The sequence below is a fragment of the Tenrec ecaudatus genome, chromosome 17 (assembly GCF_050624435.1).
Source record: "Tenrec ecaudatus isolate mTenEca1 chromosome 17, mTenEca1.hap1, whole genome shotgun sequence".
Lineage (NCBI taxonomy): Eukaryota > Metazoa > Chordata > Mammalia > Afrosoricida > Tenrecidae > Tenrec > Tenrec ecaudatus.
In genome coordinates, this window is record NC_134546.1 from 40,280,923 (window position 1) to 40,425,101 (window position 144,179).

At 39.4% G+C, this 144,179-nt stretch overlaps 2 protein-coding genes and 1 pseudogene across 3 annotated transcripts; 2 read left to right on the forward strand and 1 right to left on the reverse strand.

The window, feature by feature from the left end:
• Positions 1-9,340: 9,340 nt before the first annotated feature.
• MSH6 (mutS homolog 6) lies at positions 9,341-27,200 on the forward strand. The gene is made up of 10 exons (XM_075535732.1): positions 9,341-9,673; positions 16,683-16,882; positions 18,978-19,141; positions 20,213-22,751; positions 23,669-23,934; positions 25,552-25,669; positions 25,911-26,000; positions 26,451-26,605; positions 26,703-26,902; positions 27,033-27,200. The coding sequence occupies exons 1-10, from the start codon at positions 9,432-9,434 to the stop codon at positions 27,112-27,114; spliced, it is 4,056 nt and encodes a 1,351-aa protein (XP_075391847.1). The 5' UTR covers positions 9,341-9,431; the 3' UTR covers positions 27,115-27,200.
• On the reverse strand, positions 27,184-114,115 carry FBXO11 (F-box protein 11). 2 transcript variants are annotated; one of them, XM_075535734.1, is made up of 23 exons: positions 113,141-114,115; positions 54,635-54,762; positions 54,360-54,441; positions 53,809-53,953; positions 51,902-52,031; positions 50,301-50,384; positions 50,090-50,222; positions 48,760-48,866; positions 48,563-48,674; positions 48,370-48,476; positions 48,151-48,288; positions 39,222-39,439; positions 38,264-38,349; positions 37,204-37,298; positions 36,046-36,168; positions 35,878-35,963; positions 32,530-32,606; positions 32,287-32,430; positions 30,434-30,544; positions 29,391-29,498; positions 29,048-29,156; positions 28,558-28,656; positions 27,184-28,475 (listed from the first exon to the last, which is right to left on the reverse strand). In XM_075535734.1, the coding sequence occupies exons 1-23, from the start codon at positions 113,367-113,369 to the stop codon at positions 28,346-28,348; spliced, it is 2,781 nt and encodes a 926-aa protein (XP_075391849.1). In that variant the 5' UTR covers positions 113,370-114,115; the 3' UTR covers positions 27,184-28,345. The 2 variants fall into 2 exon arrangements, with proteins under 2 accessions (XP_075391849.1, XP_075391848.1); XM_075535733.1 differs by having other exon boundaries at positions 53,809-53,950; positions 113,141-114,034.
• LOC142430867 (small ribosomal subunit protein uS12-like) lies at positions 79,822-80,252 on the forward strand (annotated as a pseudogene).
• Positions 114,116-144,179: the final 30,064 nt, after the last annotated feature.

Genomic DNA, 144,179 nt, shown 5'->3' on the forward strand with positions numbered 1-144,179 from the left:
CACAGAAATGAACTTGACTACGTCTGTGGGAAGAGAAGCTCAACAGCAGCGACAGAAACAAGACCAGGAGTTGACTGAAAACGACCTTATTTCCTTGAAAAGGGGATACAGAAGATATGGGTGCTATCGCAGTGTGGTTCAAATTAAACCTGTTAGCTCAGGTCGAAGTTGAAGAAAATGAAAGCAAGTCCGCGAGAACCCGAACCTGACCTTGCGTCTGCCCCGCCGGGATTTGTGGCCACCTCAAGACCAAACTTGATGAATGGAACACTGGTGACAAGACTTGATGACCTGGAGAACAACAGACACGAAAGAGGCAAACGGTCATCAGAAAGACAGGAAAGAAATAAAAGGTCAAAGTGGGTGTCAGAAAAGATACTGAAGAGTAGCTAACAGCAAATGGAGGAAAGGATGAAGTCAAAGAACTGGATAAAGAAATTTTAAAGAGCAGCTTGAAAAGACAAAGCCAAATATTACAAATCTGCAATGACCTAGAATTAGAAAACCAAAAGCATAGCTGAAACTGAAAAAAAAAACCCTGAAGAAAAAATGGAAGCCTAGAGTTTCCATCTTGAAAGGTTCTCTGGGCAAACTAGGGAATGGTTCAGGAAGCATCCAGAGAAGATGGAAAGAGTACGGAGTCACTGTGCCAACAGTGACTAGTCGACCCCAGCACTTCAGGAGGCAGCATATGAACAAGAACAACGGTGCTGAAGGAAGAAGTTCAAGCTGCACCGAAAACAAGGCTCCAGGAGTTGATGGACTATCAACGGAAATGTTTCAACAAGCTGATGAGCTTTAACAAGGAGATTTTAATTTATGGAAATCACCATTAGAGAAAAGCTGCTCTTGAGCCTTCTGAGAAGGGACTTTATTGGTACTGATAACAACTAAATCAGAGGGAAAAAATGACAAGGATTCAATCCATGCTGTACAGTTCAGAATTCCACACAGTTAAAAGGGTGCTCCAAGATGGGAACTCAAAGTGAGCATTTTCGGAGATCCCTCCCAAGCAGCTGCCCTCTAGAAGCAAACAGCTGACCCAACACTTTTGGGACTAGCAGATGACCGTGGACAGCAGGCAGTGTCACTCAAGACTCCAGACCAAAATTCCTATTTAATTCCTGTTTTTTATTAAATTATTATTGGCGTGCTTATAACCCTTCTCAGTTTCCACTGACCCCTTTTTTGTTGTGCACCCTTAATGGTCTCTTCACTACCATCCCGACTCCTCCCCACCTTTGTATTGTGTTTATTGAGTCAAAACACACTCAGTCTAACACCATTCAAGGATTCTCTCAAACATTAGCCACTGACCTCAATCTTACTGACTGAGATCTGCCAGCTATCTCCGAGCCTCCTCCCCACCTGCTACCTATAAAAATCCCTCCGGACAATTACGCCTAAAGAGACTAACAGGGATTCTGAGGGCATTTCCATGCTCACCACCATGGAAAATAACCTTCACCAAATCACCCTGTGACTTTGCTAGTGTCCCTCTCTCCCAGAAAAAGAACTGATTACGACAGTTTATTGATCACATCCTAGTTAATTCTAAATTTGAATTCAACAACTTTCATCGGGCAATGGGTCAAACACTTTCCATTTCCAAGAGGGTTCTCCTGGGAAGACATTGGGCGGGAAACAAATCTGTAGCCCAGGAAGGGCAGGTCTCGGTTCTGAGCTCATTTTGTGACCACTTCTTTTCTTGGTAGACCCCCGTGCACTCACACCGGACTTCCCAGGCCCTATTTGTCACAGGCTTTTTAGGAAGAGGACTCAGAGGCGTGTCTGCAGAGGAGCTCTAAAATGTGGTCCACTTTGATTACTCTGATGATGACTACCTGAGTCCATTCCCGACTCGTTGATTACAAGCAGAATGGTGTTTCCACTGGCGTTTGTTCCATCCCAATAGAAAAGACTGTACGAAACATCTCATGGACTCTAGAAGTCACTCCTGATACCACCTCTGTCCTAGATGGAACATCAATCAGTCTCAACTCACTGGCATGAGTAGCAATGGATAACCATATTGCTTACCGTATATACTCGTGTATAAGCCAAGTTTTTCAGTACATTTTTAATTCAATTTTTTGATAAAATTAGGTGCCTTAACTAGACATCCCCTTACAGAAGGGTCATGGGGAGGAGACAAGCCAGTCAGGGTGCAGTGTAGCAACAATGAAACATACAACTTTCCTCTAGTTCCTAAATGCTTCCTCCCCCTCCCCCCACTATCATGATCCCAATTCTACCTTACAAATCTGGCTAGACCAGAGGATGTACACTGGTACAGATAGGAATTGGAAACACAGGGAACCCAGGACAGATGATCCCTTCAGGACCAGTGCTGAGAGTGGCAATACAGGGAGGGTTGAGGGAGGGTGGGGTAGAAAAGGGGAAGTGATTACAAGGATCTACATGTAACCCCCTCCCTGGGAGATGGATAACAGAAAAGTGGGTGAGGGGAGATGTCAGACAGTGTAAGATATGACAAAAATAAGAATAATTTATAAACTATCAAGGGTTTATAAGGGAGGGGAGACATGGTGGGAGGGGAAAATGAGCTGATACCAAGGGCTTAAGTAGAAAGCAAATGTTTTGAGAATGATGCTGGCAACAAATGTACAAATGTGCTTGACACAATGAATGCATGTATGAATTATGATAAGTTGTTCAAGCCCCCAATAAAATAATTTTTTTTTAAAATCAGGTGCCTCGGCTGATCTTTGGGTCGATTTATACTTTTTTTTTGGTGCCTCTGTGACGCTGCTTCTACCCAGGAAGTGGGTCGATTTATACTTGAGTGTATATGGTAGGGTTTTTTTTGGTTTGTTTTACTTTGGTTCCATTATGGCAGTATCTGTGACTCTGCTAAACTATATGTTGTACTTGGGTCGATTAAAATAGGCAAGGTGGAACTGACAATCCAATCTCCTTAGAGAAAACACTGCTTGGCTTTCCAAGGTCAATCCTTTTGTCTGTGGATTTTTGTTCTGTTGGCTTAGATTGGGTAGTTGGAATTCCTGGCTCCAAAGCTTCTTATTCTTGCGTTTGTCTAGTGGTCATGGCATAGTCCACTCTATGTTCCATCCGATGTCTCAAATGCTTTTGCGTGTAGAACAAGCCTCTGTCTTTCCCCTCTCTGCCTGCTCTCTTGGCTCCTGGCCCTCCTCCACCAATCACTCATAGGCTCCAGCACACATTGGCCACAAATGGGTATGCGAGTGCCTTTGCTTTGCCCCCTGCACCCTCCAGAAATAGGCTGCAGCTGTTGTAGCCTTCCATCTCACAGCTCCTACAAAGTCCCTCCCCTCCCTATTTCTGAGGGTTGATAAAGTAACCATTTGCAAGGGATGAGGCACTTTGTGGTTATTGATCATTTTATTGGGAGCTTCTACAGATATTATAACAGCCATAACTCAATTAGATCGAGCATAATTGTACAATTGCTACCACCGTCAGTTTCAAAACATTTTTTTTCTTCTTGAACTCTTCGATATCAGCTCCCCTTCATCCCTAAGATGATAAGACCAGCTGCTATGTGAACAGGAGACAGTAAAACCCAAGGACAAGCCACTGCAGCTGTCGAATATCATGGGACTACTGCTGCTTTCTGACTGAGAAATCCTGGTCTCTAAAATCTCTATCCAAAATTTTACTGGTTCAAATTAGGTCAGCAAGAATGTTACCTCCCACTCTAACTCACCTGAACACCAAAAACCCAGCTTTGATTTAGAACGCAGTTGTATAGTTTTAGATAAGATTTTTTTGGATGCCGCATTCCACGCTTATCTAACTTTGTAGTTTCCAAGGAAATGGGATCTTTGGGTCCACTTCGTCTGGTTCTAACTTTACACCACACAGCTTTGCTTTGAGCCTGTAAAAGCACTATTTCAGATCAATCTCTCAAACTCTCCTCTAAAGGACATAGCACCTCTGTTGTGCTCCTTTCCCTGGATGATGCCCCTTGGTTCCTCTGCTGTTTAGTCCCTCTAACTTAGGTGCAGAAGCCACTAGCTTTGCCAGACTACAGGTCGTCTCTGGTGACTCAGGACTTTTCCAGCGAAGACAGGGTCCTTCCCAAAGGCTCCCCTCTTTTTCTCCTGCCTTGACTTTATCTTCCAAGGTCCAGCTCATGGTCAAGGGTTGTTAGGCTGTCTGTTCCCCACGTGAGGGCAGGCGGGAACACAGGTGCTGTGTTCTGGATAATCTGAAGAGCTTTCTTTCCCTGATTCTATCTCCTTTACTGAGTGCTCATGATAAGCTAGGCGGAAGACTTCGCTTTATCCTCACAACCGTCCTAGATGGTATGACCATCGCCACCCCAATTTACAGGAAAAGAAACGGAGTCACAGAGAGGTTAAACATCTCACTTGCCCAACATGGCCATGGGGTTAGTAAGCAGTTTAGCTGGGATTTGTCCTTCAGTAAGGACAGAGCGTGAACAGAGTGTTTTGTGTTACTTTTTATTGTGAATTTGACCAAGGTTTCCAGAGCAGATCATAGTATTGCATTTAGCAATTCAGACCTATTTTGCTTCAACCTCTCTATTGTAATCCCCTCATTAGACCATCATGTAGACTGCTTTTTCCCTGCTTCCTGCTCCTTCCTTCCTTTGTCCTTGGGCAAATGCTGTCCTTTTAAAAATCGTGGTTGATGATTCTAACACAAGGGTGAGTTCAATTCAGATCTGAAGGGTGACTTAGGGTCCCAGGCTTGGGGGTTCCACCAGTCTTTGTCTGATCAGTGAGTCTGGTCTCCTTTATAATTTCAAGTTTTGTTCCACATTTTTCTCCCACTGTCTCCACGGCCTTCTGATGTGACCCTTTGTAGACAAGTTGGTGGTGATAGCAGCGACCAGCTAGTTCTTCTGGTCTCAGGGTTGCGGAGCCTGAGGTTGTGTGGCTCATTAGATGGACTGTTTTCATGGTCACCACGTGCCCATCCTCCCTCTGCCCAGGGAAAGACCGATAACGGCACCTCAGATGGCTGGTGAGGAACTTTTAAAGACCCCAATTGCTACCCACCAAAGTAAGATGTGGAACATTGTCTTGGTGAACTGTGTTCTGCCAATTAACCTCCGTGTCCCCTGAGACTTTGGCTCTGTGGCCTCAGGCCGCCGGGGACTCGTTCCCACAGATGTTTGGTTATGTCTAAGAGATTTTCATAACTTGGCCTCCTGCATGCTCCACCCTTTTCATGGACACATTTTTTTTTAGCCAGGGTAAATAAAAATATCCAAATATTCGGTCAAAGCTCCATGTATTTGTGGGCACATTCCCACTCCTCTCACATCTGGTCAGCCTGCGCAGCTAGGGAAGCACCTACTGGCATCTTACCACGCTCGCAGGATTGAGTGTAGAAAAGGGTTGCCTCCATTACCTTTAACTCTTGAGAACCTCCCACGGTCTTCCCCGACGTCCGTCGTGTGTGTGTGTGTGTGTGTGTGTGTGTGTGTGTGTGCGAACCTCTGCTTTGTTGTATTTCGCCTTCTCCTTATCCAAGGGAACATCTGTCTACTCTCTAACTGCTGACTTCCCCTTCCTTCCTCTCGCTCTGCTGCTGGTAACCATCCACAAATGTTGCTTCTAGTGGGAAAATCTTTTCTTGACTTTTTATAACAGTGGTTTCATACAATATCCGTTCAGCATGGCCTCATTTCACTTGCCGTAATGCCCTCTAGGTTCAGCCACGCTACGGAGTTCTTCACAAATCCATCGTTACTCTTTAACCTCCTGCAGTTTTCCCTTGTGTGTGCGCCTACAGCTCTTAACCCCTAAGCCAGAGCTTCCCAAAGCTCTGGTAGACTTAGTTTCTTCTCCACGACCCAATACACTGTCATGGAGTCAGTTCTCACGCATAGCAACTCTGTAGGACAGGGTAGGACTGCCCCTGTGGGTTTCTGAGAATGTAGCTTTTTATGGGAGTAGAAAACGCCATCTTCCTCTCATGGGGTGGCTGACCTTGTGGTCAGCAGCCCGCCCAGTAGCCACTGGGCCACCTGGGGTCCTTTTGTTTTTAGTATTTTCTTCCATGGCCTCCTAGGCCAAAGCTAGAAGTCCATAAAGATCCCCCGCCTTTCTTCCTCCGTCTCCCGCTTTACTGTCCCCTCCACTCCCTTCTACTGCAGCCATTCAGTCTTCCTCGTGGTTCCTGAACGCCTGGCATTTGAGCTTCTCTTGGGAGCAGACATCGGCTCTGCTGAATGCTTCATCTCTTCCGAGGCTGTTCACGTCCCACCTTCCCCACCACCCTGTTTAATAGGAGTGCGGCAGATGAGTTCTCAGCTCCAACTCCAGTCTCAGGCCGTGCAAGCCTACACTCCTTTGTCTCCCCTCTCCTTAGACTCACCCACTTGAACAGATTTATAATTTCACTGATGTACCCTGTGCATTGTGGGCCTTTTCCGGCTGGAATGTAATCCTGGAATGTAGGAATTCCATGTTGATCCTGCTGTATCACCAACGTCTAGTGCAGTGTTTGAAACACAAAGCATTTGGCAGATCCTTACAGAGAGGACCAAATAGAATCAGACATGGGTCTCTTTGGGCTCACGGATATTCAGTTGCCACTTTCGCACACGGGAGAGGGCATAGACACATGGATGCCCTGTGTGAAAACTGAGACCCATAACCTCGTCAGCCACAGCCCAGGAACAAAACTACAAGCCCCGCGCACTCTGCCCAGAACAGCCAACACTGGATCAGGCCCTTCTCTATGTTTTGCCCTGCCTTCCATGTGAGGGCCCACCAGAAAAAGTCCAATACGCTACCGCAAACGAGCCCAATGCTTCCTCGTTAGTTCACCTTCACCTGCATGTCAGCCTTCACCACTCAGCCTTACCTTTGGATCACTGGATGTTTTCCACGGCTTGTGTTTGATTCTCTAACACGAATGACGGTGGCTGCGCCCACTGCTATGGAGCAAGCACTGAGGAAATAGCTGGTTGCTTTTATTGATTCTTATTTAGGCGGTCTTGTGTTCACTTCCACATACAATATTTACCTTTGGGAGATGGCTAATTTCATCTACCGAGAGGTGGGACATTGGAAGATTTTAAGCTCTATGACTTCTCTTTAATGCTTAATGAATTTGTTAGTGCATATAAAGGTAGCCTCTAAAATGTGGTCCAAATAAGTCTCATTCAAGATAAAGGACAAGTTCAGGGAAGTAAAGTTGTCAGTTCCCTGTGCTGGGATGAGATCCCTGCTCTCCATCCCCCTCAAAGGATAGGTTCTGAACCAATGACAATTATGATCGATGTCAGCCAGGGTCACCCTTTCCTCCATGGGTCTTCTCCCAAACCGGATTATGAAAAATCATTAATATCATCAATGTTAATTATAGGCAAATATGGAGAAAATACAGTATAAATTGTTTACATGTAATATTCCTTAGGTCATATGAAAACAAAAAACTGCCTTCTAAAATCTTTCTACATTGAATTACATTAGTTACAACATTACTAGGAACTGAGTTTTAATTTTTTTCTCCTTTACTATTATCAAAAAAGTTGTTTCATCAATATTACTTACCACAAAATAGCCGAAACACCAGACAATTTGACCCTAGAGCCTATAAAACCATTGGCAATAATGAAAACTGCATACTTGCAGCACGTACAGGCAAAACCACATAACGTATCATTGTAGTTGGAAAAATATGATACTTCGGAGCACATTAAAAACAACATACCCATTGTCATTGAGTCAATTCTGACTCATAGCAACCCTGTAGGACATAGAACGGGCCCTCAAGTTTCCAATGCTGTAAATCTTTACCACCAGGGCTCAAATAAAAACTTTCAAAATCTACATTAGCACAGAGTTGTAGCTTTGTCCAAAAACTGATACACGTAAGATGGGACTGTTAAGCAGGTTTTGTGATTGCTGTTTTATATTGCTGATTACAGGGGTATTTTGTGCCAAGTAAATTTCTATTGAGACACTGGAGTTTGGGTGCCAACTCCCTAGGTATGATCTGTACAAGTTCACAACCTTGGTAACTCCATGGCGCAGGCTTGCTTTGACCAACATGGGGTTGAGAGAGCTGAACCCCACGACAGTTAGTGAGAAACCCATTAACCAAGTGCTATGCATGTTACTATTGGGAAAAGAAATTTGAATACTGTATGGATAAAAAGCTTTAGTGAGGAATAACAGTTTGAAACAGGCAATGCAAACTCAATGACAAAATGCTCCAAATTAGCTAGATGTTATTCAGGGTATTTATATACAGAAATATAAGGAACTAACAAGCAACCTTTCTGGAAGGCTATTTAGAGCTTTGTTTATTCAGTCTCAAATATTTCTGAGGCCCCAGAAGTTTTATTGTAACGATCATAAAACATATAAAAATAACTTCTCAGTAGCAGAGTAGCTCTTCCAGCTAACCTATCTAAAACCACATGTAACTAGATTTTGAGGCCATTGTGTAGAAGAGCATATTATTGAAAATGATGGTGGCAACAAATGTACAAATGTGCTTGATACCAGGGATGGATGTATGGATTGTGATGAGCTGTACAGGCCCCTAATAAAACGACTTAAAAAAAAAGGTGTATTTTTGTCATGAGTTTCCTGAAACAATCTGATTGTAATCTTAATCACATTTTTCCAGTTATACTTCTATAAACAGCTCCCCTCCCGCCTCCTTGATTTCTCAAGGGACAGCAAAAGTTTAACTGTTTAGTGAGTCTGCTCCAAGTGTGGGTTTGCTTGATGCTGACTCATAGCGACCCCATAAGGGCAGGGTCGAAATCTCCCTGTGGGTTTCCGAGGCTCTAATTCCTACAGGAACAGAAAACCTCGTCATTCTCCCGAAGAGTGGCTGGTGGTTTCGAACCATTGACCTTAAGGTTAGAAGCCCAATAAGGCGGACTGAATCCTGGTTCCTTTCTTGGGGACCCGGGCGGAAGTGCCCCTTTCCGCAGCCCTCGGGTGGCCACCCTGCAGAGCGCGCCTGGCACACTGGTCACTCGGGTACCCAGGGCGTTCGCGGCCCGCGGCCGCCCGCTTCCGGTCCAGTAACGGGGGTTTCCCCAGGCGTCGCGCCGCGGGCGCTCCCAACTTCCTGCCAGAGTTTTCCAGTCTGAACTCGACGGCCCGCTCCAGGGGGGCCCGGCCCGCCGTGGTTCCCGCCACGAGACGCTGGGGGCGGCGCCGGAAGTTCTGCCGCCCAGCGTTTCCGCCCCTCCCCTCCTCGCGCCCGCGTCCCGGGGGGCGGGGCCTGCAGCCCGCGCTGCTCCCGACGCCGCCTGCGCGCGCCGAGGCGCCTGCCGATTGGCCGCTCGGGTCTGTGTTTCTCCCGCGGAGGATCCTCCCCCCGCATTCTCCCCCAGCATTCTCCGCCCGCGGGAGCCGCGCGCTGGATGTGGCTCTGGTCGTCTCTCGGTCCGACGTAACGGCTGCCCTTCGGCCACCGTCGCTATGTCGCGACAGAGCACCTTGTACAGCTTCTTTCCCAAGTCCCCTCCGCTGAATAAAGCCAGCCAGGCCCCGGCCAGGACCTCTAGCGACGGCGACACTGCCGCCCACCCCCGGGCCTCGCCTACCCGCAAAGGGGATGCGGCCCGGAGCGAGGCCGGGCCTGGGCCGTTGGCGGCCTCCGCGTCGCCACGCGAGGAGAAGAAACTCAACGGAGGGCTGCGGACGCCGGGCGTCCCCGCCAGGTAGGCGGTGGGAGGCCGAGCGCGCGGCGTTCGGCGGCGAGCGCGCGGACCCCGGGTCCGGGAGGCTCGCGGAAGGGGGCCGGTGCGGCTAGGCCCTGGCTCGAAGGAGCTGGGGCTGCACCGTTGCCTTAGAAAAAGTGGGATGTGAGTTTGAGGGTGTAGTCTGAGAACGGGCAATGCAGAGGAACTAGACTGCGGGGAGCCTTGCCGAGTTCCGGCGCTTTGGAGGAAGAGAATGCACCGCCTGGCGGGCGCTTCTGGAGGAGGAAGGGGGAGTGCATGCAGTCAGTGTTTGGCAGAGTAGCCGCAGGCGGAGCTCGGCTTGGGGGGGGGGGGGCGGAAGAGAAGTGGTGCCAGCTCCGCACGGTGCGGGGAGCGCGGGAAGGCGGAGGAGCCAGCCCGCGGCGGGGGAGGGGTGGCGGGAAGGAGGAATGCCCTCGGGGAGGAGGAATGCGTGCATCCGGTAGGGGCGCGGCAGGCAATGGGGGTGGTTCCCTTAGTTCCAGGAAGGGACCCTTGGTTCACCATTGGGGGGGGGTCAGTTGACGCGTGCTACGTACGCTGGCTAGTGGAGAGACTGCTCCGGGGCGGTGAGCCCCCGGCTGGGTCTCGGGGGCCGTAGAGGGGCTTGGGCCGCGTGCCGAGGGCGCCGGGGGTGTGTGTCTTAGGGCGGATCTTAGAGGCGTGGCTGGATGGAGACGCGGAGGGAGGGAGCAGAAAGTGCTGGGACTGAGTTGGATCCTAGCACAGTGAAGACTGCACAAGGGCCGAAACAACTGGCAACGTTGTTTGTCTTTTGCCACATGTGGAAGCTTAAGAGTCTATTTGAGAGGTAGTATTTTATGGAATTGAGAGGGTCTCACCCCACTGGACCTGCTGCAGGAGCGTGTCCCAGGAGCACAAGTCGGATTCGGAAAAACGAGGCAGTGAAATTGAAGTTGATGGTATGAGGTTTTATTAGGGAACTTGCACACCGAGGTTGGTGTCCCAAGTAGCTCGCCATAGACGAGCCCCCACCCCCAGAGTTCTGTGCAGGTTGATATACTTAATACTCGTACACAATGATTTTTGCAAGGGATCAGGAAAGAAGTATTGTCTGTGATGGAGGCGCCCTGGTAGTACAAGTGGTTAAGCATGGGGCTGCTAGCGAAAAGGACATTTCGAACTACCCACTGTTGGGGAAAGATGTGTCAATCTGCCTCTAAAGATTGCAGCCTTGGAAACCCAGTGGGGTGGTTGTCCTGTCCTGTTGGTCTGGTGTGTGTTAGAATGAACTCTTTGGCAATGGGCTTGGCTTTTTGAGTCAGGTGGATGGAGTTTTAGTACTAGTTTGAATTGGCATTACAAACACAGGTCAGGTGTTTGGGGGAGGGGTGAAGTTGTCCTGGCCCGAGTGACTGTTCTGGTAGGTAGCCTGTCCCGGCGTCCTGTGTAGGATTCCTGCTAGATTGTTCATGGCCCTCACAGCGTGGGTCTCTAAAGGCCCTGGTTGGCAGGTGTGTGGATGCAATTGCCTGCCTTGAGATGCTATCATGGTCTCATGGGCTTCCCCGGCACTTTGAAGGGCTTGGCTGGCCTTTTAATGGAGTGCTAAGCGATATTTGGAAAAAAAAACATACAAGTTTCCCCTTTTGTCCAAAAGAGTGTTTTTATGAAACTGCTTGTAAACTAAAAAGGGGGCAAAGCAAAGAAGCAGTTGCCACTTATATGGAAAATGCTTGAGTGTTCCTAGACCCTCAATAACCAGCCAAATCATACTAATTAATTAACGTTAACACCCAGTGTGCAGACAATTCAAACTGGTGGCTTGATGCAGAGTGTAATTCTGGGGCAGGAGTGAAGGTGCTCCACCTCATTTCTTGGAATGAGCCCTACCTCTTTCATGCTCCTGCAAAACAAAGGCTCGGGGCTGGTTTCACTGTCAAGTCACTTTTTTTGTAAGTGAAAAATTCACTAGGCTTTTTCATTAGTGGAAACAGCTACTCATGCCTTTTTTAAAAGCAAAGTGGCATAAAGTGAATTTCCAATAAACAGTGGATCCCTGCCTGGGTCCTATTTTAGGCGCAAATTGGCAGACCTTTGAAGTACTGAGTAAGAGATGAGAGATTCAAAAAGAAACCCAAACAAACCACATTTAAGGTAGGAGAGAGCCAGTTAGTGGTTTTGAGTAATCCATTGAACATGCCCTGACTTCCAGGTTTCCTGTGAGAGCGCCTTGGTGAAGTTGTGGATCATGAGCTGGGCTACTCAGTGCCAGGTCAGCAGTTTGAACCCCCCAGCCCTTCAGGCGAGAAAGAGATACTGTCTCAAAAGCCCACAGGGCAGTTCTTCCACTCTGTCTTAGAGATTTGGTGGCAGTTTAGTTTTTGTTCTGTCGTGCTTCACTCTACACTTGGCCAGGCACAGCATCAGGCATTGTGGCTCCAAAATGGCAGTGCCCGACAAGCAAGGTAGTTCATGCTAGGGTGGTTTGTGTGTGTGAGCTGTGTGTACTGCCGTTAAATCGGTTCCCACTCAACCTGACCCTGTGTGGACATAACCAACCCCCCCCCCCCCAATCTGTGCCATCCTCACAATCCTTGCCATGTCCTTTCTCTCGTCCCTTGACCCCTCTGTAAAGCCAATGTCTCTCAAGGGACTAGTCCCCCTGACAGCATGTTCACAGTATGTGAGAGGAACCCCTTTCTGAGGAGCATTCTGGCAAATCTGTACTTCTAACAGTCCACAGTAGGCTGGAGAAACTTCACCGACACCAAATTTCAAAGGCATCAGTTTTGTCTTGGTCTTCATTGTCCAGCTTTCACACACCCATGAAGCTGTTGAAAACACCAGGCTTTAGGTCAGGGCAGTCGACCTAAACACCTTGGGGGATATCCAGAAACCTAATAACAAAGGCCGAGCTTGGGCCTAGTTTTCCCACTGGACTTCATCGGAACAGTTGTGGGGCAGTCCAGGCCTTCCCGTTTGTCATTTAGATTTCCTTTTGTTTGCCCAGTTGTCTAGGTCTTTGTCATCTAAATACGATGCAGATGACTTCTTACTTTGGGTGGTTCTTTGCTCCAGTTGATGGCAACTTTTGTGAAAGGAGGCAGCCCAGGGGGACGGATGCAGCCTATCTGCTCACAGTCTCTGAACTAATATAGAGTCAGGGTCAGAATGGACTTATTAACCTCCCTGGCAGTCTAATTATGTCAGTAACTTTGTACCCAAAGCGGTATTGTTTTGCATAAAATTTGTTGTTTTATATTGTAGGCCTGTAGTTCTTAAGAAATTACTCATTTTAATCTCTAGTATGATAAACTTCTGACAGTTAACATTTACCCCAAGCCACACTCGGAATTACCACCAGGGAGGTTAACAGAAGATATTTATTAATAAATTAGTGTAGTTTTCCAGTTTCTCCTTGTAGTTGATACTTGTGGTTTTGTTTAAGAATCCCATAGTGGAGGTTTGTGTGTTAGACCCCTAGCTGAAGTAGGCTGGCTGGTTGGATGCTGGCAGAGGATGTGGGGATAGGAGGGATTTAGAGGTGGAGTGGCGATTGAGAGAATAGACAGGTGTTAAGGGTGTTCTTGATTGTGAGAGGTGGGCTAATGGGAGTAGCTTGACACTTGTGCTCTGAGCCTCCTGCTTAATACAGACCAACCTTGGAGACCACCAACCTTGGAGTGTGCTTTGGTAGACCACTGCAACATGGCCGACCGGTCACACAACCCTTTTGGTTTCCAGCTGCTTGCAAAAGTTACGTTTCTATAATACTGTAGCCTAGTGAGTTTGCAATGAGCCCAAACCAGACTCGGTGCCATCAGTCAATTCTGACTCCTGGTGCCTCAGTAGGATAGTGTAGAACTGCCTGTTCTTGTAATCTTGATAAGAGCAGAGAGTCTCATCCTCATCTGGCTCTCTTAGAGCCGCTGGTGGTTTTGAACTGCTGACTTTGACAGGTTAGCAGCCCTAACGAGGAATCCATTATGCCAGTAGGGCACCTAAGACACACACACAAACCAGTGTCAGTGCAGAACCTATCCCAAATAGCTCAAAGGTGGAAACAGGCTAATGTATATGTACACTGTTGAATGGCCAGGAGTGCACTATACAAAGGGATTTCCAAACTTCAGAAATCTTCATTCCATTTTTTCATGAACTCTATGAAGCGCCCCCTTGTACATAAAATGGAATGCTTGCTACTCAGCCGTACATGATTGTACAACACCATGGATGTAATAAATGAAGTCTTGTATGCACATGCCATAACATAGCATACCGAACCTTGAAAACCTGCCGAGTGAGATAAATCACTCATGCAAAAGGGCAAGTACTGCATGATCTCACTTAGATGAAACACCTAGATTAAGAACATCTGCAGTATAAAGTTTTATTAATGGTTACGAGAGGCAGGAGGCATTGTTGGGGAGCAGTGAGTTTGTTTATGGTGATGGAAAATTTGACATTGCTTATTGGTCGTGGCTGCACATGACTCCAGCAGTTACTAGCACTATTGTACAAAGGAAAAATACTGAATTGATAAAGGTGTGACCAATGGATACAGAGGTACGCATATTTAATACAGTGCCTGCAACAAGGGGCTCAAACATGGCAGCAGTTGGGCAGGAGGGCCCAGGACCTGGCATTGCTTTGTCCATGGTGCTGCTGCTATGGGTCAGAACCAATTCAATGGGCCCCTAAAACAATATATGTAAGAAGATTTTTTAACCAAAAAATAAAGGCTTTTAAAAATTTCGTAACGTTCTGCCCTAGTTTGGGATGTTGACTTAGTTGTCTGAAGTTTTTTTATAAACAGTGTTGCCTGACTAATACTCTAGCGTCTAACACAGGGGTCCTCAAGTTCTTCAAATGGGCCAGTTCACTGTCCCTCAGACCCGTTGGAGGGCTGGGCTATGGTTAAAAAAAAAAAAACTGAACAAATTCCTATGCACACTGCACATACCTTATTTTGAAGTAAAAAAAGAAATGGGGCAAAAACACCTGGGCCGCAGTTTGAGGACACATGTAAAAGAAAATTGAGGGTTATTGTAGACTCACTTTTACAAATTAACTGGTTTTAATTTCTGTAACTAGTTAAAAAGTGTGCTTTTACTGTCAACTTTGCCATGCTGGGAGTGGGGCCTTTTTCAAGCTGAACTTCGGGAATGTCCTTTCATTCTCATGACAACGTGTCCCCTCTTCAGAGAACCCCAGTTTCTTTCTGCTGCTTTTCTAGGGTGATTTAGGAACTGTACCAGAGTCCAGTTCGGTGGATGCTGTGAAGGTGTGTGATGGGAGGAATTAATTTACTCTTCAATTACTTCTTTGCTAAGTGCCGAATTTAGTTAATAGAAGACTCCCTTTGGTATTTGAATCTTTTCTCTCCCCCCCCCCCCTTTGGTTAATTTAGAATGTTATTTCACAATGTTTTGTTTTGTCCTTTAGAACCGAACCCAATTTTTTAATTTATAGGAGCAAAATTTTTTTGCCATTAAATTGGACATCTAAAAAATTGAAGTGTAGATGTTATGTATATGAAACTAAAGCAAATTCTAGTGGGGCTTTGGAGTACACCAATTCTTTCAAAACCTAGTTCAATGAAACGCTAGTCATAAAAGGTCAAGTGATGCTTGTACTTCGTGAAACACCTCCAATGGGCAGCTGTAGAGAGTGGTCCCTAGGAGGAGGACTGGGACTTAGGTTTGGGGGGTGGGATGGAGTGCACTGAACTTCGGTTAAGGTGGTGGAAAAATTTAGCAAAAGACAGTGGTGATGATTGTACAACATCATGGATGTAATTAATGCCACTAAATCAGACATGTAAAAATGTTTCAATGGCATCTTTTTTGTTATATACTTGATAATTTTTTTTATATCTATAGTTTTAAAAAAAGTAGTCCCACACGAGTGGTATTGGAAGTTTTGGGTACGGCCAGTAACAGACACCAAGGTTATGGTCTAAAGAGGATGCAAAAATTACAATTTTTAAATATCTGTTTTCTGATTTTTTATTTTGTTAAGTTCTGTATGTATTTTTCTGAGCTTTCATAGTCTATAAAAGCCCTAGGAGAGCCACCCCCCAAAAAACCCAACTACCATCTAAACCACTAGTCTCAGAAACCCACAGGGGGTCGTTATGAGTCAGCACGTACTCTTTGGCAGAGAGTTTGGGTTATAAAAGCCCTAATAAAACAAAATAGGGCATTTAAAATACATCAGAACTGTAGAAGCAGTTATAAAATCATGGTGGAATCTCATTTAAGTAAATCATAAGATAATTCCAATATTTATTTTGATATTTTTTCTTTGGAATTTATGGATGCTCATTGTCTTTAACAATAAAGTTTTTCTTTTGTTTTCCTATTGGGTTTACATGGCATAGGGATGATGCCTGTTAATTTTTATCACTCAAACCTGATGGGGGAATTGTCCCGCCCCACAGGGTTTCCAAGGCTGTCCCTTGTTAAGGGAAGCTGCCAACTGCCACATCTTCCTCCTGTGGGCACCTGGTGGAGGGAACTACCCACTCTTTGTTAGCAGCTGAGCTAATACCAAGCTAACACCAGGGCTTGGATTAATTCCCCTTTTCTAAAAAGGACCACTTCCCCCTTATTAGAGCGTTTTAAGCACTAGAGAGGCTGTAAATATAGTTAGCATGTAATGTATACTGACAGTGTTTTTAACAGCAGTAAATTTGTAGGGTTGTGTTAAGCATAAAGCTACATCGAGGGTAAGGTGATATTGAAAATTATTGTATAGACAGTTCAATTTATATGCAAATTTTTGGCTTTCCACCAGAATTCTGCCAGTTTTTAAAGCTTTGAATGATTCATATGAGAACTTAATTGCTTGTTTTTAACAGGATTGTGATTTTTGTGTTACCTAAATATGTTTTTGGTTTTTTTAAAATCATGAATTACAGAAGATTTCAGAGGTATCTGAGGGTACTTTTTGTATTTTTCTGTAGCCTGATGCTCTTAAGGCAGTTTGACCAAATACTAACCAAGTTACCTTTTGTCAACAGTGCTTATGATTTCACGCCAGGTGATTTGGTTTGGGCCAAGATGGAAGGCTACCCCTGGTGGCCTTGCTTGGTTTACAACCACCCTGTTGATGGAACGTGCATCCGTGAGAAAGGGAAGTCAGTCCGAGTTCATGTACAGTTTTTTGATGACAGTCCAACAAGGGGCTGGGTCAGCAAAAGGCTAGTAAAGCCATATACAGGTAAGAGCGAGGGAGATCCTCCTCCCTTGAGTATCAAGCGTAGTGAAACGAAATGTATTTGTAGGAGCGGCTGTTGAGTGCACGTCTAAACTTCTGGCATCCTAGGGGAAGGATAATAAAATGGGGATGGTCTTCAGCCAGTAGAATGGACTTTTTGTTTTTTTGGCATTTCAGTGATTTACATCATGATGCCCACAAAGGAAATTTAATCTTCTGACTGGAATTAATAATCAAAATACTAGATTCTGGCATGAAGAAGAGGTATTAAAGTGTCTTCATTTTAAAGAATCCAAAAGAAAAGCCTTGTAGTCAGGGTACTTAGCCTTCAAAATCCTCTGACCCCTGGACATGGCTAAGAAGCGTGGTGCATCAGACTTTCTGTAACCAGCTTTTGCCTTACTGGCTGGCCTTATCACGAGCATCAGTAGGCTGGCTTAGGCCAGCTGCGCAGGTCAGCCTCCTGAATTTTGCAGTGCTTGCCTGCAGTGTATTGCAGAGGACTGAGTATGAGCAAGTCCTGTTTCGTTATCCTCAGACTATAGGCTCCTTAGTTGCTGAATTCAATCATGTAGAACCAGGACAAGGACCAATTTTCTAGAAATCTCTGAGAAACATGCCCTTGAGGCCATAGTATTCTACTCAGAAACAGAACTTCCAACTCCCTGCCATTGAGTTGACTCTGTCACTCTGTATAGGAGTACAAAGCCATGTCTTTCTCCCGTGGATGGGCTGGTGGTTTTGAACTTATGGTTAGCAGCCCCACTGCCATGGATCTTCCATAGAGTGTAGAGAGGGAAGCTGAAGCGTTGATGGAAATCTAATAGTAACGCAAGAGTAGGAATAGAGAAAGCTGGTTTGCCCACCACTAATTTTCTGTGTCACCATGGCCAAGCCAAAGTAATTTATTTCCTGAGAGTTTACTCAGAGATAAAATGAAGAGGTTGGGCTAGAAGGGAGATGAAGCCTCTTCAAAGCAGGACTAATTGTGAGGTTACAAACCTAACTTTGGAACGAAAATAACTATCTTGTGTTTTGTAATCTATATTTGTCCTGTGTATTGAAGGCCTTTGAGTTGTGTCATTCAGATTGGTGGTTGGAACAGGGTGTAGTAACTAGGTCGTGGGGAGGGAGCAGGGGTGGGTCCTGCTGCAGCTGGCACGTCAGAAAAAGTTGAGAACCACCACCTTCCTGGCCAGTTTTGCTTGTAGCAGTGTGTAGTGTAGCCTTGGCATATCACTTATTTTTTGGCAAGCCATGAAAGTTGCTAATTTCTTGGAAGTGTAGGTTGTCCTGTACAGAAAGTAAAGGAAGGTGGTACCTAATGTTTTGAATCTGTTAAATCTGGCAGGAGCTCAGTGGCAGTGGGTATAAAGCATACAAGTATATTCGTGCAGAAACCAAACACAGACATTTCTGGCTTTGCCTCTTAAGTAGTAGCTTAATATATTAGACTTGTGGTATTCTGTGTGGTGTCTGCAAATAGAAGTATCATCAATACTAAAACTCTTTTAAATGAAGGGAAATTTTCAAGCAGAGCAAAACATTTTGAAGCAGCTCTTTTGAAAAATAAATTTTAACATGTCCAAAGTGTGAAGTTGGCTATCCCCACAAGCTTATATGGTCCAATAAGCTAGATGACTGGGTCTTAAAAAAAAAAAAAAGAAAAAGAAAAGCCCTACCTACCCGTGGGACAAAATAAATTTTAACATTTTAGCTTCATTTAATGACAATGGTAGTCTTTAGCTTCCTGATTAATTGCTCATACAAAGTCTTAAGTACCTCACTTGAAGAAGCACATGCATACTTGTGTAGTGCTAGTGTTTTAGGCCACTAGAAGAGACTTAGTGGCCCTTGGTGACCCAGCACTTAAAGATTAATTTCAAGGAGTAAGTAATTGCAATTTAAGTGGTATGTAGTGTTCCCTGAAAATTCCTTCCTTTTGTGTTTTATTGTGATCTATTTCCTAATAAAAAGTAATGGGTTATTAAATATATATGTGATTTATTGCCTTAGGCCTTTTCCATTAAGGAAAGTATTAGGGGTTAAACCAAACATACAGCCAGTACTTATTTGTAAATACATGTTTTTTCCCTAGGTTCAAAAGGAAAGGAAGCCCAGAAGGGAGGTCATTTTTACAGTGCAAAGCCTGAAATACTCAGAGCCATGCAACGTGCAGATGAAGCCTTAAGTAAAGACAAGGTTAAGAGGCTTGAATTGGCCGTGTGTGATGAGCCCTCGGAGCCAGAAGAAGAGATGGAGGTGGGGCATTACAATTTGTTAGGACTCATTGTGCTTGAATCAGTTTTGATTCCTAGTGACCTGTTGGACAGAAACAGAACTGCTGCCCTATAGTGTTTCCAAGGCTTTAAATCTTGGGAAGCTGATTGCCACATCTGTGTCCTGTGGAGATGCTGGTGGTTTGAACCACCAACCTCTAGGTTCACAGCTGAGCACTTCAGCTTTGTGTGTTAGGAGGCTGAAGGGAAAGTAAGGCATATTGAAGTAACATCTGTTATATACTTGTATATATGTATATACACAGAGAGGACAGGTATATTGTTCTAGTAGATTGCTGACATTTTGGTAGCTAGCAATATTCAGAATGGTAATGACTCGATATTTAAATTGGCCGTGTACTCTAGTGGTAGGCTTCTGTATGACAAAGTATAGTCAGGTCCTCCAGTCATCCAATCCAGGCTTATGCTTTCTGGTGTATTCTGCATTGCCAGTAATAGATGTTAAATAACTTTGAATGCAAATTTTATTGATTCATTTAAAAATAAATGACCGTTAATCCAGAACTTAAGATTTAAAACTTGAAGATCAGGAAATAGAATATGCATCAGAGGTTTAGAACTGGGTTATCCAGTCAGAGATCCACTAACAACAGGACGGTGACCCATGGTAGGTAGTCAATGGAACTTGTCCAGGATGAGTAGAAGCTGGTCTGGAGATTTGTGGAGCACTAGAGCCATTGTGATTTTCTCCAGATTGTGTAATATAATTAACGTCAACTGAGAAGATTTGAAGTTTATTTCCACAGCAGTAAACTTAGCATCTATTAGTACGAGTGGTATATGGCTTCATAGCAGGTATAAAGTGTGCTTTAAACCACACAAATTTATTCTGCACTGCAGTGTGAAAGTTTACATTTCTTGAGGGGGGAAAAGTTTCTCATTTTTAGAAGGTCTTTTTATATAAGGGAGCTTCAAAAAGTGTTTTTTGGGGGGGAAGGGGAATGGAATGAAAAGATAATGGAATTTTCCCTAAACTTTTTTGAGCCCCCATACATATGAAATTGTGTTTAATACTATTTCCTCTCTGCGGCAGGTGGCTGTAAGCAATGCTGTAGAGAAGCACGAAGAAGATAATGCAATGGAGAGTGAAGAGGAGGTGCTGCCTAAGATAGAAGGACCTAGGCGAAGTAGCCGCCAAGTTAAGAAACTGAGAGTCCTATCCGACTCTGAGAGTGACATTGGTGGCTCTGATGTGGAATTCAAGCCAGATGCCAAGGAGGAAGGCAGCAGCGATGAAGCCAGCAGTGGGATGGGGGACAGCGAGAGCGAAGGCCTGTACAGGCCTGCCAGGGTCGCTCCAAAGCGGAAGAGAATGGTGGCTGGAAACGGCTCTCTGAGGAAGAAAAACTCAAAGAAGGAAGTGCCCCTAGCCACTAAAAAAGCAACTGGCATTTCACCAGAAACCAAGAACAATTTGGGTGCTTTTGCTGCTCTTCAAAGTTCTGAATCCCAAGCCCATACTAGCGGAGGGGATGACAGTAGCCGCCCCACTGTCTGGTATCATGAAACCTTGGAATGGCTTAAGGAGGAAAAGAGAAGAGATGAACGGAGGAGACGGCCTGATCACCCTGAATTTGATGCGACCTCACTCTACGTGCCTGAGGATTTCCTTAATACCTGTACTCCTGGGATGAGGAAGTGGTGGCAGATTAAGGCTCAGAATTTTGATCTTGTCATCTTTTATAAGGTGGGAAAATTTTATGAGTTATACCACATGGATGCTCTCATTGGAGTTAATGAACTGGGCCTGGTATTCATGAAAGGCAACTGGGCCCATTCCGGTTTTCCTGAAATTGCATTTGGCCGGTATTCAGATTCCTTAGTGCAGAAGGGTTATAAAGTGGCACGAGTGGAACAAACTGAGACCCCAGAAATGATGGAGGCGCGGTGCCGGAAGATGGCACATGTATCGAAGCACCATAGAGTGGTGAGGAGGGAGATCTGTAGGATCATCACCAAGGGTACACAGACCTACAGTGTGCTGGAAGGGGATCCCTCTGGGAACTACAGCAAATACCTTCTTAGCCTCAAAGAAAAAGAGGAAGATTCTTCGGGACACACTCGTGTGTATGGTGTATGCTTTGTTGATACTTCATTGGGAAAATTTTACATAGGTCAGTTTTCAGATGATCGCCATTGTTCCAGGTTCAGGACTCTAGTGGCACACTATCCTCCAGTACAAGTCTTGTTTGAAAAAGGGAACCTCTCAACAGAAACCAAGATGATCCTTAAGAGTTCATTATCTTCTTCTCTTCAGGAAGGGCTGATACCAGGCTCCCAGTTTTGGGATGCAGCCAAAACTTTGAGGACTCTCCTAGAAGAAGAGTATTTCACAGAAAAGCTAAATAAGGACAGTGGGGTGATGTTGCCACAGGTGCTTAAAAATATGACCTCAGAATCCGATTCCATTGGCTTGACACCAGCAGAGAAGAGTGAGTTGGCCCTCTCTGCTCTGGGTGGTTGTGTTTTCTACCTCAAAAAATGTCTTATCGACCAGGAGCTTTTGTCAATGGCTAATTTTGAAGAATATATTCCCTTGGATTCTGACATCAGTGCCATAAGACCTGGTGCTGTCTTTGCTAGAGCCAATCAACGAATGGTGCTAGATGCAGTGACATTAAACAACTTAGAGATTTTCCTGAATGGGACAAATGGTTCTACTGAAGGGACCCTGCTAGAGAGGATTGACACGTGCCATACTCCTTTTGGTAAGCGGCTTCTAAAGCAGTGGCTTTGTGCCCCACTCTGTAGCCCTTTCCCTATCAACGATCGATTGGATGCCATAGAAGACCTCATGGTTGTACCTGACAAAATCTCTGAGGTGGTAGATCTTCTTAAAAAGCTTCCTGACCTCGAGAGGCTGCTGAGCAAAATACATAATGTTGGCTCTCCCTTGAAGCTCCAGAACCACCCAGAGAGCAGGGCTATAATGTATGAAGAAACAACATATAGCAAAAAGAAGATAATCGATTTTCTTTCTGCTCTAGAGGGATTCAAAGTAATGTGCAAAATTATAGAGATAATGGAAGAAGTTGTTGATGGCTTTAAGTCTCAGCTCCTCAAGCAGGTAATCACTCTCCAAACAAAACATCCTGAAGGCCGTTTTCCCGACTTGACTACAGAACTTAACCGATGGGATACAGCCTTTGACCATGAAAGAGCTCGGAAGACTGGGCTGATTACACCTAAAGCAGGATTTGACTCAGATTATGACCAGGCTCTTGCGGACATAAGAGAAAATGAGCAGAGCCTCCTGGAGTACTTGGAGAAACAGCGCAGCCGTATTGGCTGTAGGACCATAGTCTACTGGGGAATTGGTCGGAACCGGTATCAGCTGGAAATCCCAGAGAGTTTTGCCAACCGTAACTTACCAGAGGAATATGAGTTGAAATCTACCAAGAAAGGCTGTAAACGATACTGGACCAAAACTATTGAGAAAAAGTTGGCTAACCTGATGAATGCGGAAGAACGAAGAGATGTGTCATTGAAGGACTGCATGCGGCGGCTATTCTATAACTTTGATAAAAATTACAAGAACTGGCAGTCGGCTGTAGAGTGTATTGCAGTGCTGGGTAAGACTTTAAGCAGCTTCTTGGGTTTGGGATGTGTGTGTTCTCACTAGGCAAAGTTGCTACTGCAATTTTAAATTGTTCACTTGAAACTTGTTTTTAGTTACAAGTAAGCCTCTGGCCTTCAGTCTTAACATCAGATTGATAACAGATCTCCAGTACAGACCCCAACAACTGTCATCAAGCTGATTCAGACTCACCATTACCCTGTAAGACAGGGTAGAGGTGCCCCAAGTGGGTTTTCGAGACTCTCTTCCCACTAAGAGTGCTGGTGGTTTTTGGGGCTGCTGATCTTGTGAGCAGCCCAGCACAGCCCACATCACTTCTTGATGCACTTATAGCATGTATATTTGTATTTCACTGAATTCAGATGCATGCACATTTCTTACTTCCCTTGTTCTCAATCCAGGTTAGCATACTTTAAAAAAAAAGCTTGGTAGCTTTTTCAGCTTCATGAATAATTCCTTCATAAAAGTCAACAGCCAATTTAACTGGAGCCTAAGCTCCATTACAGTTTAAATACAGCAACCAGTTTTCTCAAATTTGTAACATGAAAATGGACATTGCTCTCACTTTCCAGAATAGAAAAGGTGTGCATGCTGTCTTTACTATAATCTAAAATCCTTACCCAGCACAAGTGTTCCGATTGGTCATTTTTCTGCTCAAGGTATAAATGGGAAATTATTAGTCATTTTATTACCAGTGTTAAAATGAAGACAAAACACCAAGGCGGATGAGGCGATCTCACAAGCGGCCTAGGCACTGTTAAGAGTGCCAGAGAGAGAGCTGCTGTGCATCGCAACAAAGCATGAAGAACATGCCTCGAGCGAAACATTTTGAAGTTTCTGTATGACTTGGGTCTTTGTGTTTTACTTTGCTAATAGTGTTTAAATACTTTGCTTTTCATCCCTCTTTCACAGATGTTTTGCTCTGTCTGGCTAGCTACAGTCGCGGGGGTGATGGTCCTATGTGTCGTCCTGTAATTCTCCTGCCAGAAGGTGACACACATCCCTTCTTAGAGCTTCAAGGATCACGGCATCCCTGCATTACAAAGACCTTTTTTGGAGATGACTTTATTCCTAATGACATCTTAATAGGCTGTGAGGAAGAGGAGGAAAAGGACAGAGCTTTTTGTGTACTTGTTACTGGACCGAATATGGGGGGCAAGTCTACACTCATGAGACAGGTAAGCTATCAAAAGGTCATTTGTTATATTTTAGGAATAGATATATTGTATATTTAGGCAAGTCTTTCACACGTAGCATGAGTTAGATAGGTGACTATATTTTAACTAGGAAGCAAAAAAGGATTTTTTTAAATTAAAAGATTGAAGTTTTGGTTTATCTTATCTGTTAACTTCTTGTTATTGAATTTAGACTCAGGTGATCCCACATTTGCAGAGTAGAGCTGTGCTCCTTAAGCTGATGGGAAGCCAGGCTTTTGCTTGTCAAGGCCCCTTTCGGCCAGAAGTCAGCTGTTAGCATTTGCACAATCCAGACACTTTTGCCTGATGTTAAAACCCACTGTCATTGAGCCCATTTATTTCATTCACAGATACCGTATAGAAGTGTTTCCCAAACTGTATTGCAAAAGTAGATTCCCTCCCCCGCAAAGGGAGTGGTAGGCCAAGTAAGTTTAAGAATCCACATTAGGATTTCTGAGGCTATAGAACACTTAAAGAACAGTGTTTGAACTGCAAACCGTGCGGCTCAGTAACAAAAGGGATGGGTTGAGGTCATGATTTGACTTGACTTTCATTATCATAATTTTCTTTCTCTATGTATATTATTTCCCACTTGGCCTTTGTATTTTTATTAATGTACACAGAGAAAGAAAATTAAAATAATGTAAAGTGGTAGGAAGGGGAATCAGATAAGGATTAAACACTGTCTAGTTTATTTTCTAATTGATATTTATAGGCAGCTATGTCTATAGGAAATCTGTAGATTTCATTGTATGTCTTTATTATTCTTATGAAAGTCCTAATGCAGAATTACTAAGGTAGGGAAAGAAAATTCATGTTTAGGGATAAGATGGTCTTGTGGCTATTTGTTGGGGGTAACCCCAAGATACCCAGCATATTTTCAAAGCTATGCATTTCAATGTATTTTTTTCTACAAAGCCACCTTAATACCTTCAAAGTACTCTCCATTATGACTGATACATCTGTCAAATCTGCAATTCCATTCTTGGAAATACTCTCTTTGGATGCTGATACACACCGCTCTCCTTCCCCTCTGGTACATCTTCAAATCACTCTCCTTTCATGCACTCCCCATCTGCCACAGTTCAGGCTGTATCGCACAGTTAGGCAACTAACAGTCTGACCTGTGGAATGAACTCCAAATGCATTAGCCCCTTCCTTCACATCACATCTGTTTTTGGGGGGTGCCCCCTCATATGGGATAGACTGCATGCCCCACAAAGCCATAGTTAGTCCCCATGCACCACACTTCTAATAAGTGAGCTGGGCCCTAAAAGTGCAGTTGATTTTAAGTAGTGGTATTTTTTCAGAGTTCTCAGGTAATTTTACTGAGTTTAGCTAGAATCACCAGTTATTTAGCATGCAGCTTGAAGGTTTTAAGGCCAGTTAAATCTTAACTCTTGTACCTTCTCTAGGCTTCCCACTCTAGCAAATAGGTGTAAAAGCAGAACCTACCTACCTTAGGGCTTCAGTCATTTTAGAGTTCATAAGAGAGAGAGAACTATGTTTATAGGTTTGGCTTACTGTCTCATCCTGATAAGTTGTTTGTATAGGTCATTTAATACTGGTTATAAAAGGTTTTACCTCCCTTACTCACAGGCTGGCTTGTTAGCTATCATGGCCCAGATGGGTTGCTATGTGCCTGCTGAAGTGTGTAGGCTTACACCGATTGATAGAGTATTTACTAGACTTGGAGCCTCAGATAGAATCATGTCAGGTGAGTGATCATTTTGTTTACTGTGATACTTTGTTTCTGTATTTTAAATGATAGACAGCTGTGTAATCAAGATCACGGAGTTGTTTATGAGCCATTTGAGTTTGATGGTTTTTAAATTTTCTGGTGTTAATCAGTATCACATTCAATATTAAATCTAACAGTACCTCAAGATTTCAGTGTTTTGAGTCTAAGGGTCAATTGTTATTCTTAAAATGAATATCTGTTTGTGTTTGTTTCAAAGGGGAAAGTACATTTTTTGTTGAGTTGAGTGAAACTGCCAGTATACTCTCACATGCAACAGCACATTCTCTGGTGCTTGTGGATGAATTAGGTAAGACATTAACATCTTTGGTAGGTAATTTAAAAAACATTACCACAAAGAAATGCTTTTCTGGAAGGTTGTCTGAAAGTTTGGCCCTTCATTGATTCAGCATGTCCTTAGAGCAGGGATTCTCAATCTTCCTAATGCTTCGACCCTTTAATACAGCTCATGTTCTGGTAACCCCCCAACCATAAAACTATGTTTTGCTGTTATGAATCGGGCAACCCCTGTGAAAGTCGTATCCCCACTGCGTATGTGGGTTGAAAACCACTGCCTAAGGACATTGGTGGAGTACGACCAGGGCTGGCTCCTTAGTTCACTAATAGGAAGACTAGTAGAATTTCTCTATTTTCTATTTCTGTTTCCCCAAGAATGTTTTTGTACATTAATTTAATATTGCTATTTCGGGGTGGGGGATTCTTTCTATAAGGTGCATCTTTTTTTTTTTTTTTTTTACAGGGCGAGGTACTGCAACATTTGATGGGACAGCAATAGCAAATGCAGTTGTTAAAGAACTTGCTGAGAATATAAAGTGCCGAACATTGTTTTCTACTCACTACCATTCATTAGTAGAAGATTATTCTCAAAATGTTGCTGTGCGCTTAGGACACATGGTACCTGTAAACTATTTATGCAAAACCAACCAAGTCTTTCAGGGGAATCAAATTGGGTGCACACTATGTTTAACAAAGTATTTTTTTCTTACAAAAGGCATGCATGGTAGAAAACGAATGTGAAGATCCCAGCCAGGAGACTATTACCTTCCTCTATAAATTCGTTAAGGGCGCTTGTCCTAAAAGCTACGGCTTTAATGCAGCAAGGCTTGCTAACCTTCCAGAAGAGGTTATTCAAAAGGGACACAGAAAAGCAAGAGAATTTGAGAAGACCACAAAGTCACTGCGGTTATTTCGGTAACTATAATGGTCATAATTTTATCACACACCTGATTTTTTTTAGTAGGGAGTACGGGGTGGGGGCAGCAGAGAAAAATGATACCTGGTGGAAATTATTAATCCTCAATTTTTGTCTTTGTTTCTTAAGGGAAGTTTGCCTGGTGAGTGAAAAGTCAATTGTAGACTATGAAGTTGTTCACGAGTTGCTGACCTTGATTCAGGAATTATAGAACACATTTGAAAAGTGTTGACTTTTGACAAAGGTGGTAAATCCAGACACCATTATGATCTAATAAACTTTATTTTTTAAAAATGACCATTTTTCCATTTTCTTTCTAGGAAATTAAACCCTTTTAATTCTTATCTACCTTCTACATAATGGTTATTGAATACTCCACAATATATTAAGTCTAGATGTTATGGTACATGCATACACTTTCAGGCTGTTTATACCCACTGTCACCAATACACATAAATGGGGGGGGGTAAGCTATGAAACTGTATAGGGCTGTATATATACTTGTCTCAGCTTAATGCAGGAAATCATTTTAATTCCCAGCAGTTTTGTCTAAACTGTTCAAAAAAAAACTATGAACAGAGTTCAAATACAGGACTGTTTTGAAGAGACTTTCTAAAGTGTACTTTAAAACATAGTAGTTTTTACCTTTCACAAAACTGAGTTACAAGAATACTTTTGTTTTACAGTGCATCCCTTCCTAGGAAGTCTCATTAAAACACTCGTTCTAGGGGTGGTTTTGAATGCTGCACAGGGAAGGGAAGGGAAGGAAATAATAGTACTTTTCTTAAAGGATACCAGAAACATTGCTGGATATAATTTAAGATTAGTGTTTTCTCTTTCATAGAAAGAACGTACATACTGGGACATGAGTACAGTTACAGCAAGTCTAGGTGTGCTAACAAAACAGGGCACATTCAAGTACAATAAGATTTTGCTTGAAATTAAAAACAAACTACATGAGATTAAAGCATTAAAATCATATTTCTCAATCTGAATACATGTTAAAAAAATCAAAAGAAACGCAGAAGTGCTAGCTCACATTTTTACCATATTACAAAAGCAATTGGTACCCATGTCCATAAAGGCAGCAACAAAGCTGCTTGTCTATTGAAGATACTACTGCAAATTGGACTGCATTCAATGCTAGTTGTAAAAACACCAGCTTTTCAGAAGCTGGTATCTGTACAAAATTGCAGCTTATTTTCTTCACTTCTGTCCCTTCAAAAGTCTTTACACAGTAATGCTAAAACACCCAGCTTTGATATCCTGAGTCAATATATTGCCACTTTCTTTTTGGTAGCTTGAGCTTCATAGTGTCAACTGACCTCGTGTGTCCAAATAGTTTCTTCCTGTAGCATGGGCAAGTATTTTAAATCTTCTTCCAAAAAAAGTTTTTAAGTTATGATGTTAGAATGGCAGGACATATTCTTTAGGGAAGGAATTCAGTTGTGCTGCAAAGTATTAGATTCTATAGGTGGAGCAGAGTCATATAGTGTATCTGTGTCATGTGTGGGCTCACCAGCTAATGTACAAGGATTAGACAGTGTTCCAGCACCACAATCACAGAAAAACCTAAAGCAAAACGAAAACCCAAAAATTAGGAAAGTTGGGTGGAAAGTAATTGGGTGACATAGCAAGCAAGTGTGGTACATACCTATCATGTCTTATAAACTCTACATCGTGTCCCTGATGGCACTTCTTAATGCAGTTCACACATATGGCATTTCGATCTGTGGTGTTACAAGTGTGACATCTGAAAAGCAAAAGCTTACATCATTTTTCTTGATCATATAATTGAAAATAACGAAAAATACATTACCCTATGGCCTTTGGCTTACAGGACCAAACCTGGGAAATTTATGTGGTTAGTGCTACATTCCAGATTAATTTGGAAAAGGCACTTTAATGGAATAAATGGCTTTGGTTTTGGTCTTGTCTCTTCTGAGGAAATCGCTAAGTTGTGGAAAGGTAGTCAGATTTTCATCATGAGAGCATCACTCCCAGAACTAGGCTGTATTGAATGAGTTTTGAGAACATAGTACAGCCAATCACCTCTCCTTTAGCTTACATATGTAAGGGAAATAAAAGTCACTAAAATGGTATTAAAAATAACCATTTTTCTAAGGACACTGATTGAGACATACCTGTAGAAATCATGCATGGGATAGCTGGTATAACTGGATATTTTATATAAACATTGGCCTCTACTAACAGCCTTTTCTATGGCATCTTGATTGTTCATTATTTTATTATCTGTAATGAAAGAAAGATTAAAATTCTAGGTGATTAAAACCTGTAGAATTGTAGAACTATTCTAATGAAGCAATTGCAAGAAATCAGCTAAGAATTAAGATTAGTTTTCTGTAAGATGTTGCAACGTGAATAGCGACAGGAGTTACTGAGAAACAATGGTTGCTGCTGGTCATCTTTTCATGATCTAGTGTGTGTACAGGCAGACAAGAACACTCCTCCCCCCACCCCACATACCTTTCATTGTCACATTAACACCAGATGCTAAAAATAAGCCTCCAAACCGGTTGTTAAAAATCTGATTGCCTTCTAGTGTTGCAGTTGCATGATTTGTTATTTCAATACCTAAAATAAAGTTTACAAACAGTAGATACTATCACTTTAGTTCTTTCATAAGAAGCCTGAAATACAGCATATGCAGAAAACTGGCCCTTTTTAATATAAAAACTAACACCTTGACATCTATAGCAATACAGGTGCTTATTTCAATCAATACAATTCATTTTACTGCAATAAAGTATTGCTAATTAGAATGAAAATGGTGAAAAAATTTTAGGTTAAATGTCATCAATAGACATTTCAGTTTTTGAAACAAAACCACTTGTACACTTTAGTTTTTTCCATAGCGCTGTCCTTGTAAGCTGTGTTCAACATCACAACCGTTTTCTGTGACATTTTTCCTGAGCAAGAAACACAATCTCACAGCTGCACACTGTTCTCTTAAATTGGCCACCACAAAAAAGGAGGTTCAAGTAAAAATGAATTCCTTTGCAAACTAAGGGGGAGGAAAATGACAAAAAGTCCAGAAGTATGTCTACATAGATGGCAGCAGAGGATGGTTACATAGGCAAAACCTTTAAATGTATATGCATGGTACTTGGGCTACATGATTTACTAAAGTAGTTGCCACTGAGTTGACAGTTGTGACTCCATGAGTGGGGGAAGTAGACTGTCTGGAGTGTGGGAAGTAAACTGTCAGGTCTTCTGAGGAACTTCTGGGTGTACTCAGTCCCAAGCCTTTCAGCAAATGGCTGAGTTACTTAAATGTCTGCTGGGCACCTACAGACTGTGGCAGCACTGTCTCAGAAGTCTTGAACAGAAAGACGAATAGTTCTTTTAAGTGCTTTAGGGGGGAAGCAGCTAGAACTTAGCTAGGTGCTCGCTCTTCCTAGCAGTGAATAGCCACTTTGGCCAGCACTGTTTTGACAAAAAGAGACCGAGCACCAAAAGCCAAGCATTACAGTTTCACAGGAAATAAGCCACTATTGTGAAATACAAACCTGCAGCAAATCCATCAAATATTCTGTTTTTCCTTAAGACTGGGTGGCTGTTAGTGCTGATGAGAACACCTGCTTGAGCATTTCTGAAAATATCATTTTCTTCAAGGAGACCTGTAATAAAATATATCCTTAGTGCAAAATGCAAACTTTACAGCCAAACCAAAGTTCAGAAATATTTACGGTAGAACTAAGCCCCAAACTGTAAGCAAAGGGAAAGTCACCACTGTAACCGGTACCTGAAAGTTCCATGACAGCAGGACTAGGCCTAGGTGAGTTAAACTGAGTTCCTTTCAAATACTTCTAGAACTTTTGCATACTCTTGTGTTTTTAAGTCCTTTAGCCTCATTTCCCAATTAATCTCCCCTTCCATCTTTTAATCTGCTACATGATCTTTAATACTGGAGTTCTTACTGATCATGCCACTTCCCAGAACTATTTTAAGAAAGTTAAAAAAACAAAACTTGGCACACCTTTCTAAATATTGCCTCAAGGTAATCCTTTGTCTCACTACACCAGCTTATTGCTGAGTATGCTATTTATTTTTATCCCTAATATTTTTGGTTTAGATTTCCTTGCATTCTTTTCCTCCTAATGTCACTCCCCTTTCCATCAAGTTTAATTTCATTTGGTAATATAAAGATATATATATATATCCCTCTCTGTATGAGGGGGCTTCAAAAACTTCTTTTTTTTCCTTTAAACTTTTTGAAGCTCCCTTATACATCGATGATGTTGCTGATTCTAAAACCTGCTTCCTAGCTTAAATAATTACCTTCTGGTAATAAGAATCCTTTTATTGGGGGCTCTGCTTTTACATCCATTATCACAATCCATGGATTCTCAGATTTTCCATTAAAACGGTTCTATTTTGCTTCTGTAACAGAAGCCACTTAGTGATCAAGTCAGAATCCAAAGTACCTCCTCTCACTGTTTGATCAACCCTCTCATGTTGCTTGAGTGCTTCACGTGGATCTGCTTCCTCCTGTTTTCCTCTCATGCTCGCATCATTTCTTGCCTGAATTACCACCAGTCCGCGCCTCTCATCTTGTATTTTACCACTTCCTCAAGTGTTTAGAGCTCAAACGCAGTTGTCTGCCTCAATTTTTAGAACCCCTTGCCTACCAACTCTAAACTTCCTCTCATCTTGTTTACAATGTAATACTCTATTACATTATACTTCTGTGCCTGAAACTGCTTCCTCCACTTACTAATTAGATTCTAAACCCTATGTGTTCATCATTCATAAGATTATCAACACTAAATTGTAGTAATAAATGTTGCTGATTGACGGTGATAAATTTGTACTCAACATTCTTCCTAGACTTCTTTTACCAACAAACTTTGTAAGAACTGTGAAACTTTGGTTTTCATACATGACTGGATACTAAACCAGTCATGCCTTGGTTTCATTAATTCCATTTTTCAGCAAAACTGGAAACGGGTACAAATTCATACTTGTGTATACACTGTACTTTCTCACATATAAATCTATATAGCTTGCTGTGGAAGTTTATTACAATGTTACTATTCTAAATAATGAAAGGTCCAAATAAACCAATTGTGCCGACTTTTTTAAAAAAAAAGCTTTATAGAGAGCTGTAAGAGCCCCTAATAAAATGATTAAAAAGCAAAACAAAACCCAAAAAAACCCTCAAAAGTTTATGGACACTGTCAAGTCAAAATGGCTACAAAAGAAAGGGGGGAAAAGATCTGTGAACTTTAGAACTCTAGGTACTAATCTACATCATTCTAAGATTTCAGAAGGAAAATGATCAAGGTTCATATACAGATTAATTGGCAATGAGAATAATAATAGAAAATTGGATTTTTCACTAATGCAAAATTAAGAATACCTCGACCCCCATTAAATATGCAGATGCCACCATCTCTTCCATCATGGATTTTATTTCTTCTTAGTGTAGGATTGCTATCTGTCTTAATCCACACTCCAGCCATTGCATTGTCAAATATTTCATTGTCTTCTATACAACCTAGACCTAGAAATAATGCAGAAAATGTAGGTAGAGCTTTAGGATTTACATTTCTAATGTCCACTAACATTAGACAAAGAGATGAAAGTGACTGACTGAACATACCGGAATTATAAACTAGAATTCCACCATTCTGTCCTCCCCAGATTTTGTTGCGTCTAATTTTCGGGTTACTTCCAGTCCTGTGGTAAAACAGACAAGAATACCATTTTAATTGCTTCTACTCATTCTAATCATCTCCGCGGTTACATAAGTTAACAGTATAATCCACATCAATCATAGTAAAAATCAGCTATTCAGTTACCCTTTGGGGGGGGTGGATTCAAGACTAGCACTTCCTATGTAAAATGATGTATTTGCATATAACCTCCATACAGTCCTGTATATGTAAAGTCATTTCTAGATTATTTGTAATACCTAATACAATGTAAATGCTGCTTATAAAGCACTGGTCACGGCCTCTAAGTCTCTGAGGGATTGTTTTCCCTTTAATATTTTCAACCGTTACTTGATGAATATGCAGATTTAGATCCTACTGATATGGAAGTCCATCTGTCCAGGGGTGTACCTCACAATGTTCTAGAATGTGTTAGTTATGTATTTCCCACAAAACACATATTGCAATAGACTATTATAAACCAAACCAGTTGCTGTCTAATTGATTTTGACTTATAATGACTCTTCTCACGTGTAAAATTGTATTCCCAAAGGGTTTCCGGTGGAAGTAAATTGCTGGCCATTTTTTGAGGCACGACCTAGTAATACTACTGTTAATTGTTAGGTGCCAGTGAGTCCATTCTGCCACATAGCAACAGAACCATGCCTGGTCCTGCACCATCCTCAGAATAGATATGCTTGAGCCCACGGCTGTAGCCACTGTATCAATCCATCTTGTTCATGATTTCCTTTTTTTTTTTTTACTTTATCAAGCATAGTCCCCCTCTTAATAGCAAGCCAAAAGTTATGTGTGATAGAGACTCACCATCTTTTCTTCTAAGGACACTTCTGGCTATACTTCCAAGATTGTTTTGCTCATTGGCCTAGTACTCTGTGCTTATTTAATATTCTTCGCCAGAATCACAATTCAAATGCATCCATTCTTGTATGGTCTTCCTTGTTTATTGTTCAGTTTTCATAGGCACATAAGGCTAGTAAAAATACTATGCCTTGGGTGAGGCACATCGTAGTCCTCAAAAAAGCATCTTTGCCTTTTTACAGTTTAAAGAAGTCTTTCATAGCTGATTTGTCAATGCAGTGTGTTGTCTGGTTTCTTGATTGCTACTCCCCGTGTTGATTGTGGATCCAAATAAAATGAAATCCTTGACAACTTCAATCTTTTCTCCACTTATCAGGGTGTGTTTTTATTGGTCCAATTGTGAGGATTCTGGTTTCTTTATGTTGAGGTGTGTAACTCATACTAAAGGCAGCAATCCTTGATCTTCATCAGCAAGTGCTGCACGTCCTCCTCACGTTCAGCATGCAAGGTTGTGTCATCTGCATCGAGCTTCTTCCTTTAATCACATGCTACCTCTTAAAAATGGTTGCATGTCTTGGGAATGTAACCATATCGATGCAGTCTTTTTCACATTAACTGAAGCAAAATAGATGCTCTTAAAGGTTTTATTCAAGAGTAGGGAGCAAAAAGAAGTGAGAAGTAGCTAAATCAGAACTGCAAAGTAGATGCCTGATTAGGCTCTATCAAAACTCACAAAATTACCGTTTGATGAGAGCGAAGCGCAGGATCATTGCTGTGGTGAAGGACTCTTTGGTGAAGTTTTTTTCTCTTTGGTAAATTGTTTTTCTCCTGGAGTTTTGGTTACTTTCTCAAAACTCTCTCAATAAAATAAGCAGATGTTGTCACTCTTTCGTCCTCCAGAAAGTCAACAAGCAAAATTGCCTTGAGTATCACCAAAAACTGTTGCCGGTCTCTGTGTTCCACACTAGTCCACTCTTGTTCTGACTTGACTACTTCCATCTCTTGGTAGCCACTGCCCTGATTGTGCTTTGTGTTCAGGATAACACCGTTAAAGCTTTATCTCTTGTTACAATTCTTCCCAAGAAATGGTCCAGGATTTTGATCCCACTTCTTTTAAATTCCCACTGAGTACTCTGCTTTTCTCTGCAGCTGATCTGGGTCAAATGGTTTTGGTCTTTGTCAAGGAGAAAGCCTGCTCTAATTTCTCTGCCAGATTTCTGTAAGGTAAACCAACTGAGACATCCATGGTGTGTACTATTGTTTCCACTATTAATTGTAGCTTGTCAATTAAGGGATGAAAATGATTTATATTTTTCTTTGCAAACTGATGTGGATATGGTCTGCCACGATGGCTTTCATCTTCAGTATTGTCTCTTCCTGTCTTTAAGCAACTTAAAGTCCTATGAAAACTGCTGGTTTCTGTCAGGCATTGTTCCCATAAACCTTTTGTAAAGCAACAATGGTTTCACTACACTTCTACTGCTTCAGTTTTAGCACATTTTGTTATTTTGATAAAGGCTCTTTTAAACTAAAGCCCTAACTTTCTTAGTGTCTCAAACTAATTCAGAAATGCTGCAGTGAGAAGTTTACAAGGGGCTTCAAATAATTTATGAGAAACACCATTATCTTCTAATTCCAATTTTCCAAAAACTTTTTTGAGCTCTCATATTTTGGTGCCTTCCCCCCAAGATCTGCAGTGTGTACATAATGTGCAGTTTCTAAGGTCTTTTGTAAGCTCTCTCATATATACACTTCTTTTTGAGAAATCCCAGATTCCTACTGGCAGAGTGATTAAGAAGTGGGCTGGTAACTGAACGTCTTAAACTCAACAAGCACTCAGCAGGAGAAAGATGCTGCAGCCTACTTCCAAAATGATGACAGCTTTGGAAACCCTGTGGGGTCACAATAGTCTGTCCTAGAGGGATGCTATGAGTCGGAATCAGTTCAACAGCAACAGGTTTGATTTGATATTAATGAAGAGTCAAGGATGGGTACAATGGTTTAGCACTCAGCTACGAACATGAAGGATAGTGGTTCAAAGCTACCCAGTGCTGCGTGGCTCAATGGGATAAAGGACCTGGTGATTTGCTCCTATAAAGATTACAGCTTAGAAAATCCTATGGGATCATTCTACATTGTCCTATAAGCTCGGTATGAGTTGGAAATGACTCAATACCACTTCACAGATTAATAGGCAACTAAGGACCCACTAAGTACAAAGGAGCACAATGACAGTTAACTTGACTCTCACATCAACTGATGACAACACACTGGAAATGAGCCCTTCTGGTGTACATATATGTTGTCCTCAGCGAGTCTAAGGAAATCTCCACGCTGACATCGTAAGTCAAGAGCGCTGTTAAATGTGACTACATGGAGGAAAAGGACAACTGAGCACTAAAGAGAAAACTCTCTTCTCTATAAGCCTTTTATACCCAACTCTCTCCCCAAAGAAAGCCAAAGGTAAGAGTATTTACCTTATCTGAACCCCTGAATACATATGGTTATATATATCATTGTCCTCTAGCACACCATGTCCATTGTCATAAAAATAAACACCAACCTAGAATTAAAAACAAATATTTAAATGTAGAAGTGTTTAAAGGACAACTTCTTTCCCATCCAAGAGTTCAAGAGTATCCTACCTGCTTGCCACTGTGTATTCTATTTCTTCTTAGTACCGGTGTGCTCCCAGTTGTCACCCACACTCCAGCCAGAGTATTACTATAAACTTCATTCTCTTCTATTACTCCTTGTCCTTTCTCATGCTAAAAAAAGGACACAATAGTTACAGTATATTTAATAAGCATATCATTTTGGTGTGCTTAACTATCCTTAAAGATAGTTAAAGGGAAAATAAATTAAAATTTATTTTTCCATTTGGGGAAGGAGATGTTGACATTCTGTTTGCATCACTTCTAGCAGTTTTAGTTTTCCAAGCAGCTATTTTTTTAAATAAGGTTTTGTACTTCCAGAAGCAGCATTCAATTATAATAAAGCAAAACTAAAGAGGCTCTTATTTCATTCTATGTATAACAAATTGAAGATCACCTATTCAATTAAATTAAAGGTTATTTCAAACTCCAAAGGAATAGTCTTAAGTAACAAAATTAAAGACAGCCATGTCTAGAAGTATAAGCAAAAATTGGAATCACATTTGGCACAATAAACCTTTCGAAGTATCAGATTACAACTTTCTTATTTGAATCAGCTGTAATAATTTCAAACACTATGGTGGTATGATAGAAGAAGCAAAAGAAAAAGAGAAAAAAAAAAACAAGAAAAACACAGGTTTAAAAAATTTTTTTAACAAGACATTCAATTATTTCAGCATAGATTCAAATGAAAACTTGGCTTTTTTAGAAGGTAAAAATGTTCAAAATATATCCAAATCTAGTATTATAAGCATTTCCACTGACAGTCTGATTTTACTTAATGCTCTTAGAAAATATAAGAAATTCAGACAATAGTCACATGACCACGAATCTAATGTACCCACACTGCCAACTGGTTTGCTGTATAAGTTCAATCATATCGCCAATTATAAATGTTTATAAATTTATTTTGCTAGGTGCTGACTAAATTTTTATAGAACACTACACATTATAGATTTTGAAACCATTAACAGGCTAACGGGGAGAATAAACAATTATGTATTGTTAATTAAAGACCGTTGCAAATTCATGCGCTAAACATTTGAAAACATGGCCTATGGACCTCAAGTTAGACACGTCCTCTTGCTTCCCTTTATTTCTTGGTTATGATACAGGCCTGGGTTTTCAGAACTGTACTCATCAACTTACCACATAAATCCCACCATGCTGACCATCATGAATTTTGTTATGTCGAACAATTGGACAACTGTTTGTCCTAATTTGAATTCCCGCTAATGCATTGCCTATTTAAAAATAAAAGTTACAAAGTCAAAGTTGGAGCCTAATGCACATGCTAAGTTTTACATTTGGTATTAGTTAAAATTCATGAGCATTACTAGACACGGAGGATTGCCATGAACTCAGTATCGACTTTGTCCGCAACTAACAACATAAGACAAAATGAAAGGGACCAAGAGTGCCTAAGGGGGATTTTAAAAGTTTGTGGAAAATTCCAATTAAAAAAATGGAATTTTTCTTAGAAGTTTTGAAGACCTTGTGCATTAGTGCAGAATGGTGGCTGCAGGCATTCTAGCATAATGATTACCATTCTGAAGGTCAGGTTGCCTACCTAGGAAGATCTGCAATTCTATTCTTGTATGACTTTGAATAAGCTGTCTAATTTCCTTGTGCCTGATTTCATGCTCAATAAGAGGGGATATGTATTAGCATCAGCCTCACAGTTGACATGTTTAAGGTTTACCTATAATTAAACGAAATGTAAGTTGCTTAGAACAATGGCTAGCACTGAATAAAGTTTATATACGTGTTATCCAGGTAAGTGACAGTAGGAAAGAAAGCCTAGAAACAGAAGTATCTAATCTGTTTGCTGAATTAATGCTTCAAAAACTTGAATAGGTATTTTTCTTCCTGAGTGATTATAGAAATGTATTAAGTTGGCACAGGAATCACTTATGAATTCTTAAATAATGGAATGATTTTAGGTAATCTAAATCATTCAAACGCCAACCTATGGTAATCTAAACTAAGTCCTTGACACGAAGATCTCATTTATACTGTTATCCTGGATTATCTGGCAGGGCACTCTATAAATGTTTGTCAAGGGAATAAAATTACGGAATAATATTAATCAAGAATTTTAGAAACTAGATCAATTCTTCTACTTGAATGGTTTCAAAGTGGTCCGCTTCACTAATGTCGGGGAGACAGGCTAGTCTATGAAATCTTATAAACACACCTATGTACTTACCATAAATGTCATTTCCTTCAATAAGGCCTCGACCATCACCAAAGATGTAAACGCCTCCTTGATTTCCATTAAATATAGAATTTCCCCTACAGTTATAAAATGATAATAAAAAGCATTTATATTCAACAAAGCTTACTTGCGTTATAAAAAAAATGGTAAGGGCACTTATGGCCACATTTCTTAAATTGCAAAATGAAGCGCCCACACGAGGTGTTTTCTGCTTCTGTACAGGTCTTTCTAAGACCCAAAGTTCTGGAAAAACCATCGATTATTTGAGACAAAATAGCATTAAAAATTCCCTTAAGAACAATCAATATATCAAAAAGAACATTTTACCTGATCTAGAAGCATTTGATGAATATTAACAGCATGGAAGTATCAATATCTACTTTTATAAAGCTTATGGAAAACAAAATTAGATAATTAAAATATAATAGTTCTCCTAGAATATTGGCTGATTCCTTTAAGACGGGATCTGTTTATTTTCTTACTGTGGCTAGCAGGGACAGTAGGAACTATTAAAGAAAAGAGCTTGACATTTGTACTTTTTTAACAATCTTGATCTCTCTGTCCAAGAAGCTTAGAGATACTTAGTTTCCTGAGTTATTCTAACCGTTGACTCTCAGAAAAAGGAGAAAGCAAGATCATTCAGCTTACAATAAAAGATCACACCCTATTTACTCAGATATAATGCAGTTTGATGCATTTAAAATAAAAATCACAACATTTGCAATTGCTCACAAAAATCATATTGTTATAGCTTAGATCAACAAAAAAGCACCAAAAAGCAAATATGCAGTAACTATATTCCTTCAGATGTTTGACTTTATTAGTAAAATCTATTATGTAGTACTGAGATACCTAGGAAAATCTTTATTAGTCAAAGCGGCATATATCTTGACTTATTACACAAAACCTAAGGTGAAAAAAAATTCTAAGTATAATTATTTGTAAATACCTTATTGTTGGATCACTATTTGAGGTAATCCATACACCTGCAAAGTTGTTTGCATAGATCTTATTCTCTATGAACTGTCCTCTTCCTTTTTCATGGACATATATCCCTCCAGTCTGCCCATGGTGAATTTCACATCGAACCACAGTGGGGTTCGCATAGGCTTTCACTTCAAACCCTGCTATCCTGTTTCTGTGAATATTGCAACTTTCAAAGTAACCCTGTAAAATACAGAATTTAATCCTTTAGGTAAAGAGTATTTTAAAAAAACATGTAATAGTATACATTAAAATTAATTGCCAGCAGTGTTTAAGAGTAAGAAAAACATTTTTTAAATAGAGTAAGAAAAGATACACACCAAATTTCAAATATCAAACATGCAAAACCGATCAGAATGCTTTAGTAAAACAAAGAAGGGAGGGTATTGATGTCCTTGTGTTCTATCAGGAAGATGTGTGCGTGATTCTTAGTCAATCTCCCGCTAGCACAGCTACCACCCCTCTGTCAGCAGAGGCTGGTGTCTTGCTATGCTGTTCAACAAGTTTTAGTGGTATTTTCCACCATGAAAGAATAGGAAGAAAGGTTGAAAGATCTACTTCTAAAAAGTCAGCCAATGAAAATCCTATGGATCACAATGATCTCGTCTGCAACTGATCAAGGAGATGACACAGATCTCACAGTGTCATTCCTTGTGCGTCACCAGCTGGGGTGATTCAAAAGCAACTATGAACACCAAAACAAATTCAACCATTCAACTAAGAAATCCTCTCTAAACTAATAAAGAGCTGGGGAGAAAAAAAATAGAGAAAAATCTACTCAATAGATAATATGAAAAATATGTTCAGCTTAAGACCGGCAGCAATAAGGGGCTGGAATAGTAAAATATTTAAGAATTGTGCTCATATAGTATCATACTAAATTAGCAGGCCTATATAGGAAGGGGTTTTAAAAAGTTTGTGGAAAAAGTCTATCTTTTAATTTAATTTTTCTGTTAACATTTTTTTCTGTTAACATTTTAAAGCCTCATATTAAGCATCACCTCAATTATATGTAAAGAAAAACAATTTGAAGGTTCAAAGGGAAATATAAGGCGAGATTATCTTAGTTAGATTTCTGATGATTTTCCTTCCCTCATTTATTATTTTTTATTAAAAGAACATTTTATTGGGGCTCTTACATGATAATAATCCAGACAGCAATTGTATCAGGCATATTTGTACATATGTTGCCATCATTCTTTTCTAGACATTTACTTTGTATTGAGCCCTTAGTATCAGCTCCTCTCCCTCCTTTTAGATGATTTTTATGTTAATTTATACTTTTCTAAATTTTCAGCAATGGACATGCTCTACTTTCATAATGAGAATGGACATTAGTTACTATAGCACAAATACCCTAAATTGAAAAAGTCAAGTAAGACTGAATATTGCGAGGGGAAAAATTAATGTATTTACAATATAGTACTTTTTAAATAGCCCTTTCATTTTCTATCTCCTCTTTAAAAAGGAACAGGCTGGCTCTCTTCTCTCTTTAAATTCCTTTGAATATGTATTTTCCTTCTTATGCCACTCGTTAGCTCTAAGAAAAAAGAAATGTTATAACTTCTGGAGCACAAGTATTTAAATAGGATTTGTTGACCTTTTAAACTAAACAGACACACAAGTATTTAAATAGGATTTGTTGACCTTTTAAACTAAATTTACTAGAGATTTAAATGGGATTAATTTTAAGGACTCTAATACATAACGTATTTACCTCTTTAAGAAAAGGGACTTCAAAAATACTCAGGAATAGTTTTCAGGTTTTATATTCTAACCAAAAAAAGTACAAATTATGCATAAATTACACACCTGTATTTATAACATCTTACCCTTTCTAAATCAGGGAATTACACAAAATTGAAAATAATCTTTAAATATAAAAAAGGCTTTTTTCCCCCTCCTCCTCGCTCAGGGAACTGAGGAGAAAGGGGAAGAATTCCCACCTTGGGGGAGCCAAGAGAGGAATAGAATAAGGTCTGAGGCCAACTAAGAGCCTGGAAGTTAACATTAACTGAGACTCCTTAATGTGGTCCTTAATTACACAAAACTCCTTGCTTAGCTGTTTCCTGCTGGTGCAAGTGCTGTGCTAGATATTTGGATCTACTGGAATCTCTGCCAGGGGATGTCAGGCCCAGCACCATGACTTGGAGAAAAGAGCCCCCACCTGGGGCACAGGGGGCTCTTAGTGGGGTGGTCACTGTGGTTGGTTACCTATAGCTCAGGGATCAGGCAGAGTCAAGAGCAAAGGCAACCCTAAAACTCACACTTTAAAAATGTTCTCTCCTTTTAAAGTTGTAAATAAGGTGAGAGTTTAGAGCAGATCTTAGTTTTACATTCGATTCATAATATTCTAATACAACTCATCCATTATAATCCCCTCAATGTTTAAGTGGAGAGCAAATGTTTTGAGAATGATGAGGGCAATGAATGTATAAGTGTGCTTTACACAATTGATATATGTATGGATTGTGATAAGAGTTGTATGTGCCCCTAATACAATGATTAAAAAAAACACAGAAAAAAGTAGAAAATATTAAAACAAAAAATAATAATCCCTTCAATGTATCATCACTTATCTCATCCTCTCTGTCTTTTATGATTCCATTCCTCCTTCTCTCCCAACCCTCAGTACTTTGTCTTTGGGTGAATACTGCTCTTTTAATTTTACGTGATTGACTAACGTGGAGGTGAGCTCTTTCTCAGACCTGAAGGGAAAGGAACATCGTCTTGGGGTCTCTTTTATGATTTTGAGTGATGTTTCCTATTTTCTCCAGCTCTATCCAGGACTGTCTCATGTGATCTAATAGTGTCCGTGGTAGCTGGACACCCATCTGGTTTTTCGAGTATCAGCATTGTAAAATACAAAACATGTTTCTCCTTATTTGGCTTTATAACAAATAATATGAAAGAGCTTCAAAAACTTCATGGAGAAATGGAATTAAAAAGTAATTAATTTTTCCACCAACTTTTTGAAGCCCTCTTGCACACCAAATGTATCTACCATATATACTCGTGCATAAGCTGAGTTTTTCAGCACAAAAAAATGTGCGGAAAAACTGGGGTTCGGCTTATACACATGTCAGTGGTACCCCTGTGAGGTGTAAAATCTCGCAGGTGATTGCTGTTCATTCAAAGCCCAGCTTATAGTCGAGTCAATCCGTTTTTCTGGTTTCCCAGGTAATAATTAGGTACCTCGGCTTATATTCGAATATATACGGTATATATAACTTATGTTAAAACCATAAATAACAACAGAAAAGGTTTGATTTATCTCATTTTTAAGAACAATAACACATTTATTTCTATACGTTTCAAGTTTTAGGTATTATCTACTGTTACAGAAGTATGATTTAGCTCCCTTACTTTTCTATCTCCCACTATTCACGCTAACACATTTTAGCCTTCTAATGCAGTTACATCATAATTTTGGTGAGTTTGGTGTTAGTGAGATTGGAACCACAAAGTATGTACAATTTATTATTTTCCCTCACGTTAGTAACTATCTCTTTTCTCTTTTCCTTAATTTTCTAGTGATAATTCTATACCAAACTTGCTGTCACAGCTGCCTTTGTTGTCTCTAAGGCATATTTCCCTCATATTACATCTCTCAACTTATGGGAGCCCTAGTGGCACAGGGGTGAAAATAACTCAGCACTAACCAAAAGGTCAACAGTTCAAACCACAGGAGAAAGATGTACATACAGTCTGCTTCTATAAAGATTTAAAACTTTGGAAATCCTATGGGGCAGAGTTCTACTGTATGTAACAGAGTACCTGAGTGAGATTCTACTTGAAGGTACTGGGTTTGGTTTTTAGGGATTACCATATATCTTCTTGCAAATAAAGAAGTCTTATAACCTGTTCCAAGCTGGATTAGTTGCCCTGGTCACAAGTACTCAATTTATCATCTATCAATTTAGGCTAAGGATTTTAAATGTCCCTTAGTTCATAGTAACACGTCACCACAACACAACAAAGTGGAAGAGAAGTGGTAGTAACAACAACAATTTACTTCCACCAAAGAGTGTGTATGTTTTATCTTATGATAATTTTTCAGGAAAGAGTTACAAAAAGGTTCTGTCCTCCATGATCTTAAACTTAGATGTCTATAGATTATTACCACAGTGACTATATTCAGAAAGAAGACTGACAGGCTTACAGTTTTATAATCGATTACAGAATACTATTATTTAAAAGAATGCATGTATTCTGTTAAGCAAGGCCTCTAGTGCAAATAATGGCCCAGTAATCCAGTACTGCAGACAAAATGTATACCCTGCTTTGCCTTTTCAGCTGCAAGCCAGGCAAGTTTCAACACATCTGCTATGTGCAATTTCTCTCATTTAAAACTTAATTTTCCTTTTCAAACACCTAAAAAGAAGAGGGGGACCCTCCTGATTTCCATAGGTACGACTGAAACTGTGGTCCTCATGTCAACCTGAAACTATTTATTCCTCATCCATGTTGAGTTATATACAGTAATTAGGAATAAATATTTTTAGAAATGTATAGCAAGTTGGTATTACTATGGCATTTTCATTTTATTCTTTAAAATTACACTCCAAAATAAGCTGAGTAAAAACAAATAAGCCAAAGATAATTGGTGAACAATGAACACTAACAGAAATTTGATGGCATTAAGGAATCAGTCTTACATGTAAGACTGGCACTATGGTTACATTCATTTAAAAAAAAGGGAAAAACCAAAAAGAGGAAAATGAAAGAACTACCATTTTAAAAAGATACATATTAATATATTTACAGACAAAACAATGTCAGAAAATGCTTAAAATAATCCAGAGTAAACAAAGGAGGAAGAATGGATGTAAAGATGTAAACGAAACATCAATTCACGACCCTTTTTGTTTATATTTTCCTCCATTCTTTACTTAATACCATCACATTTTCTATCAATGGTCACAGTTCCCAATTATCGCTGGTTTTGTTTATATCTGATCCATTTCTGCAAAAGGGCTGTGCTCAGTAGACTATTCTATCAATCAAAAGCTGCCATCACAAACATAATATAGGTCAAAACACACGTGGGATAGGGAAACATTCCACCAAAGGTCTTTTAAAGATTTTATCATAAATACGAAAACTGATCAAAAGATAAAGTCACACTCCTCTACCCCCCATTTCCCTCTTACAACGAATCTCATTAATCTTGAATGGGAATAGCTGTAGAATTGCCTAGCATCTGTTATCTATCTATCTATCTATCTATTTAACATGTGTTTTTTTAAAATGCTATAAAATTCATAAGCACTAATGTGCAAAATAATGAGGGTACATGATGGAGTATATTACTATTAGTGATATATAAGTGACTATTGTCCTAAGTCTTTAAAAAAAAAGGAACCTATGCTCACGTTAAAATCACTTATAAATGGGAATGGCCTAAAAGCAGTATCAGTAGTGGATTTTGGGGGTAGTTTCAAGAGTCCTGGTAGTGTTGCCAGGTAAACACCGGACTACTAACCACAATGTTGGCAGTTCAAATCCACTAACTGATCGGTGGAAGAAAAGATGAGGCTATTTGCTGCCCCTGTAAAGCTTTAGTCTCAGAAATCCTATACAGGTTGGAATCCTGTATCAATTGGAATTGATTTGATGGTGAGGAGTTGGGTTTGGCTTATAGTTCTAATACAAAACAATAGCTCCCCCTTTAGGAACCACAACCAATGACAAAACGAATTAGTGGTTTTCAAGCATAATCCAATTCAGCGCCACACTGTGTTCCATAAAGTTTTCAATAGCTGGTTTTGGGGGATGTAAATGACTAGGCCTTTCTTCTGAGTGCTTATGCTTCCAAGTAGATTTCCACCTTTAATCTCTTCCATTTAACTGTTGGTCTGCCCAGAAATGGCCTTTACTGAATTAGCATGCTATAGCATTAAGCCAGTGTTTCTCAACTTGTGAGTCCTGGGTTGACCCCTTTGGAAGTCAAACAACCCTTTCACAGGGGTCACCCAATTCGTAACAGTAGCAACATCACAATTATGAAGTAGCAACGAAAATAATTTTATGGTTGGGGTCACCACAGCATGAGGAACTGTATTAACGGGTCATGGCATTAGGAGGACGAGAACCACTGTATTAAGTTATACCATTTACCCTGCTCACAAGCCAAATATCCCAGTCGAGAGCATCAGCATTATGAACATACTACTTTAAGGCTTTAAGGGAGGGCAGAGTCTAAAGATTCTAAACCTTTCCCCAGACCCCTTCAACCCTCCCCTCATTAGAAAAGAGAGCTGCAATCCGAAACAAGATGCCAATTTCATTATTCCTGCTGGAATAAGGAAGCCATCTGTATTCTGTGTTCTCACCTACAGGCCCAAGCTACAGTCTGAGTTGTAAGGCCAGCTTTTTTCAGGTTAGTTACCTCAGGAACTGGCTAATTTGATGAACTGGCCTTTGGTCTTTAGACGATTTCTGTCCTTTCAGCACGATTAAAGGGTACCTACTCCTCGCAGTGCAGTTTAGTTTTAAGAAGGGCTCTGCAGCAGTGTTTCAGGCACAGTGCAAATTAAAAAAATTATCTTTGTCACTGACAAGGTGTACTTGTGAAGACTACACTGCTTAATGATACCATATAGAAACAAAAGAAAAACAACCCTCAACATAACTCTATTTGCCACAATATCACCACCTTATTTGCAATCGCTGACGTCACAAAAGAAAACGCTGCCAATGTTGTCCTAGGACTTGAAAACCAGACCTCTAGGGAAATTAGGCAAATGAAAAGACGATGTGAAGAGACGAGTGCATACACTATTTGGAAATAAAATTTTATACAATTATATGGTACTTAAAACAGTACCACTCAGTGACCAAAGGGCAGTCTCAAGAGTCCTTCTTGGGCCTTAACTTTAATCTTTTCCATCCATGATAAACCCCACAATCACAAGCCTTGGCTGAGTTCTATGTGGACACTGAATGATGAATGATCAAACCCAACAGAGAAGTGTGCTATAGGAGGATGGTTGGTGTCAAAAGTGGTAAGAAGGATGGAGGCATATCTGACTTCCACCTCAAAGGAATGAGCCTTGGGCACCTGATGCCGACAAAGATTCTCTTTCTCCCCCTGTGAAGTTGGGTGCCTCTCCCACCACACCATTATCTACAATCACTAAAAAGATAAGAACTCTTGTTTACAAAAACATAATCACAATACTATAAGGCTAGCAAAAAAAAAAAAAAAGGAAAATAAGCAAAAAACCCTTAAAATCATTGAAAACAGAAGAGTCCCTGGGCAGTGCAAATGATTAACATACTTGGCTGCTAACTTAAAAGTAGTAATCTGAATACATCCCAGCAGTGCCTTGGAAGAAAGTCCTGGTAATTCACTTATGAAAAATTAGCCATTGACAATCCTACGAAGTACAATTCTACTGTTGGACACAAATGAAGTTACTACCATGGGTCAGAATTCACTCCATGGAAAACTGGTTGCTGAGTGAGAACTATCATTTCATTGTTTTGATTTGCATTTCTCCAGTGTCTAATTTCATAGGATTTTAAAAATGTGTTTATTGGCCACTTGTTGATATTCCTTAAAGAAGTCTATTCAAACCTGTCTCCCACTTTTTAATTTGACTGTTCAGTTTTGGTGTTGTTGAGTTGTAAGATTTCTTCATATATTCTGTGTGACTGCAGTGAAAATTGTAGACAATATCAAGTGTCAATAAGAATGTAGAGAAATCAGATCCCTCAACACGCTGGTAGAAATGCAAAGTGATGCAGCCACTTTGTTGAGAGTGCATCTTCTAAGAGAGGATGGTGAAACTTCATCCCAGGCACTCTGGATATGTTACCAGGAAAGACCAGTCTCTAGAAAAGGTCATCATTTTTGATAAAGTAGAGGGAGAGTGAAACAGGAGAAGACCCTCAATGAGATGAACTGATGCGGTAGATACATAATGGGCCCAAACTTACTAACAATTATGGAGATAGCACAAGACCAGGCAGTTTCCATGCGATTGTACACAGGACTGTGTCCAGTTGGAGTCAATTTGATAGCATCTCACAACAAAATTGTACTTAACTTCTGTAGTGATCAGAAAATATATCCCTTATTGCTTCTATACTCTAAATTTTATTAAGGTTTGCTTTTGACTCAGTATTTGATCCACCTTGATGAATACCCCATGTGCATGTGAATTCTGCCACTGTTAAGTATACTGCTGTATAAATATCAATTAGATAAAAAAACAGTACCACTCAAAATGATACTCGACATAATTGGCTTTAGAACTAAAAGTGAACTACGAGTAGGCACTGACTCGATGGCAGTGAGGTTTTGGTTCTGTATTTGTAGACAGTGTTTAAAATACTCCGTTATTCGCTAAAAGGTTGGAGGTTTGAACCCACCAGTCAAGGGACAAACATGTGGTGTAGTATGCTTCCGTAAAGATTTACTACCTCAAAAAACTAAGGGGCAGTTCTAGTCCATGCTATACAATTGCTAAGTCAGAACCGACTCAACAGTGGTAGGTATATCTCTCCTCAAGTTCTGCTAGTTTAAAAAAAATCAGGAGAAATACAACAGAAGTCAAATTAATGATGATAAGACGACTATTTCTCAAATGTAGTCCACAGACAACCTGCACTGGATTCAATATGGTGCTTAAAGATTCTGTGTAATTTATATGCACATTTATGCTTGACAACTTCTGAATCAGACTACACTTCTCTCAAAGCATCCTAAAGACTCCTTCATTTTTACATGAATGTTAGATGCACAGTCTTACATTTGTTTTAAAATACACTGAAATGGCTTTTACTCTTCCATGTAGGTAACCAGGAAATACGAAAATAATGCTGAAACACATCTGAAAGTTAATGGGTACATTGTTGGCTTGTCTATTAAGAATAAATATTCTTACCATGCCATGATCAAATGTGAATACACCAACATCACGTCCATGATGAATATGATTCCGTCTAATAATTGGGTTTCCATGATTTTTAACCCAAATCCCAGCTAAAGCATTATTGGAAATTTCATTATCCTCATATATTCCCTACAACAATTATTCAGAAATAAAAATCAGTAGAGCTTTATAAACATTAAAAAAGAAACAAGAAATAAAAATGTAAACTACCTGTGCATGATCTGTTATATATAGCCCAACATTTTCACAGTCGCTGATGTTACAGTGCTTGATAGTGGGGCACGCTCCTTGACCACTAACACATACAGCAGAGCCAACTGGAAGACAAATAGTTATTTCCATTAAAAACCTACTGGGCACAAGCACAGCTCATTCTGTGACAAAACATCAAGAAAACACTAACCTGTACATGTACTTCGAATGATACAGTGATCAATAATAGGGCTACAGTTGACTGTGATCTCTAAGCAATGATGTGCATTATGGTGTTGAGCAGATTTGTCATCAGGGTTAAACTGAAAAGTAGAAATTTTGTTTGAAACAGACCACTACTGCTATGATGATTCCAATACATATGTTTTAAATCTTAAAATTTCTTACCCTTATTGTCATATATCCAACATAAGCATCCTCAGAACCTTCCATAAAAACGAAGGTTGAGTCTCTAGTGTTTTCAATTATAACTTTGTCTGCTACTTTTCCAGGTGCTGTGGAGAAGAGATTTTAAAATAATTAGAACAGCAGTTCTCAACTTGTGGGTCGCAACCCCTTTGGGGGGGGGGCAAACAACTCTTTCACAGGGGTCACTGATTCATAACAGTAGCAAAATCACAGCTATGAAGTAGCAATGAAAATCAATTTATGGTGGGGCGGGCTAAGCACAACATGAGGATCTGTACTGAAGAATTGTGGCATTAGGAAGGTGGAGAACCAGTGAATTAGAGGGATGCAATGTAAATTTTTTATAAGTTTTTTTTTTCAATCAGTAAAAACATTCTGCTATAAGACATGAGAATCTTTTAAAATTGTAAGTTAGGTTTTGGGGTGGGGGGCTTTTAAAAAACATTAGTATTGATTAGATTGGACTAATTGATACCAGTTAATATACACTCTAATTGTTTCACAAGCCTTTAGGTATTAGGTGGATAAGGTCTGACTGGATATCGGATGCAGTGGCATTAATTACAAAAAAGGTTTCTTATGGAAACCAACAGCAGCAATACTGGAGAGAAAGGCTCAGGGAGGGAAGGCAGGAGAGTATGAGCAGGAAAAATGAAGAGATCTTTACTTAAATGTACTTGGAACAGTGGCTTTGATTTGGGAAGTAAAGAAATCTGTAGACAAAAATTTTCTATATGACAGAATGGGAGAGGGAAGGAGAAAATGCAAAGAAATGGCAGTAAATGCCTGTATTATTAGAAGTAATAATTACAAGCTATTTAAAATATATCCTGTATCCTTACAAATCTTAATAGAAATCTTCAGATGATTGTTGAATGATGAATACTTAACAGGCATCTCATTAAAATTATTCTTAGAAACATAACACTAAAAATACTTAAAATGTATTTTATAATTACATTTCAGTTCTATTACATCACAGCAATAAAAACATTTAACATCTTTATTTTCAAATAATAGATAAAATTAACAAATGTTTTGTCCTTTTTAAAATCATTAATGGAAGGACAGTAGTAGAAAGCACTGACATTAAGAAATATGTATAACAACCATTTTGGAATTTTTATATTTTAGTTTCATTCATATTTAAAATGTACAGCATATTCACTCTAATTCTTCCCTATCATGATGGTATTGCCAAAGTTCAACTGGACTTTTAAATTGTTAGCATTAAAAAATGGAATCACATAAATAAAATAATAAGAACACAATATTAAAGTTATACTGATAATGCATTTTATCAAAATACCTGCACCAATCATGGTAATTGGAGATTCAATATAAATCCACTCATCAGTATATATTCCAGAATGAACAAAGATTAGCCCATCAAAATGAGCTTCTTGAACACCACCAAGGGCATCTTCAATGGTATCATAATACTAGGAAAGGAAAAAATGTGTCAGTACAGAACTGAGAGATGACCATTTTAAGTCTTAGAAGATACAAATCAAACATACCAACATGTTTTCTCTTCCTTTATATCTTGCTGGGTTACTGTAGAAATGCTCAGCAAACCCTGGCTTGACATGTGCACCTTTATACTGAAATATCAAAAACAATCAACAACATAAGCTACTGAATACTAATATAAATATTATTTCAATGTTTTAACGTACCGTTATATTTATAACTTTTATTAAATTAAAAAACTACCACTGATAATTATTCCAACAGATTTTCTCCCCCTGTCCCCCCACAACTAATTTTCTGTTCCACAGTATAAGGTAACCTGGAGCAGGTGATGACTCAAAAAAGTCAAGGTTTATCAACCTCAGCACTACTGACATTTTGGGACACTTAATTCTTCCTCGTGGAGGCTATCCTGTGCATCCAGAAGGTTTACCAGCAAACTCACCCTGACTTACTAGGTTAGTGGTGAAATATTTAGAAATAACCTAATCAGAGAAACAAAAGACTTGTACAAAGAAAACAATATAACAGCATTACAAGAAGCCAAAATGGACCTACAGACACTCTGTGCATGGTTAAGCAAAAATATCTCCAGATGCTGCTAAATGTCCTCGGGAAAACAAAATCATCACTCCCAGTTGAGAACTACTGATAAAGGACTGCATAAAACTTACACAAAGTGGTAAATTTTTAAAAACTAGAAATTACTAAATAGCTATTCAAATTGACTCACAGAAATCATACTTGGTTTCTGGACTTACGAATTGATGGAATAAATTATTAATGAACATGTTAAATACAGGCAGTTCCTAGGTTACTAATAAGATCCCTTTTTTAAAAAAAACATTTTATTAGGGGCTCATACAACTCTTGTCCCAATCCACACATATACATACATCAATTGTATAAAGCACATCCGTACATTCTTTCCCCTAATCACTCTCAGAAGATCCCTTCTTAAATGTTTAGAATTTGTACATCAGTTGGAGCTGGTGCATATGATTCTCGTACTTTAGAAAAGGCTGAAGGCTTTGAAAATGAATTAACACATTCGCACAAAGGGAGGGTGACTGACTGTGCCGAAGAGTCTGTTGCAAATAGGGATCTGTTCAACCGTTTCACACCAAAGCAAATTTACATAAACATAAAATGGATGTTAAGCCAAAGATTCACTGTCCCACTCAAAGATGGTAGCCAACCACAATGTTGTGATTGTGTGGCTCTCCTTAGTTCTGCCAATAATTTAGTCTCAAGTATCAGACTCTTATAGGGCTCACTACCTCTTCCCAAGTCTCCCCATTCAAGGATTGTTACCCATAATGTATCTCCTTCCAGCTACCAACACTTATCACCTACACTGTAAAAATTCAGGTCTGTTCCTATTTTACTTCAATAGCCATGATAATAACTGAGTTGAATGGGTTTAAAGCCCTGCTGAAAGGGCAAGTAGGAGTGGCTTATGAATTGGAATTTGTAAACTCCAGAAATACTAGGGAGGAGGGGGATGTTTTGTTGGTTGATAAATGTGACTGGCTTATTTTAAAAATCTATTCTTAAGTTTACATTTACCTTAAAAAAATAAAGACACAGACATACTCTAATTACAGATGTATGCTATAAACCAGTATTTTGTAACTATGCTTCATACCAGCTGCTGGAAACTTTCTTTCCAAGGATTTGGATGTTCATATTCTTCTGGATTAATCTGATAGAACTTTCCAGGGTCTGGATGCATCATAGGGCGGGTATATTCAAATACTTCCATGTATAAACGTTTCCTAGGGAAGAAAGGAATTAAAGGATTTCTTCATAAAATGCTCTTTAATGTTTTAAACAAGCATAACAATTCTTTGAAGTCTTCCAAAAAGTAAAAGTTGTTTAGAATTACTAAATGACAAGAAGAAATAAGATCTGATAATCTTCAAAATATAGAACTGTAAATTGTTAACAACATATTTTGACCAATAAAATGAACACATGATTTTGAAATAAGACTGAACTTTAATTTTTCCTCTATTTTCACCCTCCACTGACATCTTTTGTTATTTTAATAATCATTTTATTGGGGGCTCATGCAACTCTTCTCATAATCCATCCATACATCAATTGTATAAAGCACATTTGTACATTCGTAACCCTCATCATTCTCAAAACTTAAGCCCCTGGCAGCATCAGCATTTCCCCCCTTCCCTTCTTGCTCCCTTCACCCTTATGAACCCATGGTCATTTATAAGTTACTATTTTGTAATATCTTACACTGTCCAATGTCTCCCTTCACCCACTTTTCTGTTGTCCATCCCCCAGAGAGGTGGTTATATACAGATCCTTGTAATCGGTTCCCCTTTCCACCCCACCCTCCCGTAGTCGCCACTCTCAGCACTGGTCCTGAAAGGATCATTTGTCCTGGATTCCCTGTGTTTCCAGTTCCTATTTGTACCCCCCACTGACCTCTTATCATGAACAGCCATCGAACCCTAGAATAAAGCTATCAGTAATTACTGTAATTTCTTGTGAAATGTTTTTATCGCCCTCTGTGCTTCATCCTTGGTTATTTCTATAATATAATTTTTAAAGGGTTTACTTTCTCACCATAAAGGTAATAAGTAACTGTTGTTAAGATAATCTATAGTTTCAACACAGGTATCTCTAACAGTTTAATCTTAATCTTATTAGATTTGTTTCCAGGAGTTCCTGGTAACACAAATAGTTAAACAAAGGCTGATAAACAAAGGTTGGAGGTTCAAGTCTATCTAGAGGTACATCGAAATAAAGTCCTGGCAAACTACTTTTGAAAATCAACATTGAGAACACCATAAACCATAGTTCCATTCTGATACACATGGAGTTGCAATGAGTTTAAAGGTGATCCAATAGCAACTGTTTTAAAATATTTTTTCCAGTATTTTTTTCCCTACTGATAGTTTTTTATACTGGTATGCAGAATAATAAAAATTGTATACTTTGCTCTTTTCCTTTTTGTAACAGCTTTCTCCTCCATATTGCTAATATCCTATAAGAATCATTGCTAATGGTTATATGTCAACTCTTCAAGTAGACAACCCTATCATTTATTTAATGTGTCAATTCCTGGGCATTAAGATTATTTCTGATTTTTCACTGCTAATTATACAGGTCCCTGGAAGGTGAAAATAAATAGTGTATGCTAAACTATTATGAAAATTAGTATATAAGACAAGAACATTTGTCAGCAAAATTACTGGGTCCACTAAACTGTCATATTTAGTTCATTAGCTATTTTAAATTAGGTCTTGTGCTGTTTTTAAAAAGCAATTGAATGAATAACATTTCCTAGGATCAATCAGTTGCTATCAAATGACAAATAACTGAGAGTATTTCAATTAGTTTTATAAATATTGCCTTCTCTGATAAGTAGCATTTGTAATAAACAGATTACTTAGTAAAAGTATTTTAACTTTGTTACAACTATTTTACAGGTAACTACCAACTCCCACTTCAACATCATCCCTACTATTTTTAGCATTTTAGACAGCTAGCAATATATCTCAAGATAATAAGGAATAGGTTTTCACTTACCACAAAATTGGATCATTAGCAAGCTCACTGAAGCGTTTACACACACAAGCTGCTCTACAAAGATCTTGCTCCAGTAAGTACGAGAAGATTTTTAGAACCACCTCATCTGGCAGTTTCTCCTGAAGATACTGCTCAGCAGGTGCTGCTATACAGAGTTTACAAGAACAGGTTAGACATGCTTTGTGTGTGCTACCAAGGACTTCCTCATTATTGACAGGAACACAAGTTTCATCTTATCTAAGTAGTAGCTCTTATTATTTGATATTATAATTTGCAAGCAATTTTATTTTACTAATTAATATCACCATCTGCTTTGTTACTGACTTAAAATGGATTCTCTTTAGCTACTTTGTATTATCTCAAACACTAACTAAAATATTGAAAATGCAGTTTAATACAACAATAAAGACGAGGGAGAAGGTAGAATGCTAATGGACATTTCATTAACAAATTACTGTAATGCTCAACTATGCTTAACGTTAACTTATTGGTATCAAACAAATTTTAAAAGTTATTTCAATTCCATTCTTTTGTTTCTCCATAGGAAATACCTGATAGATCTTGTGATTTTCCAGATACTCTTGCACGTTTTGCACGGTGACCAAAGTTTTCTGTAGTAGAAGTTGATGCACCCTACAAAACCAAAGCTAAATTAAGCAAATATGAAGATACTTCAAAAGGTTTGTGGAAAATTTTCATTCTCTTTCCATTCCATTTTCCTATGAACTTTTTGAGCCCTTCATAATCACTGATTTTTAACTTGATGGCATTTTGTTTTCTTAAAATTCTTTCATTACAAAATGAAAAACAATTACACTTAACTTACTTCCATGCTGTTCTTTGTAGGACACGCTGTTCTTTTCGGCAAAAGAGTTTTTCTACGAAGTTGATACGGACTATTTTGTGCACCAGGACCTGATTCTTCTGCAACCATATCTGCAGGTACATCATCATCTGTTATAAATGAAAGCAGGAAGAAAAATGACATACATTTTATAAAAAGCCCTATAGGTGCAGTAGACATTTTTTAAAACTTCCAATTACTTTTGTTTTTGCTGTTTCTTTGTTGTGCAGAAAATAAAACTTTTATTAAAAAAACCCAGTCAACCAGATCTGTTATGGACTGAATTGAGTCCCCACAAAAATATACATGTTATAAATCACAACTTTTATGCCACGGCAAATATTTGAGAACGGTTTGTGTGCGTTACCTTAGTGTTAGTATATGTGTTTTCTAAATCCATCTCTGGAGCTAAGATATTAAACAAGCAAACAAAAGAAGGTGAGATGGGAGAAGAGGGATGCCAAGCCAAATGAACATTGTCCAGAAAGTTCAGGTAAGACTAGGGCCTTCCTTCAGAGCCAAAGGAGAGACAGAGAGGGCATTAGTGTGAATTTGAACTCTTGTCTTCTAAACTGTAAGAAAGTGGTTTTTGAAGCTATTTGTGGTATTTCTGTTATTGCAGCAGTGGGTAACATCTGAAGGAGATGATAGGCTTCTACTTAATTTATTTCAAAATAAATTCTGATAAAAATATACAACCATTTCTTTGTTATCTGACATTTTTGATTTCTGACCATGGTGAAATTCTACTATCCGACTATCTTGCACAAAGATGTATGTACAGCACAATCAAACATGAAAATGTGATGTGAAGATAACACTGGTTGGAGCCCTGATGGCGTAACTGTTAGCTCACTGCAAGGTTGGCAGTTGAAAACCATCAGCTGTCTGAGGAAGGAAGAGGGGGCTTTCTATTCTTGTAAGAGATGACAGTCTCAGAAACTCATAAGTCAGTTCTCTCCTCCCCTATCCAGTCACAAAGAAATGGAATTGACCTGGTGGCATTGAGTTTGCTGTTTTGGATTTGCCATGCTTAAAGTTATTGGTCAATGTGGCTAGGCCATGATTCTCAATGGTTTTATGTAACGAAGTAGCCACCTTCCATTTTCACTTAACTAGCTAGTCTTTGGAATCTAAGCAGTTGCTTAAGTGAGGTTCAAGTGTCTCAAAACTCACTGCCATCGAGTGAGTGAGTGGCAGTTGAGTGACCCTGTAGAACAGGGCAGAACTGCTCCTATGGGTTTCCAAGGTTGTAACTCTTTGGAGTAGAAAACCCCATCTTACTCCTAAGGTGCAGCTGTAGTTTTGAATTGTTGAGTTTGCTGATTGCAGCTGAACTTGTAACCATTACACTACCAAGGTTCCTTTAAGGTACAGGTATAACTATGGTATAACTAAGGAGCATGGACTGCTGGGTGGGTATTTCATTGTCAGAAAACAAATGGGGAAAGGAGGGCAGCCTTGTGACAGGGTTGTCAGAATTAGGAGTCCTTGGGTAGCACAAACAGTTAAGGAAGTGCCTCAGGAGACAGGCACAGCAACTAAAAAAATCTTTTTATCCAAAGGTCACAGCCTTGAAAGTGATATATGTTTTACTTTGGTCACAATCCCACAAGTCCAAATTGACTTCATGGCAACGATAACAAAGTATATTAGGTGGAGCTGACTCAGTGACTACTAGTAACAATGACAGGAAAGTGACATGAATGAATAAAGAGGTAGCATGGTGTCAGACAATGTTGGGGCTTTAAGAGGGTTATAAAGGGCACCTGGAATGGGGACTCAGAGTCAGAGCAAGCAAAGGAGAGTATTCACATAGGAGAGGGAATGGTGAAAATCAAAGATGAGCTGCACATCAGGAGGACCAAACAGAATAATGAAAGAAGTCTAGGTTTCTCAGAAAGATATAATAAACAAGCAAGTTAAAATAAATGTTTGAAGTGTTGTTACGTTGAACTTAGAAGTATCAAAGAAATCATCACTAAGAGAACAAATTGGAATTTAATGCTACCTCACAGCATACAACAAGATCACAGCATCACTTCTAAGGTAAACACAATTTGTTCTACAAAATACTGGCTTGTAATCTTCAAAATTTCAGTCACGAATGCCAAGGAAAAACTGAAAACCACTCTAAGTTGAAGGACCCTGTTTGAAATGGAAGTGGATGTCCTTATGGCCTGAACTATGGCCATTCAAAATATATTTCAACTTCACTAGGCTAGGAGCCCTGGAAGGACAGTGGTTATATATTGGGCTGCTAGCTGCAAGGCCAGGAGTTCAAAACCATAAGGGAGATAGACTGGGTTTTCTATTCCCATTAAAGAGTTACAGTCTCTGAAATCCACAGGGGCAGTTCTATCCTGCCCTACAAGGTCTCTATGAGTCAGCATGGACTTGATGGCATTGAGTTTGGGTGTTTTGTTTTTTTCCCTGTTGGTGAGTCACACTAGGCTATTATTTTCAGTTTTATGTAATTATTCTCCATTTTATAATTGATATAATTATCCTAAGTGTAATTATTCTAACTTCTACTAGGTTGAGGCAGGATATATATAATCTACAGGATTGGGTTGTACCTTGAATCAATCTCATTTGAAATACAAAGGAGATTAAACACTAAGAATGCATCCTTCAGACTCCATACAATGAGAGACCACCTCCCTATAGGGAACAACACTGGAGACACTGTGGGCTGATCTGATACCATCACACTGAGGCAAAAGCATTAAGGGTGTGCAATAGAACAGCAAGGGGAACTGAGAGCAATGAAGTCCCTAGGGAATATCAAAAATAGACTTGGGGGCCAATGCTTGGCACCTCCATCAGACTCGACCGGAAAACACTCCTAAAATCCAACAGAGTCCTTGAACTAACTACACACTTTTCTCTTTTGTTGTTTTGTCACTGTCTTTTTCTGTTGTTATTTTGTTTTCTTTTGTTGCTGTTTTGCTCTGTATTGTTTTTGTGTATGTTATTTATCTTCACAGGTCTGTCTAAATAAGACAGGCTGGATAAACAATATGGAGGAGAAAACAATGAGACTGACGGTTCTGTAGGGACATGAGAGAGGGGAAGGTATGGGGATGGTGGTGGTGGGAGGAAGTCGTGTTAACAAACTGAGGGACAAGGAAACAAGTGATCCAAATCGGTGGTGAGGACAGTATAGAAGGCCTGGTAGGGCATGATCAAGGGTAATGTAACTGAGAGGTATTACTGAAACCCAAATGAAGGCTGAGCATGATACTGGGACAAGAGGAAAGTAAAAGGAAATAGAGGAAAGAACTAGGAATCAAAGGGCACTTATAAATAAAGGCATGTACATATGTAAATATATTTATATGTGAGGATGGGAAATAGATCTATGTGCATATATTTATAGATTTAGTACTAAGGTAGCAGATGGACATCGGGCCTCCACTCAAGTACTCCCTCAATGCAAGAACACTTTGTTCTATTAAACTGGCATTTCATGATGCTCTCTTTCCTGGCAAGATTGCTGAAGACAAAGTGGTTAATAAGCAAATGTGGTGAAGAAAGCTGATGGTGCCCGGCTATCAAAAGATATAGCATCTACGGTCTTAAAGACTTGAAAGTAAACAAGCAGCCATCAAGCTCAGAAGCACAAAGCCCACATGGAAGAAGCACACCAAATTGTGTGATCGTGAGGTGTCCAAGGGATCAGTATTAGGCATTAAAGAACAAAAAATAAAATCATTGTGAATGAGGGAGAGTGCAGATTGGGGACCCAAGACCCACCTGTAGGCAACTGGACATCACCTTACAGAAGAGTCATGGGAAGGAGATGAGGCAGTCCAGGTGCAGTGTAGCAACAATGAAACAAAACTTTCTTCCAGTTCCTAAATGCATCCTGCCCCTCCACTATCATGATCCCAAGTCTACCTTACAAATGTGGCTAGACCAGAGGATGTACACTGGTACAAATAGGAACTAGAAACACAGGGAATCCAGGACACATTATCCCTTCAGGACCAATGGTGAGAATGGCAATACTGGGAGGGAGGAGAGAGGATGCGGTGGAAAAGGAAAACCGATTACAAGGATCTACATATAACCTCCTCCCTGAGGGATGGACAACAGAAAAGTAGGTGAAGGGAGATGTCAGACAGTTTAAGATATGACAAAATAACAATAATTTATAAATTATCAAGGATTCATGAGGGAGGGGAAACAAATGAGGAGCTGATACCAAGGGCTCAAGTAGAAAGCAAATGTTTTGAGAATGATGAGGGCAACGAATGTACAAATGTGCTTTCCCAATCAATGTATGTATGGATTGTGATAGGAGTTGTATGAGCCCCTAATAAAATGATTTTAAAAAAATAAGGAGCTGATACCAGGGACTCAAGGAGAAAGCAAATGTTTTGAGAATGATGATGGCAACAAATGTACAAATGTGCTTGATACATGGATGCATATATAGATTGTGATAAGAGTTGTACAAGCCCCCAATAAAATGATTGAAAAAAAGGGGGAAAGGGGGGTAAGGAGGAGGGAGAAAACTTGAGGGGGAGAAACTGAGATGATGACATGGGGGAACAGGGCACTCAGCCACCCAGGGGGAGAGTATTGGTTGTGTCTCCACAGAATTGGGAGTGTGCATACAGACCCCACCAGGGTGTATCAAACCAGGAGGGCAACATAACCACGTGGAGGATTTCATAAAAAGATTGGACTACAAGGCTGGCCCCAACCAGAGCCAATCTGACCCCTGTCCTAGATACAGGGCAAAGAACAATAAGAAGCTACATTCCCACGCCCACATGGAAACAAACCAAAGAGGAAAAAGAGAAAGGGATGATATTGGCACACCAAGCCCGGAGGATGATGTCTCTGCTAAGGCACAGAGAGGACTATAGGACCGCCACCAACTCAAGACATACTGTCCCCTAACTGGAGCTGTACTTAAGAGGACAATGGGGACACACTGCGGGGGAGATAACGTGGCCTGAATCCCCCGCAGTGGGACAGATCAAGAAGGGAGCACAACAGATCAGCAAACAATCCATAAACCCCCTAAAGAGCCCCCAAATAGACTTCGGGTTAGGAAGGGCAACCCCCGGAATCGCCCCTCAGGATCAGGGGGTAGAGAGATTTATAAAGGCCAAAAGACAGACCTGGGGAACTATGTATGTTTATGGTTTTCCCCCTCTCCTTTTCTTTTTTCAACCTTTTGTTTTCTTATTGTTTGGAGTTAGGACATTGCTGGTTTGCCTACTTGTATAAGACAGCCATGGGAAGCAAGCTTGGGGAGAAAGCAACAGGGCCAATGGCCCCAGAGGGTCTTGGGGAGAGAAGATGGAGGGAGTTTGGAAGGGTGTGGTGAGAAAACAACGCCACAGACAGGGGAACAACTAGGAGATTAAAACAAACATCTAGTAGGCTGTAGAGATTCTGTGGGTATTAAGCAACACCAATCTAGCTGAGAGGAAGTACTAAGAGGTGGAAAAAGGGGGCATAGGAGGAGGCAAAAGGAAACAGGAAAGCTCTAAGAAGCAAAGCTATACAGCGGTACTGGCCTATGTACATATGTTTATAAGGCAATAATACACTGAGGCTGCAGACTGGCCTGGGGCCTCAGCTCATACCCTCCCTCAATACTAGAACACTTTAACAAAATGGCATTTTGTGATGCTCACCCCCCTCCCCCCCACACATACAATTGCTGAAGACAAAATGGGTGCCTAAGCAAATGTGGTGAAGAAAGCAGATGATGTCCGACTATTAAATGATAAAGTGTCTGGGGTCTTAGAGGCTTTAAGTTAAACAAGCGGCCATCCAACAGTGAAGCAACAAGTTCACATGGAAGAAGCAAACCAGCCGTGCGATCATGAGTTGTTATCAGGACCGGTTAATAGGCAAAGGAAGATTCATAAAAAACAAAGACAAATGCGTTGGTGAGAATGAACTATCATGACCCCAGTGCTGATTCCCACTATGGACTAGACTGGAACATGTACATAGTACAGGCAAGAGATAAAGCTCATGACACATGGAACCCAGGAATAGGAATTAGAATAGCCATACCAAAAGAGTAGGGCAAAGGGGGTGGGGGGAGAGCAGGGGAGGAAGGGGCTACCAATCACAATAAATGGCACATAACCACATACTCCATTCCAGGGGGAACAAGAGAAGCCAGAGGGGAAGGGAGACAGCGGTCGGTGTGAGGTATGAAAATAATAACAATCTATAATTTATCAAGGGACCACAAGGGTGGGGGAGGAGGAAGGAGGGGAAAAAAGAGGGAGGCGAAAAAGAGGAGCTGATCCCAAGGGCTCAATAGAAAGTAAATGTATAGAAAAGAACAATGGCAATATATGTACTAATATGTCTGATACAATTGATGTATGGATTATAATAAGAGTTGTAAGAGTCCCCGATAAAATGATCTTAAAAAAAAAAAAGACTGTGAAAGCATACATTTGTTTATTGAGGCCATCCGCTTGTGGTATTTCTGTTGTAGCTGCACTAGCACTAGAGAACCAACATAAGGACTAAAGAGACATGAGCACAGCAATTACATGCAGCATGTGATTCTGAACTGGATCTTTTTCCTAAAAGAATGGTATTAAGGGCAATTACTAACACTTGAATAGAGCTTAAATATTACATGTTAGTAATGTGGCAATATTAACTTCCTAATTTTGATAACTGTGGGACCCCTGGTGGTATAATGGTTATAAGCTGGACTGTTAACTACAAAGTTAGCAGTTCAAAATCACCAGCTGCTCCTCGGGAGAAAGATAGGCTGGCTTTCTACCCATGTAAGCAGTTTTGGAAACTCACAGGGTACTTCCACCCTGTCCTATAGGGTTGCTGTAAGCCAATATCAACTTGTTACCAACGAGTTTAGTTTTTTGGTGTAGTGTGCTTATAGGAGAATATCCTAGTTTGTAGAAAATATACAACAAAAGTATTAGGGGTGAAGGGGAATCGAGTTGGCACCTTACTCCTAAAGACTTTTCTAAGTATGTTTGTTTTAAAAGCCTTAATAAAATTAAGCTATAAAAATTGCTTGGAAAATAAACACCATATAGTTAAAAGAAGCAATACAATTACAGGGAATATATACAGTACATAGGACAAAAGGGTAAATACTTATTATATCTGAATGCCTATAAATCAGTATAGAAAAAAATCAATAAGCCAATAAAAATTGGGGCAAGTAGAGAACCAGTTCAGAAGTGAAAAAATATAAATGAAATTCATGTATAAATGATGAACATTTTTCATGTACCAGATTATCAAAGATAAAAAAGTTTGATAACTAATGTTATCAAAGGACAATATAAAGGGAAAAACAGTCCATAATTGTTTTACGGAAGGTAATTGCTTAGTAGTTACTACACAGCCATTCTATTTCTGGGAATGAATCCTGCAACTATAAAATGTGGGCAAAGTACACCTAACTCCTCACTTATCTAAATGGCTAAGTTCAGACCAGATCATTATATGAAAATCATTATTCTATCGTGACCAATGAAGTGAAATAGAAACTTTACAAACAACTGGGGTAATTCATTTTGGCAGCAAAAAATGGGGAAAATTATGGGCCAAGTCCTGGAGTGGGAAGACTTAGAAAAAAGCAAAATAAATCATTTTAAGAGCTTGATATGTGAGACTGGATCATTGGTAGGAACAAAGAGAGCCACACACAAGGATCAGCAGTTCAAAATCACTATCTGCTCTGAGGGAGAAAGATGAGAGTTACAATGTTGGAAACTCACAGGGGGCAATCCTACCTTGTTCTTTAGGGTTGCTTTGAGCCAGCATTGACTTGATAGCAGTTTCTTTGTTGTGGGGAAAAAACTGAACAATGCAGGACACATCAAAAGAAGATGGAAAGAATACAGTCCCTGTACTAAAAAAAACCCTAGTCAATATTCCACCATCTTAGGAGGCAGCAAGAACCAATGGCACCGAAAGAATAAGTCCAAGCTGCACTGAAAGCATTAGCAAAAAATAAGGCTCCAAGAATTGATAAAATAATGATTGAAATATTTCAACAAGCCCCGATAAAATGATTTGAAAAATTTTTTTTCAACAAGTTGAGGAAATACTGAAAGCACTCATTCATCTATGCTAGGAATTTGGGGAGACAGCTGCTCAGCCAACTGACTGAAAGAGATTCCTATTTGTACCCATTCAAAAGAAAGGTGACCCAACAGAATGCTCAAATTATGGGAGAATATCATTAAGAGCACATGAAAGCAAAATTTTACTAAATATCATTCAACAATGGTTGCAGCAGTACATTAACAGGGAGCTGCCAGAGGCTCAGAATGAATTCAAAAGAGGATGTGGAACAAGGTATGCCATTGCTGACGTCAGGTCAGATGGTTTAGGTTAAGAGTACAGAATACCAGAATGATGCTTATGTGTGTTGCACTGACTGTGCAAAGGCACTTGACTGTGTGAATAAACTATGGAGAACTTTGAGAAAAATGGGAATTCGAGAATACTACCACTGTGCTCACATGAAGAAGCCTGTACATGGATCAAGACACAGTTGTGTGAACAGAACGAGGCCATACTGCATGGTTTGCTATCAGAGAGATAAAAGTGCCAGGACCGTATCCTCTTACCATATTTGAATCTGTATGGTGAGAAAATAATCAGAGAGGCTAGATTATAAGAAGAACATGGCAGCTGGACTGGAGGAAGGCTTATTAACAACCCGAGACATGCGATGGCAAACCTTGCTTGCTGCAAGTCCAGAAGGCTTGAATTGAAGCAGTTGTTGATGAAAATTAAGGATTTCAGCCTTCGCTATGGATTACTCAATGTGAAAAAAGTAAAAATCCTCACAACTGGACCAGTAAGTGAAATCATGATAAACACAGAAAAGACAGAGGTTGTCAAGAATTCTGTGTTGGTTGGCTCCACAATCAATGCTCACGAAGGAGGAGTTTAAGAAATCAAACGACACAGTGCACTAGGCAAATGTGCTGCACAAGGGCCTCTCTGTGTTGAAAAGCAAGTGTGCAACTTTGAGGACTAAGGCTGCTAGTCCAAGCTAACTGTATTCTCAATCACTTCATATGCATGCAAAAGTAGAACAAGTAGAACACTGAATAAAGAAAGACAGAAGAATCGATATATTTGACTTACGGTGCTGGTGAATACTGAAAGTATTCTGAAAGAACAAACAAATCTGTCTCGGAAGAAGTAGGGTCAGTATGCACCTTAGAGGCAAAGATGGCAAAGCTTTCTCTCACACGTACTTTGGAGAGACTAGTCCCTAGAGGACATTTTGCTTGGTCAGCAAAAAAAGGGCCTTACAAAATGAATTGACACAGCTGCTGCATTGATGGGCTCAAACAAAGGTACAATTTTGAAGACGGCACAGGGGCAGGTAATGTTTCATTCTGTTGCACATATGGTCGCTATGATTCAGAACCAACTCAACAGCACTTGACAACATCAACACAGCAAACATTAAAGATTGAAAAGAAAGAGGTTACAAGAAAAGGAAGCTGATTAATTCAGCTACATAATAAGTTTACATATGAGTGGACTTTAAAAAGTTCATGGAAAAATGGAATGAAAAAATAATGGAAGTTTTCCATATTTGAATTATGTATCCCATAGAAATTTCAACTTCAATTTCCTAAGTATTGTTCTTTGTTAAAGCAGTCAAAATTTGGTTTAAAATATAGTATATGAAGGTAAACCATCAGTGATAATTTTTTACATAGTTTTCATAAATTATCACTGACTTCTAAGAATTAGTACAGTGGTAGAGGGTACTGGTAAAATAAAACAATCACTTTGCCTACTATTGTGATCTAAAGAGAAAACGTTTCAAAAACCTCAATCTCTAGTCATGAGTATACCCTTCATCTCTGGAATCCCTACATTGTATCTGTCCCATACACTGCTTACCATATCTTAGCTATGTTCTTTTTTTTAAGTATATGCCTTATTTCTCTAAGAAAATTATAAGGTGAGGGGACAAAGGATCTTTCTTATATATTATTCTTCAGTGTTTAACTTAGTGCCCTGCTTATGATAACTCAAAAAGTGCTAGTTTTCATTTGTGGAGAACTCCAATTTTACTCACTTCATGTTTTCCCCCAGAAACCACCATTAGAAATAAGTTGTGATGGCCTCATGTCTTACAGAAAATAAAAAAACCACGTAGAAACTGCCTCAACTTCTTTCAAGCTCCAAATTCATAAAATCCTTTACATACATACACATCCATTATTTTCTTGCTTCCTTATGAAGTTACAGAATATTCCCTAAAACAGATTTGGTATATAGGAAGCAAACAAGAATTCGTTCTAGCAAATTATCCATGGTATAGTTGCCAAAATGGTTCCAACCCCAAATATAAAATATCATATATTTAAATGTATTTTTAAATTTTTAATTTAACCTTAGAAATAACTCTCGATACCCAAAACAACGAATTTCAACCATAACTTCCAGAAAACTCAAGTTAAAAAACTAACAAAAAATTATTTTAGACCAGGGATACCCTATAGGAATCGAACAAGATCTACATATATATAAAAATTTTAGGTAGCTACATTTTGAGAAAAGAATTAATTTTAATGTTTAACCTAATTCATTTAAGATAATATCATTTCAGCAGGTAACCAATATAATTGAGTTATTTTGTATTCATTGTTCATACTAAATCTTCAAATCCCAATGTTTATTTTTAACACAGCACAAACCATAGACTATACATATGGCTACCCAACTGCACTGTGCAGTCCTAAACTATTTTGAGGTTGTAAATCTCTCACCGATGGAGTGGCTTGTAGGTTTGAACCATCAATCTTGTGGTTAGCAGTTCAATGGTTACCCAAAAGGGCCACCAGAGCTTTCCTTAAACTCTTACTAGACTAGTTCTCTAAAGGACAAAGAAATTACTATCGTGCAACTTAAGTATACACCTATATATATATGAGGACTTCATAAAGTTCATGGAAAAATGTCATTATCTTTTAATTCCATTCTCTGCACAAGAAATTTCAAGACTCCTGCATATCAAAATTTATAATTTTTACATTTCACAACAAATCCTATGTTAGAATCTTCATTGTTAATAGGAAATCACAGGGATAAATAAAGACTTCTGGAAAATAAATAAGCTTCTTTACAAAAAAAATTATATATATTTATAAAAATCTCTGGTGTTAAATATTACTGAATATATATATATTAGGATTCTTTTCAATAAAAGAACTTAGATGTATATATTCTGAGGCTAGACTACCACAACCTTAAAGTCTTCATAACAAAAAGACTTGCTAAAAATTATACTACTGATGGGCTGAGGTTTAAAGTCTACACATTTTTGGTTACACATTAGTATAAAGTTAGAGGATAGCTTAAGGAATTTAATCTATGGAAGTATTTTGTCCCAACAAATGCTGTATCTATTTTATATTACTTACCCAGGGCCACAGATCAGACTGGAAACTTAAGGCAAACCTGTGCTAGTAACAACTGTGTGTTTAGAAACAGCTCCCAGTTTCATGGCATAAAGAACCACACTTGACAACTGTTTCTAACACAGTTGCGAACTACCAAAGCTCTTATCCAACTACTAAAAATATTTATGAATAAAATGAAATCAAGACTAAATTGATTTTTAAATACAGTTGTTTCAAGGTATAGAATTCAGAAGTGGTTATTAAAAACCTGCCTTTAGAAAGTTTGCTATAATCAGATTATTTCTGACCACTATTTTGTATATTTTCAATCACCACCCCCTCCCCCCACCCAAACACACACACACCTACTGAGTTTTCACTGTAACATGAACTATAGGCATTACCTGACTGGTTAAAGGAAATATAAACTTTGACTACAAAAAAAACAACAATCTTCAGAAACCAAATCTTTGAGATCATAAAGAACTATTGAAAACTTAAGTTTCATTTCAACAAAAGAAACTTAGACCTATCCATTCTAAACTACTTGGAACAAAGTGTATTTATCAAATATTGTTGAATGAGTAACAATGCGTAAATCTGCCACGGTGCTAGTAAAAAGAATACTGTTATTTAAAGAGCTTCTGAAGGACAAGGACAAAGAGACACGATATATACACACACACACTCGTGCATGCGCATGCCACTGACTCATAAGACCCCTAGAAGACAGAACAAAATTGCTCAGTAGGGTTTCCAAAACTGTAAATCAATCTATAGTGTCCCTACCATGCGCTATACCAGAGACAGGCAATAAGTACTAGGAGAACATGAGACCACATCTAATTCCATCACGAATGGTGTTGAGGTTTGAGCGACAGCTTGAAGAAGAAAATCCAAGTTAGAAATTGAACAATAAATGAAGTTGGTAAAAGGGAAGGTGAACCAAGGCCTCCTTCTGCACCGAGACCAGAAGAACTAAATGGTGCCCAGCTCCGACTACTACTGATTGTTCTGATGGGGGTATAATACATACATATTGATGAGAGGGAGGTAAATGTGAAATAGAACTTCAAAATCGCAGCAGCAGCAGCACAATAAAAATTCAGATTTACTGGATCCACTGAGACTAAAAAAATCCCTACGACTGAGATACTCTTTAAACCTCAAAGCAAAACTATCCTCTTGTTACCTTCTAGCAAAATAGACTAGCATATAAATGAATTCACCCATGAATACTACACTCTTAAAAAAACATCTAAATGGGATCAAATGATCAATAGCCTAAAACATAGATGAGATGAAGAGGGAGGGGACCGACCCTAAGAGACGAGGTTCATACAAACAGAAATTAGATTTAGAAAATATGATAACATGAAGCATGTAAGTAATGTCAGTGAACAATGCACGTATATGTGTAGAAATGAAAACCTGGTTTGTTGTGTACATTTACACCAGAACAAACAAACAATTGTAATAAAAACAAACAGAAGGATTAGTATGTGTGTATGAAGTCTTAAAAGTGCTCACATACAGCACAGGTCTCAAAAAATGGCAATTTGCTCTGTTTGGCTATTCTATGGAATAAAGACCAGATTATAAAAGATGTTATAAAGAACAAATTTGTCTTGGAAGAAGTACAACCAGAAAGCTCCTTAGATGCAAGGATGGCGAGACTTTGCTCACACACTTTACCAAGAGGGCCCAGTCTCTGAACAGGAACATCATGCTTGGTAAAGTGCAAGAGCAAAAAATAGTTATACACACTTGAAGGGATAGAATGACACTCTGACTGCAACAATGGGCCCCACCATAACGCATGTGGATGGCACAGGACTGGGAAGTATCTTATTCCATTGCACATTAGGTCCCTATATGCTGGGATTAACTTGGTGGCATCATACAACAAACATACAGAAAAAGTCAAAATGGATGTCAAGACAGTTTGAAACTTATCTTGAACAGAGAATAGCTAAAGTAAAAGGAAGAAATAACAAAGAAACTTGAACAAAACATTTCAAATGGAGGCTTGAGAAGACCATCAAAACAACTGGAAATGACAGACTTGAAGACCAGTGGCAGACCAGGTAGGAGCATATATGGTAGTAATACAATTGAGAAATGAAGATGGCTTGAAATCTGGAAGAAGTGGAATAACTAAATAAACAAGATATATTCACAAATAAAATGCATACAACTAGGTGACTGACTAGATAAGGGAAAAGGTGGAGAGGAGGCTAGGGCACGGCAATCCAATGATGCAGGAGACTGCAATGGGGGAAGGAATACGAGAGGTGTTCATGCGCAAAACTCAAACTTGCTGACATTGAGTCAATTCCAACTCATAGCAACCCTATAGGAAAGGGTAGACAGAACTGCCCCTGTGGGTTTCCAAAACTAAATCTTTACGGGAGTAGAAAGCCTCATCTTTTTTCCAGTGGAGTGGCTGGTGGTTTTGAACCGGTGAGCTTGTGGTTAGCAGCCCAATATGTAACCCCATCACACCACCAGCACGCCTTGAGTTCAAGCTATGTTTCTGAATTTTCTGTGAGACATTCAAGTGGAGATGCTCAACATAAAACTAGATACATAGTAAAGAATTAAGAGATTTTTGCCAATGCTGAAAATAAACCAGTTAACCATGTGACCCTAGGATTTCTGAAACTGTAAACATTTACAAGAGCAGTCATCTTTCTCCTGAGGAGCTGCCGATGCATTCCAACTGATGAGTTTGCATTCGCAGCCCAATGCATACCCACAGCAACACCAAGGCTCCTTCGACCGTAACTCAGTGGGGAATCAGAAAGTATAGACTATTAAGTTCAAGCATATGATGTAGTATTTATGTAACTATATATATATCTATATCCATACAATTTACAATATGTGCTTGACATTACAATATTAAAAGGAAACCAAGTAAAAGGAGTAGTGGGTTAAATGTTGACTGCTAACTGTACAGTCAGCAGTTTAAACCCACCAGCTGCTCCATGTGAAAAAGATGAGGTGGTTTGCTCCTGTAGAAATTTAGTCTCATAAATTCTAAGGGGCAGTTATACTCTGTCATATAAGGTCCCTATGAGTTCTTATGAGAATCAATTAGATGGCAATGGATTTTAAGTAGGCACCTTAACACTGAAGATTCATATTACATATGCCATCCAACTCTAACAAATTGCATTGCTCTCTCTGTTAACTTCCAAAGTATAAACACTTCATATAAAAACTGTCAGTTCGAAAACTGACTATAGCTTGTTTAAACTTTATTTTGTTTTTAAAAAGAAAAGGAAGCGTTCAATGAAAGCTAATTCACTCATCAGCTCTAGAATAACTCTAGTTTCACTCTTTCTGGTGTTATTTTTCACATTCTGTTCTTGTGGCCTGATATTGTCTCCTCCCATTACTTTCAGGGAAATCAGGAAAGCAGTATAGTCCTCACTCAAAATGTAACATTTAAAAATACCTTTTCTATTGTCTAATTTTTTATTTAATTTCGAATTTTCAAAGTGACAAAGTATTCTTCTATTATTTTTAAGCACAATTCAAACTCTATTGGACAACAGTGTAATTCCAAAGGAGTTCTGCACCTAAGTAAAAGTACATCATTAGTTTGAGAAATTACATTATTTAAATTAGCAATAAATTCACATCTGATTCTAAGTAGCTTGTAATTCATTAAAGCTATCAACTAAAGTGTGTTAGTTTCCATGTGTTAGCTAGTTACTGTGAACTCAAAGATCTGCCATTAAGAGATTTAGTGCAATAAAAGAGACATGTAAACACACTAGTGTTTCTCAGAGTGGATGGGGGCTGCTAGATTCAGAACAGAATGATACAGAAAACCAGAAACCACACTCAAAACCATCAAAAGTGGATTCTGACTCATAGCAACCATACAAACAGAGTAGAGCTCCCCTTAATCGTTTCCAAGACTGTAACTCTTCACTGGAGTAGAAAGCCTCATCTTTCTCCCACAGAGCGGGCCTGTGGTTTCGAGCTGATGATCCACCAATTAGAAGCCAACATGCACAACACTGCACCACCAAGGCTCCTCTCCACAATGATCCACGGTGGTTTCAAAAGCTAATACTTATACCTAATTCTGGATTTTGGCTGTAGTATGAAGGTTTTTAATGGCCAGTGCAGCACTGAGTAATTTTTTTCTCTCTCCTCCCCCTTTTGAAAAGGGGGTGGGTAGCAGGCCAAGTTTGGGAACCTGTGATATAAACAAATAAGTAAAGCAATGTAAGTGATATACTAAAGGTTTTATGTACATTTAAATTAAGGCATAAAAGTTATGTTCACAGCTTAAAATATAAAAATTTAGCCAATTCTATTTTCACATAAAATTTAGAAATTCCTAGAAATGTCTTTTCTTTGTTTAGTTTCATGGAGAAGGAACAGTCAAGATAAGAAAAGCGTGAAGATCAATGAGAGTACGGCACCTGGTGATACCATAAGTACAATACAGCCTCCTTCTGTGCCACACTCACCAGTGTTACGCCGAGCCTAATGTTTCAATCACTGAGTCAAATCACCTCACCAAGGGTCTTAGTTTTCTGCTCCTTTTCAATGACCCTCCACTTGACCAGGTACAATGTCCTCCAAAAGTCTGGTCCCTCCTGAGGGACTAGTCCAAAGTACGAGGGAGGAATTCTCGCCGTCCTTGCTTCAATAAGCAGCATTCTGGCTGTAATTTTTCTAACACAAATTTGGCCATTTTTTTCTGGCAGACAATGGTATATATTCACCATTCTTTCTGCCAACTCCAAAATTCAAAGGCATCAATTCTTCAGCATTCCTTATTAAGCTTTTGCATGCATATATAAAAAAATTAAGGATACCATGGATGGCTTCTGCCGGGTGCACATTACTCATTTCTTAAAGTATTAAATGCTTAGCCTTTCTTTTGTAAATTCACAAGAAAAAACTTTTTTTAGTGAAGGGAAAAATAGACCTCCCTAGAAAGGAGAGGCAGAGCAAGAGAGAGGCAGAGGCTGAGTATTACCAGCTCTCTTTTCATGATCCCATCGTTTGAACCTAATTTTGGGGACAGCAACATTGGTGATTCCCAGGAATATTTTTACAGACTAAGAAATCATCTAACAAGTGTTTACTGATGGGAGCACCCAAGGCCTATTAAGTCTAAGTGAACTGCTGAAAGATAAAAGGCTAAAAATAAATAAATAAATTAATAATAATAATAATTAAAAAAAAAGAAAGATAAAAGACTAGTAAGTGCTAACAAAATTAAATTTAAACCAATAGACTCCCAGTTTATTATGCCTACTTTATAAGTGAGTAACAAGGCACAGAGTAGTTAGATGACATGTCTGGTGTCATGCAGCATTAAATGGCAGAGGTAAAACTTGAACCCAGAGTCTGATGCTAAAGCCTCATAACCATTGTGTTATCTAAATACAGTTATATTAAATACCACCAGATATACTTATTAAAAGCCTAGTTGTCTTCAAGTCAGTTTCACATGTCATAGCAGAGATGTGCTCCATAGAATTTTCAATAGCTGATTTTTCATTAGTCGATCACCAGGCCTTTCTTCTGAGGTGCCACAGGTGAACTTTCAACTTTTGGTGTGCAACTATTTATGTTAACCCATTTGTACCTTCCGAGGGGCTCCGACTTATTTATTACTAGATGCATACTCAGTTTATAAAAGAAGGCAATGAAATGGTACATATACCTTTTGGAAATGCTTAATATTTTAAAAATCATGTTCTTTTCATGCTATATTTAAATTATTAATATAGTACTTGGCAAAGATGGCATTCAAATATTAGCTATTAAAATGTGAGGTACTGAAAGTTAACTAGATAGACTCCAAAAATGTTTCAAAATTTTAGTAAAAGGACTGAAAAACATTGGCCAATTCAATCACCCCAAAACTCTTTGAGGTAGAAATGATCATTCTATTGCATAGTCATCATTGTCTGGAATGATTCTTGATTGCAGAAAATACAACGTTGTATATCTACAGATGCTATAGATGTTGACCAAAACTGAAAATTAATACTGTCCCCTTTAACTAATCAGTAGTCATTTGGGGGATGCCATATAATTATTCCAACAATTCTGCTCTGGATCAAAAGTATGTCTCAACTATTTGTTCTAATTATGAAAGTATGTTCACTGAGAAAATCTGAATAAACAAACCTGATTTCTGAAACTAGCCTTAAATCATTCAGAGTGAATTAAGATACATCAAACTGGAAATTAATAATGACTTTTTACAGCACATTTTATGAACCAAGCACTGTCAAGAATGTAAATATATGTACATTGTCTTATTTAATCATTACTACCATCCCTATGGGAATGATGACATCATTCTCATTTAACAGATGTGGAAACTGAGGTTTGGAAAAATTAACTTTCTGGAAGTCATACAGCTACTTAAGTGATGGGCTGGGGCATTTGATGCAGGAACAAAGTGTCTAAACTTCTCTCTTGTCTCTTTAACAACAACACAATCAATAATATAACCAATAACAGGGGCCAATGATAATTTACGGTTAATATTTGTGAATTCCTGCTTTCCATGTAGACAACCTAGGTCCAATTCTCAGTAGTACCTAACAACAACAACGTTATACTCTTATAAAGGAAAGCTTTTAATGATCAGTCTTACTTCTTGATTCTGTTCCCAGAACATGTTCTGCTCATTTATATAGATGCCTTTACTTGCTGGGTCTTTTTGCCTTAGAATATATTTGCCTCTTTACTCTCTTTATACCGTTATTATTCAGCCAAGTCCCACTTTTTACAAAACCTTTCCCAACTTTTGCACCTCAGATTCTGTTATCAGAGCAACTTGTAAAAAAGTCCAATCAAATGTGTATTATTAAAGATAAGTCTACCTTGTTCTATCACTTTGGACAAATCAATTAACCTTTTCAGTTCTCAATGTTTCGTCTGAAAAGTGCGAGGGATGCAGCACACCTGCCTGCGCACAGAGGTCTTATGAAGATACAGATGGCTGGTTTCCAACCCCAGTGCTTCTGATTCAAGAAGGGACTGGGGGGATGAAGAAGTAAGGATTTGTATTGCTAACTAGTTCCCACAGATGCTGGTTCTGCTAGTCCAGGGATCAAACTGGTGAGAGCCCTCAATGATTGCCCTAAAATGTAGGTCCTTTCAAGGCCAAAGTAAAGCATTCGGCCCTTATTCTGTGAAGCACTATAGAAAACGTTCAAAGAATGTTGTAGCTTTTATATCAAATCTATGTTACCCAGCGGCTTAGGCCACACTATACTTGAGAGTCTAGGGCACAACATAAGACTCCTACAGTAATAGCAATTAAAAAACAAAAAATAACAAAACAACAAGCCAGATAGGTCTGGTTTAGAGCGTGGTAATACGATTAGAAATAAACATACACCATTATGGCTCAATCACTTCCATGTTAATGTTTTACCATTATTCACTGGAAGGCTACATTTAATAGACTATTAGCTGCACAACACAACATGGAATCAAGAGTCACCTTCTGGATCACAAGAATGAAATAATAAAAGTGTCATATCTGGCAATGTTCAAGTTTACTTTCTTAATATATTTCCACTACAAATTATCCAAGAGATTTAAGTAGGCTTCTGGAAGACACAAAAGCATGATGCTGACTGGTGAAGGAAAGCGTTGACAACCACTGACTAGTAAGGTCGGCTGCAGCACAAGAAACCATGAAGTTTCTTCAAAACGTCAAAGAAGCTTCAAACTCTGAAAATACAAGTAATGCAATTGATAATAGCCATTGTGGAGCAGTAAGTATAAGTAAGTCAATTCTCCTCACCAAACCACAACAAAGAGTAAAGGAAGAATAAAGAAATTTCCAGATATGCAAAGATATAAAAGTTTATCTTCTATGTAACATTTCTTAGGAAGTTATTTGAGGATATAATGCAGCAAAAATAGGGAATAAACAGAGGAAGAAGACACCCAAGAGAAGCAATAAAGGGAAAACCCAAGACAAAATGTATGAGGTTGGGTCAAAGAAGCTTGCATAAATTGGAACAGGCTATAGAAATAAACTTTCCTAGAAAATAGAGTAATTAGTAGATTATATAGCAGAGAGATCAGAAGATTTTGAGAATATAGTAAAGGCAATTAAATGCAATGTAAAAAGTGAACAGCCAGGACAACTGAAAGTCGTATTTTCAGTGGACTAGGAATAACAACATTAGGCTAGTGGAAAGAAAACAACTCTAGCATATTATTTGGCTCCATGGAGGTGCAATGTCATATTCAGAGTAAAGCACAAACATTACTTTTCAACTCCTAGAACCACTTTATATACAAATCACTGGGGGAGGGGTGAAACTGTCAACAATAGCTACAAATTAACAACTTTGGTAATGAAGAGTAGAAACAAACCTTAAGTCGTGAAAGATGAAGGCTATGAAATGTCCTCTTTTTAGAAAGGAGGGAGTTTAGATATTATCCATAGTTGAAGAAATATCAAATTAAGCTTTAAATATGTGCTGGGATGGAGGAAATGCTGTAGGAACATTAATACTATTACAGGAGAAGTCAACACAGGCAGAGTGCTATTTATGTATAAATCCATCTATTTTTACCCTGCATACAATTCTATTAATTGGAACATCAGGTTTTCCAAGTCTGCAAACCTGCACATGTAGATTTGTTTAAATTTTTAATTTAAAAATCAGTGTTTAAATTGCCCCAGTCTAAAATGAACATACCCATTGTTTGGTAAGAAAAGACTTACATAGCAATTAATTACTTAAATAAAAACACTATACAAAAGCCCTCTTGTGTGTGGGATATGTGTACTGAAGTATCAGTTAATATGAAACAATTTGGAATAAGACGTCCTACCTGTAGTACACATAGTTTCTATAGAAGGAGCTATAGAAAAGCATCAAGCAAAAGCGTAAATGTAGTTTAGACTCAAGGGAAGAGTTCATGTCGTGATAAGAGGTTGGACCTGAGGATAAAATAATGGATAAACTAATGAAAGACCAAGAACGAGTGTTCAGAAAAGGGTAGGGGCATAAAAAACATGACCAAAAGTAAGGAGTCTAGTGACCCTGCCTTACTCAGGAGCTCTTATTATGGAAAGGCATAAGAAATTAAACAAGTCATCAAGAATTCAGAGACACCAACTGACTATGTAAACATAGCACAGTTAAGAGTAGGGACGTATGTTTTTCTAGATAGGCCCTTTTTTTAAAAACTCACCAAACTCACATAAACATGGACTTGAAGTTCTCTTCCAGTAATTTTCTACAGTCCAACTGGAAACATAAGAATCTTAAGCAAACCTAATGGGTTATCTTTTAATCTCCATTATTTTTAAGCTTTACATGGGCAAATAGTGTGTGTGTGGGGGGGGTATGCATTTGAATACTACTGGCAAGTTTAAAGCCGCCTTATGATTCTACCCACCACTGCTTTGAAAAGGCGAGATGAAGCAGTTACCTTTCTTAAAGATTACAGCCTTGAAAATCCCCTTGGGGACTGGTTCTACTCTGCCTTTATCATGTTGCTATGTGTGGGAATTGACTCAATTGACAACGGCTGGTTTCTGATTTACATACAAGTTTTACTGAAGCAAATGAGGTATCACATTAATCAACAGCAGGTGGCGCCAAAACACCATTTTATTTTTACCATTGCTTTAACAATATGAAAGGAAAAAAAGCTGAATAGAAATTGAGAGTGTGAGCTGGGTGGTGGTCGTGGTGGTTATAAACTACTTTAAATCTCATGTTCATGTACCTATGGATTGATATCAATAACAATCTTCTATTGTTTAAGTATTTAGTAAAAAAAATCACATAGCAACAAATAAAATACCCTACACTGAATAGAAGTACTTTTTAGGTTTACTAAAAAATTAACTATACAGTATTTCTTGAAAAGGAGCTTTGGTGGTGGTGCTGTCAAGTTAAGGATTGGTCTGCTAATCACAACACAGCGGTTCAAAGCCATGAGTAGGCCTGAGGAAAGATGAGGCTGTTGGTCCTCCTTGGAGGCCACTGTTTTGATTAGGGAACCACGACCACCACCCACTCCCCCCTTTGGTGAAGGCTTCCTAATGAGTTAAGACAAGTGTGTCACTGAGAACTTGTCTGTCGCCAGTGATCACAGACATACTTGGAATAAATTTGCGCAAGCATGAGCTGCAACCGATTTTTTTTGTATTTGTTTTTCCCTCAAACTATAGTATGTTTTTACTTACCCATTTATCATGGTTTACATGATAACCTCATAATTAATGCCACAAATGAAACTGATCAGAATTATCAGTACTTTTCGGGTACTCTTCACAGAAATATACAGGAGGGAAAAAATAAATATACAGGAGAGGCATAAGGATGACTTCAAAAAGTCTATGGAAAATTTTCATCTTTTCATTCCATCTTTCAAAAAAGGGTCCATTTCCTTGCTTCATTCCAAGATACATCAGTGTTAAACACGACCAAACCAAAATATCCCCAGATTTTGGATCTAAAAGTTCAAAATATTTACATATAAAAATTAAAATACATAGAGTCGTTGAAAAAAAGGAAGACCCTTGATGTGCTGTATGGACACAGGGACTGCCACAAAATGGGCTCAAACATAACAACTGCGAAGATGGCGCAGTGTGGGCAGTGGTCAGTTCTACTGTACACAGGGTCACGATGCGTCAGAAATGACTTGACAGCACTAACCACAACATACACAAACAACCGTAGGAATTTGAGCATTTAACTTGTGGCAAAGTCAACTAATGGTATAACATATGGACATTACTGTAAAAGGTTCACTTTTGTGTGTCTGGGTTAGGCTAGGATTAAATTAATTTACAATGATAAGTAATAATGAGACAAGGGGAAAAAAAACTTGGCAAGATTTTAAAATAGAGGATCTGGACAACTTATACATAGGAGAAGTGGAACATTTTTGTATATTGATAAATGTGGATGAAACCTTATGGAAGATTATGATCCAACTCCTATATACAAATAGCTGAAATAGTTTTACTGTGTCTTATGTGTGATCCTCAAATAAAGTGTTTTCAACACAGGTGACAGTTTACACTCAAGCACAAAACATTATTTAAATTTTTAACCATTTTTAAAGTTTCCAATTTTTCCTTCAAAAAGAATAATCTTAGAATAATGTATAATATGATGAGGCCCTTGGTAGTTGTTAGGTGCCTTCTGAACAATTCTGACTCATAATGAACCTATGCACAACAGAAGCAAACATTGCCTGATCATGAGCAGCAGAGTTCACCTTTGCAGCCACCATGTCAGTCCATCCCAACAAGGGTCTTCCTCGTTTTCCCTGACCCTCTACTTTGCCAAGCATAATGTCCTTTTCCAAGAACTGATTTCTCCTGATAGCATGTCCAGAGCATGTAGACTCTTTTATGAATTAAAGCTATTGCCTCGAATAAGTTCTATGAACGCTCGGGTTTCTTGAGCTTTTTCAGGTCCCACCCACTCCTTTTTTGCTGTCATATTGTTAACCATCATTGCACGCCGACTGTCCAAGAGGCAAACTATTGAATCCCTTCCTCTATCTTGAACCAAAGAGGAAAGCTTGCTAAACATGTCTGTTTTTAAAGTAAAGATAAGCAGGCAGTAAAATGGGAGCCCAGAAAATTTTCTAAATGAAGTACATATATCATAATGTTCTGAGCCTGTCTTTTTTGCTTTTGTTTCTTAGATTTAAATACCCGAGACTACAGAACAGCTTTACTACAAATAGTTTAAATATTTCTTTTGATCATCATGGTTTGAGTAAAGTCATTTAAGAAAACACATAACCAAACAGTCTTCAACAAGAGCACAGGATTAGATAGGGGATATATTTCCCACAGCTGGCTAATTATAAAGAAATTTAAATGACAATTATACATATTTTTAATCTCTACCAATTAAAAATTATCTTACCCTAGAGCATTAACCAAAACTAATCGAAACTTTAGCCTCTTCAGCAGAGAAGATAAGCTAAAGGAAATTGTAACTAACGCAAAGTAACAATGTTCCACTGAAAGATGAAAAATGAACCAATAAAACCCTAAAAGGTTTCAATCTTATTTTTAAGTGTGGAGGTTCTCAAAACTAGTTGTGCACTCAATCACCTGCAGACCTTGAAAAGGGCGAGGGATGGGGCGATCCACTCTCAGACTTCACTTCCTACGGATAGTCTGGCCATTTTATGGTAATTCCATATTCTGCGGGAAAGAGCAGGCCAACCCAATTTGGGCAGCTCCATACAAAAGGCAGTATGTTTTTTGGTTTCCGTAAAAGAAAGGTCCTTTCTTTTATCTCCTCTCCTCTTCAGTCCTTCCTCTACCAGCTGAACTATGGAAGGGAGCGCTCCTTTTTAGATACAAACAAGGTGAAATGATGAATTCGTTAGGGTTGGCAGCCATCCTAGGTTCTCAAGGGGAACAAACTTAAGGTCCTTGTTGACTGAGGGGGCAGAACTAAGACAAATACAGAAACTCAAGAGACAGTTTCATGACTCACTGTATCATATCTGAAAACATGCAAGGTGCTATTTTCTTATTGTTAAAGCCAGTCTGAATCAAATTTGAGTTACCAGCATCTAAAAGCATCCTGAAAGCTGAAAAAAGCTTCAATGCCTAGGATATATAGTCTAGATTTAAAACTACATTAGTATTAGTTCAACAAATCCTCTTTCCCCAACATTTCTAAGTTTTGTATTCGTCTAAATAAATTTCCTCCCCTACCTCCAAACCTTTTAAAATATGTTAAAAGCAAACCTAAAATACTGCTGTTAACACAATATGAAGCCATCTCAAGTTAAAAGTGATGCAGACCTGTTGGCATTACAAGAAAGTTAATGTACTAATTATCAACTTACAGTTCTACTTACTGTCAGGAATAAACACTATTTTACAGAAGTTTGTTCTAAGGCAGAACAGGATTAAATAGAAATAAAAGTATTTCCACAAGTGTTCTGAAATAGCTCACTTAAATACTCTGGAACAACCCAGTTACAGAAAATTTAAGTGAAACTTGCAATCAAATAACAAGGAAATTAGGTTAATAACTGCTCTAAACAAAAGGTCTGTAAGCATTTTTGGATTTATTACATACTTAAGTAAATTATACTTGCACCTCAAAAATTTCACGTAGTTTCCATCCCAAACCCAAACCAAACTCACTGCTCATGGAATCCATTCCAACTCATAGTGATCTGTAGGACAGGGCGAACTGCCCCCCCTAAAGTTTTTTGAGACCAGCTGGTGGTTTTGAACTGAGACTGTTGTGGTTAGTAGCCTAACACATAACCACTAACCCATTATGCCACCAGGGTTCTTTCCATTAAACAACATTTTAAGCTTTTGCGTAACAATTTGCTAAGGTACTGGCTGAATTTGAAGAAATAGCACATCCTCCAGGAAAGCCACCATAAAGACAAATGTAAAGAAGATCTTGCCATGTTATGTATTGTTTTGAACAAAATGGTAAGTGGTTTACAAATTGGTGTATCTGCTAGAAATTTTGATTTACACATTTACAAAGACATGACTATACTGATCTTTAATTTTTATAGGATTACTAGCATAACTACGGTAGTTAACACAAAATTTATCCGAAATAGATGTTTTTATTCATTAAATGTTAAAAGAAAAATCAAGTGCTAATGATACTTCGTTAACAACCATATAAAAATAATGGAACAGAAACTACCCTTGAACTCATAATTAAAAATAATAAATACTCTTTCGCTGGGAGTCATGGCACCACCAACATGGGCAAGTGTCGAGGTCTTCGTACTGCTAGGAAGCTCCGTAGCCACCGCCGGGACCATGATCAACAGTACAAAAAAGCCCATTTGGGCACAGCTCTGAAAGCCAACCCCTTTGGAGGTGCTTCCCATGTGAAGGGAATTGTGTTGGAAAAAGTGGGAGTGGAAGCTAAACAGCCAAATTCTGCCATTCGAAAGTGTGTCCGTGGTCCAGCTGATCAAGAACAGCAAGAAAAACCACAGCCTTCGCGCACAACGATGGGAGCTTGAAATTTATTGATGAAAATAATGAAGTTCTGGTGGCTGATATGGATTTGGTTGCAAATGTCATGCGGTCAGTGACACTCTTGGGAGTCTGCTTTCAGGTTGTTAAAGTCGTCAATGTGTCACGTTTGGCCTTATACAAAGGCAAGACGGAAAGGCCAAGATCATAAGTTGGATGGTGAAATGTAATAAATTTTCTTTGCCAGAAAAATAATAAATAGTATATTAAATAAGCGCCTACATCTAACAAATTGTTACATTTAAGTATAGATTTCTATCCAGAAAGCCTACTTGGGTTGGATAAATCACTAATTGAAATTCACTGTGCCAATGACATGCATAGGAATTAGTTAGCTATCTGCCCCACAGGTGATAAAAGTAAAAGAAAAAAACTCAATACTTAATTCTGCTTTTCAGATTCACAAATGAATACATAGGTATGGTTTTACTGATCATGTACTATTTGCTTTATAGGATAAGATTTTCTTCATTTAGTTTTGCTAATATTTTGAAGTAAAATACCAACTTAACTCTCAATCTGACTGTTCATTTTTATGTACAAACAATACACCTGGATATTCTTTAAGCTATTCAAAGTAAAATGTCCTAAATTGAAAATGACTTTATTTTATTAACACAGTACATCACTGTATACACTCATACTCTGTCCTACAGGGTAGGTCTCTACTATCAAAACAGACTTTACAGCAGTGGGCTTCATGTGGTTGGACTACAGGTTTTCAGATAAGCAGATGAATGTCTGTTAACATAACCTACACTTCTCAGCCTTGCTTATTCTAAACTGTCCACCTCACTATGTGTTGGACAAAGGTATATAACAAAACAAGTGTCCTACATGACTTCTGGGACTATTTTAAAGGAAAGAAAGAGGGCTCCGATTCATCCTTTCTCCTACCTGCTACACTGAATTTTGGGATATGAACAGATACTTGGATCCAAAGATAAAAGTCACATATTTAAAGACAGTGGAACACTAAAACCGGAGCCATGGTTTAAAACTGAAGCCCATAAGTGGAGAGCAAATGCCTTGAGAATGATTGGGGCTGGGAATGTATGGATGTGCTTTATACAATTGATGTATGTATATGTATGGATTGTGGTAAGAGTTGTATGAGTCCCTAATAAAATGTAAAAGAAGAAAAGAGAAAAAAATGATTAGGGCAAAGACTGCACAGATGTGCTTTATACAATTGATGTATGTATATATATGAACTGTGAAAAGAATTGTATGAGCCCCAATAAATTGTTAAAATTAAAAAAAAAACAAAAAAAAAAAAACTGAAGCCCAGGTGATGATGTAGTTTTCATACCAACTTTCAATTCTTGCCCCTGTTATTTCTATCACAACAGAAAAGTACATGTCTAACTTTCTGAACAATTGTTGTTTGGGGCTTCCTGTCAATTCTGGCAAATGTAGTTTTAATTAATAATCATACAATATAAAAAATTCTCTAAAAGAATGGTGAGTGTGATGGTGGGGCAGAAGGAAGGTAAAAGGAAGCAGAGGAAAGATGTAGGAAGCAAAGCTATGGATAAACATTAGGTGTGTATATATGTAAATACATTAATCCATAAAAAATACAGATACTGGCCTATGTACATATATATTTATATTGAAATACACTGAGGTCATGGACGGATACAATTGATGTGTGGATTATTATAAAAGCTTTAAGAGCCCCCAATAAAATGATCTTTTAATTTAAAAATCCCCAAACATTCTCTATAAATATGTGAAAATCATAAATTATTTTGAGATATCAATAGAAGTAGCATAGATTATGTTAGTTAACAGATTTTGTTCAAATCCCAGACAGGTACTTCATATATATGATCTTGGGAGATTTCTTGGCATCAGTTAGCCTCAAGCTGTTGTGAGGATTAAATATAATGGAGATGAGGAAATGAAGGGAGAATATATATTGCAAAGAGAGCTAAGAAAAACATGAACTGAGAAAGAAATCAAAATGATATTTTAAACTTAAAAATAATACATAAATTGCATAATTCAAAGGTTTTCTAGTTCATCTTATGTGACACATAATGACATCTATACAATGACAGTGTTGCATTAAGCCACTAGTGGATCTTGAAGCTTTAAAATTACATCACAAAATTTATGTGTTATATCACAGCATCTATAACATAGCACCTTTGCTAGAAACTTCCAGTTCAACACTGTTCTGAGGGAAAAAATGCACACGTACACACACACTTCTTTGATAACATGAAAGATTCTCTATTATAAACATTACTCTAGAATTAATAGTGTTTCTATGTGAAATACATAACATTTTTGTCTCAATTAACACTGGATTCAAAATAAACTTAACACCAAGACATATGTATGCTCATCACAACTTTAAAACTCTGCTAAAGAGTCTATTCTCAAAACAAAAACTAAAAAACAAACTCACTGTCACTGAGGTGATGCCAACTCACAGCGACCCTAGAGTAGGATAGAGTTGTCCCTTTGAGTTTCCAAGCCTGTAACTGTTTACTGGAATAAAAAGCTGATGGTTTCAAACTACCGACCTTGTAGATCATAGCCTAATGTAGAACCACTGCACCACCAGGGCTCCTGTAGATACTATGCTACAATATTTAATTAACTGAACAAGGAAACAGGTTTCTTTCCCCCTTTACTAAGAAATAAAAATTGTTTTATATGAGCGTGCGTGCGCGCGCGCGCACACACACACACACACTTTGAGGAACCTTCAAAGAGTTCATGGAAAAATAAAAATTTAATTAAAACACAATGGAATTTTCCATGAGCTTTTTAAAACTCCCTTGTATAGGCAATATTTGGATTTCAAGTTTTTACTACAAACTGTAACTTCCATACATTTCACATTCTTACCCCTAAACAATAACTGACAAGTGCTGAGTTTTTATGGCAGAGATCCTGCCAGCCATTAAGTCCATTTAAACAGTATCAGTTTCTGTACTAGGGTAGTTATTTAATTGTTTATTATTTTACAGTAAGGGAACTTAAAGGTTTGCATATAAAAAAATGAAAATGTCCAAGAGATTGTAATACAGAGATAGAAAGGAGATTGAGAGCTTATACCATCAATAATTGACTCCTCAATGAAGATGCTGAGTACTTTGTTCTCCTTTAATTTGTTCAACAGGCTATAGCTACAGGTTGTCTAGTATTAAAATAACTGCATTTCTAGGACTATTTTGACTGTCATGTACTTCATTAATATGTTAGATTTAACTTGCTAATTTTTTGTATACATGTTCTTAAAAGTTCACATCTAACTTTTTCCTTGCACGGTCTTGGTTGCTTTGGATAGCAAGTACGTTTGCGGTTTTCACTAACATTTACAGTATAGCTGCTCTACAATCCTCAATTTTGACTCATTCTGACTCCAAGTGTGTCAGAAGAGAACTGGATGATTTCTTATGACATAGGGCCTTTCTCCCAAAACCCATCTACATGGACTCAAACATCCAATCTTTTGGTTAGAAGCTCAGAGGGTTAATTTTTCACCACCCAAAGGGACGGAATTCACAGCTTTGTAAATTCTTGTAAGTTCAAGGCTCTTCCTTTACTCTTCCCTGGAACTATACAACTCTTTGGGCTTGGTACCTTCTGGGTAGGGCTGGCAGCACAGGGGACTGTATTGTTTCCCATTTAGCATTTATTGCTAACTAACCCATCCTTGATTTCTGTTTTCTGTTTCTTGAGTTAATTTTGGTTAATTATAAATGTTGCTTAAGTCATCTGATTCAAATGTATTGGCATACAGTTTTCATGGAATTATTTTCTAACTCAATTTCTATGTTTTCTGTGGCTATATTCCTTTTTGTCTTAATATTACTTATTTCTGTCTTTTTACTTAGTCTTATTACAAGGTAGTTTATTGGTCCCACTGGTCATTTATTAATTTCTGCCTCACACTTGCTTTTATTCCTTCATTTTCCCTTTGGTTTTATTTTATTGTCTGAATGGGCTTTGGTGGAAGGCCCAAGTATTTTACTTTTTATCTTTACTAAGTTAGTATTTTTAAGCCAATAAATGCCTACCAGGTTGGCCACCACTCAGAAATCCTAACAGTATTTCTATGAGATGTAAATATTTTGTTATTTAAAATTTTTTCCCAACCATCTTATTGACACATATTTTACATATTATACAATTCAATAATTCAGTCATCCATTCATATCAAGGAGAAATGTACAATCCTTACCACATCAATTTCAGAGCATCCTCCCCATGATTACATCACCTTTCAAATGAGTTATGCAATCACAATCCATTCTAGCTCTCCCTTGACCCTCCATTATTTAGTCCCGAAGTCACCTTTTCCTCCTTACCACCCACCTACCACCCTTGTATAAGGAACACAAGGATTCCCTATATCCTCTTGTATCAGTTATGATCATAATTCATCCACTCTTCCTGTACTTCACAGCTGGGGGACCCACCAGAAAACAATATAAAACAAAATCACACTAAGGTGATAAGAATAAAATCCTAATAGTACAAAAATACAAATAATGCATAAGAAGGACAAGACCCCCAAGCCAACATTCAAAAAGCCAGGGAACAAATCTGTCACGGACTCAGTAAGAGATACTTGTGCCCAGAACAAATTCAGGTCACGTTTACAGGGTGGTCAACTGACCAAGTGTTGAATCTGATACAGCATAATCAGGATTACAATGGTCTCTGCCTGATAGTAAGCTGATCAAGACTCTTGCCTGTGTCTAGAACAGACCTGCCAGCAGTCCTGTCTGACTAGACCCTCTGCAGGTGGGTTTTGGACTCCCACCATGCCCTGAAGCCCTCCACAAACTGGGAGTTCATAATTTTAACTCTGATGCTTTTCTCTTCACCATATTCATATTTTATAATTGCTATCTTTGGATCACACAAGTTGGTGTGCTTCTTCCATGTGGACTTAGTTGACTTCTCACTTCGATGGCATTTAAGAACCCAAACATTATTCCAACTGATAGCCAGCACCATCAGCTTTCTTCACACTTTGCTGTAGCACCCATATCTTCAGTGATCATTCCAGGAAGGTGAGTATCGAGCAGGGCACCATGATGTAAGAACTGATTATTCTTAAGTTGGAACTAAGGTTTAGTGCGAGCCCAAAACCCATTCCTGGGTTTATGTTTTGTTTTGTTTTTAATATGCTGTAACTTAGAAATTAATACATGTCATATCATTCCATACTTCAATTGTTCCACAGTTCAATCATGTCAAACATAATTGTATAACTGCTTCCATATTCTGACTCCAAACATAACTTTCCTTCCTGGACTTCTTGACATTATTTCCCTTTTATCTTCCCCCACCCCTCTTTATTCCCCTTCCCCCAAACCCTTGTTACATTTGTTGTCTCTATAGGCTCAATGTCTCTGGGTTTCATTTACCAAGAAACAAAGAAACAACACAGCTTCAAGAGGGTGAGCCCCAATGACAACGTACCTGAGGCAAACCCTAATATCAAAAAACGTAAGCAGAATATAACACAGTGGCTCTATCAGAGGATTTCCAAAATAATACATATCTTGATACAGCATACTGGGCATTATGTAGGAAGATCTTGTTTGTTTGCCAGCCAACAATACAATGCTCTTGGTACAGCTTTTTTTCTACTTCTTCAGACACCATTTATTTTCCGGCTTAAGTCCTCAGAATATTTTATTTTGACTGATTTTTCTCTTCATATTTCATTCTCATCTTGTTTTTATATTATGCTTCTGATTTCTCATTTAATTAAATTAAGGTCAAATAATAATGTCTAAAGAACAATGATTCCAAGAACTCTAATAAAACATCCACTGTGACTTAACACAAGCTTATCTTCTGAAGCAGTTTTATGTATGCCTGAAAATAACATAGATGACCTGTATGTGAGTTGGTATACAATGAATTCTAGTTCCTTTAAAATCAATCAATTGTGCTGTTCACGTTCTGTATCATGACACATTCTGTAAAGTAACTATAATTGTAGATCTATAAAAAACAGAATTTTGGAAAATATCTTAAACAATATTGTGCTCATGTGGAGGCTGTACATAGACTGAGAGGCAGTTGTTCTAACAGAACAATGAGATACTGCATGCTTTAACAGCTGGAAAGGGCTATAAAGAGTATGGCATCAGGACTGAAGAAACAGTAACAACCTGCAATATACAGATGACACAACCGTACTTGCTAAAATGTAAAGGGGGCTTAAAGCACTTACTGGGGAAGATAAAAACTACAGTCTTCAGTATGGATTGCAATTTAACATAAAACCAAACTCACTGCCATGCAGTCGATCTACATGACAGGGAAGAACCCCCCCACCCTACACACACACACACACACACACACACACACACACACACACACACGGTTTCCAGGACTAACTCGTTTTGGGAATAGAAACACACACACACACACACACACACACGGTTTCTAGGAATCTTAACTCGTTTTAGGAATAGAAACACACACACACACACACACACACACACACACACACACGGTTTCTAGGATTCAACTTGTTTTGGGAATAGAAAACCTCATCTTGCTTCTATGGAGCAGATGGTGGTTTTGAACTGCTAAGCTTGCTAGTATTTAGTAGCCCAAAGCATAACCCATTAAGCCACCAAGGCTCCTTGTTCCCATTTGACCTAACATTTTAGGTTGTTGTACAACAATCTGCTAAGGTGCTGGATGCATTTGAGGAAATACAGACTCCTCCATGAGAACCCTAAGTATTAAACTAAAGAAGATTGTAATGGGAGTAGAAAGCCTCATGTTTCTCTCACTAGAGCTGGTAGTTTTGAACTGCTGAGTCAGCAAATCTCCTGACTCAACATAAAGGAAACAAAATTCACACTATACAAATAAGCAACATTCCGATAAACCAAGAAAATAATTCCCAGGTATTTATTTGGATCCATAATCAATGTCCACGGAAGCAGCCCCTCAAGGCAACAATGTATTGCATTGAGTAAATTAGCTGTCAAAGACCTCTTCAAATGTCACAAAAGAAAGAATCACAAGGACTAAGCTGAAAAGACCCCAAAGCATGGTATTTTCAAATATAACATCATGGGAAGGCAAAAATTAAGGACTTCAGTACCATTTGAACTAGGTGTTGGTGAGAAATATGGAATATATGGATATTCAATATTGGTATATTCAGAAGAATGTCAGAAGAGTGGGGAGGAAATCTGAGTTGGAAGTAGTCAGAAAGCTTCTTAAAGGACAGGCTGGTGAAACTTCATTTCACATATTTTGAACTTAATATCAGGAGACACTAGCCCCGGGAAAGGACGTCACACTTGGACAGTGAAAAGAAGACCCTCAAAGAGATGGACTGACACAGTGGTTACAATAAAGGATGCAAAATAGCAATGGCCACAAGGATGGTGCGGGACTGGGTAATGTTCTTGTTGTATACTGGTAATTATGGGTGGTACCTGACTCTACAACACCTAAGAATATAGTTCTTCATTTACTTCGGAACTGTCCTACTGTAATCTACTTTTACCCTTGATTGATAGTGTGCCCAGGATATGAATTTTAAGGTAGAAACATCTTTCTCAGAAATTTCAAGATACTGCTGAAGCACTGTTAGATATTTTAATGCTAGATATTCTAATATCAGATCACTGGTTTGTGACTTTCTAATCCCCTCTCCTGGGAAGTTTTTAGGTTTTTGCTCTTTATCCCACAAAATAAAAAAACGAATTCACTACCGGAGTCAATTCTGACCCACAGCAACCCTATTTAACCACATGCCACAATGAGTCTTTTATCATCACTATCATAAATACTTAGTGAACGTTTTCCATTTGCAAACTCATGTCATTTGTTTTTAAGAATTTACCTTTTAGTATTTGCTTGGATTTTTCTCTTTCCTTTCTGGGACTTGTATTTGAGAGCTGACTCTCTTTAGACTTATGATTCTCTATTTTTAAAACGTCTATGTATATTTTGGGTCTCTGATTCTAGTTTCTAAGGGATTTCTTCAGTTTTATCATCTGTTAATTTTACTTACCATATATACTCGTGTATAAGCCGATCCGAGTATGAACGGAGGCACCTAACTTTACCACAAAAACTGCATTAAAAATGTGCTGAAAAAACTTGGCTTATACATGAGTATATGCAATATATATTTTAAATCTTGCTTTTTTATTACCCTCCATATACAAAGGCAACTATTTTAAAATGTTTAATGTCAATTTGTTTGTTACTGCAAAGTATGCATTAGTTTACTTATATGAACTTTTAGTTTGTTATTGCTATATCATTATTTCTTACATTTTTCACGATGTAGTACATATAAAGCTACTCCGTATATAGCTACTATGTACACAGCTATGTAGTTGCTTCTGGCTGTCCCATACACATCTCCAAATTTTACCTGTCTATACTCAAATTGGAAGAAGCGCTGTTGGCCTAGTGGGTGTTATGCACCAGGCTGCAAACAAGCCGAGGTTAGCGTTTTGGTTAGGGGTTTTAATGACTGCACAACCAGGACTCCTCAATAGAATGAGAGCGTTACTCAAAAACTTGCCTAATATTTAAGGATTCATAAATCTTGCTCACACACCCCACCCCCTTGCTAAATTGTATCCATTTGTTTTTGTTCAGAATATACTCAAAAGCAAAACATACCAATAACAGTTTCTACACGTACAATTTAGTGATTCTTTGGTTTGTATACCTTTTTTATCCTTTTATGACTAGTTCCTTTCCTACTAACAAATTCACTGCTTAAATTACCTATCTAACATTTCATGTTGCTGTTGCCAATCTGATCCCACTTAGGTAGTTCTTAAGAATTTCTCATTTGTCCTTTTAAGTTGCTGTTGTCAATTTGAAGACTTTGACGTGAATCATAAGTTATTTGCTTCAAAGATGATTCAGGGTAGTTTTCATCCAAGATGTTTATAATACAGTAAATAGGTTTAGGGCTCAGTTTTAGTTCAAGATTTAAAGATTTTCTTATGATACTCTATAGTCTTAAAGTCTTCAGAAATCCTACATTCTATGGATGTTATGTCTGTTCTGCATTTCCCCCCCTTCTGACCAGGAGTAATCCACTGAATCCCTACAAAGGAAGTAGTTCTTCACTGAGACAACTTGAACACATTTATTTCCTCCACATAATTTCTTCTATCTCTGACCCAAGGAGCCCTAGAGCACAGTGGTTAAGCACTTGGTTGCTAAGCCAAGGTTGGTGGTAGTTTAAACTACCAGCTTACTCTATGGGGAAAAGATGTGGCAGTCAGCTTCTGTAAAAGATGCATATCCTTGGAACCCCTATGGGGCAGTTTTACTCTATCATATAGGTTCGCTATGAGTTGGAATCAACTGGACAGCAATGAGTTTATTCCTGACTCTTTTACCTTTGATATTCACAGCTAATAGAGATCAGCTAATAGAGTACCTTGGATGGCCACTCAATCTTTAAGCCCCAGACACTAAACAGTACACTAGAACTATTAAACTGAGTTTTAGACCAAGTGACTGAAATAATTTGTAACTCCCTTTGAATGAACAGGAATTTGGGGGGCAAGGTCATAAAAAGCACTAGGGTTTTCTGCTTGTTCTCCCTCTCCTGTCAGTTTTGGAGGAAGCCAGATGCCATGTCCTAAGGAACAGCCTCACTGATACACTGAAGCAGTCCTGTAGCTTGATTCATGCAGAACTATGGCTATCTTCCAACCAACAGTCAGGAACTGAGGCCTCCTCCAACAGCAACGTGAGTGAGCAATCTAAGATCTTCTAGCTCTAGTCATCAGATGCCTCAAGTCCTAACAGCTGGAACAAACCCTCATGATATAAACTAGAACCACTAAGCGAAATTTCTCCTAGATTCTTGATACTTAGCATCTGGAGATATTAAATGTCTGTTGTCTAAAATGCTAAACTTAGAGGTATGTAATTGGTTAAGCAAAAATAGATAACGAAGGCATCTAGTTTTCTAACTCCCCTGCTCCAGGTAATAGATATAAAGTGCTATCTCATTATAGCTTACATTTTCCTGACAACTGATTCTGAGTATCACTTCACAGACATATTAGTTTTGGAATTTCTCCTTCCATAAACTAATTATTTTGAGCCTTTACAATGGTTTTATATTGATGTTGCTATTCTTTTCTTTTTAATTTTCCAGGCATTCTTTGAACTTTCTAGATGCAATATCCCTTGTTTTTACATTTTTCAAATATTATCTCCCTCTTGTCAATGCATACAATGCCTTGACTCTGAAATAAACAAATTCATCTCATTTTTTAAAGTATGCATTTTTGAAATTTTATAACCTCCTGTATTACAAAGGTATCTGCCAATATTTCTATTATTTTATACTTCTACCACATTATATGTTTACTCAAGTTCTTATTTCTAACCTATAGTTCTGATTTCAGAAGTTCAATAATTTCTTTAGTTCTGAAACTGTTTCCTTTAAGTTTCCTTCTTCTTCTTCTTCTTCCAGTTGCCTGTTTCCACCTTTCTGCTTTGAGGCCCGCCTTTCATATCTTTAGGTTGCTGCAATTGGATGGTTAATTTCTGGCTGTCCACTTATATATTAGAAAAAGACACTAAGTACCGCTTATTAATTTTGTATGAGGTTATGACTGATGGGCTTCTTCAGAGAGAAACTGTTTTCTAAGTGTAGATTGTGAATCATTGAGGATGTCCAAGTCTTCCAGGGTTCTGTAAGGTCAAACTATTTTCATAATTAATACCAATAAAAACAAAATTAATATTAATATATTACATGCACTTTCCATTCTCATTTTCTCATTAAGTGCAGAGTGAAGTTGCCCAGAGTCTATATGATATATAGGACACTATAACAGATCAAACATTTAAGTAGATATTAAAACCCAACTGATTTATATTAAGCTTCAGATTAGATTCACAAAAACTTAAACCAATACCACCCCTAAATTTATTTTTGCTATAGTGTAAAATACAGTAAATAGTGAGCTATAGCTCACATAAACAAAAGCTCTTGGGATGTCCTCGGTAATTTTTAAGTTATTAAGAATGTTATTTGAAAAGGACTATTGCAAAAAGCATTGTTGTAGGTGTGACCTAACATATCAACCATAACAGAGTACCAACTGCCCCACAGGGGTTTCTAGGTTTTAATCTTTATGAGAGCAGATCATCAAGTTTTTCTGGGAGCCACTGGGTTAAGTTGGAACTGTGAATCCTTTGATTAATAGCCAAGTGCTAATTTTCAGTGGCAGTTCTATTAAGCCTATGGTCCTAACCCACTGAGTCCATTCCCACTGAGTCCATTCCATGTTTGGCAGGTTATTTTTTCCAAAAGGTAATCTAATCGGAAAGTCCCTGCGTGGCCCAAATGGTCACTTACTGAACTACTACCTGAAAGTTCAAATTCATCTATAGGCACCTCAGAAGGTAAACTTATCAGCTTCTGAAAGGTCATCTTTCTGAAAACTCTATGAAGTAGTTCAACTCTGCATTGATGGGCTCACAAGAGTTTGTGAAGGCCAGTAAGAGCTATCTATCTATTTTCTTATCTCTTCCCCCTTAAGGCATAAATCTAAAAGCTTAAGGAGGTAAAAGAGATAAAGGCTAGGATTCTCAGCCTTTCACATGCAAATTTTCCATTTAATCACCATTTTGGATTTGAAGGCCCACCCTCAACTGTATTTGTGTCCTCTCTCATCTTAAACCTTCCAGCTTTCTCCCTTGATAGTGATGTGGCAAGAGCACTGATGGTGTAATGGGTTACCTGTTGGGCTGCTAACTGCTAGGATAGCAGTTCAAATTCACCAGCTGCTCCTTAGGAGAACGATGAGACTTTCTACTCCAGTTAAGAGTTAACAATCTCAGAAAGCCCCAGGGGCAGTTCTGCCTGTCCAATAGGGTTGCTGCAAGTTGACATAGACTCCTTGATAGCAACAGAGTGAGTCATGAGGCAAATGTTCGATTGCACAGGATGCAGTCTTATTATAATCATTACTCTTAACCCTACCCTACCTACCCCCCAAAAGGAGAAACACTGCTACTGAATTGATTCCAACTCCTAATGGTCTTATTTCCAAGACTGTGTAAGACTGTATGTTGTTAACCAAAAGATGGAAGAAAGGATAAAGTCAAAGAACTGAACAGATCATTTCAAAGGGCAGGCAAACATTATAATGAAATGTAAAAAGACCCAGAGTTAGAAAACTGAAAAAAGAACACAGTGAGCATATCTTACACTAAAGAACTTGAGAAAATTTTTAGCTTCAAGAGTTGCAATACTGAAAGATTCTAAAAGCATACACAGTTACTAAACCAAAAATAGTCAACAGTCCACCATTTCAGGAGGTAGCATATGAGCAAGAATCAAGGGTGCTGAAGGAAGAAGTCAAAGCTGCACTGAAAGCATTAGCCAAAATACAGGATTTCAGGAATTGAGAGGATACCAATTAAAATGTTTCAACAAGCTGATAAAACACTGGAAGCACTACCTTGTCTACGCCAGGAAATTTGGAAGATAGCTACTTGGTCAACTGACTGGAAGAGATTAATATTTATACCTATTCCAAAGAAAACTAACCCAATAGAATGCTCATACTATAAAAATCACTTATGAGGTGGTATTCCTTCCCAACCCCCCCCCCCCAAAAAAAACCAACTTTAAAAAAAAATCTATGTATTTAATTTTTTTTTACAAAACAACCTTATCACCTTCAAAGTACTCTCCATTACACTTAATACATTTGTCAAATCTGCAACTCCATTCTTGGAAATATTTTTCAACTCATCTGTTTTGATGGCTGACAGCACCTCCCTCCTTTTTTTCTTCATCTCTTCTATGCCCTCAAATCGCTGTCCTTTCAATGTCCCTCTGCATTTGTGTAAACAAATGTACTATCCCCTCATATCAAAAAAACAAATGAGCATAGTCTTGATCTTTGATTTCACTTGACCAGTGTTTTTTTGGAGAAGTGATAATGGCATCTTCCACTAGCTTGGTTGATGTTTGATTTCAGGGTCGTAAGAATAGCACTATGTCTCATCACCAGTAATGACCTTGGAAAAAAAGTCTTGGGTTCCTTCGGAGTTGTTCTTTCAAAGCACAGCATGTCTCCATTCCATGCCCTTTTTCCTGGTCGATCAGAACCTGAGGCACAAATTTTGCAGCAACCTTTCTCATTTTGAAATCTTCCGTTAAAATTCACTGAACTGAGCTACAAGAGTTCAGATAACTTCCCCATCTCTTCAATGGTCCGTTGTCAGTCTTGGAGCACAAGTGCCCAAATTTTGTTGACATTTTCGTCCTTTCAGGAAGTTGACAGATATCCAGAATGAAGTTTGTCATCAATCAACATTGCACCTTTTTTGAAACAAGAAAACCACTCTTACACTTGAGTTTTTCCCATAGTGCTGTCCTTGTAAGCTTTGTTCAACATGACTAGTTTCTGCAGCACTCTTTCCATGCAGGAAACAAAAATTTCACAGCCTCACGCTGTTGTATCAGCTATTACAAAAAGCAAACAAACAACAACAACAGAAAACGAGGCTCAAGCGAAATTGCTTTTACTAAAAAAACTCATTGTGACCAAAGAGAAACTCCCCAGGCAACACCACCGTGCAGTAACTCAGAGCAAGTTCTTCAAGGCTCGCCTAGCAGCAAAAATGTGAACTACGAAAGCTTCACCCAGCAGAGCTTTTTATCTGTTTTTTGTTGTTGCTTTTTGGGGGGTATCTCCTGGTATATCACATGCAAGTAAAATTTTGTTGAAGATCATCCAACAATGTTGACAGCAGGACATCAAACAGGGAGCTACCAGAGGTTTGGACCTGATTCAGAAAGTATGTGTAACAAGGAATACCACTGCTGAATCTTTGCTGAAAGCAGAGAATACTACTAAGTGTGTACTTTTGTTTTATTGACTATGCCAAGCAATTTGACTGTGTGGACCATAATGAACTGTGAGTGATTTAGAAAAGAATGGGAATTCCAGAACGCTTCATTGTGCTAAGGAACTTGTACATGTATTAGGAGGCAGACGTAGAACAGAACAAGGGAATACTTCAAGGTTTAAAATCAGGACAGGCATGCATGAAGGTTATATCCACTTACTATACTGAGTCAATCTATATGCTGAGCAAAAATCATAAGGTGAAACTGGTTTCTATAAAGAATGAAATTTTTTAACTAAAAACAAAACAAAATAAAGGAGAATATGGCATCAGGATAGGATGAAGGCTTATTTACAACCTGCTATAGCAGATGACACAGTTTGCTAGCTTTGCTTGACAACAAGGGGACTTGAAGTACTTGCTGATGAGGGGATCATGGATTGCAGCATTCAGTATGGATTACAACTCAAAGTAAAGATGACCAAAATTTTTACAACTGGACCAATAGGTAACATCATGATAAACTGAGACAGTTGAAGTTATTATCAAGGATTTTGTCTTGCTTGGATTCAAAAATCAATGCTCATGGAAGCAGCAGTAAAGAGATCAAAATAGGAATTGCATTAGGTAAATCAACTGCACAAGACCTCTTTCACTCACTCATTCATTCATTCTCACTGCCATCCTGTGAATGCTGACTCATGGTGACTACATAGATCAGGGTAGAATTGCCCCTTTGAGTTTCTGAAACTGTGTGCCAAAGTAAAAAAAACCCACCTTTCTCCCTGCAGAGTAGAAGATCTGAGGATTACAGACCAATATGTAACTACTATACCATCAGGACTCCTTCAAGACGTCTTTAGAATATTGAAAAGCAAGGCTATTACTTTGAAGGCTAAGGTGTGCCTGACCCAAGCCATGGTATTATTCAATTGCTCTATAAGCATGTGAAAGTTGGACATACGAAGAATGTTGAAAGTACCCCAGACTGCAGTAAGTACTCCTTAGAGGGAAGGATGGTAAGACTTTGTCTCAAATACTTTGGCCATGTTGTCAGGAGAGATCAATCCCCAGAGAAGAACATTATGCTTGGTAAAGTGGAGGAAGGATGTAAAAGAGGAAAGGCCCTGAAAAGAAGGATTGACACAGTGGCTGCAACAATGGACAGAGGAACAGTTGTGAGGATGGAGTAGGACCAGGCTGTTTTGTTCTGTTGGGTCACTATGGGGTGGAACCTATTCGATGGCACATACCAACATGTTGCTCTGGGAGTAGACAGGCTCATCTTTTTACTAAGGAATGGTTAGTGAACTTAACTGTGGACCTGCGTTAACAGCTCAACCATGATTACCACAGGTACCTTTAGAATAAAAGTCTCTCCTGCTTCTAATTCTTGAGTTTTTCCTGGGTTCCTCCTATGGCATGATTTTGGCTTGTTTCTTGTAGCTTCCAAGTTTAACCTTAATTTAGTTCTGCTCATTCCCCACTTTCAGTTTACAAAATGTTGGCTTTTCTCTCACTTTGTGTTTATGCTTTTAGAAAATTATTTTACTGCAACATTACGATGTTTCAAAGGAAACTAAGAAATATATACAGCACTCACCAATTTCCATTCCTTAACTTTTAATTTGTGTCCCTTTGCTTTGAGTATACCTCGTGTGACTATTACTTCTTTTTATATTTATAACATTAGATTTTTAAACTGTTTATAACATGGATAATTCATTTTTGAGGAGCCCTGGTGGTGTGGCGGTTACACATTGGGTTGCAACCACAAGGCCACAGTTCAAGACCACTAGGTGCTCAGAGAAAGGAAGCTCTCTACTCCTACAGAGTTTCAATCTAAGAAATCTATGGGGCTAGTTCTACCTTGCCCTCCAGCAGTGGTTCTCAACCTGATTAATGCTGCAATCCTAATTTAATACAGTTAGTTCCTCAGGTGGTGGTGCCCCCCCCAAGCATTAAATTATTTTCATTGCTACTTCCTGTCATTTTGCTACTGTTATGAATCAGGCAACCCCTGTGAAAGAGTCATTCAACCCCCAAACGGGTCTCAACCCACAGGCTGAGAACTGCTGCCCTACAGGGTTACAATGAGTGGGAAACGACTAAATGGCAGTGAATTTGGAAAAATTCATTTAAAAAATTGTTTCTATTATTTCATTTACTCTGTACTTTCTCCTTTCAAGCCTTTCTCATACTTTATCACTCTACAGACCATGTTACAAGTAGGCCTGGTGGCAGTGAGTTACACATTGGACTGCTAACCTCAAGGTCAGTTACTAGAACCCACCAACTGCTGTGTGGGCAAAAGAGAAAGATTTCTGTTCTCAAAGATTTACAGTTTCGGGAACCTGAAGGCACGGTTTTACACTGTCCTATAGGGTCACTATGAGTCAAAATCAATTCAGTGGCAGTAGCATACTATACCACCTGGTATAGTATTTTTTAAAATATAGTACAGTATTTTTTAAAGGTCATTTTATGATTAAGTTATACAAAAATAAAATTATAGTAAAATCTTTCTTTGAAGTGCTAGGAATCTAAATGCTAAGAATCTAAACACAGCAAGCATTTTTATAGCAAGTAAATTTTTACTTGGTATAATGCAAACATTCTAAAAGGTGAAGAAATATTGTCACAGGACCTCTCTTAACAAAAAGGGTGATGGTCCAGGTTTATGTTGCAAAATACATGATGGAGTCCCTTCCTGTTAAGTGGAAGAGACTGCCATATTTTCTTTTTGTCTTTAAAAAGAGGTGTTCATACATACATATGAAAAAATTCATACAGTGTATGTTCACTCAGGGCATGTGATCTAAGATTACACTTACACAAATCAATTTCACTATACTGGTAATTATTATCATCTAAAGCAGTAATATCTAACAGAACTTTCTGAAATAAGGGAAATGTTCTGTATCTTCACAGTCCCGTGTAGCATCCATAGTGACATATGGCTAATTGACATGAGGGTAACTGAACACTCAACATGTGGTTAATGTGACTAAGAAATTAAATTTAATTTTTAAGACTAATATATAGTTAAATGGTTAGCTGCATGTAGCTTAGTGGTATTATATTGGGTGTCTCAGTTGTAAACGCTATTAATCCGCATATGCCTTTTGATTTAATTGTAGAATGTTTTTTTCTATTTTTTTTCATGTTATAGGAGAAAAATAAAAAAATTTTAATTCACTTGGGTTCAAAGAAAGATAAAAGCAGCCTGCCTATAATGTCTCCTATCTTCTTTTAAACTTTCTTAAAGGAAGATGCAATACTTGGGCCACATAGTAAGAAAACTGAAATATGACTATTTCACTATTTCATCATCCCTTCTAGAACAGGTCACCATTCTTGTTTTCTTAGTATTTAGCTTAATAGGATGTACTTGCTGAACAATAATGAAATTCTTAAAATCTTTTTCACTTATCTGGTACACGAATTCTTCCAGATTTAGTTGAAGTATCCATTTTCTCTGGGAAGTCTTTCCAAATTATTTAGTCCTATGATTTGTGTCTATAGTACTTTATGTATTCATTCATTCGATAATATTTACTCTCAATTACTAATGGTGAGATTTTTGACTTATATAATCTTTTTCTGTAAAATAAAGTTGGTAGCATCTACCAAATTTTAAAAGGCAAACATTTCTTTAGCCCAATAAAACCACTTTTGTGGATCCAGTTACTGAAATTGTTATGTTAACATATTTGTACAAGGATGTTCACTGCAGTCTATAACAAAATAAGAGTCTAAATATCAATAGAATAATAGCTAACAAATTGTGGCACATTAATAGTGTACTGTATAACTGTAAAACTAAATGAGGTAACTTTTAATCTACTGATATAGAAAAATGATATATGTGAAGTAAAAAAGTTAATTACAGATTAATATTTACAATAGAAAAAAGTACACGCATACATACAAACATGCACTAATTTAAAGCAAGCATACATACACAAAAAATAGGTGTCACTTCCTCCGGGTAGCAGAAAGGCAAAAGACAACAAAAGAACTGCTTTTTCTCTTTGTATTTTATATACCTATGTTTGAATTTATCAATTCACTGAGCAATTACTAAGTTTCTAGGTTGCCGGAGGTTCATGGTCTATACCATTTAGTTAGCAGATCTAAAATTCAGTGCCACTGAGTAGATTTCATCTCTTAGTGACCCTAACAGGACAGAGTAGAACTGCCCTAGGCGTTTCTGAGACTGTAACTCTTGATAAGAGTATAAAGCAATGGTTTATACACTTTCCAATGCCCACCTTCCCAATGCCGCGACCCTTTAATACAGTTCCTCATGTTGTAGTGACCCCCCCACAACCATAAAATTATTTTTGTTGCTATTTCGTAACTATCATTTTGCTGTTATGAATCGGGCGACCCCTGTGAAAAGGTTGTTCGCGCCCCCCCCCCCCCAAGGGATCACAACCTACAGGCTGAGAATCACTGGTATAAAGCCTTGTCTTTCTCCTTGGAACAGCTGGTAGTTTAGAACTGCTGACCTTGCAGTCAGCAGCCGAACATGTAACCACTACACCACCAGAGCTCCCTTACTTGTACATTAAATATATTTTGAGGGAACAGTCTCTGTTCCTGTGTGCCCAAGCACAATGATCGACATATAACCCCCCCGCCCCCGAGGGGGACAAACAACAGAAATGTGAGTGAAGGGAGACAGTAAGATATGAAAATAATAATTCATAATTCATCAAGGGGTAATGAAGAAAGCTAGACAATAACGAAAACTGAAGAACTGATATCTTTTGAATTATGATGATGGCAGGGAATATTGAATATACCATGTCTGCCAGATGAATAAACAAACCTATCATGGACCAAGTATAGCCAGGATGCTCCTTACAAAGATAGGAAGACTTAGTACCATGCTGTCAGGAAGGACCAGTCCCTGGAGAAGGACATCACTGATGATTGATAAAGTGAAGGGTCACTGAAAAAGCAGAAGACCTTCAATGAGATAGAATGAAACAATGGCTGAACAATAACCGAGGGTACAGACAAATGGAGCAGTATTTTATTCTGTTGTACATAGGGTCACTATAAGCCGGAACGGATTCAACTACACAGAACAAAAACAACATAGTTTCCATATAACACAACTTAGAAAGAAAATCTCTTACAGCAAACAAAGTAATAGTGTTTTTACTGTTCTATAAACAAGTAAAGGCTTTATATAAATCTATTTCTTTTGTTGTTCTTTCTTCAGCTACCAAAAATCACTCTTTCAGAAATAATTTAACACTCAAAATTATTTTTTTAAAAGAAAAAAAATCTATCATTCAGCCAGGCATGTAAGCAAACTCAAAAATTCAAACTCTTCAAGTTGTGATATGTTTTTCGATATACAAAACCCAGGATCAATGAACCCGAAAGGGACAGTAAGTAGAATAAGGGTTTCTGGGGGTGGGGACTACAGTGGTGTGAGAGGGTGACAATGTCAAGGAGTCTAGGAAGAAAAAGAATGCTTGGAAACTGTGTGGTAGCAATTGTACAATTCTACTTGACATGATTTAACTATGGAACAATATATGTATTAACTCTCAAATAATAAAATTTACAAAACTCCTCAAACTCATTGCCATAGGGTCTATTTTAACCCATAGTGACCCTAGACCCTAGAGGGTAGGTAGGCCTGCCCCTGTGGGTTTGTAAGGCTATTAACTCCTCATGAAAGTAGAAAGCCTCATCTTTCTCCTGCCAGGCTGGCTGGTTGATGCAAAGTGCCAACCTTGTAGTTAGCAGCCAAATCTGTAAGCACTATACCACCAGGACTTCTATGTAAGTAAAGCATTATTTATATATATTTACTATTATAACCAAACCAAAACCTAAATCATTGCCATCAAGTTGATGCCGTCTCAAAACAACATTATTTACTATTATAATCTAGCAATTAAAAAACCAAAACTATATTCACAAACTTATGCTAGAAAGGCAAATTCACTGACTGGCAAAATCCTAAATATTTTACTCTTAATTAATCCTGAACTCTTCTTCCTTATTATCATTTATCCTCATTTTCTAGCACAGATTCGGCCAGTTAGCATCCAAATACTCCTGTGAATACAAAAACTAAAATTACCAAATAAGCACTTAAAACACTGAAAAAATACAGCATAAAACTTTTATTCAAACTTAGTGATACCACAAAGGGGACAACATCATCAAGTTATATACAATTTTACATCAAAATCAGATCCAAGTATTTTAAATACAAGCCTCCTTTCCTCGATTTCATATATAAAAAATTAAAAATTAATATAGAAAGAGAACAAAATTTACCTAAACTCCCCCATTCCTACACTATTGCTAACATTTCACCAAATCAAGTGTATATTCCCAATTAAACTATGTGTTTATCTGTGTTCTTAATGTGTATATATATATGACTGGTATGTGACATTTTCCTAATCCTCTAAATCCAGAAATTTACCTTTACAGGATCCTGAACAAGATTACACTCAGCTTAATATTTCAGTCGGAAAAGGTTCTCAAATCTTAATACTCAAATCATACAGAAACAGAGATAGCAACAAATCATTCTAATTCTAGGGCATAATCAGAAAGATACATAAAAGTTCCTTAGTAGGCACTAATAGGAAACCTCTGCAACTGAGAAGCTTAGATTTAAACATAATTTAAACTTGTCCTTCTATCTTCAATTTCTGGATATAAGAGCACAACAATGAATATAATGAAGGACAATACCATGAAAATAAGATGAAAGGCTTCAGTTCTGCAAGTAATTTCCTTCACTAAGGGCATATTTCTTTCTTAATCATTTACATAAAAATACTATAACTTGACTTAATCTTTGGGCTGCAACACTTTTGAAGTGCAGCACAAAAATAATTCAATCAATGATTAAAGGGCAAAATATATACCAGACTACAGAGTGGCCTTAAATCTTCACCTTAACAGCATTTCACAGCAAATCCTCTAACGGATTCTGTGGTCTTGCATAGAGTCTAAGGAAAAAGTTACATACAAAACGCCAATTTATCACGTGTTGTTGTTAGTTGCTATCGATTCCAACTCCGGGTGATCCCATGAGTGCAGAGCAGAACTACTACATAGGATTCTGACAACTATGATCTTTTGGAAGCAGATTACAAGGCGAGTTCAACAGCCAAAATTAAGTGGTTAACTATTTACTCCACCCAAGACATGGATATGTGTGCATATCCACCTTTGAAAATACAAATGTATATAAATTAGTAAGCAGCAAAGTATGTTGGCTCAGAAGATAATCTAATCAATGGAAGAGTAGATTTCTATTTATTAAAAGCAAATACTAAAAAAAGTATTTTTTTAGTTGGGAACATTTTATTATATTAAAATACTACAATTTTAAAAATCCCTAAATGACATAAACTAAAAGGCAGAATAACATTAACAAGTTTATTTAAATTCAATCTCTAATTCAACTATAAACTTCATAAAAGGCAGGAGATATACTCAAGTAGTAACAAATTCAGACTGACTTATAATGGTAATTCAAATGACACAGGGAGAATTTCAGAGCATCTCAGAAATCACCTGTCTCTAATTTAGAAATGAGGTTAAAAAAAAAATCACTGGGTTAGGGTGGGTGGAAGAGTGTGCGTGCGTGTTGGGGGAGAGGGAGTACACATTCAGAAGCAGCCCTGGCTCCTTAACCCCAACTTAACCATTTAGTGAATATAGCTATAGGTATAAAAGGAAAGAAAATGAATGGGAGGTGACACTGTACCATACTACTCTTTGTGGCAAGAGAAAACAGTGGTTAACACTAACACTGGACTGGTAAGGGGTAAAAGAACAGATATGAAATAATGAATTCTTCCTCCTCAGGTATCTAAGGCCACTGTATCACCAAATTCAAGCCTTATCTGTCATTCTCCAGGGACAATCGAATCAGGAGTACAAGCTTATAAGATACTAACACTTCAGCACAAGTTTTCACTTGGAGAAGAATTTATCAAGGGTCCTGGCAGAGGCAACACCCTCCTTTTCTCAATACATCAAAAATGAATAGATCTGTTCATGGACTTGAAAAACATTTTAGTGACCCAATTATTTTCAGAAAGTTTTACAATATTAAAATAAACTGCCTGTATGATGATAAGGAGTGAGCATCGATATGCAATAAATCAGAAAAAACAAACAAAATAAAACAAATCACCAAGTAGCATTTCCCCCCACAAGTATTATAAGGGGTAATAAATTAAAAAGAGTAATAAAAAGGGTTCCAAATTGAAATTGAGAAATAAATCTTACGGTCATGTCAGCTACAAAAAGAAGCAATATTTTTTTGAATGAAAGCTCTGATTAAAGTTTACAGTGTTTTGTCTGTTTAACTCCTTTATGTAAAAAATGATTGGGGCTCCCACTCTGTCCCTCAAAATAACCCAACCTGCAATCTTGGGGAGAAAATTAAACTATATTGAAGTTGATGGAAGAACTTTCTGGCTATTGATCAAGTGTTCTTTAAATTTTTTAATTGTTTACTTAAATTTTATTTAAAAAATGAAAATCTACTAAATTGTATCTTCTAAAGCTTAAAATAATCAATTTGCATATGAAAAACTGTAGCACCAAAACAAAATTTATAACATGTTCACAGACTACCCAGAATATTAATTCCAAGCATAGCTATTTGCAAAAAATGAAACTGAAAAAAGAGCATACTAACCTTCTTCACACTGTGTGTGTGTACGTGTATGTACGCGCAAGAAAAATTGACTATTAGAACTAACACTGAACTGATAAAGAATTTAACAAGAGTTACTAAAACCCGAATGAAGGCCAAACAAGATCTAGGTGGCATTTATAGAGGTCTAAAAACAGGCATGTACATATGTAAATATATTTATATATAATAGGGAAATAGATTTATGTAAATATATTTGTGTTAAGTATCAAGGTAGCAGACGGACACTGGGCCTCTCTACTCAACTAATCCCTCAACAAAAGAACATTTTGTTCTAATAATAATTCCCAACACGATCACTAAAGACAAAATGGGTGCATAAGCAAAAGTGATGAAGAAAGCTGATGGAGCCCAGCTATCAAAAGATTTTACATCTAGGGTATTATTAAAGGCTTGAGATAAACATGCAGCCATCTAGGTGAGAAGCAACAAAGTCCACAAGGAAAATGCATACCAGCCTATGTAATCATGAGGTGTCAATGGGATCAGTATTAGGCATCAAAGACCCAGAACAAAAAAATCAGTGTCAATGTGAATAAGGGAGAGTGCAGAGTGGAGACTCAAAGCCCATCTGTATACAATTGGACATCTCCTTACAGAAGGGTCACAAGGAAGAGACGAGCCGGTCTTTCCTCTAGTTCTTTAATGCTTCTTCCACTACCACCACCACCACCACCCACTATCATAACCCTAATTCTACCTTACAAATCCGGCTAGACCAGAGCTGGAAACACAGGGAATCCAGGACAGATAAGCCCCTCAGGCCCAATAATGAGAGTAGAGATATCAGGAGGGGAAGGGGAAGGTGGAGGGAGAAAGAGGGAACCAATCACAATGATCTACATATAACCCCTCCCTAGGAGATGCACAACAGAAAAGTGGGTGAAAGGAGACATCGGTCAGTGTAAGACATGAAAAAATAATAGCAATTTATTATTATCGTGAGGAAGGGAGGGTGGGGAAGGGGGAAATGAGCTGATACCAAGGGCTCAAGTAGAAAGAAAATGTTTTGAAAATGATGATGGCAATAAATGTACAAATGTGCTTGACACAATGGATGTAAGTATGGGTTGTGATTAGAGCTGTATGAGCCCCCAAGAAAATTATTTTTAAAATAATAAATAAAAGCATTTAATAAGAGATATTCCAAAAGACTCAAAGGAAAAGATTAATCCAAGTTATTTCATTCACTAATATTTGAAATAAAGCCACTCACATTTGTCTTCAAAAGCAAATGGATGTTTGTTTCTTATAAAGCAAATAGAAATCTTGCCTTTGTGAACAGATAAACAATGGTATATGTTGATAAATAAAATCCATAGAAAAGAACCTCACGCTATCTGTTAACTAAAAAAAGCCTCTTACTAAGACTTTTATTCAAAAGACAAATTAATGGGCCCAACATGCCATTCTGTGCATATTCAAAGAGAAATGTGTATGTGTACACCAAACAGCCACGTTAAGAATGTTCATAGCAGCACTATTCCTGACATTAAATAACAAAGGGAAAACAGCTGTTATGTCCATCAACTGTAAAATGGATAAATTGTAGTATATTCATGCCATCAAATATCATACAGTAACAAGAATGAATAAAACTATTGCTACAAGCAACAACATGAATGAAAACTCACATTCAGCCAAAGAAGCCAATGGCACACTGGAGTATATACGGTATGATTCCATTCACATATAGTTCAAAACCATTAAAATTAATCCAAGCAGTTTGAAAACTCAAGAGAGAGTTCAAGGGTGTGTCTACGTGTAGTTTTTCATTCAAATGATCACTGCTGATTCAATGGTCCATGCATACTGACACTCCTATTTGCTCCAACTCTTATTCCTCTCTATCCCAATCCTCAAACTAAAATTAGTACTTTGGAAAAAAAATGTAAGTTATGTACAAGATAAATGATTCCTGCAGTAACCTACCACCCCCTTCTCCCTTTGTTATGTATCTTAGATCTTTCTTCAAGGAACCCAATTTCCCCTTTGTTATTCGTTAATTGTAGTCCAGACAATTTCACAAGATTTGTGCCTCACCATATGAACAGAATGGATCCATAGGGTTTTTCAGGCCGTGACATTTCAGAAGCAGTGCCACACCTGATTTCTGAGGTGCCTATGGATGGATAAGGAGCCCTGGTGGGTTGTGGTTACTCGTTGGGCTGCTATTCTCATGGGTGGCAGTTCAAAATCAGCTGCTCTGAGGTAAGACTGGGCTTTCTACTTTCATAAACAGCTACAGTCTCAGAATCCCACAGGGGGTCGCTATGAGTCAGCATTGACTCAATAGCAATGAATATGGGTTTTTGGGGTTGTTTACTTTTAATGGGTTGATTGGTAAACACTGGACTGTTGCAAGGTCAACGAGTCAAATTCTCCAGCTGCTCCATTGGAAAAACATGATCCTTCTATGTTTTTACCTGTAAAAATTTACAGCTGTGAATACGCTATACAGGGTTGAGTTAGAAAACAATTCAGTGGCAGTGGGCTTGGTTTTTTGGGGTGGGTTTAAACCACTAACCTTTCTGTTGACAGGTTAGTCCCTGAATGTTTACTGTGGGTTTTATTGGGCCTAAAGTAACAAAATTTGACTAAGTGATAAGTCTCTGAAAAATGCAAATGCCCCTCAGAATTGTGAAGCTATCAGTCATTCACTTTAAATGAGCTTAGTGACTAATTTTAACTTAACATATAGCTAGCTGATTTTTATATAAAATAGAAAAATGAGTTACTCCACAATGCTCTTTACCTTAAAATCCCTTTGTTAAAAAAATTAGATTTCAAAATAAAACACCTGCCACTGCACCACATTTCTTTCAAACATGACTTCTTTCATTTTACTTCTCTATGACACAAAACTGAAATTCACTTCTAATTCTCATTAAAGTCTGTTTTCCAAACAGGTGTGACTAATTATGTGGAAACAATTACTAGTGATAATACACACCAACCCTATTCATGTCAGAAATAAAACAGGTATATAAAAAGAGAGAGCTACATACCCTCTTACTCTTAAGTATTATAGTCTCATGACGTCTGGTGTTAATATTTTTTCACATCTAACCCCTTAACATTAGCAAGGAAACACCTCAACCCTAAAGGAGTTAGAAAACCGGTAGACTACACAGATTCAAATCAGACGGTCTTATCATAATACTAAGGAAACTACTATCAAAGATTGAACTCACCTTGTGGCTACTTTCATACCAAAGAAAAACTTTCAAAAAAGAGTCTCTACAACCCAACGTAGCCATCTGGAATATGGTACTGCTGTTCACGAGGGGAAAATGGTGATACTGGGATTGTGACCTTAGAGAAATATACTTTTAAAGCCACAGCTTCTTATTCTATTTATGTTTCTCAAATATTCTCCAAGCTTTGCGGAAATAGAAAACCAATGATAACTGCCTCATGAGGTGTGAAGGTATTCTTTCCCCTCTTATTCTACCAGATGGGAGACGAGGCCCCCCCACCCTTTTCCTGAACATATCCCCACAAGATTCCATAAGTGCAAGACTTTTAAATTGGATTTTTAGAAATGGAAGAGGAAGTAAATATCCGCCAAAGAATATTCCAATTCACTAAACAAAGAAAATAGATTTTACGTAAACAACATACAGACTAAGTGTTTCTAATGCATTCATTTTCAAAGTAAAATATCTATTTTAAATATTTGCCTTCAACCAAAGTTATGTAAAGAAAGTTAGCTTCATTTCTTTTTCCTAAGGATTAAGTTTAAAGCGCATTTTTGTGTGTTAACATGTATTTTAAAATCCCAAGCTACCCATTTAAGGACCAAGCTTTGTTCCTTAACCAGTCGAAATTACTACGGAAGCCTAATGCTATTTTTTCTTAACCACTTTAGTGCTTTTATGGGCAAGAGATGAGGCCCTCTATGACTGTAGTCAGTCAGTCTTTGGAGACCCACAGGGCAGTTGTACCCTGTCTTATGGAGTCGCTATGAGTGAGAACAGACTCCATGCAGTGAGTTTGGGGTTTTGGTAAACATTTTTTCACAAAATGATGTAACTCTGATGGCACAGTAGTGTCACGCTGGGCTGCACAATTCGCATGGCCAGCAGCAGTTCAAAACCACCAGCTCTGCAGTAGAGAGACGGGGGCTTTTTACTCCCGTAAACTGGAGGCAGTTGGATCTATTAGGATCACTATGAGTCAGCATTGACTTGATGGCAGTACTGTTTTAGATAAAATGGTTTATGAAGAGGTTTCAAAAAGTTTGTGGGAAAGAAAGTGGGATTGAAAGATAATGGAATTTGTCCACCAACTTTGAAGCCCTTCTAATATTTTCCACCTGAGATCATATATTTTCAATGATGCTGTTTTGAAGTCTAAGAGTAACTTAGACCACATTTTATCCTCCTGGAATAGTGGTCTATAAGCATGAGTTTAACATACTTTGTAATTTATGAGTAATTCAGGGGGGAATCTACCCATCTTTGTACAATCAAAACCTAGAGATCCCATTAAAATAAAAACCTAGAAAAACGTACTTGCCAACCATATACTTTCTTTTTTGAGACAAATCTACATGAAAGGGAAAATTATGATTAGCAGCAATTGAACAAACTATGGCTTAGGTCAGGAGAACTTATTTTTCAAAGTACTATCTTGGCTTTTTAATTTTAAAGAGGTCTTTTGTAGATTTTCCAAGTGTAATACAATTAAATATGATAGTACCTGAGAATGGAACCCTGCTGGCACAGGGATTAAGGGCTCAGCTGCTAATTGAGAGGTTGGTAGTTCAAACCCATCCACTGTTCTGAGGGAGAAAAATGTAGCATTGTTTTCAAAAAGACTACAGTCTTGGAAACAGGGAGCAGGGATACTGTGTGTTACAGGGTTTCTATAAATTATAATCAACTCAATTGGCAATGCTTTTGGTTTGTTTTAAAGAGCGTTTAGAACAGACTAGCATAAGAAACAATCAGTATTTATTTCAAATATCCCTTATTTTTTCTTATTTTTCAAAGCATTTTATTAGATATGATTACTTATCAGCAATTACAAATTCTGAGATTATACAAACTCACCTAGATTGCATTTGGGGAAATACAGAAATTAAAACTCATGCATATTTGTATCCTGGTCTCATTCTTCATTATTATTAGTTATATATCAAAGAACTGTCATTTATTGAACATCTATATGCTAGATACTTTCCGATATTGTATCCTTATAGTCATTCTATAAAGCAACTCGTCTCCCCATTTCACTAAAACTGACCGATTCTATTGCTTGCCCAGTGTGAAACAGTGATATTGCCATAATTAGAACCCGTCTATCAATCTAGCTTTTAATTCTGAGTTGTCTACTGTTCCACATTTCATATTTTACTTCTTCATAAATTCATTCTCAGAGAGCATGGGGGATGCCTTGTTAACAATCTAATACGAACTAGAGTTTGTTGGGAGTAAAGAATGCATCTCAAAGAGCAGGTAAATTAATGAAAAGAGACCTAAAACTGAACACTTCAGACACAGTGAGACACAAGATAGTCCCAAAACAAAAATAATCTATTAGTTAAGGTGTGAGCCCTCATGGAGCTGTCAGATTAAGTGTTGGACGGCTAACCTCAAGGTTGGTAGTTCAAACCCACCACCTACACCATGGGAGAAATATGAGGCTATTGTCTCCTGTAAATAACTTCCTAATGGAGCCTATTTTCAACATTAAAACAAATAGGAAAACAACAACAACAAAGAAAATACTTGCTAGCCTTGCTTTGCCAAATTTAAGTTCGGAGGTCCTCATTAACAAGTCAGGATCTACTACTGAGAGTTCTTACTTCATCTGGTAGTACTCTAAATTAGCTGGACTTTCTCTACCAGAATTCTCAGTTTAAAAAAAGAGAGAGATAGAAATAACAACACAGGACAACTTTTGGGGCTTAACAACATCAACAATACCTAATTTATATCCTTCAAATAATTCCTATACTTTAAGAAAATTTTAAAATGGGCTCTCTTCATGTTGGGTGGAGCCTCTCTTCTGGTGGGATGTGTAACTATTCCTTAGTGCTTTTTAAGGTTTAGTTTTTAGATGGGAAAGTACTTATTCCCTATTCTGTATATAATCTCCTATTACTAATTCCTAAAACATGAAAAAATCAAGTTCCTGTCCAGAACAAGGCCATCTACAGAGGTCACGGAGGTTGCTTATTCTAGGAGCAGTGTGAAGAATCTGAAGGAAAAACATCTTACTGCCTTACTAAGGTGTAATTAGCATACGGAACAAAGCTGTATATGTAGCTCCATCAAGAATATTATGTGCAATCGTGTATGTACTAATTTTTTCAAACAAATTTGGTTAAAAATAAAACACCAGAAACAAATCAATCCCTTAGAATTCAAGAGTCATGTGAGATTTTATCCCACAAATATGAGATGAGATTGTTTTTATTGCGTACGTTTACTTTGGACAAGAGATTAACCATAAAATCCACTAATATGACTACCAATATTGACTATTGCACTGAATAACATTTATTGAACTATAAAATGATACCACAGTTAAACGTTCAGGCCTTTAAAACACCATGATTTCTCCAGTAACTAAAACTATTTTTTAAAACTTCCATAATATTATTTTCAAAACTCAAATTTCATCTTTTACTAATTCAAATTATTAGTAAGTGAGAAATTAACAATAGCAATTGATTCCAGGTATAATTTAGTACCTGGAAGACAAGGGTTGGAGGGGACTTTTGAGTTTTAAATACATGCATCTATTACCTATTCAAATTATTTTATTTTAACCACCTAAAACTACTGAATAAAATATAGAGTACTTCTGTCTACGTAGGCTTTTCCCACATTCTAGAAAAAGACTACCAAATAGATTTCTACAGCAAAGAAGATAAACTCAGCAAAACAGGTTAGAAAAACGAAGTCCTTAAGATTTTTACACAAAACATCGGAAACTCACTTGTTTCATTAAATCATGGAGTACATTATCAAAATTTCCCTATGTTAACCAAAGTCATTTTGTATTAGATTGATGTATGTAGAATTCCAAACTCAGGAATTTGCATCAAAAGATTAAAAATAAAGACTAATGATCCCTATTCAGCCCTAAGACAGTGGGCCATTTCAGATAATTTAAGTGAAGACATTTCATGAAATACCCAGGTCAATATTTCTCTATTTGAGCTGTAAGAAACACTCCTCCCTGGAAAACTTTTGAAAATTCTCTAAGATTTCACTTTATAAGTTGGCTGGTAAGGTTCAATTTTTTTCTTCTTTAAACAATTGCCATTTACAAGTAAGAGAAAAGAGAGAGAGAGAGAGAGAGAGAGAGAGAGAGAGAGAGAGAGAGAGAGAGAGAGAAGGGGGAATTTTAAAACTTTGGAAAAATGTAATGAAAAGATACAGAATTTTCCCTTGAACTTTTGGACACTCCATCTTTTACACATCCACACCCACACCCCGCCATATACGTCAAACCCAAACCAAATCGGTAGCCACTAGGTCAATCCTAACTTTTGGTGACCTCACATATTACAGGTAAGAATGGAGCTAATCTCCTGTAGCTCCCTTTACCCTCCGCCCCCATACACACACTGCTTAAGCATTCTGCAGCTAACCAAAAAGACCTGGTGATCTGTCCCAACGAAGATGACAGCCTCAAAAAACTCTACGGGGTAGTTTTACTCTGCAACAGGTTGAAATGGGCTTGATAGCGCCAACACCACGCACACTCACAAACACATATAAATACAAATGTATGTGCACATGATGTGTCAAGAAACTTTTCTTATCAAAACAAGCTGTGAGCAAGAAGCAACTAAAAACTATTAGATTTTTTTTTGCTTCAAAAACATACTGCTTCATAACTATTTGCCACCACTAAAAAGACCTTTATATGAAAAAAGTGATTCTATATGGAGACTGGACTCATTAAAATCTCACTTCAGTTCCCTATCCCAGCAGGTTGGCAGATCCCCTATTATGTAACTATCCAAGCCTCCATCAAATTGGTATCAAGTTTTTCAATGTTAGCAATTTGTAGTTCCTTCACTACTATATTAAATTTGTAAAACAAAACCTCTGCCAGAAATGATCACTCCATAAAACTTCTAAAATAAAAGCGTATTCTTCATGGCTAATGTCTGTTACCTACGTGAACTGTACATTTAAAAAAATGCCAATTTTCATGCAACTGAATATTTTTACATAAAACTAGCAAAAGCCTTTATTATTTTAGCCTTTTAATTTATCTTAATGTTTTTATTCATTTGGGGCCATTTATTTGCCCTCTAAAAGACACTAACTGTTTTCCCTGAAGGCTAATCAAGTCTTCCCCCTCTGTGCCAACGCAGGGTCTCCAGAACAGTTTCTACCAGCTGCAGCAAAGCAACTATTCTCCAATTGGACTTACCATTTAGCTAGCTACACACTGAAATTATGATTCATCAACACCTATTATTCAGTTTATGAACACCAATGAAGAGAAAACTGACACCCTCATGTAATTACCAACTAGTCATTTTACCTCTTTACTTCAAATGGAAAAAGACAATATAAGTTTTTGAGCAAATGAAGAAAAGTGTCCAGGATAAAATTACCTCAACTAAGTTTAAAATTACACACAAATCATAAAATGGGGATTTCGGGGAAAATTTTGAAATACACAATGGAGCTAAATTTTCTGACCCAGTGCTCATTGTCATTAAGTCAGCACATCTTAGAAAAAAGATTACTTTTAGCAATGGGATCCTTGATACTAAAAGTTGGGATTTCAACCTAGCGTCATTGTTTTCTCCAAAACACAGGCCAAATCTAGTATACAGAGCCAATTCTGGAAGGAGATTTAAATATTATTTGAAAGGAATACAAAAGAACCTTAATTTGCATGCCCTACTGTAAAAAATGAAAGCACATCATTAACTTTACATCAAAAAAGGTGAATGTATCAAAGAATTAACACACATTTACCAATTATGTTGTACAAGACCTCTTTAACTGGCTTGAGACGTCACATTCTGTCAAGCAACGTACTGCAAACTGCTTTCTCAAGGACTATCTCTAACAGTGCCTAGTGAGAACCTTAACTATCCCTCAGATTAACATCACCCTCCTTTCATTGGCTAAATATTTTGATCAAGTACAACAATGAAGCAGTTTTAAAGAATGTATAATGTTCAAAAGGCAATCTCGATCCCTTTCAGAAGTGTGGCCAGCAACACACGCGAAATGTACCGTAATCGGACAACTAAAACAAGCAAAATGTCTCCTAACGATCCCTTCCTCCTTAAAACCACCACGGGCACACGCAAATATGGTGCTGACCCCCCTCCCCCCGAGCAGCTAATTAATAAAGCGAATAGTTACATTTACAAACCCAGGGCACCACCCCACCTCGCACACCTCCCCAAATAACCACGTCTTGCAAGTCGGAGGGAACCTTATTTTTGCTAAAGCAGGAAGCCGACCCCGGGGAGCCTCAGCCCGTAGACAATGGTGGTTACCAGACAGTGCTGCACAGTTGGGTCCAAATGACACATTTCACTAGGCCTTGGACACAACACACGCACACACACACACATAAACACACGCGCTCGGGAGCACACACGCGCGCGCACGCACACACACTCACACACTCGAGCCCAAGGGGCCTCTTCTAAGGACGGGGAGTCCAAACCCCGCTGGAAATGGGGGGCGGCGGCGGGGCGTGGGGGTCGCTCAGGAGAGGACGGGCGGGAGGGGTGTCGACGGGGCGCGGGGGAACTGCACCGCACGCGAGAGGGAGGGGGCTGGAAATGGCCGATGGGCTCTATATTTATTTATTTAAAGGTCTGGCCTTAACGGGTCCTTCGCAGGGGTTCTGTAACTAAAGCCAAACTGCGCAGCAAACATTGTGGGGCTGCGAGCGGCGTCGCGGCTCCCCCGCCCCCGTGACTAGGGACCCGGAGGCCGGGGGCACAAGTTCCCCGGCCCGCAGCGCGGGGGTCCGCTCCCCTCCTCCACTGCAAGGGGGGCGGCCACGGCCGAGCGGGGGGGGAGGCGGTAGGAACAAGTTCCCCAGGCAGCCCCCACCGCCCGCTCACTCCCAGCCGCTCCCCCACCTTCCATTCGGCAGGGGGAGGCTCCGCCGCGCCGGGCGGCAGAAAAGGGGGAAATCCCACCCCTCGCTGGCCCCCCAGCCGCCCACACACTCCCGCGGGGTCTCGCAGCGAGCCCGGGGGCCCGGGGCGGGTGGGGGCGGCGGCGGGGGCCGCGTCCCCGAAACCAAACAAAGCGCGGCCTGAGCGGGAGCCCCGGCGAGGGGGGAAGCCGCGGCTTTTCCTGGCGGCCGCGGCCCGGCCGGGGCTGACACTGCGGCAGGGGGACCCGCCTCGGCTCGGCCCCCGGCCCCCACGCCCGCCCGCCCGCCCGCCGGGGAGCCCGGGCCGGCGGCGGCCCGAGGGAGCGCGGCCTTACCCCGCTCGCCGGCGTTGTTCCGCTCCTGAGGTAGCGGCGGAGGCGGCGGTGGCGGCGGCGGAGGCTGCTGCTGCTGCGGCGGCGGCGGAGGCTGCTGCTGCGGCGGCGGCTGCTGCGGCGGTTGCGGCGGCGGCTGCTGCGGGGGCTGCTGCTGCTGCTGCTGTTGCTGCACCGGGCGCGGCCGCGACACTCGCCTGGGTCTCCGGTTGGCGGCTCGGACGGAGTTCATTTGCCGGGCTGAGGTGGCGGCGTCGGCGGAGGGACACACGCGCGCACAGCGAGCTCCGATGCGGGAGAAGGGGGTGGGGAGAGGGGGAGGAAGGAGAGGGGGCGAGGGGCAGGGGAGACGGGCCGGCGCGGCGGGGGTGAGCGAGCCCCGGAGTCCAGAGAAAGGCCCCGGGAGACTGAGCCCGACCAGCGAGGCCGGGCGGCCGGGCCTGACGCGCAGGCAAGGCCGAGGCCGCCGGGAGGGGCGGCCGCGAGGGACGGAGACCGAAAGACGGGCCGAGCCGGGGAAAGAAAGAAAGGGCGGCCGCCCGCTTGGGGATCCCGAGGCGAAGCGCGGCGACGGTGGCTGAGGAGACAGAGCCCGGTCCCGCCGACTCCCGAGCGGCGTCTCCGGCGGCGGGGGGAGTGGGCGGGCGGGCGGGCGAGGAAGGGAGAAGGAGGAGAGAGAAGAGAGGGAGAGGAGGGAGGGAGGGAGGGAGCAGGGGGCGCCCGGCTCTCTTTTTTTCTCTTCCTCCCCGCACACCCCCTGAAAGAGATTTCTGTAAGGAATTTTTTTCTCTTTCTTCGGTCTCCTCTCTCTCTCCCCCCCTCCCTTCTCTCCTCGGCGAAGGGGAAATGAGTGTGAAGGGAGGAGATAGGGAGAAAAAGAGGCGTCGTCGTTCCTCCTCCTTAAAGGAACCTTCTCCCCTCCTCCTTAGCCCCGTCGCCGCCGCTGCTGGTGCCGCTGCTGCTCCGTGGCAGAAGGAGCCATTGACACTGCCGGAACCTCCACTCGCCCAGTCGGTCCCTCCCCGCCGCGGGGCTGGCCAGGGGCGCGGGGGAGGGCCGCGGGGTGGCGGGGGGAGGGGTGAATGGGCGGGGAAGGCGAGGGGCGGGGATTCCGGCCGGGCAGCCAATGGGAAGCGCCCATACAACCTCTCGGCCAATGGGGCCTGCGCTCTTATCACGGAATCCCTTCCTTCAACGCCCTGTTTCCTCTCTTGGGTTTCCTCCCTCCCCCGCCGAGGAGAGGTGGGGGGGAAGGGGAGTGTGGCGGGGCGGGTGATAATGGGGAGGTATCAGGGCATATAATAGAGTGGGGGGGTGGGCGAAGAGAGCGCTAGTGCGTAGCGACGGTTCTAGGGGAGGAGGTGCTTGGAGGAAAGGGCGAGGGCTGCTGATGTAATGGGGAGAAGTGATTAATCCTTGGTTTCGCCGTTTCTGCCCGCTCCTCCCTTCCCCACCTTTACCCGAGGTTTGAGAGAACATTTTAAAAGTGGGGCGAGGGAGTCGATCTTCAGTATTTCAGGTTTTCTGTCAAAAACCAGCTCCACTGCCGTGGGGTTTATTTCACCTCACATCGACCCCATAGGAGGGTAGAACTGTCCCGTAAGGTTCTGCAGCGCTGAAATCTACGGAACCGGACTGCCACCTCTTTCTTCCTCTGAGCGGATGGTGGATTGGAACCCCCAGACCTTCCTCTGGGTTAGTAGCCAGGCTCTTTCAGAGTAGGGAAGCCCCCCAAATTTGACATGTAGGGGGCGCTAGAGATCCCGTGGCCTGTAGCCAGGCCTTGGTGGAGATCAACTTTACTGAGGTGTAAACTTGGTCACCGAGTTTGCACTCGGATCCTAATTATAATCCAAGAGACTAAGTGTTTAGAAAGGGTTGATCAATATGTCATAGACCTTTGGTCAATTTGCTTTGGGGAGAAGTGGTTTGTATAACGTCGGAAAAGTAATATGTGAGGAAAGGAGCAAAGTGCTTGTACATGTGTTAGGTTGTGATTATGTGACTTAAAAAAATTGAACCCCCAAACGCAAAGGAAAACTCTCCAAGAAGAATTACCTTTTGTTTGTTTTTAAATCATTTTATGGGGAACCTTTTGTATCTGTATTTAGTCCCCTCTCTTTAATCTGTCCCCAGGGAGTGGTGGGGATCTCTCCCCTGTTAGCTGTTATGATTTTTTTTAAAAAAGTGCATTTTCTCATTTCAACCCCCAACCTTTTTTTTTTTAACCGTTTTTTGGATGTGGAAAAATTGACAGTTTAACTGATTCTATGATGTTTAGACCTTGGATTGATTTCTCATTTGAATTTGATCAATTGCGTTTGATTGGAGGTGATCCAGTTTATGTAGTGTCTTTGAGACCCTGATTTGATACGTAATAGGCAAATTACTTCACCTTTCTAGCTTTCCATTTTTCTCTTTTAAATGACCGTTTGAGATTTAATGTTCTTTTCCAATTAAAAAAGGCTTTGTGAATTTGAAATGAAGCAACTTAGATATGTTTCCTCTTCAAAAAAATGTTTTTTTAGGGAAGAGGGATGTTACGGAACCATTGAAGAGCTACACATATGCATAAAACGTAAATTTAGTTCAAATAAATATTAGAAGAAAAGCAAAATTATAAGAAAATAACTATACATACTACAAAGAAAATTCATGTGTCACTATTGGTTAAGCATTGAACATAAACATTGGAGTGCTAACTACAGGTTAATGGTTCAAACCCATCACCTGCTGCTAGGGAAAAAGATGAGACTTTATCTGTTCCCAAATAATTGCTGCACTTGGAACCCCTACATAGCGTCACTATGAATCAGAATTGACTTGCTGGCAGTGGGGGGGTTGATATACATAATAAAGGTGAATTCATAAATTTGGCTTTTCTAAAAATTCTTCATGAAGTACTTTGGGTATGTAAATTGCTATGGGGAACATGCACACAGCAAAATCTTTGGTTTGTATTTAGGAGTGGCAGAGTTGTAGATTTACCAGCATTAATGGAGATGTACAAAAAAGCAACTTGTTTATTTTCTATAAGTTAATTTTCCCCGCAGCTCTACAGGATCCCTTCTCCCATTTTTTAAAACATAAATGTTTCACTTTCAGATTTTATTATCTCACCTTTCTCCCATCCCAAGATTTGCATAGAAGGGGAGAAGTTTGCTGCATAAGGTAAAAGATTGTAATACCAAACTAATTGCTGTTAGTCCATACCAACTCATGTGACCCCATGTGTCCCATAAGGTTTTCAAGGGTATATAAGGGCCCTGTGATAGGTTTTGTGTCAGCTTAGCAGGGTTAGGATTCTCTGGGGAGTGATAAAACCAAACTCATTACCACTGAATCAATTCTGACTCATAGTGACTACAGGAGAGAACAGAACTTGTCCCTGTGAGTTTCCAAGACTGGCAGTGAAGAACTAGTAGTTCACCAAGCTAGTGGACAGGAAGCACTAAGAGGTAGAAGAAGGGGGAAAATGATGGCGGGGCAGGAGGAGGCAAAGACATAGGGATATTAACAGAGGTGTCTACTTATGTAAATATATTAATCCATAACAATAGTGATATTGGTCTATGTAGATATATTTATAAGGCAATACACTGAAGCTGCAGACAGGCCTTGGGTCTTGGCTCATACCTTCTCTTAATACAAAAGTACTTTGTTCTAACAAATTGGCATTCTGTGATGCTCAACACCTCCACTCCCCCTACACAATCACTGAAGGCAAAATGGGTGCATAAGCAGATGTGGTGAAGACAGAGATGGTGCCCGGTTATTAAAAGATATAGTGTCTGGAGTCTTAAAGGCTTGAAGTTAAACAAGCGGCAACAAGACCACATTGAAGAAGCACACCAGCCAGTGCAATCATGGGGTGCCATCGAGACCAGGCAATGGGCAGCAGAAGACTTACAACAAACAGTAAACAAGCAAAAATGCATTGGTGAGAATGGAGGGGGGTTGGAGTGCACTAATGGGTCACTCAATATACCTCTGATCCCTTGAGACCTCCTCACCCCCCTCCCCACTATCATGACCCCAGTGCGGCTTCCCAATCTAGACTAGACAGGAGCATGTACATAGGTATAGGCAAGAGATAAAACTCACAACACATGGAACCCAGGAATGGGAATAGAGATACCAAAAGGGTGGAGGGAGTGGGAGGGGGACACCAATTGCAATGAATGGTACATCACCACACACCCCATCCTGGGGGAAGAACAACAGAAACCAGAAGGGAAGGGAGACAGCAGTTAGTATTGAGTTTTGAAAATAATTAACAATCTATAATATCAAAGGGCTACGAGGGTTGGGGGAGGGGGGCAGGAGGGTATAAAGGGGGGAGGGAGGGAAAAAACATATCAAGGGCTCAATGGAAAGTAAATGTCTAGAATGATGGAATATATGTACGCATATGTCAGATACAATTGATGTATGGTTTGTAACGAGTTATAGGAGCCCCCGATAAAATGATTTTTTAAAAAAGAACTAGTATTTCCCATTGCTGTGATTTAACACAATGTAATTTCCTCCATAGTGGGATCTCCTGTGAGCAGCCAATCAGTTGAAAGATTAGGGTAGAATGCAACTTCCTTACTCAGGTCACAGCCTTGATGCAATCCGTTGAGAGGTTTCCTAGGAGATGTGGCCTGTTGGCCGTGTAAGTAGATGCTGTGGAAAAGATTGCTTGCTTTTAGCTGTGTGTGGATCCTGCCTGTGTCTCATCAACTTCTGGTTCTTTGGACTTGAGTCAACGTCCTGCCACATTGCCTACCAAGCCTGAGAATCATCAGCAAGCTCAATAAGATGTAGAGTCAATAGGGCAATACTGATGATGGGGGGGTGTCTCAACAGACAAGGTGAAAACAATGTTCTTGACTCATCAAGGCCTAATAAGGTATTCAGGGAACCCAGAACCCTCTATGTGTCTCAGTGAGAAGAGAGGGCAGCTTGGAGATCAGTAGGACTGCAGACACTTGGGGTCAAAGCAGCTGTCAAGGTGAAAGAATTAGTTCCCATCCTCGCACTGGGAAACCCACTGCCTTTACCCATTTTCTTGGATTTTACCATGTCTATCTGAATACTCCAACCATGTGTTTTATTGTTTCTACCCTGAGAAGGAAAGGAAGTCTACTGGATCTGGTTTTCTTTCTCTACCTCTTCCTTGTTTCTTTTCCTTTTTTCCATCATCCCCTAGGGCTCTGGGGGGTGGTGGTGGCGGCGGTGGTAGATTTACACCCTTCGTTTATGTCCAGAACTTCCCTTACATACTGCATCCTCCTTGCTCTTGACTTGGCATCTACTCTACTTCCCTTTTTGGAGCTATGATGACTGATGGATGTAAGAGAGAAACTAGTTTAACAATAATGCAAACATATATATTGGGAACTTTTAAAAAACACTGTCATCCTCATACCACCATTCTATTTTTTATTTCATGGGGCTACATATCCAATTCTCCTTTGTACAAAAGTGTTAAACGCCATCTTAATTTAGAAATGTGGAAGTTAGTTGTAGGACGGGCATTGGAGATTATTAGTCTGGCAAAATGGGAAACTAAAGTCCAAAGAGGTGAGATGAGAAAGCCGAAGTTTACTAGTTAGTGACAAAGCTCCTGCCAGCCTGTCCAGTACTTCCAGACACAGGTTCTGCAGACTCTTAATCCTACTTACTAAAACTCAGAATGTTCCAGAGGACTTCATCACCAGGCCCACTTAGGTTAGCAAAGAATCTTGGCAATTCGCCATCAGAGAAGTCAGATGTGATAGAAAGGCAAGTGAAAAATCGAAAGGCTTTTCAGTTGGTTGGTTCGTTGGATTTTAGTTTGGGATAGGAAACTCCTTGATTTATTTTAGTATATATTTAGCATAATTTCAGAGGACTGAATTCCCTCTGGAGTTACTCTCACTTCAAGAACATCATAAATGTTTGTTTTTCTCCACTAATTACTGGTGCTTAACAGGTTAGTGTACTTAAAAGTATTTGTTTATAAAACCTATCACACAAAAAAACCCTATCACAATAGGAGTATAAAAATAAGCTCTGTAATCATTTTAATACATGGCAGGTGATATTTGCTGTGATTTTTATTACATATATTTTTTATATTTTAAAGACTCAAACTTCCCTTTCCTCAGCCATTCCATTTCCCAGTCCCTCTCAGCACTCAGTCACATAAGGCACCTCCAAGCTTCTCCTTTCTTTTATGTCATTTAGGAAATTAGTTTGATCTGAATATGGTTTTCCTGAAGGAATAACCAGCTCTGTTTAAAATATCCTTGTTAGAGTATGAATGCCTTATCTCCTTCAGCTGTAAAAATTTATTCTGTAGTACATGCTCAGATAATATTTTATCAGGTAGGGAAATTAACTCAGACTAAGAATTTAAATTTAATGTATATGTAGAAAAACCTGGTAAGCACACATCCATTGGTAGTCACAATAGAGGTTATCTTTAAGGAATTAGAGAATCTAATACCTTTCCCTGTGGGATGGTGCAGACATGACCTTATAAAAGAAATTAATTATGTTTAAGATTTAGGGTAGGCTGTGATAGATAGTTGTTAATCCCTATTTTTATTTTCAAAGCAGACCCAATTTCTAAACATGCAAGGAGACTAAGTCACAACAATATGCGTATATTGTGGAAAGCTATGCTACTTACCAATAACTGGCAGGTAGCAGAAATATATGCAAATATGAAAGTGGAAGACCAAGAGGGAGCTCTGGCATTTATTGGCTATGTGACTGGACAAATTGCATAAACTCTCTGTGCTTCAGTTTCTGCATTTGTAAAAGTGGTCATAATAGTACTCAAGTTGTGAGGTTGCTATGAAGGTTACCTACATTAATGTCTGGAAAATGCTTAGACCCATGCCAGGCGCATGGTAAGGGCTCAGCAAATTGTTAGTCGTCGTCACCATTCTTATTGTTGGTGGTTGTGTAAGTATTATTTCTGGCCTAATTTGTTTCAAGATTACATGGACATTTTAGGTAGGGAAGCATGTATGATTCTTGTTTTAAGGAAATATGCCTAGAAAAAATGAATAGCATTAAACTTTAAAAAAGAAAGAAACTAGGGGGAGGAGAATGTCCTGTGTGAGATGTTTGTGCTCCGATAAGATTTGAACCGTAGGTAGTGTCCTGTAGTGAACGCAGACAGACTAATGTTTTATTATGGTGGAAACCTTTTAAGAGAGAATCTGAAAGAGCAGTGGGGAGTTGTGTTAGAGGAAGAAAGGGAATCACATAGGTTAAAAATGAAAAACTAACCTATACCTACTTGAAAAAGTATAGTGGAATGATAGAAACAGGGCAAACCAGTATGCCAATATTTATTGCATCATGTTTTAAAATGAATTTTTTATTGTGAATTAGGTGGGGGTTTCTTTTCAGGCCATCCATTCTGCATTCTACAATGCAAACCACTCATCAACACACACGCATACGCGTATATTCTATCCCACCCTTCTTCCCGTGGAATCCTCCAAAGTCTGTACCCTTTGCTAAGCAAGTCTTTGTCATGGCTTTTCTTCTTATAGCCGTGGTCTCATACAATATTTGTTCTTTTGTGATTGACTGACTTCACTCAGCATTGCTTCACTTTTGACAATAGCCAAAACATAGAAACAAATAAAATGTCCATCAGCAGCATTCTTAATGGTTGCCATGGGTGGGAGAGAGGAGGATAGAGTAACTTTATGTTTAGAGGATTGAGTTTATGTTCATTGTGTTAGGCTGGGATCTCTGGAGAAGCAAAACCAACGATGTGTACTTATATATGTATATATCTATATGCACACAGCATATTTGTATAAATATATGTATGTTTACATCAAGAAAATGGTTCACACAATTGTAGAAGCAGGTAAGTCCAGTATGATTCAAGTCCATGGATCAGACATTAAGCAGGAGGATTCTCCTGACCCACTTAGCTATGGGGTTGATGAACCAGGAAGTAAGAATACCAACCAGGAAGGGCCCAGATGGGTGGGTGGTGAATGGATAAATCCAGGGTCAGCAGATCAGGCTTGCTGATGCAGAGCCCAATGAATACAAGGCCGGCAAGTCAGATGACAGGCCAGATGGCTCCCAGCATTGGCACCCAAAATGGCGAGCCATTGGTCAAGTCCAAAGAACTAGAGGCTGATGATCCAAATGCAGCAGCCAGATCCAGCAAGAAGCCAGCAAGCTTCCCCAATCATCTATGTATACAGGAATTAGGTCACCCCGCTGAGGAAATGTCCTTTCAATTGCTCAGGACTGTGATCTGAGTAAGGGAGTTGCACTCCACCCCAAACCTCCCACAAAGGCTTGGTTGCTTACAGCAGATCCCAAAATGGAGTCACGTCATGGGGGATTACTAGGCCAAACCATCAAGAATCCTGGCCCAGCCAAGTGGACTCAAACTGACATCACATTAATGATGGTGGAATAATTTGGAAAAGGATAATGATAATGGTGGGCACAATGTGAAAAATACAACCAATACCATTCGATTGTAAATATGGCAATTGTATCAGTGAATGCTTGGATTTATATATTTTCACCACAATTTTAAAAAGAAAGGGAACCGTAAAATATTATGTCCTGCTACAGTGAAAGAAATGCAAGGGGTTAGCACATATTACTCAAGGACTAGAAAATTGTAAAGGTAAGGAAGTGGGGCCTAGGGGCAATGTTTAGGGTGTTCAAGAGAAGAGTTTGGTTTACGATGAATATGGGACAGAATAGACTTTCCCCACAGGGCTTCGCAGCCTCTCATCCTAACGGGGACAGACTGCCACATCTTTCTCCCACCGAGCGGTTGGCGGACTCTAACCACTGGCTGGATTTTCTGTTCGTTGCTGAGCACTTAATCACTGGCCACCGGGGCTCCTCTACTCACAGCAGGAAAGGGATTCATCTTGGGCTTTAATGTATCTAAAAGTGTAATCATGAGAAGGACTTGATATCATTCATTGCATTGTAAGCAGTTGTTTGCAGTTGTCTTTGAACTTTTCAAAATAATCTGCTGATGAACTGTAGAAATGTGACGAGGTAAGATTTTAATTAGGAAATAGACTAGGGCTTAAATATTTGGCCTAGGGTGCTCTGTGACCTCAATGTTAAATTCATTAATGACCTGTTCTGAATATTACAGAAATTCTTTGGAGTAACAGCTGAACTCTGTATCTCACTCTACCAGGAAGTTACAGGGAGGCACAGTGGTCATACAAAGGGTGTTGCTGACCTCCTCTGAGTGGGATAGCCCAATTGCACAACCCTGGTTGAACAAAAAGTTGATTATTAAGCCTAGGTCAGTAGTTCTCAACCTGCCTGATACCACAACCCTTTCATACAGTTCCTCATGTTGTGGTGACCCCCCGCCCCAACCAGAAAATGATTTTTGTTGCTACTTCATAACTCTAATTTAGCTATTGTTATGAATCGGGCGACCCCTGTGAAAAGGGTCATTGGACCACCAAAGGGGTCGTGACCCCCAGGTTGAGAACCGCTGGCCTACATGTTGAAGAGAATAAATAACGTGATGGTGTGTGTGATGGGTACGGGTTCAGCCAGGAGCAAACTTCTTCTCAAGCTTCTGCCCTTCTTTCTACCCCATTGCTCGTTCCTTCAAATGGAAGAAGGGACTAGACTGAGCAAAGATGCTGGGGACACTTCACTAGAGACAGGGGCTCACTTTAATTTCCCAAGGCCTTGTTGTTGTTAGTTGCCACTGTGTCAGTCTCAGCTCGTGGTGCGCCCATGTGTGCAGAGTGAATTGCTTCCTGGGATTTCCAAGGTTGTGAAATCTCTTAGAAGCAGATTCCCAGGCCCCTCTACTGAGGCTCTCTGGATGGCTCAGAACCACCAGCCCTTTGGTTAGTAGACCATGAATGCCACCAGGGATCCCATAGGCATTGGTGGTTTTTATTTCCTACCACAGGAGAACTGATGCATTTGAATTATGGTGTTGGTGGAGAATATTGACTGCCAGAAGAACTAATAAAATTGTTCTGAAAGAAGTTCAGCTGGACTCGAGGATAACACGATTTTAGAAATCTTTGGAAAAGGACATCAAGCTTGGTAAAGTAGAGGATGAGTGAAAACAAGGAAGACCCTCCACAAGATGGATTCCAACATAACGACAATTGTAAAGATAATGTTTCCTTCCCTTGTATTAGACTCACTACGAGTTGAAACCAAGTTAGCAGCCCCTAGCAACAGCAGCCTTTAGGAGTAACAGGCTGTTATGTATGTTTTTTCCCTGTAAGAAAATTAAATGGGAGATTTTCTGGTCAGGAAACCTAATCTCTTCTCCTTCTTCCCAAATCTGTGGCTAGCCAACCTCATCCTAGTACCTGGTCCGGTAAGTGGACTTGTGCTCTGAGTGTGGTTCTTACCTGCACTCTCACCCTCCTGGCACACTTACTCCCCACGATCAGGTTTAGAGTTGGAACGGCAAGAGGCATCATGTATGCTTCCTGCTCTCACACTTTGCCGTAAGCTTGACCATTTGCTGTTTATTAGTGAAATTGTACCGAGTCTGCCCAGGGCTGTGGATACAGATATGTGCCTTTCAAAAAGGTTGAGAGGAATATGAGTAGAATTTGGGTTTGGATGTCTCCATATTTATAACACTGTTTCCAGCGACAGATGTTTATTTTCTACCTTTTAAAGACATGAACGTGTCTTGTAAGAGTTCAGCCCAAGAGGAATTCCTGAGAGCCAAATGCAGGTCAAACATGACAGTGGGACAGGAGGAAAGTAAAAGGAAATAGAGGAAAGAACTAGAAGGCAAAAGACGTCGGGCAGCGTAAGGTATGACAAAATAATAATTTATAAATTATCAAGGGTTCATGAGGGATGGGGAGCGGGGAGGGAGGGGGAAAATGAGGAGCTGGTATCAAGGGCTCAAGTAGAAAGAAAATATTTTGAGAATGATGATGGCAACAAATGTAAAAATGTGCTTGACACAATGGATGGGTGGATGGTGATAAGAATTGTATGAGCCCCCAATAAAATGATTTTTAAAAGACATTTATCGAGGTATAAATATAGGCATATACATATATAACTATATTAATATATAACAATAGGAATATAGGTCTGTATACATGTATTTATATATTAAGTATTAATGTAGCAGATGGACACTGGGCCTCTACTCAAGTCCTCCCTCAATGCAAGAATACTTTGTTCTAGTAACTTGGTATTCTGTGATGCTCACCTTCCTGACACAATTGCTGAAGACAAAATGGGTGCATAAGCAAATGTGGTGAAGAAAGCTGATGGTGTCTGGCTATCAGAAGATATCGTGTCTGGGGTCTTATAGCCTTGAGAATAAAGAAGCGACCATCTAGCTGAGAAGCAACAAAGCCCACATGGAAGAAATACAGCAGCCAGTGTGATCACAAGTTTTGACGAGATCAGATATCAGGCATCAGAAGACCCCAAACAAACTTATCAATGCAAATGATACAGGTCAATGTGGAGACCCAAAGCCCATCTGTAGACAATTGGCCATTCCCTCACAGAAGGGTCACAAGGAAGGTCCGAGTCAGCCAGGGTGCAGTGTAGCACCGATGAAATACACAACATTATTCTAGTTCTTTAATGCTTCCTCTCCCCCACTATCATGACCCCAATTCAACCTTACAAATTTGGTTAGACTGGGGCATGTACACTGGTACAGATAAGAGTTCTTGACACAGACTCCAGGGCAGTTAAGCCCCTCAGCAACAATAATAGGAGTAGGATACCATGAAGGTAGGGAGAGAAAGGAGGAACTGATAGTAATGATCAATGTATAACATCTCCTTTCCCAGGGAGACAAGGGAGTCAGCGGATGATATAAAATTATGAAAATAATTATCATTTATTAAGGGTTCACGAGGGTGCGAGTGTAGGGGTGGCAGTGGGGAAGAGCTGGTACCAAGGGCTCCAGTAGAAAAAAAAATTGAAGATGATGGCAACATATGTACAAATATGCTTAATACAATTGATGTATGAATTGTTGTAAGAGCCCCCAATAAAATGACTTATTTTTAAGAAAAAAAAGTTTTTCTAGCTCGTACATTCCCATTAGAAGAAAGAACAAGAACTTCAGAAAAATGAGAAAAGTTTTTATGACAGAGAAACTAGGGGAGTATATTTAAAAAAAAAAAAAACCCTTGTTATGTATATTTTAAAAAAGATTTCACAGCTACTTCTGACTTCTGTGCTTGAGTGAGTATTCAATTTCAAGGGGTGGGGGAAAACATGAAATACAAGACAACTTCAAATAAGTGGAAATATTATATTCAAGGCATGTAATAAATTGTTCATTTTGACCAGAAAGAGCTGTACATTTTGTATGAATGGAAAACGAGTCTCTCTCTTCCATCAGCTGTTTAAAGAGCATTGGTGGGAAGGGGTGCCAGATGACTCTTTTTTTCTCAGGGTTCCCACGTGACTGGAGCCACGCCTTCCCCAGCCTGTCACATCCACCATGGCTTACTCCGTGCCACAGTCCACACAACTGGCTCCCTTTGAGAAGGGAGACGTGGAGCCAGAGGGGAAGAGAACCATCAAAACTGGAAAGATAAGGAGGGGAAATCTTTTTTTTTTCTTTTCCAAGAAAATAAACTCTCATGTCCTTGCATGCGATGGACATTCAATTGCGCAAAGTGCTCTTGTGGGAAAGAAATCCTAAATCACACACACTTATCAGCCATGTCTGATGGCTTGGGTTCTCAGGGGTCCCTACTTCTGTCTCACAATCAAGGTGTGTTATTAAGGTCAGTAGAACACCCATTACTATAATACTATCTGAAGAAAGCAGTCGTGTATTTCCTCAGTCCAAAGCCGGAAAAGGCCATGGGGTGGAGATCCAGGCTTGCACGTGTGAGAACAGGGAAAAGCCTTGCCCAATCCTTACTCATAACTTCCCTTCCGGCATTTCAAGATAGAAATGGACACTTCCGGAAATGGAAATTAGGGAACTGATCTTTTTGCATAAGTAAAACCCTCTTGGCTATTACCACTCACCTAGGACCATAAATGAAAGGAGTCAGGCTTCTGAAGGCAAACAGATCAACAGATTAAGCACCCTCAAATGTTCTAAGAGCTCCAGTTAAAACCCCTTAGTTAAAAAATAAACACAAGATACTCATCAAAGGTGGATAGCTTTTAGCACAGATGCTTGTGAGGTGTTTTTTTGTTTGTTTGTTTGTTGTTGTTGAGAAACTACTACTGGGGTTCCCCCTTGTCCTGACAAGAAGGAAGTAGAGCTGCTAGTCATTACAGACCTCATTTAAAGGGCCCGCCCCACCACAGGATGTGTCTCCCTCTTTTAGAGATCGACAGCATGATATGATTTATTTCAATGACTGCTTAACACAACATTGAGGACATTTTTTGGGTAAAATATAGTAACTATTAACCTGGAAGTTAGGATCCTTTGGGGAGGAAGTGAGCAGGACAAGTATTGTTCACCAGCAAAGCCAAGGTCAGGGGAACACGCACACCAAGCTCTTCTTGCTCTCTCCATTGGGGAGGCCCCTTTCTTTGGTGCCCAGTGAAGCGTGTCTCCTCTCATGCCAACCCAGCAATGCCCTCAGGCGTGTATGGGCCACACCAGGACACAGTGGGAGAGGGGCCGCAGGCAGAATGAATGTCGATAACATTTTTGTGCAGTGTCTCAACGGAAGTTTATTTTTCATAAAAATAGCCCGGTAGTTGGTTATAACAACAAAAGCGTACATGTACCTACCAGGCGAAAGCCCTTTGCAAATTTACTTTTTGAGCTTTCGAATCGGCCCTCGTCAGCGCTGCCACTGTTACCCAGTTCCAAAGACTTTGATAGCCTGTGCGGCTTCGTGTGCCACAGCACACGCTCGTAGTGTTGTTGCTGCAGGTGTTTTTGAACTTGCGGATTTTGTCAAATGTTCTGATGTTGTAGCTACAATATTGTCATGAGTAGTATTTGTGAACCTGTGTCAATAACTTTTCTTTTGAGGGTGAAATGGCAATTAAAGGTGAAAAAACTTCCAAGATTACCACACAATTACTAATAATGTTATAATTCAATGTACAGACATTTTACAAAACAGTGTTGTGAGTGTTTATGTAATTTACAACCATCGTTATCAATGTTTTAGCTGAAATTGAGGATAAATTCCTGAGGATTCTGCATGTCTGGTACAGGAGGAAGCCCACAGTGGCGGTGGTGGCAGGCACGTGACACCTTGAGTTTCCATAAAGGGTGACACCAGTGCAGGGACCCCACTGTTCCACCTGATGGTGCCTTAATTTTGAAGGATTGGGCTGTGATCGTTTTTGTCCCCTTACCTTATTTCCTATTTGCTGTATCTCCTTCTCCCATGGTCCTAATCTCAATGGGTGGACCCTGAACTAATCATTTGACCAAAATGTCTTGTTTCCTTGCGTGGTAATTTACCTTGGCACTGTAACGAAGTAGACAAGCCCTGGGCTTTGCACCCTGACTGTGCCATTGACTGACTTGGGTAATACGCCTCTCTGAAGGTCAGTTTTGTTTTCTGTAAAATGAGGACATTAACACCCCAACACCTACTATGGTTGTGAGAATTTAGTCTTTGGAAAACTTCTGTTACAATACCTGCCACATAATATACACTCCTAGAAAATAGTAGCTCGATAGAATAGACTATTGTGTGTTGCAAATGATAAAAAAGAGCAACTCAAGTGGACTTAAACAATAAGAGAATTATTGGTCCGTGGAATTGGAGCATCTCACAGCACAGACTTTAATTGTTGGCAAGTCTACTCTGACTCATGGCTACTGCATCTATAGGACTCAGTAAAATTGTCCTATAGGGTTTGCCAGGTTGTGCTCTATAGGGGTTCAGATTGCCACATCTTTCTCCTGTGGAAAAGCCACAGAACCAACCAGGGATCATAGGTTATCTGTTGAGTACCTAACAATTGAGGCTCCTGGATGCCTCAGGCAGCTTTGGGCTTAGTTTATATCACCAGGAACTGTTTCTTTCCATCTTCCCACTCTTGTCTTTGTAATGCCAGCTGTGTCCTACCGCCGGCAGTCCTCGTGATCTCGAGAGGGCTGCCATGGGCTCACAGGAGCATATGTATCCTCATCTCCATACACAGCAGCGGTTCTCAGCCTGTGGGTTGTGACCACTTGAGGGGTCAAATGATCCTTTCACAGGAGTCGCTCGATTCATAACAGTAGCAAAATGACAGGAAGTAGCAACGAAAATAATGTTATGGTTGGGGGGGTCACCACAACACGAGGAACTGTATGAAAGGGTGGTGGCATGAGGAAGGTTGAGAACCACTGATACAGAGAGAATGACTTGGTTCTTGAAGTCCTGAAAGTATCCTACATTTACTTTCTTAAAGCACTTGCCTGCCCCTGAGGCAAAGATTATTCATATTGTTGTTATTAGGTGCTGTTGAGTTGGTTCCAACTCTTAGCAATTCGATGTACCACCGCACAAAACACCGCTCAGTCCTGTGCCATGTTCACAATTGTCGCTACGTTGGAGCCCATTGTTTGAAGCCACTGTGTCAGTCACCCCTTTGAGGGCGTTCCTCTTTTTTTGCTGCCATTCGATTTTACCAACCATGATGCCCTTCTCCGGAGACCGGTCTTTCCTGATAACATGACCCAAGAATGTGAGACTAAGTCTGGCCATCCTTGCCTCTAAGGAGCACTCTGCCTGTACTTCTTCCAACCAAGACAGATCTGTTTGTGATTTTGGCAGTTGTTAGTACCTTTGGTATTCTTCACCAGCACCATCATATAATTGGATTGAGTTTTCTTTGGTCTTCCTGTTCAAAGTCGAACTTTCACATGCCCGTGAGGCAAGTGAAAATACCATGGCTTGGGTCCTCCAAGTAACCGCCTTGCTTTTTAATTCTTATGCAGCAGACTTACTTAATGCAATGCATTATTTGATTTCTTGACTGCTGCTTCTATAAGCATTGACTGTGGATCCAAGCAAGACAAATCCGCGACAACTTAAATCTTTCCTCTATTTATCAATGATGTTGCCTAATGGACTAGTTGTGAGAATCTTGATCTTTACATAGAGTGATAATCCACATCGAAGGTTGCAGTCCTTGATCTTAATCAGCACGTGCTTCAAGTCCTCCTCACTTTCAGCAAGCACAGTTATGCCATCTGAACACCTCATGTTGTGCATAAGCTTCTTCCTATCCTGATTCTATAGTCTTCTTCACACAATCCAGCTTCTCTGATGATTTGTTCAGCATCAAGATTGAATAAGGATGGTGAGAAATACAACTCTGATGCACGTCTTTCCTAATTTTAAAGCACGCTGTGTTCCCTTGTTTTAATACAGCTGTCGCGATCCGTGCACAACTCCCACGTGAGCGCAATTAAGTTCTCTGAAATCCCCCTCTTCTCAAAGGCTATCCTTCATTTGTGTGACCCACATAATGAAATGCATTTGCATAGGCAATAGAGCACAAACAAGCATCTTTCTGGTGTTCTCTGCTTCAAGTCACTATCCGGCTGAAATGATTTCCCTTATTCTGTAGCCTCTTCTGACTCCGGCCGGGACCTCTGGTAACTCCCCGTCAATGTACTGCTGCAACCATTGTTGAATAATCGGCACCACACTTTTACTCACATAAGATTTTAATGATATTGCTCTATAACTTACACATTCTATTAGGTTGGCTTTCTTTGGAATAGGTACAGATACGGACTTCTTCCAGTCAATTGACCAAATAGCTGTTTTCAATTTTTTTTTAGCATAGACAAGTCAGTGTTTCCAGTGCTTTATCGGCCTGTTGAAACATTTTAATCGGCATCCCATCGATTCCTGGAGCCTTGTTTACAGCTAATGCTTTCAGTGCGGCTTAACCTTCTTCCTCAGTACCATTGGTTTTTGATCACGTGTTACCTCTTGAAATAACTGAATGTCAGCTAGTTCTTTTTGGTCAGTGACTGTGTGTAGTCTTTCCATCTGATGCTTCCTGCATGGATCATTATTTTGCACATGGAATGTTTTAATATTGAAACTTAAGGCTTGAATTTTTTCCCCTTTCTTTCATTTTAAGGTATGCTGAACAAGTTCTTCCTTTTGGTTTTCGAATGTCACATCTTTTCACATTAATTAGCATGCTTTACTTTGTCTTCTCAAGCTGCTCTTTGAAATTTTCTGTTGAGCTCTTTGACATCAGCATTTCTTTTATCTGGCCTAGTCACTCTAGGATTAAGAACGAGTTGCAGAGTCTCTTCTGACAAACCACCTTGACCTTTCCTGTCCTTACAATGACATTTTACTTTCTTCATGGATGATGTTCTTGATGTCCTCCCACAGTCCTCTGATGTAGCCTTCAGGAGTAGTATTGGATACATCAAATATGTTTTGAGGTGTTCTCAAAATTCAGGTGGGATAGACTCAAGGTTGTATTTTGGCGTTCATGGACTTGTTTTAATTTTCTTCAGCTGCCACCTGATCTTATCTAAGAAAAATTGATGTCTGTTCCACCGTCATATCGAGCTTCTTCATAGTCTCTTCCCACAGATGTAGTCAATTCGATTTCTCTGTGTTCCTGCTAGAGAAGTGTGTGGATAGCTGCCATTTGTACTGCTGAAAAAAAGTATTTTTGAGGAGGTTGCTGATCTTGCAGAATTCGATCATGCAATTTCTGGGTTTGTTTTTAGCACCAAGCCCGTATTTTCCAACTACTATTCCTTCCTCTTCATTTCCAACTTTTTTAATTCCAATCACCAATAATTATCAAGGCATCTTCATTGCTTGTTTGATCAATTTCAGACCGAAGACATTGGTACGATTCTTCAATTTCCACATCACTAGCATTAGTGGTTGGTGCATAAGCTTGAATTACAGTTGTATTGACCAGATTTCCTTGTATGTGGGTAGATGTTATGCTGTCACAGACAGCATTGTATGTCTGAGAGAGCTTGAAATGATGACTGTGAAGCCATTCCTCTTGAACTGCCATTATAGAAATAGGAAGACATATGATTGCCTGATTCAAAGTGGCCAGTACAGTCAGCTGATTAATGCCTGGGGTATTGATCTTTATACGCTCCAGTTCATTTTTAATGGTTTCCAATTTTCCTAGATTCGTACTTCATATATTCTAATTTCCAACTATTCATGGATGTTTGCAGATGTTTCTTCTCATTTTGCATCACGCCTCATCAGCAAATGAAAGCCTGAAGCCTTTACTTCACCTACATCATCATGGTCAACTCTAGTTTAAGAAGGAAGTTTTCCCTCAGTTATATTTTAACTAAGGGACTCGTCTTCTTCTGGCAGTACATCCGATAATGTTCTACTGCTATTCATGAGGTTTTCAGTATCTGATAATGTTTCCCTGCAACTCATAAGGTTCACAATGGCTAATCCCTCAGAGGTTGACAGCCTATTCCTTCTTCAGAGTCTGTTCTTAATCTGGAATCTCTGCTGTAACCTGTTCACTCTGGGTAACCCTGCTGACATTTGAAATACCAGTGACAGCTTCCAGGGATCACAGCAACCAGAAAGCCACAGCAATACAATAAAACAGAAGACAAATGGTGGGGCTATATCTTTGGAAGTTATAAAAACAAAATCAAGCAAACCAACAAACCACTAAGACAGTGCTTCAACAAACAAAGCACAGTTGGCAGAGTGGATCTGAACTCGTGACCATCCCATGGATGTCAGAGTGGAACTGTGTTTGTCAAGTTTTGCAGGATTGATTTTTCGGAAGTAGATCACCATGGGTTTCTTCTTGGTGCCTCTGGGCAGTCTCTAACCTCCAACCTTTTTGCTAGCTGCTGAGAATAGTAACTGTTTGGCACCACTTTGATTCCAAATATAGAATTTATTTCCAGTAACTATATGCTTTCTAACAAAGAAAGGTCAGTATGTTACATTGGGTTGACTAGAGAGACAAATTCAATGACACTCATATAAGAAAAAACTTTATACCAATAAGTAATTATATAGCAAGAAAACAACTCAAGTCCTTAAGTCCAGTACTACTTCATAAGTCCCTCCAGACTTCCACAGTCAAACGCAAGGATGAGAATGCAGGAGCATCACAGGTTGGTGAGTGCAGAGTCATGTGGATCCAATGACAGTGACCATGTCACAGGCTCTGGCAGGTCTTAGAGTGGCAGGAAGGTGAAGGCTAAGAAAGAAGGGGAGGTTCCCAGAGCCCTCCTTATGAAAAGGCCACACTCATAAGGCAGCGCCATCAGGCTGTGACCTGATTGACACGTTGAATATACCACGCTGACACTTTTATATATTTTCAAGTTGACATGAAATTATGTAACTATCACAATCAGTATGTACAAAATGCATTGATTTAACTTAACTAGGTATTAGATAAAAGGGCTGTGATAGCATAGTGGATTGTGCATTGGGTTGCTAAACCTAAGCTCAGCAGTTTGAAATCAGCACTGGCTCCGAGGGAGAAAGAAGAGGCTTTCTACTCCAATAAAAGTTAGTCTCAGAAGCCCACAGGCGTAGTTCTACTCTGCCCTATAGGATCACTATAAACCAGAATTAACTTGATGGTAGTGAGTTTGAGTTTATGAGTTAGATATTAGGTATGTGAAGCAGCCACAAGAAGCTAAATGCTCTGAATGGAGGGCTGTACATGTGTATGTTAGTCTAGGTACACTAGAGAAACACATTCATAAATACGCATATGTATATAAGAAAGAGGTTTATTTTTTTTTGAGGTGCATATATAATTATAATTGTTATATCTTTTTTTTAAATTTTAACAATTTATTAGGGGCTCATACAATTCTTATCACAGTTCATACATATACATACATCAATTGTATAAAGCACATCTGTACAGTCTTTGCCCTAATCACTTTTTTCTCCTCTTTTCTTTTTTACATTTTATTAGGGACTCATACAACTCTTATCACCATCCATACATATACATACATCAATTGTATAAAGCACATCCATACATTCCCTGCCCCAATCATTCTCAAGGCATTTGCTCTCCACTTAAGCCCCTTGCATCAGGTCCTCTTTTTTTCCCCCTCCCTCCCCTTTCCCCCCTCCCTCATGAGCCCTTGGTAATTTATACCTCGTTATTTTGTCATATCTTGCCCTATCCGGAGTCTCCCTTCCCCCCTTCTCTGCTGTCCCTCTCCCAGGGAAGAGGTCACATGTGGATCCTTGGGGAACTGATTACAAGAAAGAGGTTTATATACAAGAGCAATTGAATATTGAGAAAATGTCCAAGCCCAGTCTAGATCAAGTCCAAAAGTCCAATATTAGTCTATATGTCTGATACCAATCTATAAAGTCCTCTGTTGACTCACGAAATACATGCAATGATGTTGAATGTAGGAGGATCACAGACCAGTGGGTTGGAAGTCTTGTGGATCCAGGAATCACAGCAACCAGAAAGCTACAGCAGTACAAAAAACCAAAAGACAAATGGTGGGGCTATATCTTTGGAAGTTATAAAAACAAAAACAAGCAAACCAACAAACAGTGGCGTTGTAAGCATCTCAGCACTGGCAGGGGTCTCTCCGCGGCTTCTTCGGCTCCAGAGGTCTGGTTGCATCAGGTTTGGTCCATGTGGCTTCTCCAGCTCTCAGGCCATCGTACCATATGTCTTGTCCATAGAGCATCTCTCAGGGAGTGAGCAGAGAGAAAGAGGTGTCTCCTACCTCCGAGGAGGAAACACAGGTGTTTCTAGAATTCTCAGGAGAAGGCCCTGCCCACCCAGAGGCCTCATTGGTTATATCTTGATTGACAGGCCAGACTTCATCCCTTCACTCACAATCCTCTCAAATTGACACCAGATTATGTAACTTCCATAAGGTGTGAGTGTCAGGAATGCAGAATAGGAATTTGTCAAAATGCCAGATTCGGAAAGGTGAAGTTAGTTATTGTAGTTACTGAACCAGAGTAGAAGTTGTGATATAAATCAAGCAAAGGGGCTAATTAGCATGGAAAGAGGGCATTCCAATATATGATCAAAACCTGATTTTGGGTTCCCTGCTTGTCCCTTTGCAGTTCTACCTCTCTGCTGACCAGTTTCCTTTCTCTTTTAGCCTCATCTGTTATTGGTCCCTTCTGTCATGAAAGCTTTTCCACGTTCCTTTTTTTTTTTTTTCAACATGCTTCCTTTTCCTAATTCCTGCTCATTGGTTAAAGTGTTAAATTATGTTCTTTCTGTCCTAGGGAGACCTTCTTGTATATTGCCAAACCCTTGCACCCAAATGCACACAACAGGCGGATTTAAGCAAGCTGCTTTTGTAAACCCTAACTGTAGCCAGAAGGAGCCCTGGTGGCACAGTGGTTAAAGCGATGGCTATTAACGGAAAGGGCAGCAATTAGAAGCACCGCTCAGCAGCTTCCATAGCCTTATAGGACACCCTATGGGGCAGCTCTGTGGTGTCATAGAGGATCTCGTTGCATTTGAGTCAATTCATTGGCACAAATAACAACAAAAGGAGTCAGTACTGACTGCATGGCATACAACAACACGTCTGCGAAATAAGACCCTAATCATTTGCTTTCTTTTCTGTCCCCCAGCCCCTAAACGCTCCACCCCTCACCCACCACCTCAAAGCCTCTGACGAGCTCAGATTTTACCTTAGTCATGTTTAGTTCCACGGCTCCCAGCCCAATGCATGGCCGGGAGCTGGGTGAATGAAGGAGACAAGCCCTTTGGTTATCATCCTTTGTATCGCCAGAGTTTAAAAGAAAAACAAGGACCCATAAGAACCAGAGCTTCTCAGGCATACTGTCTGCCCCTTCCCGAGAAAGAGTAGGGAACGAGGTATCCAGAAACAGGCTAATGTTGTTTTGCAGCAGTGTGTATCCACTTAGGTATGAGAAGTGAGGAACACAGAATCACACCTGTTACAAGAGTGCAGAATGACTCTTTTCCTTTTTAAAAAATTTAAATCATTTTATTGGGGGCACTTACAAATATTATAACAATCCATAAATCAGTTACATCAAGGAAGCTTCTACATATGTTACCATCGTCATTTTCAAAACATTATCTTTCTTTTTGAGCCTTTATTATCAGCTCCTCTTTCCCCTTCCCTCCCTCCCCGTGAACCCTTGATAAATTATATATATGTATATATATACATATATATTTCAAATCTTACATCGTCCATTGTATCCCTTCACCGGTGTTTCTGTTGTTTGTCCCCATCACATGTGGGGGGATGGTGGAGTAGGGGGAGGGGATTATACATCCATCATTACTATTGGTTTCCCCCCCTCGACCCCCTCCACTTCCCCCTACCCTCAGGATGTTGTTATTCTCATTACTGTTTCTGAGGGGTTTATCTATCCTGGCTTCCATGTGTCAAAAGCTCTTATCTGTACCAATATGCATACTCTAGTCTAGCAGTATTTGCAAGGTAGAACTGGCGTCATGATAGTGGGTGGGGAGGAAGCATTAAAGAACCAGAGGGATGTTGTATGTTTCATGGGTGCTAAACTGCATCCTGGCTGACTCGTCCCTTCCTTGTGACCCTTCTGTGAGGAGATGTCTAATTGACTACAGATGGGCTTTGGTGGACCACTGGCTCAAACCCAAGAACCCAGAGGTCCAGGAGCCACATGCAAGAGCCAGACCAGCAAGAAACAAGCAAGCTTCCCTACAGCATTCACTTATGTAGTAACTGGCCCGTATTCACCCCAACCTTCCCACAACATCTTGGCTGCTCCCAGCAGATGTAATTAAGACAGTTGTTACATTAGACTGAGTCATGTCCTATGAGATTACTGGACTAAACCACTGAGAATCCCAACCCAGCCATGGTGACACAAAACCTAGCTACTATCACACCTGGTAACGTGGAGAGTCACCTGGTAAAGTGGAGACCCTCAATGAGATGGATTGACACAGTGGATGGAAAAAAATCACTCAAACACAGCAATAACTATCAGGATGGTACAGGGCTCAGAGGTGTTGGGGTCTGATGTACCGAGTCCGAGCTGACTTGATAGCACTTGATAGCACCTAACAAGAGCAGCAACATTTAGTCACAGAATGGTCACACTCTCTATGTGTTTTTCTTTTTAATTCTGAGAATAAAGATGAGATTACTACATGAAAATTATGATGATAATATTTTATACCTACAAAAGTTAGTTATTGGCATTTACAGAGTAAAGCAAGTTGCTTGAATGAAATATCAGGTGCTCAGGAAACTTCCTGTAATACCTTCTTCTTTGGTTATAAAGAACTCCTATGACCTTTATATGGGAAATTTGTTTTCTGTTTAAGTTATTTTTTTCCCATTCTAAAGCAAAGATACATCCATTGTGGGGAAGAACCAGTGATGGGGTAAGCACGGTAACATCTGTTGACTATACTCACTGTTATTTAGTCACAAAACAGTTTACATTACTTCACACATAGAATTTAATAAAATGTTTTAACCTTACACTAAAATGAGACTAAGCATCATTTAAAATGCTCAAAGTAGCACACCCAGCCCCGTGCCTCAGAGCAGACGAACGAGGAGGGCTTGTGCTTTGAGGAATGATAGATACCTAACTGCGGCTCTCACGTCCCCTTCTCCCTACTCTTGGTGCTCTCTCCACTGCATCCTGTGCCTTCCTGCCAGGCTTCCTGCCAGGCTTTAATGACCTCTGCTATTCCTCCCTGAGGCCCCCCTTAGGATTATTATGCTTTCTTAATTACCATGCACACTTCTTTCTAGTTACTATGTGTTTGACCAGTCTCACAGTCAAAAGCGCCTTAAAACTGGATGTGGCATACATGTACATTATATGTGTACATTAGTGGAGGCAACCAATTTTTTTTCAAGAGTCAAATGTTGTTGTATGCAAGGACCTGAGTTAGTTAGACAGTTAATTCAAGCAGACGAAGGATTTTTTATTAGGAGTGCATAGATAGTTTAGAGAAAACAAGCTTTTTAATTACTTCAATCCTCTTAACCCTTTGCCTTTCTGGCTTGGGGACAGGATGCACAGGAAATACGAAGCTCAGTCTTTTTATTATCTCAAACTCTCTTCACACTCAAAGTCCCAAGGTCTAATGTGTGTTGTTAATAAAAGGCTGAGTAGCCGTGTGGCCGTAATAATATCCTTGATATGGACGACAAGCTATCGAAACTCTCCTTGGGTCCTCTTGGACGTGGTGACTTGGTTCTGTAGCTATATCTCACGTATTCCTGCTGAAGCAATCACGGTTGTTTGGGTCACTGGTGTGTGGAAAAGTGCAGAGAGCATCAACTCTGCCGTGAGCACACATGATTCCTACTGTGGGTCAGAGAGTCAGGTTTTGATCCACATTTCTTAGGCCCCATAAAATGTTACATTATGCTTCTAAAGTAAATTCTTAAGTATTTTAAAAAGCCATTATGTAAGTTCTATCAGCTGTAAGTTGAAAACAGAGCATTGTTCTAGGACTCGCCATCAAACAAAATGGAATGAAGTTGTTAGTAATAAAATGGAAACGCAAAAAAAAAAGGAAACTCTGAGAATATGCTTGTTTTAATATTTGCAGCACCTCGGACAAGAGTAAAAGCAACCTGGGTGGTGAGGCACTTCCATATTGGGCTACCAAGTCCGCACTTTGAAAGCATCGGCCACTCCAAGGGAGGAAGATGAGGCCTTCTACTTCCGTAAAGAGTTGCCATCTCCATTCAGGTGGTCTGAAGGCAGCTTATAATGGTGTGATTTTCTTTTCTCAACATGTTTTAGATTTAACACCATTGGCTAAATTAATGGCACTATCAATAGAATTACTGTATGCCCCAGGGGAACGATTTATAAAATGATGATTATGTCTACTCTAAAGTGAATCAGAGACACCTGTAAGCCAAAGATATATGAATGAATTTCACACTTGCACCTAATCCTAGCCTTAATCTAAATATATATATACATATATATTTAAATAATTAGTTCTTCTGACATGGCCTTACTCAATACTCACCCTCCTGCGAGATAACTGAAGCTAGGTGTGCTACAGCCAAGTGTGGTGGAGAAACCAGGTGGTCTGGGGTTCCAAGGCTGGGGTTCCAAGGCTGGGGTTTCAAGGTGAGGCATCAGTTAAGTCCCGTGGAAGAAGCACACCAGCCTGTGAGATCCAAGGACTGTAAGTAACACAATCTAAATCTGAAGGGGTGATGGTGGAATGGTTTCAGCGCTCATGTTTTGAACACCTGGTGTGCAGAGGGATGTAGATGACAACGGGAGCCTCAAAGCCATCTGCAGGATCCCCACAGGGATGAAGCCTCCAGTAAATTCCCTCTCACCCTAACCTAGAGATGTCGAATAGCCTTGCTATCAGCTAGAGAGGGTTGTAAAATTGATCATGGCAGATAGGTTAAAATAGAATACCGTATCATTTGACCTCCCATTTTAAAGTTGTTTCAGTTTTTTTAATAAGTCATTTTATTGGGGGGCTATTACAGCTCTTATAATATTCTATACATCAGTTATCTCAAGCATGAGATATATGTATATATGCTGCCATCATAATTTTCTAAACATTTACTTTCTATTTGAGTCCTTGATATCAGCTCCTCTTTTTCCCTCTCTCACCCCTTCCCCCTTGGGACCCATTGATAAATTATGAATTATTATTGTTTTCGTGTCTCTTTTCTGTTTGTTTTGTTTTCATATCTTACACCGACCACTGTCTTCCTTCACCCACATTTCTGTTGTTCATCCCCCAGTTGCTTCAGATTTTAACATTTTCTACTTGATTGAGGTTTTTCTATGCCTTATCTAGTCATTGATTTTTGTTTGTGTTTTATATGATTTTCTGTGTCTGAAATCTAGGATCTCACTCATTCACTGCTAAGGAGTGTATTCCAATTTATAGATACTATGGGACAGGGTAATACTGTCCCTGTGGGTTTTTGAGACTGTAACTCGTTAGGGGAGGAGAAAGCCTCATCTTTCTCTTGTGGAGCGTAGTGGTTCTGAACTGCTGACATTGCACTTAGCACCCCAGCCCATAACCACGATGCCACTAGAGCTCCAGGATAGGTAAATCTATAGGTACAGTAATCGGATTAATAATTACCCAGGGATAAGGGAGGGAAGGATGGGGAAAAATGGGGAGCTAATAATACTAAACATGAGAAGAAAATGTTCTGTAATTGATTGTGGTGATGATTGTGTAACCCTTTTAATAGGGTTGGATGGTTAAATTGTATGGAATATGAAGTATATCCCAATAAAACTACTATAAAACAAAATAAAACTTTAAAAAATGAAGCAGTTACAGGCTTGGAAACTGACTGGGACAGTTCTAGTCTGACCTATAGGGTTGTTATAAGTTAGTATTGACTTGTTAGCCCTGAGTTTGTTTTGTACCTGGTAGATGTCTCAAACCGAAACTTGAGCCATCGAGTCTAATCTGAGTCATACGGACCCCAAATCTAAACCATGGCAAATAATAAACCAAGCTAACAAATCATTATGATCTGTTCTATCACTTTTGACAGATTGTCTTACCTAGTGGCTTAAAGGAGCCCTGGCGGTGTAGTGGTTACATGTTGGACTGCAACCCCGCAAGGTTCGCAGTTCTGAAACCCTGGCCGCTCAGTGGGAGAAAGACCAGGCTTTCAACAACGGTGAACAGTTACAGTCTCTGAAACTCAAGTTCTGCCCTGTCCTACAGGGTTGCTATGAGTCATCATTGACTGGGAGGCAGTTCTACCCTGTCCTACAGGGTCGCTATGAGTTGGCATCGACTGGATGGCACGGAGGGAGTGGTTGAAATGGAAATACTGCAAGTGGGGGTTATTTTAAAGACATTTATTTTCTTAAAGTTCCAGAGGTCTGAATTCACAGCAACAGCTATGAGGAGAATTTCTTGTCTATTTCATCTAATAGACGGTAATCCTTGGCATACATCATCTGATAGTATTTGCCTTCAAACCGGTTTGTGCAAGCTTGTCTCTATGTTGTTGTTTTTAATCATTTTATTGGGGGCTCGTAAAATTCTTATCACAATCCATACACACATCCATTGTGTCAAGAACATATGCACATTTGCTGCCATCATCATTCTAAAAATATTTGCCTATTTGAGCCCTTAATATCTGCTGCTCATTTCCCCACTCCCCCCTACCTCGTGAACCCTTCATCATTCATAAATTATTATTATTTTGTCATATATTACACTGTCTGACATCTCCCCCCGCCTTTTTCTCTACTGTCCCTCCCCCAGGGAGGAGGCCATATATAGATTCTTGTAATCAGTTCCCCCTTTCTATCCAACGTTCTCTCCACCCTCCAGGCATTGCCACTCTCACCACTGGTTCTGAAGGAGTCATCTGTCCTAGATTCCCTGTGTTTCCATCTATACCTATGTACATCCTCTGGTCTAGCCAGATTTGTAAGGTAGAATTGGGATCATGATAGTGGGAGGGAGGAAGCATTTAAGAACTAGAGGAAAGTTATATGTTTCATCGTTGCTATCTTGCACCCTGACTGGCTCATCTCCCCCCCACAACCCTTCTGTAAGGGGTGTCTGGTTGGCTACCAATAGGCTTTGAGTCTCCACTCTGCACTCACCCACATTTTCAATGATATGATTTTTTGTTCCTTGATACTTGATACCTGATTCCTTTCGACAGCTCGTGGTCACACAGGCTGGTGTGTTTCTTCCATGTGGTCTTTGTTGCTTCTGAGCTAGATGATCACTTGTTTATCTTCGAGCCTTTAAGACCCCAGATGCTATATCTTTTGATAGCTGGGTACTATCAGCTTTCTTCACTACATTTGCTTATGCACATGTTTGTCTTCATTGATCAGATCAGGGAGGTGGGCACCCATTGATATGATTTTTAGTTCTTTCATGTCTGTTAACTGGTCCCTTATGTTTAGAGAAAACTAAAGCCACTCTCATCAAGCCAATTTTAACTCATAGTGTTCCATTAGAGTAGAACTGCCCCGGAACCTCAAAGGCGTAAATCTTTTCAGACGTTTTATTGAAGCAGGCTGCTGCAGCTTCACACAGAGTGGGTGAACTACCAGCCGGTGGTTCGCAGATGAATGCTTGACCATTACAGCACCAGCATTCCCCCCTACATTTAGGTTGCCTTTCATGTCACCCAGTGTGGTAGTTACATAATCCAGTGTCAATGCGGAACTTGAGAGGATTCAAAGTGAAGGTGGAGAGTCTAGTCTGCCAATCGGATCGTAGTCAATGAGGCCTCTGTGTGGGGATGGCTTCTCCTGAGAATTTTGGGGAACCTAGTGTTTCCTCCTTGGAGGCTGGAGAGACTGTGCCCACTCCCTGCGAGACACTCTACTGACAAGGCTGACTCCCTGTGAGACATCCTTGAAGAGAAGCCACATGGAACTACCCTGATGCAGCCCCGGGAATTGGAAATACTAAGAGACCCCTGGCACACTGAGATGCTTACACCTCCACTGGATCCAAAGACTTTCTACCCACTGGCCTGTGATCCTCCTGCATTCTGCGTCATTGCATGTGTTTCATGAATCTGAAGAAGACTTTATAGACTGGTATCAGACATATGGGCTAATGTCAGACTTAAGGGCTTGGACTGGACTGGGATGCTTTCTTAATGTACAATTACCCTTTATATAAAACTCTCTCTTATACACATATCAGTGTCCATGAATTTGTTTCTCTGGTCAACCCAGACTAACACACCCAGAAATGATTAGGTTAATATGACTTCATTAACATAACAAAGAAAAGTGTAATCTCAGATGGAATTCCACCCACAGGTATAGAGGTTAGAATTCCACTGCATCATCTTGAGAGCACAATTCAATTTATAGCACAAATACATTATTATTATGGCAAAATTTCAATATGTGTATAACACTGGTTTTTATGTGACTAAAAATCAGCTAATCAGCAAAAATGAATGGATTTAATTATTATTGTGTATTAAGTATTCCACTGGTGGATTGGTGATGTTTGGATGAGTAATAAGATGAAGCTGTTCAAATTCATAAATTATTTATTACATACATTGATTTTTTTCTGTTTTTTTAATGAGCCACTAATTATATTGTTATAACACAAATGTTCCCATAATTTGTGTTCTGTTGACAATAATAGCAAAATGGAAAATTTTCCTTGAATCAATGTAGTTCTTAAATTTCTAACTCTTTATTATGAAAAAAGTCAAACATTTGCAAGTATGGATAATGGAAGATAATGAACCTCTATGGTCCCATTACCCAGCTTCAACAATAATCACCTATTAGCTGATGGTGTTTCATCTTGATTCCCCAATTCTTATTCCGCAATTATTTTGAAACAAATTATGGATATTATATTAATAAGCATTTCTAATTTTACACATGCCAACCTAAAATAATAAACAATTTCTAAAAAAATTACCATTACTGCTAATGTCCAATTGTCTACAGATGGACATTGGGTCTCCACTCCCTGCCCGCCCCGCCCCCCCCACTCACATTGGGCATGATTTTGTTCTGGGTCTTAGATGCTTGATACCTGATCCCATCGACATCTCATGATCACACAGTATTTATATATATACAACAATTTGTTCTTTCAGTGCTTTCAATGCTATCACAAAGACAAACAAAAAGAACAATATGTAGTTCAATTTGTTCCAATCTCTTATCTAGAATATATAGAACATTATATATACTTAGTCCTCACCTATCCACAATCAGTGTCCAACATTTTATGCTTACAAGCATCATAAAGAAATCTACTGTCAAACTATTTTGCACATTGACAGCGTGCATCTGGCAGTAATGAAGGCTGAGGTGCAAGGTGAAAATAATATTGGCTGTTATATTTAAACTGATACATAAACTTGAATAGGCTATGATTCTCAGTGGTTTCACAGTCATGTAATGATACAATTGGAGTGTTATGTAATGATGCAACATCTTCCAGTTTGTGATGTCATATAACAAATACATATACATACTAATGGTCTTCATCCTCTACTTCCCCATAATGCCACTTTTTACACAACAAACTGCTTTTTGAAATCTAATTCAGTCTATAAGTGAGGAGTAGGTGTATCTGTGCTTGCTTCAAAGAGTTAGTGGGAAACTTTTAGAACTCCCCTTGTTGTGTGTGTCTGTGCACATTGGAACATATATATAAAAAATATAAATAGTGTATACATTGTATTTTGTTAGAATATTTGGCTTTGTCTTCTCCAGCTGCCCTTTGAAATTTCTATTTAGCTCCTTGACTTCATCCTTTTCTTCCATTTGCTTTAGTGACTCTATGATTAAGATAACAAATTTCAGAGTCTCTTTTGACATCCACTTTGATCTTTTTTTAATTTCCTGTCTTTTTTTTAAACACTGCTATTGTCACTTCATCCACATATCATATAATTCAATAGTTCAAACATCCCAAGAAGAGTTGTAAAATCATTACTATGCGAATTTTAGAACATTTCTTCTTCCTCATACTCATTGCTATTTGGGTAATTATTATATTTTGATTGTGGCAAAATATACACAAAATATCAACTTCTACATATATAATTCAGCGTCATTATCATACTCTTTGTGTTGTACAACAATTAGATATCCTTTTCTAAATTATTCCATGACCATTAACTTAAACTCAATGCCCCCTAAGCAAAACTCCTCCTCCTTCATCCATGGGGACAATTGGTCAAGTTTGGTTTTCTTATTATTATTAATTTTAATTTTTTATAGACTATTCACATATACACTTCTCTAGTTAAATCATTTTTACAAAGAGTTGTAGATACACCATCACAATCAGTTCTAGTGCTCATTACCCCCTCCCACATTCATTGTTTTCTCCCCAGTTACCCTCCCCATCCTCCCCTTAGCCCTGATAAACCATGACTTCAGCAAATGGCTCTATGCATTCACTTCTGTGCTTCACAAATGGGGAAACCTAACAGAAGCAATAAAAAAAATCCAAAACAAAATGAAACGGGAGGAAGAAAGTAATAATATAAAGATAAAAATAAAGAGTAAGAAAAAAACATTACCATGAATATTTTAAAAGCTAGAGAAGAAATATCCGTCTTGGAACAAGTGAGAAATATTTGAGCCCAGAGCAAATTCTGGTTGGGTCAAGA

What these genes read in the sequence shown, in the direction of transcription:
- MSH6 (XM_075535732.1), top strand. Translation starts at nt 9,432, where the DNA reads ATGTCGCGACAGAGCACCTTGTACAGCTTCTTTCCCAAGTCCCCTCCG. An exon ending in ACGCCGGGCGTCCCCGCCAG is followed by an intron (nt 9,674 to 16,682) that starts GTAGGCGGTGGG and finishes TTTTGTCAACAG; the next exon opens with TGCTTATGATTTCACGCCAG. An exon ending in GGTGCTTGTGGATGAATTAG is followed by an intron (nt 26,001 to 26,450) that starts GTAAGACATTAA and finishes TTTTTTTTACAG; the next exon opens with GGCGAGGTACTGCAACATTT.
- FBXO11 (XM_075535734.1), bottom strand. Translation starts at nt 113,369, where the DNA reads ATGAACTCCGTCCGAGCCGCCAACCGGAGACCCAGGCGAGTGTCGCGG. An exon ending in AAGAAAGTTTCCAGCAGCTG is followed by an intron (nt 50,385 to 51,901) that starts GTATGAAGCATA and finishes TTGATATTTCAG; the next exon opens with TATAAAGGTGCACATGTCAA. An exon ending in AATAGTGATCCAACAATAAG is followed by an intron (nt 38,350 to 39,221) that starts GTATTTACAAAT and finishes TTATAACTGTAG; the next exon opens with GGGAAATTCTATATTTAATG.